Source organism: Peromyscus maniculatus, chromosome X, assembly GCF_049852395.1.
Source record: "Peromyscus maniculatus bairdii isolate BWxNUB_F1_BW_parent chromosome X, HU_Pman_BW_mat_3.1, whole genome shotgun sequence".
NCBI lineage: Eukaryota > Metazoa > Chordata > Mammalia > Rodentia > Cricetidae > Peromyscus > Peromyscus maniculatus.
In genome coordinates, this window is record NC_134875.1 from 67,885,950 (window position 1) to 68,030,128 (window position 144,179).

At 36.1% G+C, this 144,179-nt stretch overlaps 1 pseudogene; it reads right to left on the reverse strand.

Annotated features, from left to right (window-relative positions):
- Window positions 1-16,348: 16,348 nt before the first annotated feature.
- On the reverse strand, window positions 16,349-87,685 carry LOC102904937 (serine/threonine-protein phosphatase 2A 55 kDa regulatory subunit B delta isoform pseudogene; annotated as a pseudogene).
- Window positions 87,686-144,179: the final 56,494 nt, after the last annotated feature.

Here is a 144,179-nt window from a genome sequence, read left to right on the forward strand (position 1 = left end):
TCAATACGATTCACGTGTCCTTCATGCACTTTCTTTTCTACCAAGGCTAATTCTTTCTCAGCTTCAGGTGATAATTCTCTTGGACTATTTAAGTCCTTGTCACCTTCTAAGGTTTTGAACAAATTAGTCAGTTCATCATTTTTTACCCCAACAATAGTTCGTAGATGAGAAATATCTCCAAATAATCTTTGAAAGTCATTAAGTGTCTGTAGTCTATCTCTCCTAATTTGCACCTTTTGGGGTCTAATTTTTTGTAGCTCTATTTTATATCCTAAATAATTAATAGAATCTCCTCTTTGTATTTTTTCAGGAGCAATTTGTAATCCCCAGCAAGGCAAAATTTTCTTTACTTCTTCAAACATTCTTTCTAAAGTATCTGCATTTGAGTCAGCTAGTAAAATATCATCCATATAATGATAAATTATAGATTTAGGAAATTTTTTACGTATCACTTCCAATGGCTGTTGTACAAAATATTGACACAGAGTTGGGCTATTTAACATTCCCTGTGGGAGGACCCTCCATTGAAATCTTTTAACCAGTTGAGAATTATTATAAGTAGGCACTGTGAAAGCAAATCTTTCTTTGTCTTTTTCTTGTAAGGGTATTGAAAAGAAACAGTCTTTTAAATCAATAACTATGAGAGGCCATCCTTTTGGTTACAGAGTAGGCAAAGGAATTCCAGATTGTAGAGAGCCCATTGGCTGAATTACTTTGTTAATTGCTCTAAGGTCTGTTACCATTCTCCATTTACCAGATTTCTTTTTTTATAACAAATACAGGAGAATTCCAAGGGCTGGTTGACTGTTCAATATGCTGAGCATTTAGCTGTTCTTCTACCAGCTCTTCTAAAGCCTGGAGTTTCTCTGTTGTTAAAGGCCATTGCTGAACCCATACAGGCTTGTCTGTTAACCATTTTAAAGGTAGAGCTGTTGGTATTTTTGGAGGATTATCAGTTGTTGTGCCCTGTTCTTGTATAATATGGATGGCTGGTGACCACTCAAAATAATGCCTTCTAATATTTCTCTCAGAAACATGTGTTAGTTTATGATTTGTTTCTGAGATCTGAGTATTCCATTGTTGCAACAAGTCTCGACCCCACAGGTTCATAGCTATGTTAGCGACATATGGTTTTAATTTTCCTCTCTGTCCTTCTGGACCTATACATTCCAGCCATCTTGCACTCTGTTTCACTCCAGATAATGTCCCAATTCCTAACAGTTGAACGTTTACCTCCTGAAGAGGCCAAGCTGGATGCCAAAATTCTGGTGCAATTATGGTAATGTCCGCACCTGTGTCTACCAGACCAGACAACAAAACACCATTTATTTTTATCGTTAATTTTGGTCTCTGTTCATTAATAGAAGTTTGCCAAAAAATTTTCTTTATGTTTTCTCCTGAATTTTCTATTCTCTCTGTTTCATCATCCTGACCAGCATGATTTATTCCAATAGGCATTTGGTTATTTAATCGCTCAGAGCAGGGATTTCCTCTACAGCTGCAGGAAAGGTTTGAACTGGTTTTGCTATGGGGGCCTGCATGAGGCCCCTCTGGGAGTTTCCCGAAAACTGAGGCAAAGGATTACCCTGTCTGTCCTTTGTTGATATACATTCGTTGGTCCAGTGTTTTCCCTTACCACACCTTCTGCATACTCCAGAAGGAAGGGGCATTCTTTTGCCATTGTTCCTTGAAGAAACATTGCTTCTACGAATGACCTGTTTACAGTCCCTTTTAAAATGCCCTTGCTTTCCACACCCAAAACATCTAACACTCCTCAAACCTTTTGAAATTACTTCTCCTACCCACGTATCATCATGCTCATCAACCTCAACATTAATTGTTTCTCTAATCCAATCTTCCAAAGGTGCAGATCTTGCCCTTAACGGCCTGATTATTCTTTTGCATGCTGCATTCGCATTCTCAAATGCCAAAGCTTCAATTATTGCCTTACTAGCTTCTGATCCTGAGACCATTCTGTTTACTGCTGAAGCCAGTCTTTCTAAAAAATCTGTGAAAGATTCTTTTGGGCCTTGCATAACCTTTGTGAATGACTCAGGTTTTTTTCCTGGTTCCTCAACTCTGTCCCATGCATTCAAGACTGCCATTCGACATAAAATTACGGTTTGAACATCATATAAACATTGTGTTTGTATTGAAGCATATTGGCCTTCTCCAATAAGCTGATCCTGACAAACTTGTATTCCTTTAGCCCTCCATTGTGTTTCTACGTTTCTAGCTTCATCCTTAAACCACGTTAGAAATTGAATTCTCTGGCTGGGTTCCAGAACAGCTTGTGCAAGGTCCCGCCAGTCCTGTGGTATAATCCTATTATATGTTGACCAAGAGTTTAACATTTGCTTTACATATGGGGAATGCATGCCATAAGATACTATTGCCTCCTTAAACCTTTTAAAATCCATCAGTTCAATTGGAGCCCAGATATTTTGTGTAGCCATTTGATCAGGCATCTGCTGTACGGTTACAGGATAAATTAAGGGTGACTGTGTGAAAACAGGCTTTCTTTCTGTAACCTTATGATCCAAACTTGAACCAACTTCACTGTTAATTTCTCCTGTCTGAATTTTTACAGGTTTAACAAGTTCTTCTAAAGCTGTTATCCTGGCACTTAAATTGACTATCTTTTTAAATAGTAAAATGAGAATAAGCATGGTGATAAACTGCATAATTCCCATAATACTAATCTTTTCATATAGTTGTTCCATTGTCAGACTGCCTAAAATTTCAAACAAAACCCAATTTTCTTCCAATGTACACAGGAAACCCATTTTTTTAAAATGTGGAAAAAAATTTGTCTTTTAAATAGTTTCCTTTATGACTTACCAAATCTGCGTAGAACAGTAGAAATCCGAGCGAATTTCAAAACAGCCACCTAGAGTCCTAGGTGTAAATCCAGAGAGAGAGAGAGAGAGAGAGAGACAGAAACAGAGAGACAGAGAGAAAGCAAGAGAGAAAGCAAAAGCGAAAGTGAAAGTGAAAGTGAAAGCGAAGGGGGTAGCCGGCTAAAGCTTAAAGCCAGCCACATGTTCCCTCTTGAGCCGAGTCAAGGCTTGGCTTTACAGGCAGGGGCCCTGTTTAGCAGGGCAGGCCTGAGCTGTTTGTAGCACTGGCTTTAAGCAAGCAGCTCACAGTCCAGCCTGAGCCCAAGCAGACCTGGGCCGGGGCTAGGGAGCCGGCTGCTCCGGCTAGGGAGCCGGCCCCAAGCAGTTTTTAATGGATTCTTGTCACCCTGGGCGCCAGATGTAGATGTAACCAATTGTCTTATTAAAATAAGAAACACAGAGCCAAGGTAAAAGAGAAAAGCCGAGAGGTCAGAGCTCAGAGATAAAATCTTACCTCCTGCAGTGCTCCTAGCTTCCCCGAGAGAGAGAGAGAGCTACTTCCTGTTTGTCCGTGTTTAAATATTCTTTCTGTTCTGCCTTCTCATTGGTTGTAAACCCAACCACATGACTGCCTCATCACTGCCTGTAAGTACCGCCCTCCAGGTCTTAAAGGCATATGTCTCCAATACTGGCTGTATCCCTGAACACACAGAAATCTACCTAGCTCTTCTAACCACCACGCTCTTGCTATGGCTCTAATAGCTCTGACCCCAGGGCAACTTTATTTATTAATATAAAATTAAAATCACATTTCAGTACAAATAAAATATCACCATACACCCTAATATGAACAGCTAGTAAATGGTTAATATTTGTTGAGTACCAATCTATTTTAAGTAATCATGTTAGTTTTTAAAATATATAAACACACACACATATATATATATATATATATATATATATATATATATATATATATACACATATATATATAATAATGCAAGGGTCATATATTGCAATTATCTTTAATTTGGTATTTTTTTAGATAGTCAAACAAAGGCTGTAGCATGAATCTTAAAAGTTCTTATTAGTAAAATCAAACCTGAGGCCAGTTATTGGGGTGAACACTGGAAGATCAGAGAGCCAGAATAAGCCAAAGCTACCTCACCTCACTGGATCCTCAGCTGGTCTTGCTTCCTCAGACTGGAGGCCTCTGAGTCCTCATACAGAATGGGTCTCAGGTGAATTGCTGCTCAAAAGCCTGAATGCTTAACCAGGCCAAATGCTTAACCAGCCAAATGCTTCTAGTTTCTGGTCCTCATGCCTTATAAGCCTTTCTGCTTTCTACCACCATTCCCTGGAATTAAAGGCTTGATTTCTGGGATGAAAGGCATGTGACACAATGCCTGGCCATTTCCAATGTGGCCCCGAACTCACAGAAATCCAGAGGGATTTCTACCTCTGGAATGCTTGGATTAAATGTGTGAGTGCCACCATTTTCTAGCCTTTGTATCTAGTGGCTGTCTGTTCTCTGATCCCAGATAAATTTATTAGGGTACACAATATTTTGGGGAACACAATACCACCACAAAAGCCAAAGGCTATTCAACACCCAATATTTCATTGGAGGTTAAAAGTGAAATCCCAACGCAGGCAAGTTTTAAAACTCAGCCACTGCTTGGAGAAGGAGAATGAAGAAGACAAAGGAAAATGACAATCTTGTTTGAGTTAAACAGGCATGGTAATCAGCCACATAATAGACAAGTAGCCTCTTGGAGGTAGGGCATTTACAGGTAGAGGAAGAAAGCTCAAAGCACTGGAAAACAAATTTATGTTCTGGTCAGCATTCTAAAGAAAAACAAAACAAATAAGAAAATGTTGAATTCAGAAAGCTGGGCAGAGCCAAAAGCACATCATGGCAGCATATAGAAACAGTTTAGGGAAAAGGGATTCTAAGAAGTGATAATCCTTCCACTTACTTTTTTAGTATGGCATCAGATGAGCCTGACCTCCTTGGGGTAGTTCTGTCTATGTAAGGGGTAGCCCCTTTGCCAGATGATTGAATGGCCTAGCTATATTGACTCTTTATGCTTTGAGTAGCTTGGAATGTTAAGACTCCCCACAAGCTAGACATTTTATCCTACGGACCAGAAAGTATTAGTTTTCACCTAATGGGGCTGTATTGCTTCTGTGTTCTTCATCCAAATAGGTAATAATAAAATTATTTAAGTAATAGACTAAAATGTAGAATAGATGTAACCTAGATTTATCAAGAAAATGAAGACACTCAGTTCCAAAGCTGTTATTGAAAGAGATTATGTGTGTCTTGACTGGTGTTTTAGCTCTGACCCACAGGTACAGCTTCCATGCCACAGTGCTCATTTAGTAGGAGATAAGAAATCAGAGATCTCTTGTAGTGCTCCTGACTATAATGATTAAAAGGAATAATATTTTGCCCCTTGAACCTCAAGGTCAATAGGGTCCCATGGGACTGTGAGGCATCTCCCACAATGTCTCTAATCTCTGTTAAGTCATTTGTCTTCTTGCTAAGGAAGGCCATGGATACTCTACTAGTCAGTATAGATGGAAGTTTTTGTCCCACCATCAACTCCCAAATACACGGCACCTTTTTTCCAAATAATTGGCTTGGAGGCTTAATATTACTTGTAAATATTTGGTCATTGGCTCAAATAAGCTCAGCTAGCTCTTCCATCTTAAATTAACACATTTCTACTAATCTATGTATTGTCACATGGCTGTGGCATTACCAGTCTGGTGGCATGTCACTCCTTGGGTTGTTGGCTGGTGGTCTGCCTCGACTCCAACTTTCTTTCCTCCTGTATTCCATTTGATTTTCCTGTCTAGCAACATTCTGCCTGGCTATAGGCCAAATCAGCTTTAGTTATCAATGAATGAGTGCAACAAATATTCACAGCTTACATAAAGGTCATTCCACATCATTTCTCTTTTTCTTTCTAATCAAAGAGGAAGACTTTCATTTTAAAATAGTAAAATTACATATAACAAAACAATCTTCAAGTGAGAATTACAGTTACAATGTCTATTTTTATTTGGCCAAATTTAATGAAAATATTCACCACACCTAACAGTGACCTTTGAAGTCTCCAAAAAGATGACATGGCCCCACAACAAAGATTTCACATGGACTATGAACATCCAATTAACCTGACAAATACCACCCAAAGATTGGCTTTGGACTACAAATTGCTCAGGACAATTTTCAAGGTGGAAAATTGTCAATTTTCAAGGTGGAAAATTGTCAATTTGAAAGAAAGAAAGAAAGAGAGAGAGAGAGAGAGAGAGAGAGAGAGAGAGAGAGAGAGAAAGAAAGAAAGAAAGAAGGAAAGAAAGAAAGAAAAAAAGAAAGAAAAAAAGAAAGAAAAAAAGAAAATGAGATGATCTAGCTACCTCTCCCAGGACTTGGCAATTAACCCAAATTTTCTTTTTAGTATCCCCTAAAGATGCCATTGCCCCCAGACAGCAGGAAGTAAATTTAAGAACATAATGCCCACAATCCCAATATGTGGAGTGGTAGGTTTTGGTTGGTCAGTGGGTTACATATGGATGTTTGTCATTGTTTATGGTGGTTGGTTACACGTTGTAGTGGTAATTGTCAGGAAAAAGGCTTAATAAAGGAGATTAGATTTGGCATTCATGTTTGAAAAAAAAAATAAAAAGGAGGAATACAGCTTTTTTTGAAAGGATAAAGGGGAAGATTATTGAATCTACTCTAGGAAAAAATAGAGAAATGATAGGATAAAGGGTAGATTATTGAATCTACCCTGAAAAGAAAAAAGCATATAGATATGATAAGATAAAAAGGTAGATTATGCATCCAGATTCCTCAGTCCTTGGATGGGGTTTCTGGCATGACTATTAGGGTGTTTGGCCATCCCATCACCAGAGTAGGTCAGTCCCAGGTATCTCTCGACCACTGCCAGCAGTCTATTGTGGGGGTATCTTTGTGGATTTTTGTGGGCCTCTCTAGCACTTTGTTTCTTCCTTTTCTCATGTGGTTTTCATTTACCATGGTCTCCTATTCCTTGTTCTCCCTCTCTGTTCTTGATTCAGCTGGGATCTCCCACTCCCACAGGCTCTCTTTCCCTCGACCCTCACCCTTCATTACTCCCACTTATGTCCAGGTTGTTCATGTAGATCTCAGGCATTTCTCCATCATTGGGTGATCCTCGTGTCTTTCTTGGGGTCCTGTTTTCCAGGTAGCCTCCCTGGTGATGTGAGTAGCAGTCCAGTCATCCTCATTCTACCTCTAGTATCCTCCTATGAGTGAGTACATACCATATTTGCCTTTCTGATTCTGGGTTACCTCACTCAGGATGATTTTTTTCTAGATACATCCATTTGCCTGCACACCTCATGATGTCATTGTTTTTCTCTGCTGAGTAGTATTCCATTGTGTATATGTACCATAATTTATTTATCCATTCTTCAGTTGAAGGGCATCTAGGTTGTTTCCAGGTTTTGGCTATTACAAACAATGCTGATATGAACATAGCTGAGCAAGTGCTCTTGTGGTATGATTGAGCATTTCTTGGGTATATGTCCAAGAGTGGTATAGCTGGATCTTGGGGGAGATTGATTCCCAATGTTCTAAGAAAGTGCCATATTGATTTCCAAAGTGGTTGTACAAGCTTGCATTCCCACCAGCAGTGGAGGACAGTTTCCCTAGTTCCACATCCTCTCCAGCATAAAGTGTCTTCATTGTTTTTGATCTTAGCCATTCTGACAGGCATAAGGTGGTATGTCAGAGTTGTATTGATTTGCATTTCCCTGTAGATTAGGGATGTTGAGCAATTCCTTAAATGTCTTTCACCATTTGAGTTTCCTCTGTTGGGAATTCTCTGTTTAGTTCTATAGCCCATTTCTTAATTGAACTGTTGGTCGTTTTGCGGCTAGGCCCTGGGTGGAGCTCCGTAGTCCAATTAGCGAGAAAGAGAAGGGTTTATATGAGCGAGAATTGTTGAAACCAAGGTTGGATAAAGCACAGGGACAAATAGCCAAAGAATGGAAACACATGAACTATGAACCAAAGGCTGAGGGGCCCCCAACTGGATCAGGCCCTCTGAATAGATCTCTGAAGTATTTGAAGGTCACCTGGCCAAACATCCTAATTGTCATACTAGAAACCCCATTCAATGACTGAGGGAACCGGATGCAGAGATCCACTGCCAGGCCCCAGGTAGAGCTCCAGGAGTCCAATTGGGGAGAAAGAAGAGGGTTTGTTTGAGTGAGAATTGTTGAGACCAAAGTTGGAAAAAGCACAGGGACAAATAGCCAAACTAGTGGAAACACATGAACTATGAACCAATAGCTGAGGAGCCCCCAACTGGATTAGGCCCTCCAAATAAATAAGACAGTTGATTAGCTTGATCTACTTGGGAGGCATCCAGACATTGGGACTGGGTCCTGTTCTCAGTGCATGGACTGAGTTTGGAATCTGGGGCTTATACAGCGACACTTGGCTCTGCCTGGGAAGAGGGAACTGGATCTGCCTGGACTGAATCTACCAGGTTGAACTCAATCCTTGGGGGAGTCTTTGCCCTGGAGGAGATGGGAATGGGGGGTGGGCTTGGGGGAAGGCAGGGGGTGGGGTGGAGGGGGGTGGGGTGGGAGAGGGGAGAACAAGGGAATCCGTGGCTGATATGTAAAATTAAATTTAATAAATAAATTTAAAAAATGAAAAAGTAGATTATGGAATCTACTTTTAAAAAGCAAGTACTAGTTTTAAATATTTTACTTTGGATTGAATTTCTGTATATTGTATATAAATTTTGTGTATTGATACAAATTTGAGATTAATTTTGTTAGAACATACTTTATATATATTTTTAATCTTGTTCAAGGTATTGTACCTATACAACTCATTTGACAATGTAATGCAAATTTCTAGTCCTTAAAATTTATTATTACAATCTAATTAAGATATAAATAAATGCAAGTTAGTATTTAGTCATTAAAATCAAACTTGTAGTCATGTTAGGTATGTTTTCAAGGTCAAACAAAGATATATTTTAGATAGACAGGTCATCTTCAAACACTTCAGAGATCTATAGAATATGACATTTAAAATGTTTTAATAACATAGGTTATCTGTGTGTGTGTGTGTGTGTGTGTGTGTGTGTGTGTGTGTGTGTAATGATGAGATATGTTTGATCCCTGGCTGCAGCAATCTACTTCAGAGCAGATGATAGGCATTACAAAAACTCCATATGGAGTTTACTTTCTTTGTGCCAAATGTTAGCCACTGGGCAAGAAAATGCTCTTGTCTCAACTGCTGACAGTATGCTGTCCAATGGGACAATCAGGACACAAAACAAAGGATTGCTGAACTTTGTCAAGAAAAGGTAAGACAGCCTTTCAGAAAATCCTGCTTCACAGAAAAGTCTGTCAGATATTCTAAGTGAATAAGCTGAAGATGAATGCCCCAATGTTACCAAGGAACCTTAGTTGACTCCCCAGGCAGCTAGCTGTTTCTGTCATTTTTTCTCAATTTTTGGAAGTCACTTACTTGCACTTCCTGCTTACTCAGCTAATATTATTTCCTTCTTGGGTCTATGATGGAGTTGATACTACTAGATAGTTATAGTTAATTTTTTTCCTTGTTAGAAATTCTGAAACAAAACTCACTAAAAAGGTGTAAAGTATATAAGTTTGAGTGATATCAAAAGATAGTTTTGGGTTGGTAATATAAGTTAGGATAGAAAGTGAATTATGTACAACACTTTGAACTCACCAAAATAGGATAAATAATGGAGTTTTTTTTCTCTGAATTTGTTAAGTGTTAATAGACTAGATATTATTGATGCAATTATTGCCTGTATATTGTATATAGTTATTATACTTATTGTATACCGTTTTGCTTATATTAGTTATAATCTTTTTTATTTTAGAAAAAAAGGAGAAATGTGGTGATATTTTGTGTATGTTCTAAGAACTAAAGCTTGCTTGAAGATCACAGGGCAAAGCCAGCCACAATTTCCTCATAGAAGCCAGGCAGTAGTGGTTCATCCCTTTCATCCTTGTGCCTTCTATGATCATTGAGCCTTGCAATAAGAAGTATGATTTAAATGTTCCATTTAATGCTCAGTACTGCAGTCTCCTATTCTCTACCCCTTGGCCGGTTGTTAATCTCTTTTAATATTCATCTACTGCAAAAAAAAGTTTGTATGATGAGGTTTGAGAGATTTACTAACCTATTGAAATAAGAATAAGTCATTAGGAATTGGTTGAATATTATATCCGTATTTCTTAGTAATAATAATAGAAAATTTCCTGGGGCTGATAACCTCTCTAGCCACAAATCTTGGCACCAATAATGATGACAGTATGGGTTCCATCTTCTGAAGAAGATCTTAAATCCAATCATAAAAAGGTTACTCCCATTACATTCATGCCAATGTTTCACCAAGTGATCATTTCTTGCCAAACCAATAGTTATTATAGCTACAAGGTTCACAGCTGAGTGTGACTCATCATTACTTTTCTTCTCTGCTAGCATGCACAGCACTTTCTAGCATTATAAAAGCTAGAGAGTACGGATGAAACTGTAATGTTTGGGGGTCCTTGAGAGCCCTCTGTCAAGAACTCCCAAAGAGAAAATTCATTCCTGGTAGTCGTTTTTATACACTAATCTTCATTGTCTATTTGAGGCATCACAAACTTGTGTGGTAACTTCTTTTAAAATCTATCTATCTTCTATCTATCTATCTATCTATCTATCTATCTATCTATCTATCTATCTATCTATCTATCTATCTATCTATCATCTATCTATTTATCTGAATATATACATATTAGGAAGCCTCTATATTAGTATGTTACTATATGACTTTTTCAAGAGTCATATATATAGTTTTAGTTAACCTTCCCCATTTGCCACCATCTATCTGATCTCTAAATTGCATCTCATTTAACCTTTCCTACCGTTATTCATCTCACTCCATTTATGCTACCGCATTTTATTTCTCTACCCTTAAAGCCTCCCCCATGGTCACCCACTAATTTCCTGATATCCAGTGACGTCTTAAATGAAACATACATATTTGTATATTTAAACCAAGCAACCACAAGCAAGAAAAAATAGGCAATTCTTGAATTTCTTGGTTTGGCTTACATCACTCTAATTATTATAAGCTCAAACCATTTATCTGTTGATAAATTTAATTCATTTATATTTTATATTTTATTTCATTGTTCATATCTTAGTAATGTTCCACTGTGTAAATGTACCACATTTCAATTGTCATTCATCAATTGATTGACTTCTAGGCTTTTTCTATATTCTGGCTATTGTAAACAGAACAGTAATGATCAAGGATGCACAAGTATCTCTGTAGTAGGATACAAAGTCCTTGCCTGTGTTCTCAAGTGTAGTGTAGCTTGATCATTTGGTACATTTTATAACCAACAATACATATTGGAGTAAAGGTAGCATATTTTTAAAATATTAATGGTCAAACTGGATGGCCTCATGTAGAAGAGTGAAAATAGATTCCTATCCCACACTCTGCACAGAACAAAATTCCAAATGGAACAAGAATCTCAATGTAAGATAAGATACCCTGAGTGTGAAGGAAGAGATAGTAGGAAATATATTTGAATTCATTGTCACAAGAAAGGACGTGCTGCCGGGCGTGGTGGCGCACGCCTTTAATCCCAGCACTTGGGAGGCAGAGGCAGGAGGATCTCTGTGAGTTCGAGGCCAGCCTGGACTACCAAGTGAGCTCCAGGAAAGGCGCAAAGCTACGCAGAGAAACCCTGTCTCGAAACACCAAAAAAAAAAAAAAAAAAAAAAAAAAAAAGAAAGGACGTGCTGAACAGGACCCTAACAATGAAGGCATTAAGACCAAAAATTCATAAACTGTGACTTAGTGCAACTGAATTATTTTGGTACTGCCAAGGTCCCCATCAATAATTCAAGGAAAGATACAGCCTATAGAATGGATAAATCCTTCATCAGCTATATATCTGACAGAAAGTTAGTATACTGTATATGAAAAGAAATATCAATAAACAAATAGCCAAATTAAAAATGGGACATAGAACTAAATAGAGACTTCTCAAAAGATAAAATAAAAAATGAGAAATATTTAGAGTTGTTCAACCACATCCTTTGATACAATGATAAGGTAAATTAAAACTAATTTGAGATTTCATCTTAACCCACTCAGAATGGCTAAAATTAAAAATAAATTATGAATGCTGTTGTGCATGTGGGTAAAAGTAAGCATATTTTCTGCTCAAGGAAGCATAAACTAATGTAGTAATCATACAATGTGTTTCAGTTTTACCCGAAGGGAATCTCTTTACAGCAGTGTTTTCCCTCGTGACTCCTGTTCTAGTATTATCAGGCTATTTAGTATATTTGTGAGAAATGTTACTTTTCAAGACCTCAAGATGCATTGAATCATATCTTTGAAAAGGATCTTAGGAACTTTTATTTTAGAAAGCCCCAAATGTGATGTAGTTGCATAATAAAGTAGTGATATTCACTGTGATATTAATTATTTTACCGAATTCCTTAGACAATGGCACATATATGTGCACACACACAAATTAAAAATAAAGTTTTCTTAAAACAGGAAAGACAGAACTCTTAAATTCTATGTCTAGTCTTTACTGAAATATGTATTTATCTCCTTGGATCTCCTCCTCTAGAGGACACTAAGATACTATTAATCACATTGATGATTTCATCTCAGTTCTCTATTTTAACTTTGTGCTAGAACGTAGATGCCAATTCTGTCTGCATTGCTTCATTAACATTTTCTTAGACCTCTGAACCTTCAAGTAATTTGGATTTCAATTTCATTTTTCAATGCTGTACATATTATTTTGAACCACATTTTGACATTTGAGGACTTTTTGGTTACCTAGTATAAATGTCTAAAATATTTGCACTGTGTTTGGAAAAAGTACTTGATATTATTTTGATTTTTCTTCTATCTGCTTATCTCACTACCCTCATAATAACTTCATTTTTTTGAGACAGGGTTTCTCTGTGTAGCCTTGGAGCCTTGCTTTATGGACCAGACTAGCCTCGAACTCACAGAGATCGACTTTCCTCTGCCACCCAAGTGCTGGGATTAAATATGTTAGCCACCATTCCCTGGCTCATAATAACTTCTTATCTACTTTAAAGTTAGTAAGTTCCATTTTTAGCTTGTAGAATTTGCTAGTTATATTGCCTCACATATTAGATAGAATTCACTATAGATATTCTATTCAAGACATCTATTTGTTTCTTTTCATGAACTTCGGCCATTTTGTTTATAATTTAATGATAAAATTGTCAGGCTGCTGTTAAAATTTTTGAGGCATAGTCAACATAATAAAAAAGTTTCATTAGTAAGAGTCACGGTATTGTAAACTTTAGAATGCTAAAATCTATCATAATTTTATCTTTCCTGGTATATAGCTATCCCTTCCTCTATCCTCCCAACTTCTCTCTGTATGAGTGTATATATATATTTGTGTATTTTTGCATATATGTAAGGACATCTGTAAGTGTGCATGTGGTGGCCAGACGTTAACTTTGTTGACCTCTGTACTTGCTTTCTACCTTCTATATTGAAACAGGTTCTTTCACAGAACCTGAAGCTGAGACAGGTAGTTTATCTTTCCATCTTGTCCCAGTAGTCACTGTCTCATTCTGCTAAGCATATGGATTACAAGTAGCTGTCACACACTCTGGCTTGTATGTGTGTGTTGGTGATTTGAATTCCAGTCCTCACACTTCTTCACTTGGAAATTTATCCACCTTCCCATCTTCCCAGCACCCACCTTATTTAAAAATTATTTACTATTTGTCAATTTAATGTATGAATGATATGTATTTAGATCATACCAATCTCTGCTTTCTCTTTTCAGCACAAAACCTTTATTCATATTGGTCTTTCTCATGGTCATCACTTCCTTGTATGTTTGGATATGTTTCAATGAGTGTCATACATTGAGTTTGAAAAGAATTTATGGGGCATTTTTAGGCTTCAGATGATATTTAGCTCAGAAAATATTTTCATAACATCTTCCAAACACCAAACAACTACTTATTCACAGTTCAATTTTTAAGGATTGATAGGTCATGGTATAAAGTTAACTGTAATTATTTGAGAAATAATCTATTTCAGAGTCACTGTTAGCATATACCTTTTGTGATTTAAAGTTTACATCAGGAATAACTTTTGAGATCCTAAAAGTTTTTTGCATTCCAGACATTCTCTTCTTTCTCATAGCTTCATAAGTGTTCTCAGTGTATATGTAATGTTCTCAGTGCACAGCTAGCTTTTTCTAGACCCATAAATGTCCAAACAGAAAAATTATCTTTGAATATCAAAGTGAATGTTTGAATTTCTGTCTCCTCAATTCTAGCTTGTCAATTTTTCATGACTTTAGTACTTTTATAACAATGGAAATATTATGTTGAAAAAATAAAATATGGCATGAATTTTCAAGCATGTCATTAATAGAAGTAAAATTTTATACTAGATTTGGCACTGCACACCAATAAAACCAATATTTTTGAGTCTGAAAAAGGTCAATCTTAAGTTCAAGGGCAAATTTGGAAAGATAGCGATAATCAGTCCCCGTCTCAAAATGAAAAAATTGAAAGTTATATTATATGTGAAAATACAATCAGATGATTTTGTATTAGACAAGCAACTAGAAACTGGCTGCTGTATGAAGATTGAAAATTGAACTCATTACTCTATAGACTATCAGCTATAATGTTAACATTATAGCACAAATGGTATAATCATCTTTCAAAAATCTCTGATATTAAGAGAAGAAATGATAACATTTTTTTTTTTACTTTTATGTCCTTGACAGTGATATAGTGAGCAAGATACAGAAAGTACTCTGTTGACTAAATTCTAGACCTGGGCTTTAGGAATCGTACCTTTTACTTTTAAAAACAATTTTTTTTAGTTTTCTTTTTAAACTGAGTGTGTGTGTGTGTGTGTGTGTGTGTGTGTGTGTGTGTGTGTGTATGAGAGAGAGACAGAGAGAGAACATGCTTATGTATGTGTGCTATGTACATCCAAGGAGGTCCAAATAGGGCATAGACTCCCCCTAGATCTGGAATTACAGGTGGTTATAAGCTGTCCAAATGGGTGCTGAAAATTTAATCCTGATACTCTAGAAAAGCAGTGAGTACTCTTAACTACTGAATAATCTCTGCAATCATCTTTTTTCTTATTTGTATATTGACAATTTCTCATTTGTTAATCAATAGTTCTGATCGTCTATTGAATTTATTTTAATTCCCACTGAACAATATATCTAAGAATAAAAGTCATTACTTTTGTCAATACTAACATATAATACATATTCAATTTATTCTTGGTAAGAATATCCAAACATTTACAGTCATTTCATAAAGTAATTATAAACGATCAGAAACTACAGAGAAATGCTACCATAAAAATTTTATTTTTGTGATTCCTTCTAAGTATAATGACAGGTAATACTATTCTATTCTAATTTCTTTTCTCTGGTTTATAGCTCTCTGTGTGTAGTCTAAAATAAATATTCTCAGTAGTAGCATAAAAATAATCATAAAAGAAATACTTATTTTTGAACTATATATTTGAAGCATATACTTTTTGCTTGTTATATTGACCTTGTGGATTATAATTCTTTAAAACTATGTATATAATATATTCTTTCATTACTAAGTCATAACTAAAATATCAATGTTAAGTGTATATTTATACAAACAAATATTTAAGCTAATCACAGTAAAATATAATTGTATCATAACATCACATCACAAAGATTTAAATTTCCTTGCTGGCCTGCTAATTCAGCTGTAATATTTCAAAACTGTCACTACACAGTTTATAACTTCTATGGAGGATATTTTCCATCTTCTGATTCCATACATTTGTCTTATGGAGAATAATATTACACAAAGCCATGAAACAACCTATAGAGATTCATAATGTTAGATTTGCTTTCTTGGCTAATACAATGCACTGGCAACAATATTTTTTTTTTTTTTTACTTTTCAAGGATGGTGCTGGTTTCTATAAAAATAAAAGATCTTAAGATAGCACAATGATTCAGGGGGTTGGGAGGCTTGCTGCCGTGTCTGATGGCCTAAGGTTGCCTCTCCTGCCACTCAAAAATGGAAAAAAAGAACTAACTCCTACAGTTTGTATTTTTTTCTCCATTAAAAGTTTCCCATGAAAATGACTTCCTGTTTCCTCTGACTTTCAAAATATGTGCAAATGTAAACTTTAAAAAAAATTATAAAGGAAAACCTATGTGTAGAAAGGATTGAAAGATTATTAGTAGAAGATTTTCATAGTTAAAAGAGAAAATCTAATGTTTTCACTAAATTAAAATATAAAATGGGCATTTATGTTTATACATGTACATTCATAAAACAAATATTGCATGAAGGGTAAACAAAAATGAGCAGAGACAAATTTCATCAATTCTTAAATATCTTCTCTCTCTCTCTCTTTTTTTACATTTGAGTAACGACCTTTATTGAACAAAGTCCACCAATTCAGCTTTGAGTAGGTTTTTCCTTCAGCAGCAGCACTCATCTCTCCCAAGACTCCAGCTGAGACCCTTCTTCTCCTGTGTCTATGAGGGAAGTGGAGGTGCGTCACTATTCTCAATGGAGAGGACAATGCCCTTTCTTTGATAGGAAAACGACCTGGCTTAACTATGCAAGACAACACTTGGTCCTCCAGTCAGTTTCCTTAATTAATTTGGTCTTGGAATAAATACAAGTTATTGGTGGCAGCTCCAGCAATAATGCTCTCCATGGGGTGCCAGGCTGTGAGAAGGATCTTCTTATTGAAGTCCAAACTGTCCACGCTAATCTCGTCTTTCTTTCTCTTACTCCCTGTACATATTTTCTCGGGCTTCAGGCTGGCTCGGGGTTTGCTGTTCTCTCTTGAGGCTTCCAGTGTAACATCCTTCTGAGTGTTTCTATCAAACATTCTGAAGAAGTTGTTGTAGGATGCCGTCATAATGGCACTGTCTGAAACATTCCAGCAGCATCCAAACTTGTCAAAGATGCAGTCATTCTCATATAAGAAGCAGAGCTTGCTTTGTAGGTACCCATGTACCTGGTGGGTCTCCACAGGCCTGCCCTCCATCACTATCACTGACAGATAGTCTCTGGTTATCATGTACCGACCACTGTGTCTGATTTGATGTCAGATATAGACGAGATAATTTCAGAGAAAAAGAATCTACTGCTGGGGTCTTCTGGCTCTTCAAAAAACTTGGCATACCTGTCAAACAGGGCAGAGGAGTGCATGTCACAGAGTCTGATGGTCCCTTTGCTACTACTGTAGATGAACACTGGTGTGGGTGAATCTCAGTGGCAGTGATGACTTCTGTCAGCTCCTCCATTGATGTTTACAATGTTGAAGCTTCTATCTGTGATTTCTAAATGACATAGGTTAATTCTCAGATCATCATAAGGTCCATACACTTCAATATTGGAACCCATGGTGCTGTAATCCTAAAAGGGTCTTGAAGTCGTTCATCTTCATCTTTCAAGTTACAACCTTCTGCTCTTTTATTCCATTCATTTATTTTCCACAATTTAATAGTTTTATCATTTGTAGAGAGTAGAAAATGAGCAGCATTCTGTTATGGTAACCACCTGATTTTATTAATTTTTTCTTTAATTTCTACAATTTTCAAATAGTCAAACTCTGTCTCATGACTCTGAAAGGTACTGTAAACATTGTACTCTCCCCTAGAGTGCAATGAGCCTTTATTCTCTTGTTCCCTTTGGAAAATAACAACTCTGTCACCTTTGTCTTCCATTGCAAGAAGGTCTCATAGGTGTAAATGACATCGGCTTCCACCACATCCTAGACCACAGCGCCCTTTACCTTCGAGAAACACCACTGGAAGTCGTTGCCACCCACCAGGCATCCACCTCCTCCTTTGGCTTCTGCAACAGAGCGCACCTACAGGCCAGCCCCACTCTGTCCCACCACAGACCTCAATTCTTTTTTTTTTTTTTTTTTTTTTGGTTTTTCGAGACAGGGTTTCTTTGTGTAGCTTTGCGCCTTTCCTGGGACTCACTTGGTAGTCCAGGCTGGCCTCGAACTCACAGAGATCCGCCCGCCTCTGCCTCCCGAGTGCTGGGATTAAAGGCGTGCGCCACCACCGCCCGGCCAGACCTCAATTCTTAAATTTCTTAATTTACATGATAATCTTGATGTTTCTAGAATGATTAGCATGGTCTTTAATGAGCTGTGTAAATTTCCTTAATGTCATTCTTAATTTACAGTATAATAATAAAATGTGGATTGCTTTGTGATTTATGAGTTCAAAGAAAATAATGAAATTTCCATTTTATTTTATGAATTTACACAATGTAAGTAACTAATTAAGATTTGGATTATTATGAAATCATAGGCACATAAAAACAAATTGCTTTCATTGAGACAGTCAATACACTAAGAGGATGCATGTGTTTGTTACTTTTTGTTTGCCTATGTTCATGTAACTCTCAATACAGAATATATTTTCAGTATCATATTCTATGCAGATAGATATTTTCAAACTTATATGACCATAGTCTAGAAATGAAGATTAGGTTAATTCCTGTTGAAACCTTTAATCTCTTGATCCAACCACTTCCACATAATCTTCAACTTATTTTTTCTTTTGAGGTGAAAAATTATATTTTCATAAATTGCCCCACATAAAAAACATTTCATAAAAATTTACTCATTTACAAGTCAAAAACTATGCCAGCTTCAAATTTTTTATGTCTCTCCTGTCAAACAGGATCCTTGCCAGTTCTTTCATTTCATTTTCATGCATTGCTCTTCCTTAATTCCTTAATATTTTACAGCAAAATTGTTCTGTTACAGAATTTGTAAGTCCCCAAGTAATAACATACTCATTTTAAGAGGAGATGAAATATTCTGAGAAATTATCAATATATCATTTATGATTTTATATATAGGGTTTATCATAAAAAGAAAAAAATTGTAAGACATTTACCTACTTTTTCAATTTATTTCTCAAAGATAAAAGCACAGTAGAATTAAACATGTAATACATGAGAATAAAGAGACAGTTTTAAGTGAAAAATACTATTAATAGCAATCTTTCTGTATGGGCTAACGTCAAACTTTTACTTTCTTCTAATAAAAATGTTATGTTGTGATAAAGTACATGTGTTTCATAAAGGAAAGGGAAAGACCCAAAATTTCCTTTGCATTTGTAGTTTTGAGATTTACTTACAAAATATCAGTAATTTATAGAATTAACCAGTTATATGAAAAAGTGACACAAAGTCTCATACAGAGGAAAGAATATATTGATAAAGGAAATATAAACAAGCAATGTATTCTTGTAAAACAGGTATAAATAGGATCTGGAGAGATCATTTACATATTAAGAGAACTTTTTGATCTTGGAGAGGACCTAGGTTCTGTTCCCAGCACCGACATGGTGGCTCACAATCATCAATCAGTACATTATGTGATTAATGGAGTATTTTTTTTTGCTGAGATTAATCATATCACAGTGTTATTATCACAATTCCTCAATTTTATATATATAACAGTCTCATTTCCAAGAACTACTTTCCATGGTACCAAAAGTTGCTATGCAAGCTTCCTAAAGAGGGAAGCAACCAGAACTCCTACCTCTTTTTGATGAATATAAACTACAACAATGACCAGCAAAGCATGGTATTAAAAAAGATGCATCAGAGGCATACATGATGTGCTGATAACCAAAAATACCAAGTTAAACTTATGACCAACTCTATAAGAGAGAAATTATTCCTGGTTCTGAAAACCTAGCCAACAACTTAGGGCTACTAAAAACATACGTACATGTAATAAGTATAAGAAATGAGGCCACAAATTTGAAGGATAGTGGAGAGAGGTATATGGGAAGTTTTGGAGGGAAAAAAAAGAAAGGAGAAATTTAATTAAAAGAACCATCTTAAAAAGATATAGGTGATTTGGTAAAAAGATTAAATTTGTATAATAAAATTATATCAAATTGATTTCACTAACATTAAAATGGTTTGTTCTGGAAAAGATAAAATAAGAAGACAGAAAAGGGAGTATAGTAGCTATGACAAAGAACTTGCAATCACAGATACATTAAATATTGTTTATTTAAGTTTATAGACAATACTTACAATTTAGCAAAACAAAGACCACCGATTAATTTAAAATCTATCTATCTATCTATCTATCTATCTATCTATCTATCTATCTATCTATCTATCTATCTATCTATCTTCTATCTACCTATCTATCATCAATCAACCTATCTATCTATCTATCTATATATCTATTTCTAACACCAAATTATGTATGTTAAAATACATAATACATATTAAGTAATTGCTACTGTGACTGAAAGCTTCTTCATATTTTTAAATGATGATTTCTTGTTTTTCGTTTGTTATTTTTGAGACAGAGTTTCTCTATGTAGTTTTAGTGTCTATCCTGGGTGTCTATCACTCTGTAGACCAGGCTGGCCTCGAACTCACAGAGATCCACCTTGCTTTGCCTCCTGAGGGCTGGGATTAAAAGCATGTGTCACCACCACCCAGGTAAATGATTATTTCTTAGAAATATCAAACTATGTTAATCATATATGAGTAATTCACTTTTAGATCATTTTCTAAGTGATATATAAATATATACAAATACAAAGGTTAAAAGTATATGTTTATAGTAGTTATACAGAAAATCACCTGAAATTATAATATTTAGGAAAACATTCAAAGGGTGACTGATAACAAGGCTGTGATATATGTATAAATGTAATATAATATGCAACACCAAAAAACAGGAACACATAATTTATTTGTCCTATGGTATAACTAATTGTGTTATAGGTTTTGGTAAAGTAAACATGATTCCTTATGTACAGCAGGATCTGTAAGAGGCACAATTTAAAGAAAGAGAACAAATCTGTGAGCATGAAGAATGGGAGGAAAGAGGAGGACAGTGACAACAGGGTCACCAGAGAAAACTTTTGAATAATCAATTAATTTTCTCTGGCACTTTAGCATTGGCTACATATATCTAGGAATTTGTCATAACCCAAAAATCTATCCAAACAAAAATATGGAACTTGAAACTTCAGAACATAATAAGGTCAGACAGTCAAGCCTTAATTATGAAATGTTACCAACTAAATTCATTCCATGTGAACTTACTGATTACTATTAGCATATTACTTTATTAAATCTATTTCTCCCTTTTTAGTATTAAGGAACAATAAAGAACACAAATATTCTAGTGCTAATATGAAAAATATCTTAAAAGCTTTCAGAGTCAGTGTATTAAGAAAATACCAAATTAATTAATTTGCAATAATATTCATATTATTTTCCCATTGTACATCTTTAAATATATATGAAAGTAAAACATAATAACAAGAAATAACAGGTTTAATGATTTATATTGGAAGAAATGTCATAAACACATATTTGTATAGTTGACTGATAAGATAGAAACTAAATGTGAAATACAAATATATAGACATTACCAGTTGGTAACTAAGAGTTACAAATAAAGAGCATCAATTTGTACTTTACAAGTATTCTTATTTATTATACTATATATTTACAGTGAGTATAAAAATGGGGCTCAGGAAGGTATACTAAAATTCCTAAAAATCTCATAAAGTTATCTAGTAGAAAAACTAAAATTGAAGTGTTGCATTCTAACTTGAATACTACTATATGGCTTTCATAATGGAATTCTAAATCAGTTCTCCTTACATCGTGAATTATATGCTTTTGTATGTAAAATTTCATCAATAAAATCAAATATATGTGTAAATACCTCATAGAGATTTGTTGTGGAATGATGAATTCCCTTTTTATTATTTCAGAAGTGATATACTCAGAATCAACTTTATAATTGGGTTATCTACATTTTTACAAATTTAAAATGATTTTGGAAGTGATTACCTTTACAATCTACATTTTAATTGTACCTGTGAAATGTAAATATATAGCCATTTTGACTTTCTAATGACTACAATAGAAATGACACATTGAAGTTTAATTCAACTATATCAGCTTCAATCAGTGAACAGTAAAGTGAAAATTAGATACATGAAAGAAAATAATAAGATATAAAAATGATAAAGAAGACAATGTCTAGTTACCCAAATATTCATTTAAGAATCTTCAGTCAAAATTAATGTTTTATAATAATTATATAAAACACAAAAATATGGTCTTCAAAATGTATATGAATCAGATAATTTGTAATCCTACACTATATACATGTAAAACCTCTCTTAATAACAACCATTTCAGAAAGATAACCAACTTTCCACACAGCCTAAAGTGTGAGGAATGAAGAATTAGATAGGAGTCATTAAGTAGTTTTAAGGAACTCATTTTCAATGCTCTTCAGAACTGTACTGGCAGAGATATAAATAAGGTATTCCAGGGAATTCCTCATGAGACTTCCTTTAAAGTGAGTATATGATTAGTTACTAATTTATAAGCTTCTAGAAAACTTAAAGCTTCATTTTTAAACTTTGAAAAAACTTATTTTGAGATGCTATAGACCTCCCAGATTATTTCATAAATAAAGCCTAATCAAATGTGTATATCAGTGTTGAGATAGTGTTCCAAATTTCCAACATTCAGTTGCAGACCTCTAAATTGATACTAAAATGTAAAGGTACATTTTTTTTATCAAAAAAGTCTTATTAATTGTACATACCAACCACAGATCCCTTCTCATCCCTCCTGCTGCTCCCTCCCAGCTTCCTCCCTCAGCTTCCTCTCCAGCCCCTCCTCTAAAAGGGTAAAGGCCTCCCATGGGGAGTCATCAAAGAGCAAAGTCTGGTATATTCAATTGAGGTAGGACCAAGCCCCTCTACCCCGCATCAAGTGTAAGCAAGGCATCCAACCATAGGTAATGGGCTACAGAAAGCCAGTTCAAGCACCAGGGATAGATCCTGATGCAACTGCCAGGGTCTCCTCAAACAGACCAAGCTACACAACTCCATAAGCAGAGGGCCTAGTCTATTCCTATGCAGATTCTGTAGCTATTAGTCTAAAGTATGTGAGTTCCTAAAGGCTTGGTTGAGTTGTCTCTGTAGATTTCCCCATCAAAATCTTGACCCCCCCCCTTGCTCATATAATCCCTATTCCCTCTATTCATCTGGACTCCCTAAGCTCAGCCTGGGACCTGGCTGTGAATCACTGCATCTGTTTTGATCAGTTGCTGGATGAAGGCTCTATGATGACAGTGGGAGGAATGGAGTGGGAGAGCAATGGAAGAGATATCTTGATAGAGGGAGACATTATAGGGTAAAGGAGAAACGTGGTGCTGGGAAATATCCAGGAATCCACAAGGATGACCTCAGATTAGACTACTAGCAATAGTGGAAAAGTTGCCTGAACTAGCCTGCCCTGGTAATCAGATGGGTGAATATGGTGTCAGCAAAGGTCCAAATTCTTAACCCTCTATTAAGTCTTTGGAATCAATCTGTCCTCTATAAATAAGAAAAGCAAATCTGTGGTTCTTTATATATTCTGGCAAAAATAACTTATTTTCCAAAATGTAGTCTACTGAAATAGAATTTTTAGTGTCATCAAAGAATATGACACATTTTAAATGGAAAAATAAAGATCATTGGTAATATATTTATTTTGCTAGCACTTGTTTTCAAGGCAAATTATTAAGAATAGAGAAGCCCCAGCACTCGGGAGGCAGAGCCAGGCGGATCTCTGTGAGTTCGAGGCCAGCCTGGGCTACCAAGTGAGTTCCAGGAAAGGCGCAAAGCTACACAAAGAAACCCTGTCTCAAAAAACAAAAACAAAAACAAAAAAAAAAGAAAAGAATAGAGAAGCTAATGTTTCATGGATAATATTCTAAAATAAAAGTCAATATACATATAAAAAAGTGAAAAGTGTGATTTTTAGAGACTTTGGAAATACCCACCTTTATAGAATACAAAATACATGGGTTAAGGAAGCAGCTATAAGTACAAATGGAAATGTGGAGAAATAGGAGAATTTTTAAATCACTTCTTTGTTCTAAATTCTTATTCTAATTGTCACAAAATAAATATATGATAATTAAACAAGATATCACTATTGTTTTTTAAACTGCACAATAGTCATCTGATTATTGTAATAAATAATTCAGCACAACAAAATATGGATATTGTTCATTCAGTATGCATTCAAAGACATTTTATAGTTACATGCTGGTTTTTCACATATATTTATTTTGTTTCATTATTAATTTAAATACAATCATTTAGTTTCCCCCTCCTACTTCTATCCTCTTGATACTCTCCTTCTTCCCTCTAAAATATATAGAATATTTCTCTTTAATTATATTTGTATATATATATATATATATATTATGAATAGATAACATAGATGTATTAATCTAAATATAAATACATATATATGTGCATGTGTGTGTGCATGTGTGTGTGTGTGTGTGTGTGTGTGTGTGTGTGTGTGAGAGAGAGAGAGAGAGAGAGAGAGAGAGAGAGAGAGAGAGAGAGAGAGTAGATTCAACCTGTTTGGTCCATTTTACCTGCATGTATATTATTTTATGGTGGACCATTTGTGAATGGACAACCTTTCATAGGCTTGTATAAGACAAATTCTCCTTTCTGGAGTTTTGATGATTACCTATAGCTTTTCATATAGGGATAGCAATCCATGAGCTTACCCCTATCTATGTTAGTATGTCAACTGATACTACAATCATGTTTTATTTATACAGCTGCATTGTTCGTTTATGGGTGTGACATCCTTAATATAACTAGAAGACACAATCTTGCAACATATTTCCTGGCCCTATGACTCCTAACAATCTTTTTGTCTTCTCTTCTGAAATTTTCCCTAAACCTTGAGTACAGGTAGGGGTTGTGGTGTAGCTTTATCAAGAGTATTTTAACATATATAATTTTAAGCATATATTATAATATATATATATATATATATAAAATATATTTGATGACTAAAAATGCAGATGAATAGATTATAACAATACATGTATTTATCCTATTTGATTTTTTTATTTCTTTTTTTTTTTAGTAAATTTATTTTACAACATCATTTAGTTCAACATAATAGCCACAGATTCCCCTGTTCTCCCACTCTCACCCCCCTCCTCATCCCCCACCCCACCCCCCATTCCCACCTCCGCCAGATCAAGGTCTCCCCCGAGGACCGGGATTGACCTGGTAGACTCAGTCCAGCCAGGTCCAGTCCCCCCCTCCCAGACCGAGCCAAGCGTCCCTGCATAGGTCCCAGGATTCAAACAGCCAACTCATGCAAGGAGCCCATGACCGGCACCAACACACAGCTGCCTCCCTAACAGATCAAGCCAAATGACTGTCTCACCCGTTCAGGGGGCCTGATCCAGTTGGGGGCCCCTCAGCCTTTGGTTCACAGATCCTGTGCTTCCATTCATTTGATTATTTGTCCCTGTGCTTTATCCAACCTTGGCTTCAACAATTCTCGCTCATATAAACCCTCTTCTTTCTCACTAATTAGACTCACAGTGCTCCGCCAGGGGCCCAGCCATGGATGTCTGCATCCAGATTCCTCAGACCTTCCTTGGATGGGGTTTATGGCACAACTAACAGGGTGTCTGGCCATCCCATCACCAGAGTAGGTCAGTTCCTGCCGTCTCTCGACCATTGCCAGCAGTCTTTTGTGGGGGTATCTTTGTGGATCTCCGTGGGCCTCCCTAGCTCTCTGCTTCCTCCCCTTCTCATGTGGTCTTCATTTACCATGGTCTCCTATTCCTTGTTCTCCCTCTCTTTTCTTGATCCAGGCTGTCAGAGTGGCTAAGATCAAAAACACTGAAGACACTTTATGCTGGAGAGGTTGTGGAACTAGGGGAACTCTCCTCCACTGCTGGTGGGAATGCAAGCTTGTACAACCACTTTTTGCTCCCTGGACGGCAGGCTGGCATCTCTAACTCTGCCTTCCTGTTACTCCAGTTCTCCTCTCTGCTAGTCCTGCTTATACTTCCTGCCTGGCTACTGGCTAATCAATGTTAATTTATCAATCATTCATAGCAACATATTTTTACAGCATACAAGACATCACACAGCACTTCCCCTTTTCTGTTTTTTTTTTAAGAAAAACATAGTAATTTTAACATAGTAAAATTACATATAACAAAACAATTATTAAGCAAGAGTTACAGTTACAATATTAAAGAAGAAATCCTATGTATCCTATATTTGTGAGTCTAAGGTTTCATATCTAACTTATCTTTTATTGTAACTGAGGAAATCATAACTATCTAGTCTTCAACTACATCAAAGACCCAAGAAGGATATAATATTACCTGAAAATGGGAGAAGGACACAAGCAACTTTCAGGAGTCTTGCAGGGTAGACAGAGACAGCTGACAGGCTGGACAGTCATCCAAAGATTTTCTGTAATGTTGGTGCATCTGTCTTCAACCCACAGGTCTATAGTCTCTCAGTCACTTTTCTCTGTGTCCTGTAGAATGTCTGGAAGTTTCCTCTGCAAAGCAGGAACCTGAAGGACCATTTCAGCAAGGAAAGTTCAGTGGTCACCTTCCTATGGGTCCTGCATGTCTAGTCGATCAAGCAGTCCAGGCAAGAGCAGTTTATTGCCCAAGTGGCTATTTTTGCCAAGGTGAAGATAAACTCCATATGGAATATCTTTAATGCCCATCATCCTCTCTGAAGTAAATCGGTACTGCCAGGAGCAGACATGTCTCACTCTCCAGAAAGTCTAAATTAAAAAAACAATATTATAAATGCCATATTCTGTAGGCCTTTGAAGTGTTTGAAGACTACCTACCTAACTGAATTATATCTATGTATACCTAGAAAACTTAACTAATGTGACTGTAAGTGTGACTATCATAAATGACTATTAATCTATTTCTCAATTATTCATTATAATTTAAATGAGTTACATAAACATAATACCTCAAACAAGAGTAAAAATATATATACAGTATAACAAAATTAAGTTTAAACTTATATCAATAAACTAAAAACCATAGCAATGTAAAAATTTTAAAACAAGCTGTTGCTTTTTATTTTTTTCATATATTATTTATTTTATTTTATTTTACAATACCATTCGGTTATACATATCAGCCACGGATTCCTTTGTTCTCCCCCTCCCGCACCTCTCCCCTTTCTCCCAGCCCACCCTCCATTCCCACCTCCTCCAGGGCAAAGTCTCCCCCGAGGACTGAGATTAACCTGGTAGATTCAGTCCAGGCAGGTCCAGTCCCCTCCTCCCAGCCTGAGCCAAGCAACCCTGCATAAGCCCTAGGTTTCAAACAGCCAACTCATGCAATGAGCACAGGACCTGTCCCACTGCCTGAATGCCTCCCAAAGAGATCAAGCCAATCAACTGCTTCACCCATTCAAAGGGACTGATCCAGTTGGGGGCCCCTCAGCTATTGGTTCATAGTTCATGTGTTTCCATTCATTTGGCTATTTGTCCCTGTGCTTTACCAACCATGGTCTCAACAATTCTTGCTCATATAAATTCTCCTCTTTCTCTCTAATTGGACTCCCGGAGCTCCACCCGGGGCCTAGCTGTGGATCTCTGCATCCAGTTCCCTGAGTCATTGGATGGGGTTTCTAGCATGACAATTAGGGTGTTTGGACATCCTATCACCAGAGTAGGTCAGTTCGGGCTGTCTCTCAACCATTGCCAGCAGTCTATTGTGGGGATATCTTTGTGGATTTCTGTGAGCCTCTCTAGCACTTTACTTCTTCCTATACTCATGTGGTCTTCATTTACTATGGTCTCCTATTCTTTGTTCTCCCTCTCTGTTCTTGATCCAGCTGGGATCTCCCATTCCACCAAGTTGTCTTTCCCTTGACCCTCAACCCTTCAGAAAGATGGGTCCTGCTTTCATATTCATTCTGTAAGCCTATGGCTTTTTATAGGTGAATTAATTCCATTGATACTAAGGGATATTAATGGCCAGTGATTGTTCATTCCTGTTAATTTTGGTGGTAGTGTGTGTGTACTTCTCTTCTTTGGGGTTTACTGCTGTGGGATTATCTATTGCCTGTGTTTTCGAGGGTGTATCTGACTTCCTTAGGTTGAAATTTTCCTTCTAGTGCTTTCTGTAGGGCTGGGTTTATGGATAAGTATTGTTTAAATCTGGCTTTGTCTTGGAATGTCTTGTTCACTCTGTCTATGATGATTGAAAGTTTTGCTGGGTATATTAGTCTAGGATGGCATCCATGGTCTCTTATTGTCTGCATTACATCTGTCCAGGTCCTTCTGGCTTTCAAAGTCTTATTGAGAAATCAGATGTTATTCTGATGGGTTTGCCTTTATAAGTCACTTGGCCTATTTCCTCAGCTGCTCTTAATATTCTTTCTTATTCTGTACATTTAGTTGTTTAATTAGTATGTGGCACGGGGACACATATTTTTTGGGGGAGTCTAGTCTGTTTGGTGTTCTATAGGCTTCTTGTATCTTCATAGGCATTTCCTTCTTTAAGTTGGGAAAGTTTTCTTCTATGATTCAGTTGAATATATTTTCTGTGCCTTTGAGTTGGTATTCTTCTCCTTCTTCTATCCTTATTATTTGTAGGTTTCATCTTTTCATGGTGTCCCAAATTTCTTGAACATTTTGGGTCATGACTTTGTTGGCTTTAGTGTTTTCTTTGACTGATGAATCTATTTCTTCTACAGTATCTTCAACGCCAGAGATCCTCTCTTCCATCTCTTGCATTCTGTTGGTTATACTTGCATCTGAAGTTCCTGTTCATTTACTCAGATTTTCTATTTCTAGCATTCCCTCTCTTTGTGTCTTCTTCATTTTTTCTATTTCCCTTTTCAGGTCTTGGACTGTTTCCTTCATTTGTTTCATTGCTTTTTCATGATATTCTTTCAGTGCTTTATTGTTTTCTTCTACTTTATTTGTCCTTTTCTCTAGTTTTTATAGCGTTCTTCCCATTTTTTGACTTTTCCTCTATATAAGCCTCTACCTTTTTCATGATGTTATTAACAAGGCTGTTTTCTTCTGCTTCTTCCAATTTTTGATGTTCAGGTCTAGATGTTGGAGGAGAGCTAGGTTCTGGTGATGCTGTATTGCTCTTCATTTTGTTGTATGTACTTCTGCAATGAAGTCTGCCCATCTCCTTGTGGTTCGTTCTTGGTCTTATCAGAGCACTTGGTCCAGACAGTGCTGACAGATTCAGGAAGTCTCTCTTTTCCAGATGGGAGCTCTCTTGTCCAAATGGGAACTCCAGGGCAGGATGGGAGCTTTTGTCCAGAGGGGAAGTCTGGGGCAGGATGGGAGTTGGGGGCCAGTCTCTAAGTTTCAGGAAGTGGCTGGGGTCTCCAGTAGATAGGCATGGGGGCAGGGCATAGAGATTGCAGGGTCTGCCGGGGGTGTTGGGGAAGGGGAGCCTTCCCAGTAGGGCTAGAAGGGAACCTTCCCAGTGGCCAGAACCTGGGGCCAAGTCAGGCAGGTCTTCCCCGGGATGGCTGGTGCCCATGGATGGAATCTAGGCTGAGCCCAGACATTCACCTCTTGTCCAGAAGGGAAGTCTGTGGACAGGATGGGAGCTGGGGGCTGGTCTCTAAGTCACAGGAAGTGGCTGGGGTCTCAGATGGATGGGCGTGGGTGCAGGGCATGGAGATTGCAGGATCTGCTGGGGATCATAGAGAAGGGGAGCCTTCCCAGTAGGGCTAGAAGGGAACCTGCCCAGTGGCCAGAACCTCTGGTCCAGAAGGGAAGTGCGAGGCAGGATGGAAACTGGGGGCCGGTCTCTCAGTTGTTGCTCTTTAAAAGTAGGTTCATTAGTCTACCCTTTTATCCTATCATATCTATATCCAATATATCTATATCATATCCCCCTTTCTTCTTTTAGAAAGATATTATATTTATAATTAACTTTTTTTATAGCAATATACTTGGGTTTAGAGGAGTGAGCTAATTCCATCTCCAAAGCCAGCTTGGTATGTTTGGGAATTTGGACATAGCTTTTCTTATTATTTCCTGCTGGATGGGGGTACTGTATCTTATGGGGACACAAAGAAAATTTTAGGCTTAAGGGGTAGTCTGTGAGGCTGTATTGTTTGAGCCAGTTTCCTTGAAACCATTCTGGATGTTGGATCATGTGGGCCATGTTATCATCAGAGAACTTCCAGGGGGTCTTTGCTGGTCAAACCTGATGTGTCTTAATCTGGAACAAATCCATAGCCTGTGGCTTTCTGTGGAAACAAAAGCAGAGCCTCTTTTACAAAGCAACATATCCTTAGATCCAAATTTTGAAGTCAAGGTATCTTTAAAATATACATATTGGCTTAACTCAACAGCTTGTACAATCAAATGTTTTGTGCAGTTAAAAATCCCAAAGACAACACAATCCAGATTCTCTGTGTAATATCCATCTTTATGAAGCTTATTTTTATCCCACCTTTACTGTCTCTTTAAAGACTTTATTTTTAAAACTATGTATTTTTATATAACTGTATATATTTCTTTTTCTCTCTGTTCCAAGCCTATGTACATATTTACACACATTATAAACTATTGTATCTGAATCTGACTTATTGTGAACCTATTGATTTAAACTTCAACATTTCTAAGACTGAAATGGCAGCTGTGGCTGCGGGCTCTGCCCCTATCAACTTCCCAATGTGCCAGTGGTACAGTTTACCCCCAGCTCTGGGTCTGGAGCCATGTGTACCATCAAATATCAGAAGCAGTTCTATCGAAGCAATTCTATCAAAGCAGCGTGTAGCCCAGAAAGCTCTTTTTTTTGTTTTGTTTTGTTTTTGTATTAGCAAAGGCTAAATCCACCATGCTTCAGCATAATGTACTGCTTACAGACACCTTATTCCTGCCATACTGCAAGTCAAGTGCACATGCCAGGAACCTGCCATAATAATTCAAACACGCAGGCTGCTGCTAACTTGAGAGAGACAACTAGGAAGCTGTTTTATGCTCCAATGTGGAATCTTCTTTCTCAGGTTTTGGGTGCCATTTGTAGCTGGAGGTTTCTCCAGTCATGCCCAACCCCACAGACCCCACAGCTGCTTATAAAATAATCACTCAGAAACTTATATTAAACTGCTGAGCCATTAGCTCAGACCTATCATTGACTAGTTCTTACACTTAACTCAGCCCATTTCTGTTAATCTATATGTTGTCACGTGTTCCATGGCTTTACCTGTTGCCTTTACATGTTGCTCCCTGGATGGCAGGCTGGCATCTCTCACTCTGCCTTCCTGTTTCCCCAATTCTCCTCTCAGTTAGTCCCACCTATACTTCGGCATGGTTACTGGCTAATCAGCGATTATTCATCAACCAATCATAGCATACAGAACATCCCACAGCAAGGATTAATATCCAAAGTATAAAGAACTCAAAACACATGATGTCAAGGAATCAAATAAACCAATTTTTAAAAATGATATACAGATCTAAACAGAGAATTCTCAAAAAAGGAAAGTCAAATGGTTGAGAAACGTTTAAAAAAATTTCAACATCATGAGTCATCAGGTAAATGCAAATCAAATCTACTTTTAAATTTCATCTTACACCTAACAGAATGGCTTACTTCAATGATACAAGTGACAGCTCACACCGAGGCAGATGTGTAATAAGCAGAACACTCATCCATTTTTGTGGGACTGCAAGATTGTATTGCCACCATGGTAATCAGTGTGCAGTTCTTCAGGAAGATGAGGATCAATGTACCTAAAGACTTAACTATATCACTTTTGGCCATATATTCAAAAGTTGTTTCATCCTACCACAGAGACACTTGTTCAAACATGTTTATTGTTGATCAAGTTATACTGCCAGAAATTCTAAGCAACCTAGCTGTCCCTCAAAAGAAAAAAAATAAAATGAGTTGGGTCTATACAATAGAAATGGAGTAATACTCAGCCATTCTAAAAATACAATCAGAAATTTTAGTTAATAGAGAGAATTAGAAAATACTCTAAATGATTCTGAGTGAGGTATCTCAGACCCAGAAAGAGAAATGTGGTATATATTGCTTATCTGTTTATATTAGCTCTCAGTCATTGACAACCAAGCTACAATCCCTAGAAACATAGAGTTAAATATTAAGATAGGGAATGGGGGAAGAAATACATCTCATTAGGAAGGGAAAGATAATAGATAGTAAAGGAGGGACGAAGGTAATGGAACAGGAGGATCAAGTGGGAAGGGGAAGGAAGAGTGAGATGAAGGATGGAATACTGGAAGAAATAGCCAAAATTAAGGGACATTTAAGCAGTAGTATTGAAACCTAAGACAGTAGAAGATTTCTAAATTATTTACATATACAAGGGTAACCTAACTGAAATTGCCAAATAATGGGGAAGATCAAATCCCAATTAGCAATCTCTTGCCACTAAGCAGAGCTTTCAGTACTGGGACTGGATTATATAGTTAAATTGTTGGCCAAAGGGGTCCCATGAACATCCCCCCCAAACCCTGGCTGGTATGGATGCTCTGGACAAACTGATGGAAAGGATCCATTGCTGACAAAAACTAAACAACTCATTGAATATGGAGAAAACAAGCAGGTACCTGCATAGAGCTCTTATCCCTATATTCTAGCATCTTTGTTACAGGAAGGTACTCTGTATGTTAACAAAAGAGAAACACAAACACCACACAGCTACAAAGCCTTGAATCAACTAATGTTGTCCTTCCTGCAACATATGCTAGTCCAATGGTGGCATATATCTTGTGAGAGTAACCAATCAATATCTGATATAACTTGTGGACGCATTCCATGAACTGGAACCCATGTCTGACATTTCTTGAGTGACCAGGAATCTGAGACTAGATAGTCCTTGGAACATAGGGAAAACTACATTCTACTGCACTTTAAACAATATGGCAATATAATGACTCTTAATAATATTCTGGTATACATACAGATCTCAACTGTCCTCAGCCATCATTAAGAGAAGCATCCTTCTGCAGAAGATTTGGAAATGTGAGAGCCAGATGGTATTGAGGAAACCAAGAATAAAAGGTCTTCTAAATAAACATGATGAAAGAACATTGGAGCTCAAAGAGACTGAGGTAGCATAAACAGGGCCTGCACAGGTCTACATTAGGTCTTATGCACATGTATTATGACTTCCAGTTTACTGTTTGTTTTTTTTTTTTATAATTCTTGAGTGTGCTAATAAGTGGTTATTTTATTCTTGTGTCTTTTCTTGGGCACTTTTTCTTCTGTTTGTTTGTTTGATTTGCCTGATCCTGATATGTTAGCTTTTTTATCTTATTATATTATACTTGGTTATTATCCATTATAAGTTTGTTTTCTAATTACAGACAGAAATGGATCCTGATAGGAGGGAAGATGGCGAGGAACTGGAAGAAGTGGAGAGATTAGAAATTCTAATACAGATATCTTCTGTGAGAAAAAGATGCATTTTTACAAAAGGAAAAATTATGACTTTGGACATATGCTTGTAATTTACTATAGCAAGAATGTCATAATATTTCTTTGAATCAATCTTTTGTATCTCCTACGGTGTGAATATATTTATGCTTATTAAGCTTTTGATGACTTGAATGTTGGCCAATGAAAATTTTCATCTTTTAAATGTCCCCACAACCAATACTGATGACTTGAGTTGGTTTCCAGAACTTAAAATGTAAAGAAGAAAACTTATGACTAAAATTTATCTTCTATACTCCACACATATATTATGGTATGTGTGCAAACATGGATGCAAAATAATTTAATTAAATATAAAATAATATTTTGATGAGAATAAAATATTTAATTAAGATATCAATATTCAAACTCTGTTTTAGTTAAAATTAGATGTTTGTTATACTGAAATTTATCTGAGAATTTATTTTGTATAGTGAAATATTTATATCTATTCAGTTTATAGTGAAAGAAATTAGCATACATGTATTTTAAAGTAAAAATTCTGGTAATTTCTTACCACTATAATGGCACATTTGCTAATTAGTGTCTACTTAAACTTATATAATTATGTTTCAGTAATTAGTGACTTCCTTGAGCTGGCAATTAAAAACAAAAACATTACAAAAAACAAGCCACATGTATATTGCTTGTTTTATATGTTTTATGATAGTATACAGTAATTTGTAGTGGCATTTCTTGCAGAAATTGTCCACAATATTCACTTCAGTTTCAGTTTTAAAGTATGCATGTGTATATGCCCATGGACATTTTTATTTTATGTAATAGTATATACTCAATTTTCTTTTGTCATATATCACTAAAATGAAGATATACTAAAATTTAATTCTTAACAATTAATTTTGATTTATATATAATAAGCTGTATACAATAATTGTCTGGCATCCAAGAGAAGTCTTTTCAGAACTTTCCATAAATAACAATCTTCAAATATGATTAATCACTTATAATAAATGATGTAGAATCGGAATACTTGTTGGTTTGAATCTTGGTCATCTGTTAATAAAACTGTTTGGGAAGGATTAAGAATTGTCACCTTGTTGGAAGAAGTATACTACTCAAGGTAGGCTTTGAGGTTACAAAAGCCCATGCCAGGCCCAATCCCCACCCTTCTCTCTCTACTTGCCATCTACAGATCAGGATGTTTGGAAATAAATGGAAAGGGATGCTATTTTCTGAGAAGGAAAAAGTGACTATATATTTGGTGTTACTTAGGATAGTCCTGGTTTACACACTCACTCTAAAATATGATTGGGCTCCATATCCAAAATGTATGGTTATCCTGGAAATAAAGAATATTTTTATTGACAACTACATTTGAGATAATTTTTAAATATCCATGTGGTAATGTACAGGCCACAAATATAGGTCTTCAAGGTAAATTCTAGAAAGGAAATATAACTTTTTGAGTTGTAATCAATAGTCTGCTATTATTTTATTTTTCAGTAGAAATTATTAGCTTTATAGATTAATGCATTTCTCAATTTAACCATTGTTTTAAACTTATAGGAACTTTAAATTTAAATAACAATTTGCCATTTTATGCAGAAATTTTAACTTCCATCTTTGAGTTAATCCAAAGAAAATGTGACTAAAAATATTTAAGAACAAAACACAGTTATTTAATAATACAGTTATTAGTGTAAGAGCAGTACTATCAGCTTAAGTTTTGAGAGAATGTCATGTTATCATATCATTAACTGAAATTACATTATGATTAAAAAGACTTTATGAGAGCCTCATTTCCCACAGTTATGCAAGTGAGAAAGGCAATAATTCAGTAAGGAAACAAGAGCACAGCAGTCAGATTACACTGGGTCATTTGTATAATTTGCCATCTAATACTGAGTCATTAACCCTGAAATAATATATGTGCAAGTACCATTAAACAGATGGAGCAGATTATAAATAACAAAAAAAATTTGATACTGTGTTGAATGTCAGGTCCAAAACTACCCAGACTCAGCAACAGGCTTGATTCACTTTAATAGAAGTCCTATGAAGAAGGCAGTTTGCCTTCATCTAGCACTGTAGACATTCAGAGGCTGTGTTCAGAGACAAACCTGGTAATGGAAACATTTATGGCTTTCTCAGTTTTGGGTCTCATGAGACTAATGGAGGGCTGACTTTGTGAAAATAGACCTTCAGCATCCTGGGGTGATAGTAATTTGATTGAACCTTGTTCAGCATCAGATCTGTACTTCTTCATGATACAGCTGGCTTCAGCTGATTTTTATTCTGCTGAAAGTGCAAGTTTTCTCTTTGGGGCCAGATTTTCTGCCTAGTACCGTGGAAATCTGAGAACCCTGTCTGTAAACACTGATTTGTTAGTGACACAGGTTTACACCATGGTGATCCAGGTAGGAAATTTCACTTTAAGTTCCTGCTGTTAATTCTCTTACCTTTCTGCTCTGTGTGATGCAGCTTGGAGTTGAGGGAGTGCCATGTAACAGCTAACAGTTTTTTTTCTGCCTTCTTCAAAGTTCCATTTTGTAATTATGTTTTAGTATGATAAATACAATGCACTATGGTCTTTTATCTGTCTTCAACATTTTCTTTGCTGGTTGTTTGGTTTCTGAATGTATGTTTATACTTGTTTGTCTGTGAGAGGATTATTCCCAGCTTCTGTATTGTTTGTCCCTCCTGACATTTCCTACATTGTATTAATATTCAGAATTTCTGCTTTTACAAAACACCCATTTAAAAGTTACTACTTTATTAATATGCCAAATGTACTCATTTTAAAACTAAGTCCATAAGAAGACATGCTCTTAAAAATATTTCTTTTAGTTTGGAGGCAGATGTGTTGTCATATTAATATAGTTAATTTGAAATACAAATTAATTGTGATAATTTTAGATTATGAACGAACTCTGGCTGGCTATGTGGGCACTGATATTATTGTGTAGGATGGGATTCATTAACAGCTGTTTCATTTTTTCTAATACTGCAAAGAACATTTCAAGTAGGAATAACACATCAAAAACTGTTCTTTATTTGTGATGAAGTGTGGCCTCGTGAATAAAAAGTATAAAAATAGAAAGAAAAACATCCTGGTGTTTAGTTTCCTTTTATCTGCTCTTTCTTTATTAAGCTATTACTTTGTCTTTTCATGGATATTGTACATGTAATAAAATTTTGTTAAGTGAATTAGTTGGTTGACGTTCATAATTTTATATAATCATATAACTTCTGTCTTATTCAAGATAAATAACTTTTACCTCATTATAAAAAGCTTGTCTGTTTTTCCATTTTATATTTTATTTTCTGCTCCTGCTCTTGATCCTAAAAAAATGTATTTTATTTCAATTATGAATTTTTCTAACATACTCTGTGTAGTCATATTCTACATAAGGGTTTAGTCAACAGAGACTGCAGATTTATAGCACTGAGCCCATGTGATTTTAATGGAGGTGAACATTCATATTTCTTGGTTAAGAAACAGTTATTGTAAGATAGATCAAGGCATATTTATGTATGTTGTAATGCTGATATAGACACAGCTGTTGTGCATATTGTAACTTATATGAAAGTCAATTTGGCAAAGTATATCTGAAAGTTTAGCTTATGACAGTTACTGGTTTGTGTATCTGTAGCAGGAACCTTAAAAGTTCTTATTAATAAAATCAAACCTGAAGCCAGTTACTGGGGTGAAGGCTGGAAGATCAGAGAAGCAGAACAAGCCACAGCTGCCTCACCTCTCCAGTTCCTCAGTTGATCCTGTTTCCTCAGACTGGAAGCTTCTCAGTCCTCATCCAGAATGAATCATCCAGATTGAAGCTTTCAGGCTCAAAAGCCAAATGCTTAACCAGCCAAATGCTGCTAGTTTCTGATCTCCATGCTTTATATCTTTCTGCTTTCTGCCATCACTCCCTGGGATTAAGAGCTCACTTCTTGGGATTAAAGGTTTGTGTCACCATCCCTGGCTGTTTCCAATGTGGCCTTGAACTGACAGAGATCCAGAGGGATTTCTGCCTCTGGAATGTTAGGATAAAAGGCGTGTGCTACTGCTGATTATCCTCTATGTTTAATATTGTGGCTGTCCTGTTCTCTGACCATAGATAAGTTTATTAGGGTGTACAATATTTTGGGGAACAAAATACCACCACATGTATTGGCAACACTATAGTTTCTTTTGCTATTTTATGAAGTACTGATTTTTTTAAAAAACATGTTTACTGTAGGGTGGTATGCTGTACTATGCACACACTATTCTCATGAATGCAATAGTGTCTAACTAGATCACAACAAGAAGACTCATGGTCTAACATGTATCATCAAAATTTGTGTAAGAAGTTATGATGTTCTGACAATGACAAAACCAGTGAGCTATATATTTTCCTAAAAATATTTATATCATTAGGCAACATGTGACATGTATGGTCATATGTATTCATTTTTTTCACTTTTTATATTATTCTTCGTGCATTAACTTGTATGTATTTATATTTTGATTTTTATATACAAAGACAGACACTATAGATATGGAATATTTTTTCTTTCATAGTCACTGAATAAATTTTGAATTGGTTTTAAATTTCAACTTCCTTAGTGAGTGAATACAGGAACTTGATGACAGATTTAAATGGTTATATTTCGGAAGTCTTACAGGGAATATTGCTTTATAATTTTCCAGTGTTATTTTCATTTGATTTTGGAAAAAAATTCAATGCTGGCTTCAGAAAAACTGTGGAGAAGCATTTCTTATATCTATTTTGTTGAAGTACTCTTCTAAGATTGGTTTATCTCTTAATCTTTTACTGAATTCACAGGCCAATGAAGCCAGAAAGAGTTGAAGTTTTTAACTGAAAATGGTTTTATTTGAAATAGAATTTTTTTTAATTTCATAGGAAGCTTACTTTTGGTAATATGTATCTCTTAATTTTTCTATATTATTTAGGTTGTCAAATTGATTTATATACATTTTTATACTAAGTTTTTAATATTTTGAAGTTTTATGAATTTGCTTTTTCTCCCATTTATAAAGTAAAAAAATGCATTTATTTACTTATTTGTGTGTGTGTGTGTGTGTTTGTGTGTGTGTGTAGAAGCTTTCATACTGTAACATGTAAGTAGTTCAGAGAGCAACTTGCTGTGTTTACACTTATCTCTTTTTACTCATGAATTGAATGAAGGGTATCAAGATTGCCAGCAAGTGTCTTAATCCACTGGGCTGTTAAATGATTTCATTGTCCCCTCATTTCCTTTTATGTTAGTTAATTGGGTTTTCTTTTACTTGAAAATATTGACAAGATTGTATTTTTATCATTTTATTGCTATTTCAAATAATCAGTTTTGTTTAATTTTTCTCATTTTTATCACTTTGCTTCCTTCTCTGTAGTATTGTTTTTAACCTAAAATTAATTCTTATATGACAATATCATAAATAAACATATCTTATATTTAAGAGCTGTATTTTATCAGTATAGACATTAAAATTATAAATATTTCTCTAAATATTACCTTTAACCATATAAATTTATTTTTATTTAATTGCAGTATAGTTTGAAACATATTCATATGATTTGAACATTATGATGTTCATTAAACTTGTTTTAGAAATTACATTATACATACATTTAATAAATAAATGCATGCAGAAAAATCAAGATACTCAAAATTTGAGACTAAACCCATTATTTATAGACTACTTATTTTATTAATGTAAAAAGCACAAAGAAAATCAAGAATATATTAATTGAAAAATACTTAAAATAAAACAATATTTTTGTTGGTGTTGTTTGTTGTTTTCTATAAATATCTAACAAATCAAAAGACTCAATATTGTTATTGTATATTTTAGACTAGGTGATTGCTTTAAGACTTAGATATTGAGATCTCACAAATTTATTCCCTCTAAAGTTATACTATGTCTTTTATGTTATCATTCACACATTTACTTCACATTCAGTGATGCTTAGATGGAAGCGTACGTTTCTGTCTACTTGGTATAAACAAGGCAAGAGATGCTACAGTGCAAGTGTTATTAATAATATTCTTCTCCTTCTCTCCACAGCATCACTGAGAAACCAAGCTCATCTCCCTTTCATTTTTTTAAAGAAAAATCTCAAGTCTGTTTACTTGTATGCATTCTCTTTCATTGCTGTATAGTTTCCTTTGTTGTTGTCTATACTTGTTTTCTTTGGAAAAAATGGTGGTGGCTGTAGGGCATTGTCAGGATTACTTTATCCATTGGTAGTTCATTATGCTTGTGTGAAGATTTCTAATCACTTAGAGACAGCTGATATTATGTATACATTTTAATGGAACCTAACACCATTGGCTTGGCTTATTGAATTCAAGTAATTTATCTTTAGTAAGAATAGATATACACTTTTAACAGAATTTTATTACCATTTGAGGATAAATGTTAGTCAAAATAATCATGTGTTTGAAGATGATGGCATGAAAAATCTTATTTATGACAGTTATTTGGGGTATATACTCTTCTGTTTGTATGTGAGAAAACATAGAAGAAAAATACAAAGAATAGTTTTGTCAGATAGTACTTTTGCCTACCAAGTAGAAGATTATAAACTGTTTTAAATTTTTTCTGAAAAACAACTTTTAAATTTTCCTAAAAAAAATATTGAAGGTTATAATCTTCCAAAAATAAAACACAATTTAGAGCAGCAATACCATTTATTGTTTCAAGGGTTTCTATAACAAAATAATTAAATGAGGATGACTCTTTTAAGCACAATGTGTCTATGAAATTGTTTATTCAAAACTGTTATGTTCCTGAATTGTCTCTTGCCTGACAATTCAAAGCAAACTACTGAATGTATAAATAGTAAGTAACTAGATTCTTAAAAGTAATCACATTAATTCTACAAAGAGCACCCTCCTTCAAATCCCATTGATTCAAAATAATTTTGATTGCTTCAAGAGAAAATTATGCCCTGGAATTGTTTGGATTGTTTACTTTCTTTAAATACTGAATTGAAGTTGAGCCATACATTTGAACTACACAGACTAACACATTGCTCCTTTTCTGCCTGGAAAGACTCTCAGTCTTTGAACATTTGAACATAAGTTCAAATAACAGGTCTATAGCATGTGAAATAGAAAATTTTAGCTTTTTAAAATCATTCAATTAAGTATAAATTTAGCTGAAGAATGAGAAAATGTACAGATAAATAAGCATATTTGAAAAAAATTTCTATATTTGATTGTATGTGTCCAGATGAGTCAAGATACACTTGGAGCATAAGGATCTCCTAAATATAGAGCCACTGATGTTCATGAGCCTCCTAGTATATATGCTAGGAGCTGAAATTGGGTCCTCTGCCAAAGCTGTATGTGCTTTTTTTTTGAGGTTATAATATAATGACATTATTTATCTCTTCAATTTCTTCCCTTAAAATCCTCTCATAAAGCCTTTTTTCACTCTTTCAAATCCATAGCTTCTCTTTTGGCAGAAGACATCAAGCACATCAGATAGACAGGTCACAGAAGCTCCAGAGCTGGAAAGGGCCCAATGCCTATGCCTTCTCCCTACGAACTTCAAGCAGAAGTCAAAGTGAAGGCTCCCAAAAGAGGGAGGTAATCAATAATCCTCCCAAGCTGTATGCTATGGGATAATGCCTTTGTACACTGGTTGAAATAAAATGCGGATTGGCCAGTAGCCAGACAGGAAGTGTTGGTGGGGCAAGAAAGAGACAATGAGAATTCTGGGAAGAGGAAAACAGAGTCAGGAGTTGCCAATCAGACAAAGAGGAAGCATGATGACAATGCAGAACTGAGAAAAGATACCAAGCCCCAAGGCTAAACATAGATAAGAATTATGGGTTAATTTAAATGTAGAGCTAGTCAATAATAAGCCTGAGCTAATGGCCAAGCAGTTATAATTAATATAATCCTCTGTGTGCTTACTTGGGGCACACAAGTGGGAAAATTTTATCCCAACCACTGGCCATCCTGGACACAGGAAAACTTCCAGCTACATTTGGCAGCCCAATGTGGGGCAAGAATTTCGACCCAAAATCTGAGAAAGCTTTAAAAAAAAGATTCTAAAATGGAGTTATAAACAGCTTCCTACTGTGTCTCTCAGGCCAGATACAGCCTGCGGCCTTAAGCTACACTATGGCAGGTTTGCAGCATGTGGGCTTGACCTGGGGAACTGTGGTTGATATATTGTGCACCTCAATAAACTTATCTGGGGGTCAGCGAACAGAAAAGCCACTATATTAAGCATAAAGGTTAGGTAGTGGTAGTATACACCATTAATCCTAGCATTCCAAAGGCAGAAATCCATCTGGATCTCTATGAGTTCAAGGCCAGACTGGAAACAGCCAGGCATGGTGACACACAACTTTAATCCCAGTACTTGAGATCTCCTGTCTTGCTTGGGAAAGGCACATGCCTTTAATCCCAGGAAGTGATGGCAGGAAGCAGAAGGCTATATAAGACATGAAAACCAGGAGCTAGTGGCTTTTTAAGCTTTGAGGCTTTTAAGATTTTAGGCCTTTAGCAGCAGTTCAACTGAGATCCATTTGGAGGAGGACTCAGAGGCTTCCAGTTTGAGAAAACAGGATTGGCTAAGAAGTTGATGAAGTGAGGTTAGCTGTGGCTTGTCTGTCTCTCTGATATTTTAGAATTTACCCCAATAGCTGGCACTGAGTTGTTTTTTTGTTTTTGTTTTTGTTTTTGTTTTTTATTAATAAGACCATGTAAGATTTGTGTAGCAGCTGTATGTGCTTTTAACTGCTAAGCCATCTCCTCATCTCAGGAATTTCCTGTTATAGTAAATATTAGTACAAACCTTTTGTTCAGACCACAGGTTTGAGTAGAAGTGTAGAGAATATGTGTGATGACTAATCTTAGTTGTCAACTGGACTATATCATATCTGGTATTAACTAAAACTCAAGCAGTTAGGCACATTTTTTGAGGGATTTTCTTGATTGGGTCATTTGAGGTGGGAATATTCACCCTAAATCTGGGCCACACTTTCTGATAGCAGCCCACATAAAAGGGTATGGAAGAAGAACGTTTTTGTTTTTGTCTACTTGCCCTCACTTCCATTTGAAAGTTCAACTACCCTGTTCCTTAGATGATATTTTACTTGTATTAGAACCTGATTTTTCAGGATCCCACCACACAATGAAGACCAGAAACTCTATATTAATCATCTGGAATTTCAACACCAGATTGGGACTTCTGAGACAACCAGCTTAGTTGACAGAACAATAACCAGATACTTGGTCTTTCTGTCCCAAGACGTCCATTGTTTGAATAGGTGGCCCATGGCCCATGAAATAGTTATATAAATACCATTTTAACATATAGATATAAATCTATCAGTTCTGTTCCTTTAGGGAACTTGACTAATAGTTATATTTATAAAAGCATGTAATTAAATTTTACATAATATATAGACTGTTTATCTCCTCACCTCATTTTACCAAATCCATCATATTACACAATTACTAGACTCTGATTGTTTGAATAAGTATGACCCCCATAAGCTCATATAGTTGATTGATTACTCACCAGGAATGGAACTCCTTGTCAAGATTAGAAGGATTAGGAAATATGGCAATCCTGGAGGAAGTGTGCCACTAGGGTTGGTCATTGAGGTTTCAAAAGCCCATGACAGGCCCAGTCTCTCTCTCTCTCTCTCTCTCTCTCTCTCTCTCTCTCTCTCTCTCTCTCTCTCTCCTTACTGCTTACAGATTGGGATGTAGCTCTCAGCTACTTCTTTAGCACCATGTCTGCCTGCATGTCACCATGTTTCCATCATGATGATAATAGATGAACCTCTGCAATGGTAAGCAAACTCCAGTCAAATGCCTTCTTTCAGGAGAATTGCATTGGTCATGGTATCTCTTTACAGCAATAAAACAGCAACTAAGACACATAAGTGTGTTGGCAAAACTAAGAATATACGATTCCTTTCATATAGGAAGATAAGAATGAAGGTAGTTTTCCTAAATACAGTCATTTATGCACTGGTTATTATTGCTAAAAAATTTTTGTTATTATTAGAAAGACAGTGAATAATTCCACATTCAATGACTACTATATTTTATAACATTGTGAGTACTAATTGATAATAATATATTTTAAGAAAAGAAAGTTATTCATTCACTCACTACTCTATATGAGACTACTTCAAACTGTAAAAATAAAATCAACATTTTTATTTGAGATACAACTATGAATTGAATCAAGAATTATAATTAACCATTAAAATATAACATTTCATTCTTATTAGTAGAAATAGATTTTTAGACAATATATATTGATTAGGGTTCTCTCTCCCAAAAGACCACCTAGATCCTCCCCATTTTCATGCTCATTAAATCTATATCCTTTTCTGGTCTCCCATATTTAAAAAAAAAAACAGGAATTTGAAAAAGTGATTATAAGAATAGATAAAATTAAAACAAATAAACCTAAGTAAAATGAATAGAAATAAAGAGCCAAAAATGACACACACACACACACACACACACACACACACACACACACACACACACACACAAGCACTTATAGAAGCAGAGAGACACACATTGGTAAACACAGGAATCCAATAAAACCTCAAAATCAGAAACCACACTATGTAAGCAAAAGACCTGTAGGGCAAAAGAAAATAGAAAAAGTGCCTAGACAAAGCATTATGAGACAGAATACAATTTTGTGTTGGGCAGCATTGTCTGGCATTAAGAGTGATGTGTATACCTAGTGAGACTTTATTGGAGAAAACTAATTTTTTGTTTATGAGTGTATATCAATTGGAGACAGCTTGTGGGTTAGGAATGTGGATTGTGTTGATTTCTACTCTCAGCACTGGTAACTCATGTAGTCCAGACCTATGCAGGTCCTATGAATACTGCCACAGTCACTGTGAGTCCCTATATGCATCTGTCCTTCTATGTTTATAAGGCCTTTTTTTCTTGGTGTCCTCATCCTCTGTGGCCCTTACACCCTTTATGCCCCCTCTTCCAAAGGCTTCCCTGAGCTCTGAAGTGAGGGAATTGATAGAAACATCCCATTTATGATCAAGTGTTCCAAGAACATTCACTTTCTGCACATTGCCTAGTTATGAGTCTCTATTAGTTTCCAGCTATTGTAGAAGGAGGTTACTTCTACAATGATTCATCAAGGTGCTGATCTATGAGTAGGTTGAATGTTATTAAGAGTCATTTTGTTGCTAAGTTCCTTTAGCAGAACAGTAATATTTAGTTTTTCTTTAAGCCTGGCCTATCTAGTCTCAGGTTTTGGGCTATTCAAGCAGTTTCAGGTTTGGATTCCATCTCATGGGGTGGACCTTAAATCCAATCAGGTAGTTATGGGTTAGTCTCATTTGTTTTATGACCCTATTGCAGTAGCACATCTTGCATGTGGTTCACCATTGTAGAACTAAGGGTTTATAGTTGGGTTATTGTTTACGATTCTCCACTGGTAGCATGCAGAATCTCTTTCAGCACCATGAACATTAATCAATAGGGGTGTACAGATACAAGCTTGACTTCTCCATATTCAGTAAGGAATACAAGTATATCTTCAGCAATATGGTCTTACCATACATTTGTGGGGAGCAATGAATACTCTTGGCAATAGCCTAGGTTTTAGGGGGTTTCTATGGGATTGCTTTGACCAATAACTGGGTTTGATGCAATCTATTCCTGCAATTAGACTCTTGATTTAGTTATGAGAGTCACCTATCTAGGGCTCTGTTATCCATGTATTTAGCAGTCCCATTCAGATTGCTTGTGTGTGTGTGTGTGTATGTGTGTGTGTGTGTGTGTGTGTGTGTATATGTGCATGTGTGTATATATAAGTGTGTGTGCACTTCCATATATTAGGTTCCCATTCAACCCCTCTAATGGACCCTATTTTTGGCAATTTCTCCCTTCATTCCCTCATAAACCTCTTCTTTCCTCTCCCTTCATGTTTTATCCTTTCATTCATCTGTAAGTCTATTCTATTTCCCAACCTGGTGTCATCTAATACTACCCCTAGTCATTTTATCTTATATCTAACCTGTATGTTCATATGGATTGTAGCCTGCTTATCAAAGACTTAATAGAGAATTAAAGCAAACATAAAAGCAAATATGAACCATATGTGTCTTTTTTTGGTCTGAGTAGCCTTACACAGGGTGATGTTTTCCAGCTACACCCATTTACCAGCAAATTTTAAGATTCTGTTTTTTCTCTTTACAGCTGAGTAATATTTCAGTGTGTAAATGTACAATATTTTTCTTGTACATTCATCCATTGACAGACACCTTGTCTATTTCCAGTTTCTGGCTATTGTGTATAGAGCAGCAATGCAAATGGTTGAACAAGTGTCTCTGTAGTGAGATGTAAAGTTCTTTGAATGTAAACTCAAGAGTGTAAAACAGTTTTTAAAATAAATTGAATGTATTTTTCTAAGTTATTGTTTATTATGTATATGTATGTGTTATAATAAAAATACCTATTTTTTATTTTTCATTTACAAAATATTGTTAAACTTCCTATAGCTCAAATAAGTATGTAAACTATATTTATCTACTTTTCTTTCTTATCCCTATAACTACTACTGTTTTTGTTCTTTTTTTAATATTTATTTCTAGATTTATTTTTTTCCCTCAATCTCTTCCTCACTAGTATCTGACCCCTCCTGTTCCCATGCCCACCCACCCAAAATCTAAAGACAAAATCTATTCTATTTCCCTTCCCAGGGAGATCTATTTGATTCTTAAGTGCCCTGTTTGTTATTTAATCTTACTCAGTCTGTGGATTTTAGCATGAATATTGTTGTCTTAAAAGCTGAAAACCATTTATAAGTGATTACATACCATGTTTATCTTTTCACATTTGGGTTAGCTCATTCTGGATGATTTTTTCTAGTTCCATCTTCTTGTCTAAAAGTTACATGATATTTTTAAACAGTCAAGCAATACATTGTTCTATAAATATACCACATTTTCTTTACAAATTTTTGGTTGGGGAACATCTAAGTTGTTTACAGTTTCTAGCTATTATGAATAAAGGTGCTATGAACATAGTTGAGCAAGCATCCTTGTGGTATGATTGAACATCATTTTGGTATATTCCCAAGAGTGGTATTGTTTGGTCTTGAGGTAGATTGATTTCCAAATTTGGAGAAACCATTGTATGCATTTCCAAAGTAGCTACACAATTTGCACCCCCACAAGCAATGGAGGAGTGTTCCCCTTGATCCACATACTTACCAGCATCAATTGTCACATGTTATTGATCTCAGTCATTCTGACTGGTGTAAACCTAATCTCAAAGTAGTTTTCATTTGCATTTCCCTTATGGCTGAGGATGTTGAACATTTCTTTAAGTGCTTCTCAGCCATTTATTTTATTGAGAATTCTATGTTTAGATATGTATCCAATTTAACAGAATTATTTGTTTTCTTTTTTATTCTATAATTTGATTTAATTTTACATATCAGCCACGGATTGCCCTGTTCTCCCTCCTCGCACCCCCCCCTGCCCTCCACCAGCCCAATACCCTATTCCCATCTCCTGCAGGGCAAGGACCCCCCTGGGGATTCAGCTCAATCTGGTAGATTCAGTTCAGGCAGGTCCAGTCCCCTCCTCCCAGGCTGAGCAAAATGTCCCTGTTACAAACAGCCAGCTCATACACTAAGGACAAGTCTGGTCCCACTGCCTGGGTGCCTCCCAAAGAGTTCAAGCTAATCAACTGTCTCACTTATCCAGAGGGCCTGATCCAGTTGGGGGCTCCTCAGCTATTGGTTCATAGTTCATGTGTTTCCACTAGGTTGGCTATTTGTCCCTGTGCTTTTTCCATTCTTGGTCTCAACAATTCTTGCTCATACAAACCCTCTGCTTTATCTCCAATTGGACCCCTGGAGCTCCACCTGGGGCCTGGCCATGGATCTCTGCATCTGCCTCCATCAGTCATTGGATGAGATTTCTAGCACAACAGTTAGGGTGTTTGGCCATCCTATCACCAGAGTAGGTCAGTCCGGGCTGTCTCTTGACCATTGCCAGTAGTCTATTGTGGAGGTATCTTTGTGGATTTCTGGGGAACTCTCTAGCACTTTGTTTTGTCCTATTCCCATTGGGGGTCTTCATTTATCATGGTCTCTTTTTCCTTGTTCTCTCTCTCTCTGTTCTTGATCCAACTGGGATCTCCCTCTCCCCTAAGCTCTCTTTCCCTAGACCCTTGCCCTTCAATACCCCCCCATGTCCAGTTTGCTCATGTAGATCTCATCCATTTCTCTGTTATTGGGTGATCCCTGTGTCTTTCTTAGGGTCTTGTTTTCTAGGCAGCCTCCCTGGAGTAGTGAGTATCAGTCTAGTCATCCATTGTTTTACATCTAGTATCCTATGAGTGAGTACATACCATGCTTGTCTTTCCAAGTCTAAGTTACCTCACTCAGGATAATTTTTTTCTAGATCCATCCATTTGCCTGCAAACCTCATGATGTCATTGTTTTTCTCTGATGAGTAGTACTCCATTGTGTGTATGTAAATAAACGACATTTATTTATTCATTCTTCAGTTGAAGAACATCTCCCTGAAAAAAGAAATTGAAGAAGATGTCAGAAAATGGAAAGATCTCCCATGCTCATGGATAGGCAGGACTAACATAGTAAAAATGGCAATGTTACCAAAAGCAATCTACATATTCAATGTAATCCCCATCAAAATACCAACACAATTCTTCACAGACCTGGAAAGAATATTATTCATCTTCATATGGAAAAACAAAAAACCCAGGATAGCCAAAACAATCCAGCACGATAAAACAACCTCTGGAGGCATCATGTTCCCTGACCTCAAGTTCTACTGTAGAGTTACAGTAATAAAAATAGCTTGGTACTGGCATAAAAATCAACATGTGAACCAATGGAAACAAATTGAAGACCCTGATATTAATCTGCATATCTATGAACATATAATTTTTGACAAAGAAGCCAAAAGTGTACAATGGAAAAAAGAAAGCATCTTCAACAAATGGTGCTGGCATAACTGGATGTCAACATGTAGAAGGCTACAAATAGATCCATATCTGTCATTGTGCACAAAACTTAAGTCCAAGTGGATCAAAGACCTCAACATAAATCCAGTTATTCTGAACCTGATAGAAGAGAAAGAAGGAAATAGTCTTGAATGCACTGACATAGGAGATCACTTTCTAAATATAACACCAGTAGCACAGACACTGAGAGAAACAATCAACGGGACCTCTTAAAACTGAGAAGATTTTGTAGAGCAATGGACATGGTAAACAAGACAAAGCAACAGCCTACAGAATGGGAAAAGGTCTTCACCAACCCCATATCTGACAGAGGGCTGATATCCAGAATGTATAAAAAAAAAAACTCATGAAATTAGACATCAAAATGTCCAATAGTCTGATTAAGAAATGGGCTATAGAGCTAAACAGAATTCTCAACAGAGGAAGCTCAAATGGCTGAAAGACATTTAAGAAGTTGCTCAACATCCTTAATCATCAGTGAAATGCAAATCAAAATGACACTGAGATACCACCTTACACTGGTCAGAATTCCTAAGATCAAAAACACTGAAAACAGCTTATGCTGGAGAGGATGTGGAACAAGGGGAACTCTCCTCCACTGTTGGTGGAAATGCAAACTTGTACAGCCACTTTGGAAATTAATATGGCCCTTTCTTAGAAAATTGGGAATCAGTCTCCCCCAAGACCCAGCTATACCACTCTTGGGCATATACCCAAGGAATGTTTAATCATACCACAAGAGCACATGCTCAGCTATGTTCATAGCAACATTGTTTGTAATAGCCAGAACCTGGAAACAACCTAGATGCCCTTCAATTATTTGTTTTCTTAATACCTAGTTTCTTGAGTTCCTTATATATATAATTTGTATATTAGCCTTCTTATCAGATGTGGCAATGGTAAAAATATTTTCCCACTCTGTAGGCTGATGTTTTGTCCTATTGGTGGTGTCCTTTCCATTGTAGAAACTTATGCTTTCCCTGATCATAAGGGAACTCTTATGGCTGACACACAGCTTCAGCAATGTGACTGAATACAAGATTAACCGACATAAATCAATAGCCCTTCTATATATAAATTACTGAGAAAGAAATCATGAAACAGCACCCTTCACAATAGACAGTGCTGAAGATGTTTTTCTGTATCCTGTGAATGTGTTGCTGATTTAGTTGATAAATAAAATGCCTATTGGCAAGTAGACAGGTATGAATTATAGTATAGACAAGACAAGCAGAGAGGAGAATTCAGGGAACATGAAGGCTGAGGCAGGAGATGCTATCAGTTGCTGCCATCATGAGAAGCAAGATGTAAAAGTACAGGTAAGCCACAAGCCACGTGTCAACTTATAGATTAATAAAAATGGGTTAATTTAAGATATATGAACTAGATATGAAGAAACCTGCCATGGCCATAGAGTTTATAAGAAATATAAGCCTCTGTGTATTTACTTGGGTGTGAGCTGCTACAGGAGCTGGGTGGACACAGGAAATCTTCAGCTACAAGACACAAATAAAAAAAAAATAACTTGATGTACCTGTATCCAAGCAAGGAAAATAACTTGTATGATAAAACCTTCAAGTCCTTGAAGTAAGAAATTGAAGAAGATATTCGGAGGATGAAAAGATCTCCCATGCCATTGGTTTGGTTGGATCAACACCCTAAAAATGGCTATCATACCATATGTAACCTACAGATTCAGTGCAATCCTCATCAAAATACCAACACAATTCTTTACATACCTTAAAAAGATAATATTTAACTTCATATAGACAAATAAAAAAGGCAGGACAGCTAAAATATTCCTGAAATAAAAGAATTTATTGAGGTATAGCCATCCCTGATATCAAGCTATACTACAGAGCTATCGTAATAACAACATGGTATTTGCATAAAAACAAACAAGTTGATCAACAGAATAAAATTGAAGATGCAGAAATAAATTCACACATCTAAGGACACCTGATTTTTTTTTATAAAGGGTCAAGAAATACACAAAAGAATAAAAGAAAAAATTGTCGACAAATAGTGCTGGTCTAACTGAATGTCAACATGTAAGAGAATATCAATACATCACCCTGCCCAAAACTCAAGTCCAAATGGATCAAAGACCTCAATATAAAACCAGATACACTGAATCTGATAGAAAAGAAACTGGAGAATAGCCTTGAACACACTGGCATAGGGGACAACTTTCTGAACAGAATACTGATTGCACAGGTACTAAGATCCAAACCTTATGAATGGGTAGCATGAAACTGAAAAGGTTCTGACATTCTTCATAACTGTTTATCCTCTTATTTTTCTGGCTTATTTCTTCATCCAGGTCTTGTGCAGGTAGAAACCTGACTTTCCCTCTCCCAGGAGCTATCAACTACATCCTCAGTTATTTATATGCTGGGATTTTTCCTGACTGGAGTTTACAAGGAGTTTTTTTGTTGGTTTCTCCAAGACATGGTTTCTCTGTATAGTTTTGGAGCCTGTCTTGGATCTCACTCTGTAAATCAGGCTGTCCTTGAACTCACAGAGATCCGACTGGCTCTGCCTCCTGAGTGCTTAGATTAAAGCCATGCACCACCACTGCCAGGCTAAGGTTTTTGTTAATGCTGTCATAATTACCGTAAGTTCATATGTTCAACTGCCCTGCTGTGCCTGGAAATTATTCACAGTTGTTGAGCACCACAAATTGGATTTGAAGAGTTAACAACAAAAAAAGAACTATATATGTATATGCACACTAAAAACTTACACATATTATATATAATTCTTGGTAAACATATATAATATTATTGTTTTTCAAACATTGTAATGTTATTCTTTTGCTTCCTAACATCTCTTTATTGACCTACCCACCTCCTGAACTAAAGCTCATTCCTCATTTTCCCCATTTTCCCATTCATATTGCTTGTATTCTACAATTTGCCTTTCTAAACTTCTAAATTAGGTGAATAGAGAAGTAATAATGCAGAGGGTATATCTGGGGAAGGGTGAATATGATGAAAGTACATTGCATTAAATTCACAGGCAATTCATAAAATATTATTTAAAAATAATTACATAGGCCTTATTTGTTTGTGTTATGATGATCTACTGCTTAGAATGTTACTTCAATTTATAAGTAAAAAAATGATGCTTTCTGGAAAACACAGCCTCTTTGAAATTTCAACATGACTCCATGTTAACTTCTGTCTGCAAGTGGTTTGTGTTTTCTAAATTGACCATACAGGACTAAAACAATTTTAAAATATTTTACACAGACATCTGTAGATAGAAAACCATATTGACATCAGTGATGACTACTATGCATAAACATGCTGAATGTATATGTAGAACATTCACGTGGAAGAACATTATGTTACCCTGAACTTGGTAGAATTAAATGTTCATATATTTTTAAAATAATGTTACCTCATAGGATTATTTTTCACCAATCATATTATACTCAGAAATTCCTTTTTCTAAATTAAACTTGGATTCTGCTACATTGAGATAAAGATGAATGCCTCTTATTTACCTTTTAAATTAGAGAATTTTATGTTCTTTCTACAATTTTTGGTTTTTCAAGATAGGGTATCTGTGTAGCTTTGTGCCTTGCCTGGATCTCGCTCTGTAGACCAGAGTGGCCTTGAACTCACAGAGACCTGCCTGCCTCTGCCTCCTGAGTAGTGGGATTAAAGGTGTGTGCCACGACTGCCCAGCTCTTTCTGCAAATATTTTAACTCATTGTTATATATAATCTCATACAGATGAATAATCAACCTTAAAACAATAGGCTATTTAGCAGATTTTAATTTCCTCATCATTTTTATTCTGTTTATTTCACTATATTTATATATAATAAAATTACATATATACATATATATATGTGTATATATATATATATATATATATATATATATATATATCCATTCATAGCTAACATCTTATCTCCTAAATAAATTGGTGATTTTCTAGTATTCTTATCTTCCACTCTACCTTCTTGATTGTTATGAAGAATATATTAGTTAATGAAAATTAACTAATTAACATAATTGATGTTACAGAATAACATACAAAAAAAGATAGATACTTTATAAAATTATCTGTCCTCTAGCTCTCTTTACTATTAATTCACATGGATTATTTACTATCAGCTCTATAAAATGTCATTGTCTTAGAGTGCTCAAAAATGAATAAGGTATAACTTTTATAACATGAGGGTTGTTCTTCGTATGTCTAAAAACATTTAGTTCACATATTATATCATGTCTGTCATAAATTAAGTCCAAACATCATCACAGTAACTTTAAAAAAAAGGCTATTTAGTAGTTCTTGAAAATACAGCTATTTAAACAGTGAAGAAAATGTTAGGAAATGAGCATAATACTGACACATACCTTCCCAAACTAATGCTATGTATTGATTGTTGATTAACAGCTATTTGTTTTACTGAAGCACGGAATAGTTTTACCATTGTTTTCAGAGAAAAATCATCAAATGTTAAGTAGCCTTCAATAAAATTGTTATTATTTCTAATTATGTATTTTTAAAAAAAATTAATAGTCTCTCTGAATCTAGAAAATTTAGATGAATATGAAATATTATTATAATTCATTTTCTTTTAACATTCATGAATATTTTAGTTGTAAAGTCTCATGAAATATAGTTTCTAATATTTAATAAATTTAAAGGATAAATTCCAATTTTTTTCAAGTAACCTATATTGGCAACATCTGTCCATGATTATTTCCATACATTCTTAAATTATAAATTTATGTAAGGCAATAAACACACACACACACACACATATATATATTTTCAATTTGCATACATACACATAAAACAAATATACTCATACTATTCACTACTGAATGTTTAAGAAATTTATTGAATTATTCCTAGTGTTCAATGGAATTCATTTATTGAAAAACTGTAAAACAATCTTCTGTAGAAATGTGACATTTGCTTATTGTTAATCTACCACATCAAACTAAAAATCTGTTATAAAATATTTTAATACAGCTATACTACTTAGAATCAACTATTTTTGTTAATAATGAACTTACTAAGAAATTGATAGGTGGTATTTTGCATATTTCACTATTTTGTTACTAATTAGCATGAGTTCTTGTATAATACCAAGTACACATGCACATTTGTGAGTGCCCTTAGCTCCATTTTTCAGAAGATGCAGATTTAGGTATTTGGAATAATTTAGGTGATATTTTTGTTCTCATAAGAGACACTGTGGCCTTAAAAATTATTTTCAAAAGGGAGTGGTGGAGTAGTGTTATTGGAAGATTTTAGTTGACCATTATAAAGGGAACTGGAGAACATGATTTTTATCTTCTGCTATGACAGAGTAGAGTTATTTAACTGCTAATACATGGTGTCCTTTGTTTGTTTATTTTTGAGACAATGTTTCTCTTCCCTTCCCTTTCCTCCCTTCAAACCCTCCCATATATTTCTTCCTGCTCTCCTTCATATTCGTGGGCTATTTTCATTAATTGTTATTGCATACATGTCTCCTTCTGTGGCAATGCCATTTACTTCATGTGGGATGAACACTACACTTATTTGGGTCCAAGGACAAATATTTATAGATTGTTGTTATGAAATATACCAGCATAGTAAATTAGTGTTTATTCATTTCACAAATATGAACATAACAGAAAAAAATGTTGTCCCCTTTGAGAATTAAGTAAACTTAGACAGATAACAATTAAAATTGGGAATTTATGTAAGATAGGTTACATTGTGAAAGCAGCTATTCTTACCACTATAGCACCACAAATTCACATGATGATTTTTAATCTAGAACTGCAAATGGTTAGAGGCAAATCTAGGTATTACACATGATAAAAATAAGATTATATGATTAAGGGGAGCCCTAATTATAATAGCATACAGCTTATCAAATTTATGTCTTATTTGTGCATGGGTTGTCTCACCTATTAACTTGTTGTTTTCCTATCATATGATTTGAATCAGTTTTTCTAGGATACTTGGGAAATTTGAGCATCATCTTCCATTGTGCCATTTAATTGCAGCGTTTAGGTTTAGATTGCCTTGCAACAAATCTGTAGATTAAGGTGAGAGGATCCCTCAAATCCTGGTACAATACATGTTTCTCAAATTTATAAGGAGAGATGTCTAAAGTAGCTGATTGTATTAACAAATTTTGAATGTATTATTTTTGTTTTCCCCAGACAGGAATGGTAGAGAAACTGTCAGTTAGAGCATGCACTTCATGGGCTTATTCATACAGCTATAAATATTCTTTTAATGACAAAATATAATTTCAGAATCTTGAGACATATGCAGAAAAATAAAATTGGGACAAAGAGCTCCTGGTAGCGCTAGTTGTAGAAGGGTCAGTAGCTTCACTTCACCATCTTTAATTACAACATAAGATAGGATGCCTAAATAATAATTTGTTACAATACAGCTTCCAATATTGATGGGATTCAATTCAAGTAATATAATTATTAGATTATCCATGGGAAAACAGGTCATTATTTAGTAACTTTCTTTTCTTGCCCATCCATGGGTTCATTAATTGTGTTATATCTTTGAATTTCCCACAGAAACTTCCTAAGATAGATTTAATTCGAATTTTTACAAATAAATAAAACTTTAACTCTGTAACTATTTTGTAAGTTATTGAAGGATTCAAAAATGCTATGAGCTAGATCCGAGGAAATTCACTAATCTCACTATTATGTACTTATGTATAGAGGCCAAATTGTCAATTCTGTTTTTCAACATGAGCTTAGCTCAAAAGACATTGGAATGTATGTTCCGTGCCCCAACATTTAACACTTATGTCACTAAATGCTAGGTATTTCTTAAGCAAATAGGAAACCCCAATATCTGTTTTCCTAAAGAATAGCAAGAGTGCTGTTTTATTCACATATACTCAAAACTGAATTTTCAAATAAGTCTTCTAAAATCATGTGATATTTTGTTTGTATTTTAGTAATTTATTAATATCCTACAAATTTTATTTTATTTTATTCTTACTTTTTATCATACTTTGCAACTTTGATGTGAGGAAAATCTCCTTAGCTAATCATGTGGTAAAATCTCCTTTTAAAATATCTCTTCATTAAATTTGATGGGAAAAGATGGCATATTGAGTTATATGAATATTGATTTGCTATGTAAACTTTATTCTTTCTGAAGCATGGAATAAGGCAATCAAATAATTATTTTAGCTAGGATTATGTTTATGCAGCAAAGTCTAATTTTAACGTTGCTGTTTAAGGAAGAAAAGAGTTGAATATCAATGAGAGAAAATCATCTTGCTATTGAAATAAATTATTTAAAGGAATTCATTTAAATTCTTATTAACTGGTCATTAATTAAGGATATAACTGTCATATTACTAACATCAGCTTTAATCCGTGCTACAGTGTTCTCTAAAACTTTAAATTTTACATACAATTTAATATATAAGCATTGATTATTGATATGGAGTATAAAAGTGAAATCTTTATTTTTTGAAAAATACAGTGTTGAAATAAAAATGAAGTGACTATTAGAACAAGATTTATTAATTTACTATGTATTAAATTTATTGATTTTAAAGCTATTACCCTCAAATTTGCTTTGACAACAAATTATAAACTAGTGCTAAATCTCATATAGTTTACTTACCTTGAAAGAAATAGTATGACGTATGCAATTTGAAGATGTATGTTTAAAATTTTTTAATCAAAACAAAAATATGTGGCAAAGTCCCATTTCTCAAAATACAACATTTTTACCAGGGAAACATAAATGCTTGTCTGTGCAGTCTGAGTTACACAACAAACAAAATTTTATCATACATTTTTATGTTATAATTAGTTGTGAATAAAGAATGAGATATGCAATGAATTATGCAAAGAATTTAATAAGGCAACACCAATTTGAATTTAATGCTTGTTTATTTATTTTTTTAAGACTATATTTTCTTAGTTACAAATGCCCTTTCTGATAGTGAGAACAAAGACAAAAATATATGCTAAATCAAATGAAATAATCTATTGAATTACTGAAAATGGAAAGATACCATTTATAGAAAATGGTACAGTACAGGCACAGATAATAAAATTGTAATCTATTACCGGTACAGTATAGGCACAGAAAATAAAATTATAATCTATTACCTGATTCACTGGACAGTCACTGGACAAATGCTCTATGATGATACCTAGTCTGCCCAAGAATAAGTCTTCCTCAAGATCCACCTATACCACTCTTGGGTATATACCTAAGGAATTCTCAATCTCACCACAAGGACACATGCTCAACTATGTTCATATCAGCATTATTTGTAATAGCAAGAACCTGGAAACAACATAGATGCCCCTCAACTGAAGAATGAATAAAGAAAATGTGGCACGACAGAGCCTGCCAGCACCTGACTGGACTAAGAGGTGAGTCTTTATCCTCATACCCGAACACCCCAGCCCCTAGGCTTTGGGCCCAGGGGCATAACCCTGGGGCCCTACACCACCACTCATTGCAGTCTCAGTTTCAGGACAGTTGGCAGGCAGACCTCCTGCACACAGGTCAGACAAAAACTATCCCCCATCACACCCTGTAATTCAAGCCCCACCTTCCCCAAATCCCATCCACATCCACCCTCCCAGACTGAAAATGTTCCCTGAGACAGAGCCTGCCAACCCCTGACTGGACTAAGAGGCCAGTTGGCAGGCAGACCTCCTACAGACAGGTCAGACTGCCACCATCTACCACTCGCTAAGATTGCAGCTACTCCCTGAGACAGAGCCCACTATTGTCAGTTGGACTAAGAGCTGCTCCCTGAGACAAAAAGTCCATCAGCATCGACTAGACCAAGAGCTACCACTAGATCAAGATTATCAATCAGACCAAAAGAGGCTCCCTCAGACACAGACACCACTTTCACCAAGTAGAGAAAGAGATGGGGAGATGCAAATGCAAAAATACAGTCAACAACATAAAAACCAATATGGCTCCATCAGATCCTACATCAGCAAGACCTGAACATTCCAATACAGAAGAAACAGAAGATATCTACCATAAAAATGACTTTAAGAAGATGTAAGAAGATGTTAGAGATCTTAAAAGAGGAAATGAAAAATTCCCTTAAAGAAATTGAGGAAAAGTCAAACAAAAAAAAGGGAAGAAATCAGTAAGTCTCTTAAAAGCCAAGAGAAAGCAGTTAAACAAGTGAGGGAAACAGTTCAAGATTTCAAAACTGAAATGGAGACAATAAAGAAGACACAAACTGAGGTAATGCTGGAAGTGGAAAATCTGAGTAAATGAACAGGAAATACAGATGCAAGTATAACCAACAGAATGCAAGAGATAGAAGAGCAGATCCCTGGCATCGAAGCTATGGTAGAAGAAATAGATTCATCAAAGAAAACACTAAAGCCAAAAACGTCATGACCCAAAATGTCCAGGAAATTTGGTACACCATAAAAAGACCAAACCTAAGAATAATAGGGATAGAAAAAGTAGAATATCAACAAAACGGCACAGAAAATATATTCAACAAAAATCATAGAAGAAAACTTTTCCAACATAAAGAAGGTAATGCCTATAAAGATACAAGAAGGCTACAGAACACCAAATAGACTGGATCCAAAAAAAAAGTCCCCTTGCCACAAAATAATCAAATAATTAAACATACAGAATAAAGAAAAAAATTAAGAACTGCAAAGGAAAAAGGCCAAGTAACATATAAAGGCAGACCCATAAGAATAACACCTGACATCTCAGTGGAGACTCTAAAAGCCAGAAAGTGCTGGTCAGACGTTATACAGATACTAAGAGACCATGGATGCCAACCCAGACTATTATACCCAGCAAAACTCTCAATCAACATAGACAGAGTAAACAAAATACCCCATGTTAAAACCAGACTTAAACAATATCTCTCCACAATTCCAGCCCTACAGAAAGTACTTGAAGGAAAATACAACCTGAGGAAGTTAGATACACCCGTAAAAACACAGGCAATAGATAGTCCCATACCAACAAATACCAAAGAAGAGAAACATACAACACTACCAACAAAAATTACCTGGATAATTTTCTGGATAGGTACCCCATACCAAAGTTTTTGTTTGTTTGTTTGTTTGTTTTTTTGTTTTTTTGTTTTTCGAGACAGGGTTTCTCTGTGTAGCTTTGCGCCTTTCCTGGAACTCACTTGGTAGCCCAGGCTGGCCTCAAACTCACAGAGATTCACCTACCTCTGCCTCCCAAGTGCTGGGATTAAAGGCATGTGCCACCACCGCCCGGCTCCCCATACCAAAGTTAAATCAAGACCAGATTAAACTATTTAAATAGACCAATAACCCCTAAGGAAATAGAAATGGTCATTAAAAGTCTCCCAACCAAAAAAAGCCGAGGACCAGATGATTTCAGCGCAGAATTCTACCAGATTTTCAAAGAAGAGCTAATACCAATACTCTTCAAATTGTTCCACACAATAGAAACAGAAAGAACATTACCAAATTCTTTTTATGAAGCAACCATTACCCTGATACCCAAACCAAACAAAGATGCAACAAAGAAAGAGAATTATAGACCAATATCCTTCATGAACATTGATACAAAAATACTCAATAAAATATAGGCTAACCAAACCCAGGAACACATCAAAAAAATTTTCCACCATGACCAAGCAGGCTTTCATCCCAGGGATGCAAGGATGGTTCAACATATGAAAAATCTGTCAATGTAATACACCATACAAACAAACTGAAAGAAAAAAAAAAACACATGATCATCTCATTGGATGCTGAAAAAGCCTTTGACAAAATCCAACACCCCTTCATGATAAAGGTTCTAGAGAGATCAGGAATACAAGAACATACCTAAACATAATAAAGGCGCCTTACAGCAAGCTGACAGCCAACATCAAATTAAATGGAGAGAAACTCAAAGCAATTCAACTAAAATTAGGAACAAGACAAGGCTGTCCACTCTCCCCACACTTATTCAACATAGAACTTGAAGTTCTAGCTAGAGCAATAAGACAACAAAAGTAGATCAAGGGGATACAAATTTGAAAGGAAGAAGTCAAACTTTCACTATTTGCAGACAATACGATAGTATACATAAGTGACCCCAAAAATTCTCCCAGGGAATGCCTACAGCTGATAAACTCCTTCAGTAAGGTGGCAGGATACAAGACTAAGTGAAAAAATCAGTAGCCCTCCTATACACAAATGAAATAGAGATTGAGAAAGAAATCAGAGAAACATCACCCTTTACAATAGCCAGAAATAACATAAAATACCTTAGGGTAATGCTAACTAAGCAAGTGAAAGACCTGTATGATACCTTTAAGTCTCTGCAGAAAGAAATCGAAGAAGATATCAGAAAATGGAAAGATCTACCATGCTCATGGATAGGTAGAATCAACATAGTAAAAATGGCAATTGTACCAAGAGCAATCTACAGATCTAATGCAATCCCCATCCAAATCCTGACACAATTCTTCACAGACTTGAAAAGAACAATATTTATCTTTATATGGAAAAACAAAAAACCTAGGATAGCTAAAAGAATCCTTTATAATAAAGCAACCTCTGGAGATATCATGATCCCTAACCTCAAGCTCTACTGTCGAGCTATAGTAATAAAAACAGCTTAATACAGGCATAAAAACTGACATGTGAACCAATGGAATCAAATTGGAGACCCTGACATTAATCCACACCTATAAACATATGATTTTCAACAAAGAAGCCAAAACTTTACCATGGAAAAAAGAAAGCATCTTCAACAAATGGTGCTGGCATAACTGGATGTCAACATGCAGAAGATTGCAAATATATTCATATCTGTTGCCATGCAAAAAACTCAAATCCAAGTGGATCAAAGACCTCAACATAAATCCAGTTACATTGAACTTGATAGAAGAGAAAGTAGGAAGTAGTCTGGAACAAATTGGCACAGGAGACTACTTCCTAAATATAACACCAGTAGCACAGACACTGAGAGCGACAGTAAATAAATGGGACCTCCTGAAATTGAGAAGCTTTTGTAGAGCAAAGGACATGGTCAATAAGACAAAAAAGAACAGCCTACAGAATAGGAAAAGGTCTTCACCAACCCCACATCTGACAGAGGGCTGATCTCTAACATATTTAAAGAACTCAAGAAGCTAGACTTCAAAATACTGAACAATCCAATTAAAAAGTGGGCTAGAGAGCTTAACAGAATTCTCAATAGAAGAATCTCAAATGGCAGAAAGGCATTTAAGAAATTGCTCAATATCCTTAGTCATCAGTGAAATGCAAATCAAAACAATTCTGAGACAACATCTTATGCCTATCATAATGGCTAAGATAAAAAACACTGAAGACAGCTTACGTTGGAGAGGATGTGGAGCAAGGGGAACACTCCTCCACTGTTGGTGGGAATGCAAACTTGTACAGCCACTCTGGAAATCAGTATGGCAGTTTCTCAGAAAATTGGGAATAAGTTTTCCTCAAGACCCAGTTATACCACTCTTGGGCATATACTCAAGGAATGCTCTATCTTACCCCAAAGGCCACATGCTCAACTATGTTCATATCAGCATTATTCATAATAGCAAGAAGCTGGAAACAACCTAGATGTCCCTCAACTGAAGAATGGACAAAGAAAATGTGGCACATATACAAAACAGAATACTACTCAGTGGTATCATGATATCATGATATTTGCAGGCAAATGGATGGAACTAGAAAATATCATCTTGAGTGAGGTAACCCAGACTTAGAAGGATAAACATAGTATGTCCTCACTCATAAGTGGATACTAAATGTGAGGGAAGGGATGGCCAGACTGCAACCCGTAACATCAGAGAGGCTAGCTAACAGGAAAAGACATTAGGAGGAACACATGGGTGACTCTGCAAAGGAGTAGTGGATGAGATCTACATGAGCAGACTGGGTTTTGGGGCTTGGCAGTGGGCGAGGAGTAGGGGATGAGAACATAGGGAAATGGGAGGGTCAAGCTGGAACAGGGACAGAGTGGAAGGGCAGGGAGGAAGATACCATGATAGATGAGGACATCATCAGAATAGGAAGAGGCAGGGTGCTGAGGAGGCTCTCGGGAATCCATAAGGTTGATTCCACCTTGATCTACTGGCAGTGGTCCAGAGGGTACCTGGACTGGTCTATTTGGGTGACTGGCCTAGCAAATAACCTAGCTGCCATCATAGCGCCTTTGTCCAATGACTAATGGAGTCAGATGCAGAGATTCATGGCCAGGCATCAGGCTGTGCTCTGGGAATCCAATTGATGAGAGAGAGGAGAGATACTGTAAGTGAGGGACATTGAGATCATGATGGGAGGATATGCAGAGATCACTGGCCAAACTAGTGAAAGCCCATGAATTGTGAACTGGTGGCTGTGGAGACCCCATGGGACTGGACTAGGCCCTCTGTATACGGAACTCACTTGTTTGGCTCAAACTATTAGGGGGACATCCAGTCAGGGGCATTGGGATCTGTCCCTGGTCTATGGGCAGGCTTCTGGAATCCGGTGCCTCTGGTGTGACACCTTGCACAGCCTTGGTGCAGTGGGAAGGGGCTTGGACCTGCATAGGCTTAATGTGCTGGGCTCTGTTGACTTCCCATGGGAGACTTTGATTTGGCAGATGTGGGGATGCAGGGTGGCTTGGGAAAGAGGACTGGCGGTAGGAGGAGGGAGGAGGGGGGATATGTGGATAGTATGTGGAGTGAGTAGAAAATTTCTTAATAAAAAATGAAAAGAAAATGTGGCACATATACACAATGGAGTACTACTTAGCAGTAAAAAAACAAGGATATCATGAGGTTTGCAGGCAAATGGATGGAACTAGAAAATATCATACTGAGTGAGGTAACCCAGACTCAGACAAACATAGTATGTACTCAGTCATAAATGGATACTAGATGTGAGGGAAGGGATGGCTAGACTGCAACCCACAGAGACTGTCTAACAGGAAAAGACCCTAGGAGGACCCCATGGATGTCACAGCCAAGGAGAAGTGGATGAGATTTGCTGGTGTAACATCTTTAGTAAGTTCCACTTAAGAGTGAGAAAATGCAGTATATATTTCAATTTTTGCTATCTATTTATTCATTCATTTATTTATTGTAACAGAGTCTCAATACCTAACTCTGGCAGCCTGGATCTTTCTATGTATACCAGGCTGGCCTCAAACTCACAGAGCTATGCCTGTCTTTCTCTATCAAGTGCTGTTATTAAAGGCAGGAGCCACTGTGTCTAGCTGTATTTGTCTTTCTCTGTCTTGTCTTTATATTACTTCATTTAACATAATTTTTCCAGACCCATTCATATTCTCATATAATACAAACTTTCAAACATTTTAACAGCTGAACGGTATTCCACTGGGTTTATGCTTCAAGGGAACACAGGACTACCTTTTGGATATTTATTTTGTTTTAATGAAAGAACTTGAAACCTTGAGGAGATTTTCTTAGAGTTTGAGAGAAAAATATGAAAAAAAGCAAGATTCTAACAACTACTGGTAGAAGGGAAACAGACAAAAAGTCACACTTTTTAAGTTAGGCATAGAGGTTAGAAAAATAATTAGAAAGCCCAGAGTGTCAAGGAAATCTGACTGCAGAGTGCATCTGATTCCCGACTCTTGTGTCACAGGACAAGGAGTACACTAGAGATACATTGTTAGAAACAGAAATACAGACAGCTTCTTAAGAAAAATAAAAATAAAAAAGGAAAACATTCTGGATAATGGTGGTAGGCTAAATGATCTGTGAGAATAAACCCAGAAAGTATTTAAACACAAGATGTATAGCTGTAATAGGACAGCTCAGGGATCCCATTTGCTCTTCAGGAACTTTTCCCATGCACATTTTGTTCTTTAGATGAAGCTCTGGTAAGGTAGGTGTCCCTGAGAGTTTATGCCATTTGACTGTTTACATGTTGATGTTTCAGTCTAGTCACTATTTTCTTGCCACATGTATGCACATTTTCTGTATCCATTTTTGATTTATAGACAGGTTGTTCCCATCACTTTACTACTGTGAATACATCTGCCACAAACATAGCTATTCAGATATCTGACATTCTGTTTTCAATTTGCTTGGGTTCATATACAGTAGAAGAAATTTTGGAGCTTACAGTACTGTAATTCTAGCTTTGTTTTTAGATTCTCCATTCTGTTTCTCATAATTGTCAATCTAGCATGCACTCCCACTAACAGTATTACAATGGTCTCTTTTACCTATATACTCACTATCACTTGGTTTAATTGTTTTCCCTTTTTATGATATCTGTGCTAGCTAGTATAAGAGGGTAGTTCATTGTAGTTTTGTTTTTAATTTTTCTAATTATTAGAGTTGTTAATTATGTTTCTTCTAAATTTATTAACCATTAGAATACTTTCATTTTATTAGAAATTTTTACTTAGTTCTACTGTTCATTTTCACATAAGATGATGTTTGTGGTTATTAAAATTATTTATATAGTTCTCATACTAAAACCTAGTCAGATCTATGCTTTAGAAATATTTTCTCTCATTCTGTAGATTGTATTCTCTCATTATTGCCTTCACTGTTCAGAAGTCTTCTTCATAAGATAATTTTTAATTTTTCTATTTTTGCTTGTTTACTATTCTTTCTAATTCATTTATATTTCCTCATTCAATTTGTTTTTTTGACAATTTTGAAGACATATATAATATTGTTTTAGTTAGGATTTTTATTGCTGTGAAGAGACACCATGACCATAGCAACACTTATAAAGAAAATATTTAATTGTGATGGCTCATTTACAGTTTCGGAGTTCAGTACATTATCATCATGATGGTGTAGCATGTTACTATGCAGGCAGATGTGATGCTGGAGTAGCTGAGGGTCATGCATCTTGGAGGCAGCAGAAAGTCAATTAACAGTCATACTAAGGGAAGGTACAGCAAAAGAGACCTCAAAGTCGACTTCACAGTTACATACTTCCTGCAACAAGACCACACCACCTAATAGTGCCACTCACTTTGGGGGCATTTTCTTTTAAACAACCACAAGTATATAAGTTTAGCTCCCAACTAACACTTATTTTCTGAATCTGGATTAGCCATGAATCTCTGTATTCATTACTGTAAACTTCAAAGAGATATTTTTCTGATTAAGGCAGAGATTAGGGTTGGATTATACATAATTATTTATTAGGTGGTTTGGTGCCATTTCAATTTAATTTATTAGCAGTATTCAGTTCCCCTCATCAAACTTCATAACCTTCCAGATATGTGTTTTTCTTCTTGTTTACAGTACCAGGAATATATTCACTCTTTGTGAAGGAATAAAGTCTAACCTGAAAGCATTTTGGGTGCTTGCCTCCAATATTCCTTTTCATTTCTCATGTCCAAAACTGTTTTGACATTTCAAATGTCAAGCATTTTATCAATATTCAATCCACTTAAAATTTATTTTATATAATTTAAAATGGAGATGATTAGTTATAAGAGATTGGTTCTATTTATTCCATAGGTAGATGTACAATTTTTCTAGCACTAATTGTCAAAGAGATTCTACTTTCTTCAAAGTGTGATCTCACTAAATATATAAATGATAAATTGATGGATGACAGGTTTAACTCTAGGATCTCTGATTCATTCCCTTGCTCTATGTTCCTGCTTTTGTCCTAGTACCACACTTAAAAAAAAGTTATCATAGCTTTGTGGTATATTTTGCAATCAAACACTGTAAGATTTCTTTATTAACTTTCCTTAAATTTACTTTGTCTATTCATGTTTTTGTTTTTGTGCTCATGTTCATGTTTCATGTTCATGTTTTTATGACTAGGTACGAGTGTTTCCAAAAAATTTTAAGGACTATATTTTCCTACTTTATTCTTAAATTCAAGTAGTAATGTTAATCATTACATTTTAGAAACAGACTTTTAAAATCTAAAGATTTATACAAATGACATTTTTATAGTTTTTTTTATTTTCTAAAATATTGGGATCTCTCAAAAGAACACTTTAGAAATTTTAACTTTTGTATATTAAAAAGAAAACCTTTTTCAAAGAAGAATAAAATTTTGATTTATTTTTGGTACAGATCATGTCATAGAAATTTATCTCATGACATCTTTATTTTATCAGTCTTCAACTTCAAATACATACACACACATATTTGCACACCTTAATGAAAGAACATTCAAAGACAATCACCTCTGGAGAACATTTCACAAAATTCATTATTAATTATCTATAATAAAATTATTACAGAATACTTACAAAAGAATATAGAAACAGAATTGTCTTCAAAGAACTGATAAATGCTAGATAAGTTAATTGTCCTTCTCTTGTCATAATTACTCATACATATACAGACATATACATTCCACATATTGCAACTTTATCAGATACATGCAATTGCTATAAGTAAATTAGAAATAAAATAGAATATAAAAATTAACACCTCACTGACAGAATAGAGTTAAAATTAAGAGTCAATTCTATTATAAAAACTCTTCAAATTTCCAGCCTCCACTGCATACAAGAAATACACTTCAACTTCAAAGACAAGCATTACTTCAGAGTAAAGGGTTGGGAAATTTTTCCAATCAAATTTTATTCAAACAAAACAGAAGATACCTTCTTCTCAGCACCTCATGGAATCTTCTCTAAAATTAATCATATACTTGGTAACAAAGCAAATCACAACAGACACAAAAAACAGGAATAACCCTTGTATCAGATCACAGTGGGTTAAAGTTAGAATTCAACAACAGAAACTACAAAAAGCCTACAAATTCATGAAAACTGAACAACTCTCAACTTAAATACCACTGGTTCAAAGAAGAAATAAAGAAATTCAACACTTCCTAGCATTCAATGAAAATGAATGTACAACATACCCAAACTTATGGGACACTATGAAAGCAGTGCTAAGAGGAAAGTTCTTGGCACTAAATACCTACATAAAAAATTTGGAGAACTCAGGCACTAGCTACCAACTATATATCACACCTTAAAGCTCCAGACTAGAAAGAATCAAACTCACCCATAAAGAGTAAATGGCAGAAAATAGTCAAACTCTAGGCTAAAATCAATAAAATAGAAACAAAGAGGCTGGGCGGTGATGTCACACACCTTTAATCCCAGCACTTGGGAGGCAGAGGCAGATGGATCTCTGTGAGTTCGAGGCCAATCTGGGCTACAGAGTGAGTTGCAGGAAAGACACAAAGCTATACAGAGAAACCCTGTCTTGAAAAACCAAAAAAAAAAAAAAAAAAAAAAAGAAACAGAGAACAACACAAAAATCAATAAAACAAAGAATTGGTTCTTTGGGAAAATCAACAAGATAGACAAACCCTTATCCAAAATAAGCAAAAGACAAAAAGAGAATATCCAAATTAACACAATCAAAAATGAAAAGGGGGACATAACAACAGACACTGAGGAAATCCAGAAAATCATCAAATCATTATTCAAAAATCTCTACTCCACCACATTGAAAAAGCTAAAAGAATTGGAATTTTTTTTGAGAGATACCACATACCAAAATTAATAAAGATCAGATAAACAACTAAAATTGATGTATAATCCCTAAGGAAATAGAAGCAGTCTTTAAAAGTCTCCCAAGCCAAAATAAATAAATAAATAAATAAATAAATAAATAAATAAATAAATAAATAAATAAATAAAAAATAAAAAATAAAAATAAAAATCCAAGAGCCAGATGGTTTCAGGGCAGAATTCTACCAGAATGTTAAGGAAGAGCTAATACCAATACTCCTCAAATTGTTCCATGCAATAGAAACAGAAGAAACATTGCTAAATTCTTCTTACAGGCTTTAGTTACCCCGATACCCAAACCATACAAAGATGCAACAAAGAAAGAGAATTGCAGACCAATTTCTGTCATGAATGTTGATGCAAAAATACACAATATAATACTGAGAAACTGAGTCCAAGAACACATCATCCCAGAGAAGCAGGGATGGTTCAACATATGAAAATCTGTCACTGCAATCCACCATATAATCAAACTGAAAGGAAAAAAAAAGAACAACATATGATCATCTCATTAGATGCTGAAAAAGCCTTTGACAATATTTAACACCCCTTAGTAATAAACATCTTGGAGAGATAAGGGATACAAGGAACCTACCTAAACATAATAAAAGCAATATATAGCAAGCCAACAGCCAACATCAAATTAAATGGAGATAAACTCAAAGTAATTCTGCTAAAATCAGAAACAAGACAAGACTGTCTACTTTCTCCGTATCTTTTCAATACAGTATTTGGTGTTCTAGATAGAACAATAAGACAACAAAAGGAGAACAAATATACCAATCTTGGGTATATATCCAAGGGATGCTCATCATACCACAAGGACTCTTTCTCAACTATGTTCATAGTAGTATTATTTTTAATAGCCTGAACCTGGAAACAACTTGGATTCCTCTCAACTAAAGTGCATAAGGAAAACATGGTACATTTACACAATGGAATATTACTCAGCTGTAAAAAAAAAAAATGACCACAAGAAATTTGCAGGCAAATAGATGGAACATAAAAAAAAAAAAAATCGGCCGGGTGTTGGTGGCACACGCCTTTAATCCCAGCACTCAGGAGGCAGAGCCAGGCAGATCTCTGTGAGTTGAAGGCCAGACTGGGCTACCAAGTGAGTTCCAGGAAAGGCACAAAGCTGCACAGAGAAACCCTGTCTCGAAAAATCAAAAAAAAAAAATCACTTTGAGTAAAGTAACCCAGATATAGAAATGCAACCATGTTATGCACTTATTCATAATTGGATATTAGGAGTAAAGTATAACATAACAAACACAATCCACAGCCCCAGAGAGGCTAGATAACAAGGAGGGCCCAAAGAGGGATGCATGGTTTTCCGTTGGAATGGGAAATAGAGGAAATCTCCTGGGTAAGTGGGGGGCTGCAGTGGGAGAAAGGAGGGATAGGAAATTGATGGAGTTGCTTGGGTGGGCTGGGTGCAGGACACAGGTTGGGGACAGGAAGGAGGGGAAGAGTAATGAAAGAGATGAGATGTATTGATGGGGGGCCCATTTCAGGGTTCAGGTGAAACTTGGTGCAAGAGAAACTTTCAGGAATCTACAAAGATGATACCAGCTAAGACTCCTTGAAGTAGTGGAGATGGTGCTTGAACTGACCATCTACAATACTTGGATTGGTGACTATCCTAATTGTTATTAGAGAGCTTTTATACAGTAATTGATGGGAGCAAATACAGAGATGCACAGTAAAACACTTGGCCAAGCTCCTGGACTGTGGGATGACTCATCCCTAACAGGATGAGGGACAGCTGGCCTAAACCAGTAATAAGATACTTCTGAGAGCCAACCTGGGTACACCTAAGGGCCTTAGAAACAGCAACTGAGATATGATCTGGAGATGACATGGACCAATGAGAGACAGCCATGTCATACCAGCAGATGCATATTCATCAGACCTTCTCTCAGGGTGAAATGGAGGGTGTATAAAGCTTGCCTCTTCCTGAATAAACTGAGCTTGTTGTTTCAACATTCTTCCAGAGTCTGTGATGTTAACTCTGTGTCTACTTGCCCCCTTCCCCAAAGGGAACAGCACAAGACCCTGCAACATCTGGTGCTCAAACAGGGACTGTTTGTCTCCCTTTCCTCATGTGTGGCATTGGTTGAGCAGCCCCCTTGAGCAGTGTATTTCAGTGAGTAGGCCCCTCTACATTGTATGCTTTTGGTCCCTTTGGCAGGTAAGCACTGGGACCCCCCACTTTCTTCTTGTTGTTTGTTTTGTTTGTAACTCTGTCTGTACAATAGTGTAGCACATACTTTTGTTCTGGCTTGTCAAGGTGTTTCTATTTCAGGGCTGAACCCTCAGGAAATGGAGCCACAGTCACTATTGTTAATCACACCTTCTACTGCTATAGGAAATTTCCTCCCACACCATAAAGAGACCCGCATTGGAACCCTCAAGTCTTTCCTAACCATCCGGGGCCTCTGGGCTACAACATGAGAACTAGAACGGTTTTGGGTGGAGGCTGTGATGCTTGCTCCATGGATCTCTTCAGAGAACATATGGGAACCTGACTTTTGGATGAGAGTTTTGTTCCTGGTCAGAAAAATGGAAGTGACCTCAGGAGTCCTAGAAATGTAATTCACACGTAGCTCACTGGGATGCAGAAGGCTACTGCCAAAAGCCCACCACCAAGACAGCTCTACCCGATTGATGCTCTTTGAGGGCTGGCAGCCAAAGATGGGTACGAGCTTGTTTGGCAAGCCAACCTAAGTCAGGTACAAGCCATTATGCTGAGCTCTCCTGAGGTCAGGCCATCAAGATTAGGGCAATGCACCCTAGCTCTCACTGAGCATGTCTCATTAAATAATAAAAAGCAGTGGATTTGTGGGATGACTCATCCCTAACAGGCTTGAGGGCCAGCTGGCCGAAACCAGTAATAAGTTACTTTCTGAGAGACAACCTGTGACTGCCTAAGGGCCTTAGCAGCAGCAGCTGGGACATGATCTAAAGATGGCATGGACCAATGAGAGGCAGCCCTGTCACACCAGCAGATGCATATTAATCAGACTTCCCCTGGGGCATGGTGGAGGGTATATAAGGCTTGTCTCTTCCTGAATAAACTGAGCTTGTTGTTTCAACATGCACCCAGAGTCTGTAATGTTGAGAAGTTGATTCTGTGCCTACACACCCACTTCTCCAAACAGAACAACAGCACAAGACCTTGCCACACTGGAGTCCTGCTGAAGAAGAGGAGGTGGGATTATATGATCCAGGAGTGTCAAGGTCATGATTCAGAAACACACAGAGATAGCTGATCTGATCTCCTTGGAATTCATGAACTCTGGACCAACATTTAGGAAGTCTACATGGAACCAACCTAGCCCCTATACATGTGTATGACAGTTGTGTAGCTTTTTCTGTTTGTAAGGCTCCTAACAGTGTGATCAGGACCTGTCCCTGGCACTTAGCTGGCTTGGAGGAACCGTTTCCCCATGCTGAATTAACATACCCAGCCAAGATGCAGAGGGAAGAGCTTGGTCCTACCTCAAATTGATGCTCTATGCTTTGTTCAAGCCCATGGGATTCCTGCCCTTTTCTGAATGGAGATGGAGGAGTGGATGAGGAGGGGGTTAGATGAGAGTCATAGGGGAAGGAACAGAATGAGAGGAGGGCAGCAAATTGTGGTAAAATAAATAAAAAAATAAAATAAAGAACAACAAAAAATAAAATCTGTTGAACATCTTCAGCCATCAAGAAAATGTAAATTAAATCTACTTTTTACCTGAGTAAGACTGACTAATATTTGTGATGATGCAGATAAATGCTGGCATGGATATGGAGGTAGAGTTCTGTTTATTCACTGCTACTAGAAGCAGAACCTAGTAGAGCTAGTATTCAAATTAGTGTGGTGGTTCCTCAAATGCTGGAATTGCATATTCCACAAGATTCAACTCTTGGACATATACTCACAGGTCTCTGTATCCTACTATAGAAATACTTAACCCATCCATGTTTTTTGATGTAATATTCATAATAGGAAAAAATTTGAAAGAAACTAAATGTTTATCAATTGATAAATAGATAATGAAATGTAGTGTGCCATTGGATGTCATTCTGTATGCTGTGAATGTGTTGCTCTGATTAGTAGATAAATAAAACGCTGATTGGCCAGTAGCAAGGCAGGAAGTATAGGCAGGGCAAGCAGATGAGGAGAATTCTGGGAAGAGGAAGGCTGAGTCAGATGTCACCAGCCAGACACGGAAGAAGAAAAAAGACAAGGCAGAACTGAGAAAAGGTACCAAGCCATGTGGCTAAACACTGATAAGTCAGTGGAAGTCCACACATACAAGAATATTTGGGTAGCACAAATTGATTTTGATTGGGGAAGAAAGGATAAATAAGTGGCTGGCTGTACCAAGAGAGGTAGGAGAAAGGATTAATTTGGTCAAACCAGGTTATAAAACACTCTCAAACTACTAATTAAAAACAAATGAAATTGCAATGCTGTTGAAAATGGCTACTATGGATTAAGAGAGAACAGGGTATTCTTGTACTATATACTTTTATTTGATATTATAACTATAAAATCAGTTTGTATTTCATAATAATGCTATAGGGAAGTTCTTTCAAAAGGCATGAAACATAACCTACATTAACATTCTGACAAATAACCTATGGTAAAAATGACAAATTAGAAAATTCAAGCACAGAGTTCAGCTAACTTACTCCCTGAACTAAGTCCAGAATGTTCCTAACTGAATCAATTACGTTACTTTAAATTGAAAAATACCCCTTACATTATAGATGCTCTAACTCATGTCACTAATTAAAACTCTCTAAAGTGTTTTGTTTAATATAAGAATTGTGGTTGGTGATATATGCTAAAATATGAAGCTTATATAAAGTTAAAATAAATAATTAAATAAAAAATTATACAGACCTTTATGTAAATGCTGTAAGGTTAATGGATTTCATATTTAATTTCATTGCTTTGATTTGCTGGCTTGTTTGTGTATTTCTTGTCTCTTTTCTTAACTTGTTCCACAGCAAGCAGTTGAAAGATATGAGAGAGAGAGAGAGAGAGAGAGAGAGAGAGAGAGAGAGAGAAATAATTCAAGCTTATGGAAAATATATTTATGTTCTATATTAATAAAGCCACATATCAATATGATGGAGAGTGTGTTTTGAGGAAGAAATGAGTTAGTGTTTGTGAGTGAGAGACACAGAGTCTTAATGTGCAAACCAGACCTTCCCACAGGGACATACATTTCATGAAAATGTTTCTTTCATATCTGACGTTCTGTCATTCAGGGAAAGTTTTCAGCCTAAACATTTTCTGGGTGTCAAGAGAAAACAAAACAAAACAACTTGTCTGTAAGTTTATTACCTATAGCACACACACACACACACACACACACACACACACACACACACACACACAAATACACAACAACGACAAAAATAATAAAACAAACATAAAACAGCTCTAACACTGGATCTCTTTGGGTACATTTGTTCAGATGGCTGCTAGAAAGAAAAGATTCAGTTCCCTGAGAGAAACAATAACAGACACCATGAGACTAAGCTATGCTGCTTCCAGGCTGCTCTGGTCAGTCCTTTGTGTATAAACTAAAGCAGCAGCTAGTAAAAATTTTCAGCATTTTTTTAACTCTCACAAAAACTGCTTTATTTGTTCTGGTAAACTCATCCCTCAGAAAAACATGCCTTGATTTTAAACTGTAGGAGTTCAGATCTATGGCAGGAAGCATGTAATGTAGGCAGCATTACAGATAGCATACCCTGAAAAAGTTTCAGACTCTATTTTATATTAAAAATACTGAAAGTCATACTTGCTAACTTTCAGTCTTCTGAAAATAAAATGTGTTATTATTATAATCTTACATTTTTACTATCACCATACAAAAATATTCAACCAGTCCCACCAAAAGGGATATCTCAGAATGATTCAGTATTTCAGGGAATATTCATCTTAAGTGAGGCTTGGTAGTTTCTTTCTAAAGCCATATACTTGGTTATAATATCCTATTCTTTTATTCAAATGCTAAATTGCATTGTTACTTAATAGTTAAATAGGTATTCTATATTCATAACAATTTTTAAAAATTCATAATTTTCAAATTCTCATTTCCTCCATAATATGAAATGTTAAATAAAAAGTTAGATTAATTACATATATAATTAATATATATAATTAATATAATATAATATAATATAATATATAATAATATATAATAATATATTAATATATATACACACATTCATATAAAAATATTAAGTGTGGCTGGGTGGTGGCACATGCCTTTAATCCCAGCACTAAGAAGGCAGAGCCAGGTGGATGAGTTTGAGGCCAGCCTGGTATACAAAGCAAGATCCAGAACAGGCACCAAAACTACACAGAGAAACCCTGTCTCTAAAAAAAATTAAGTGAAAATATGAAATTGTATGATTAATGTTATTTTACATGCAGAAATAAATTAAATATATATAAAGAATAAAAAAGCCTGCACTATACATTCAGGCATTGTTTCTATAAATATGTTCTCTACTATAACATGCTAATTTATATTCTGCAATATGTCTTAGGCTCATAAAAGTTTTGAGTGGCTACTCTACATTTCATATTTGTTATTTGGATATATTTTTTCTTATATTGCTTCAAAATATAATCATGATATGATATTCTGTGAAAATGAGTCAACATTACATAATTTCCAGATATTCATTTATTTCCCTTACAATTTAGTAGAGAGTTGAGAATAGATAGATATACATCGATAGACAGGTATGTAGAAAGATGACAAATTATAGATGATGGTAGATAGATAGGTAGATAGATAGATAGACAGGTTGATACATAGATAGAATGATAGATGATAGATAGATAGATAGATAGATAGATAGATAGATAGATAGATAGATGGATAGATGGATGGATAGATAAATGATAGATAGATAGATAGATAGATAGATAGATAGATGATAAATAGATAGATAGATAGATAGATAGATAGATAGATAGATAGATAGATAGAAAATTTAAAGCCAGAGATAAAAATTATCAATAATTGTTGCAGAATATTATTTTAAGGTATGTTACTTTTGTTAATGTTGCATTTGTTTAACTCTGTGGACCTGTGTTACTTTGTCTGAAACACCCGATGGTCTAGTAAAGAACTGAACAGCCAATGGCAAGGCAGGAGAAAGCATAGGTGGGGTTGGCAGTCAGAGAGAATATATAGAAAGAGAAATCTGGGAGGAGAAAAGAGGAAGCAACCAAAGAAGGAGGAGAATTCCAGGGTCCAAGTACCCAGCAACACAGCAAGCCATGAAGTAAGAAACAAAGAAAGGTATACAGGAATAGAAAAAGATAAAAGCCCAGAGACAAAATTAGGTAGATGGCCTAATTTTGGTTAAAAAAAAAAAGCTGACAAAAAGCAACTCAAGCTAAGTGTTAGAGCGAGCTGACATGTCAACTAGGGTGGTAGCTGAGTAGGGGATGAGGCTGAGGGAATAAAACAAAGACAGAAAAATAGACAGAGACAGAAACTCAATAGCAGGAGAGCTTCTGATCACTATCAAGCAAGCCCTGAGTTTATTTCACTGTCAGCTTATAAACAAACTGAAAGGCCAAAGTAGAACAACGTACAGCACAGACTGTCTAGCCTGTCATTGAATCAAGGAACAGGCAATTTCATTATCTCGAACACATGCTACCAGCTAACATCAGCCGCCTGCCTAGAATTGTACATTAACTAGGTAACTAGTTCTTTCCCACAAACTAATCTCTCACAGCTCCTGTACTTTTCCCAGGAGCCTGATCAGAGCTTTCTCACAGCTTCTCCAGAGACTAGAGCAAGCAAGTTTTGAACTCTTTTGGATCTGAATGGACTTCAGATTCAAATAGAGTCCCTGTGGGAAAATGAGTCACTGTGGGCTTCCACGATTCCCCCTTTTTTTTAATTTTAAGACTCCACCAAGTCTCTCAGATGGCTATATTTGTCTTAGGTTATTCTTTACCACACTCCAGTTTTACTCATCACGGGAGCATAAATTCCATCATTCATGTCCTGTCATAGGTTGAAAGGAGGCAGAGAAAACATACCTGTCTTTGACTACCAGACTGTGGTATCATATGTTAGGGAAATATGCAGAGTTTTACTCTGTGAAGTTCTAAGCCGAATCTCCATTATGGTTCAATATCAGCTTAAAAATCATAGGCAAACATATTATGCCTAGTAGAACACATGCTCAAATAACAACAATACTACTTAAGAGTGATGTGAATAATATCTCTTCAGCTGTTTTAGCTGCATTAAAATCCAATTTAGCATTTTTTCATTTCTATAATCTCTTGATGTAATTTAGCCAAACCTAAGGATTCATTAAAATCATGTCAAATTCATTAAGATGTGCTTTGACTCTTTCTAATGCAACAACCTTTTCATAATACATGGAAAATGTAACAAAAATCCATTCATAAATAGCATGCATTTTAAATGAACTCTAGTTCTTAGTCTTTGGAGCATATCATCTAGAAATTTTGCCACCTCCTACAAGGCATTCAAGTTATGCTTCATTTTCACATATATGTCTTCCCGAGTCTCTAATGTCATAGAAACATTCTTATGAAAATGATTAGAAGGTCTTATTAATAAAATCAAACCTGAGGCCAGTTATTGGGGTGAGTGCTGGAAGAACAGAGAAACAGAACATGTCACAGCTTCCTCTCCTCACCAGTTCCTCAGCTGATCCTATTTCCTCAAACTGGAAGCCTCTGAGTCCTCATCCAGAATGAATCTCAGCTGAACTGTTGCTAGAAGCCTAAAAGCTTAACCAGCTCTAGCTCCTCGTCCCCACAACTTAAATATCTTTCTGCTTCCTGCCATAACTTCCTGGGATTAAAGGCTCACTTCCTGGGATTAAAAGCTCATTTCCTTGGATTAAAGGCATGAGTCACCATGCCTGGCTGTTTCCAGTGTGGCTTTAAACTCTCAGAGATCTGGATGGATCACTGCCTCCCAAGAGATAGAATTAAAGCCATGTGTGCCACCATTTTCTGGCCTCTATGTCTAGTGGCTATTCTGTTCTCTGACACCAGATAAGTTTATTAGGGTGCACAATATTTTGGGGGACACAATATCACCACAATTAACAAACCCCATGGTCTGAATAGATTGAGAAAAATTTACTGAAGCAACTATGGTAGTAGTAAGCATAATAACAAGAGCTGCAATTACTGCTATAACTAATCCAGCAACATGCTTTTGTCTACCTAAAGCTTTCTTGATTTCTTCAATCACTTGCAACCCTTTATCATCAAGCCATGGATCATTTACATATATTGGCAACATTACAAAAGAAGATTTTGGGCTCCACAAGGCCCGGGTCTGAGGCCCAGTGTAAATTCCCTAGCCTAGCTCGAGTTTGGCGACCTGTCCTCGGACATGACTTCTGCATGAGTGACTTAGCACTATCTGACCTAGAATTGTCCTCTGCCTAGTAACTGCTGAGCTGGCATCATCTCATTGGCCCACTATCCTCACCCTATCCCCCCATTACCTCAACCTACATAAGTTCACTCCTGATACAATAAAGTGAGTTCCTGTTTCAACAAGACTCCTGGCCCAATGTGTTTCTCTATGATGGACAGGGGAGGTCTAGGTCATAAGACACTCATTATCCTGCTCAGCCCCAGGGAGAGACCAGCTGGACCTGTCCTGCCTCAGCCCTACCTGTTGGTCAGACCAACAGAAGGTTATTTTAACACTATCACAGATGTATGATTAGCCACTTGAGAAGTACAATTAGTAAAAATGCAATTAAGACATAATGCATTAAACACAGAACGATTAATAATAATATTTAACTCTTCAACTAAAAGAAAATGGGGCAATTTAACACAAGTTAATATAGTCCCCATCAAAAGACAAACAGGTTTTGAAGAACTGGAATGTCCTGCCACTGTCCCCATGGTGATAGCTAGTTCCCAAACATAAATTTGTAAAAATCCCATACTATAATATCAAATTCAAGCTGACAGTTCTGCGTCCCAAGATTCAGCTGCAAACACAGGATATGTCACTTTAATAATCCTGATTTTCTGACCAGTCAAGAATATGTTGTTGTGTCAGTATACCATCTCCATAATTGAGTTCTGTCAGACACTTGCAGTTCTTTTGTGCATGGAAGGAATCATTGAGGAGGTGAAGTTTACTTATCCAATTACCTTGGGGAAGCAATAATTTGTATAATGAGTACATTGTTTTTCATGTTCCATTATATGTTTTTTTAAATCACTCCAATACATCCTTCCAAAGCAATATTTTTTCAGAACATACAGGAATCCCTTTACCATATCCAAAATAAGAAAAATTTTGAGCAAACAGGAATTCTTGAGTGACAGTTTGATCTAATAGCCATTTATCTTTGACTGCCACCATAATCTCCTTTTCTTTCCAAATTGCAGGATGTAACACAGGTGGATCAGAAATATAGACCCAATAGGTCTCACACTGACACCTCTGGATTACTATCAACACCATCGAGATCAGCATCTCCCTGCTTCATACACTGCACCAATCATTCAGTCAACCAACATGCTTCATTTTCATCCTGTGAAAAAACACAAACATGTCCTCATCCCCATATTAAAACAAGGTTGGGGCCCTTCCATAAACCAGTGAAAGAATCTGTCCATGTCACCTGAGCAAATTCTGTGATGGTGCCTTCATGCCAAATTGATCAGTTGCAGATTCTCCAACAGCATCCACATTAAAAAAAATCAAAACAAGTAAGGCATGATTGAATATATTGTGTGTAACTGAGGGTATGACTCCTCCTCTTAATTTTTGAAACTTCATCTTGAAACTGCTGTGGGCTTGCTCAACATTACTTTGTCCTTGAGAATTATAAGGGATACCTGTTTTATGTTCTATTTGCCATTGAGAACAAAATTGATAAAAAGCTTTACTAATATATCCAGATCCATTATTAGTTTTAATAACTTTTGGTCTTCTCATATAGGAGAAAAATTTCAGGAAATAAGCAATTACATGTTTGGTGATTTCTCTAGATTGTGCAATGGATATCAAAAATCCCAAATAAGTATCAATTGTCACATGCATATATTTACATAGACTTCTTTTCCATTAGATGAGCGATCAGTAAAACCTAAAGGAGCATCCTATACTGAAGTTTGCATTACTTCTTTAGGAAAAATAAAAGAATTCATCGAAGCAAATTGAAATAATAAATCAGCAGAAAATGATTATCAATTTGACCCAATAATTAAGCAAAAGCAATAGTCCAAGAATCATTATTCAATAACCAATCAACTTGCTGCTTAGTAAATGGAATGTTGATTACATTTGGTTCCTTTCCAAAATACCTTCTAGACTCAAGCCTATTTTATTTTACTGTGGCTGCTGCTTCTTTTGGCTATCACCTGGCAAAACTGTTAAGGTCCATCAATGAAATTGGAATATCTGTGGAACTCCATCCCTGTTATACATTTCCTCAGCTGTTTCTCATTACCCCTTTATGTATTTAAAATCATTAGCATCTGGCTGATTCTTAAATTACAATGTTATCTGCCAGAGCACAGTGCATTCTTGTATAAAAAAATTGAGGTGCATGCAGCTTTAATATTTTATTAAGTAAACATTGTTTTATAAATCTTATCTTTTATAATCCTTATTTTTATGGCATGAACTATCTTATAGAAATCTATCCTAATCCAAAATAATTGAAGCTTGTTCCCTCCTTAGTCTAAGAGAGGTATTCTTTAACCTTAGTTAAAGATTTCCGCACCCACATGGCTTCCCACTTTATGATCAGGTCACCAGCCAAGATGGAGGACGGCTGTGTATTTGCTGTTTAAAATTAAACAACAGTTACATGAACACATACACACAGTTGAATCAAACTTTCATACATACCCATTCAAAGCTAAAAGTATCTTACATTCATACACATAGAGTTAAATATAAGTCATACACATGTCCACATACATACACACACGATTGAATCCAACTTTCATACATACCCATTCAAAGCTAAAAGTATCTTACATTCATACACATAGAGTTAAATATAAGTCATACACATGTCCACATACATACACATGTATGTATTTCCATTTTTAACAGAAACATTTTACAGTGAAGAATCATCAGCTGTTTTTTAAAATGAAAAAAAATCAACCAGTATTAAACCAATATGTTTAAATTCTCAATATATCTTTCAGTTTCCCTTCAATTTCAGCATAGTTCACATCAGGTATAACAGTTCAAACAAGAACAGAAATATATAGATATAGATATAGATATAGATATAGATATAGATATAGGTATAGGTATAGGTATATGTGTGTGTATAATAAATATATACACACAGATATATATATATATCACAACAAAATATTATATTTACATCAATATACAAAAATTTTTATCAATGTGAAACATCTGAGATTAGCAATAATTTTTCTTCTCTTAACCACTATTAATTTGTAACCAATTCTCTTAAGTCCTGACAAGTATTTGTAACCTACTGAAATCAAATGACCAAAATCCATGTACTTTTCTGTGGAAGCAAAAGCATAATTTTTTCCAAACATAATGTATCTTTGACTTTTATACTAAAGTCAAAGCTTTTCAAAGTATAGAGGCTGGTAATTCAACATTTTTTTCAAACAGTATCAGGACAGAGAAGGGTTAAGGTGGGAAGCTGCAGGACAGGAGATGAGACCTTGTTTTTTATCATGGTGAAGAAGAACCTGACTTAGGAAGGAAGAGGGGGGGATAGCAGAGAGAATGTCCTTGGCTGCTAGTGTTCCTGAAAAAAAATTGTTAACTCCTCTGACTATAGTAATTAACAATTAACCTGAGATTCTCTTTTTGATGTTTGTTTACCTTGTCAATTTTAGGCAGTAAACTCCCTGCTGCTCAGCCTGTAGTTCCAGTCTCTGCCTGCCTGCCCTGAGGGCATGTACTCCCAACCTCTGTGAAAGCCAGTGGTTGGCTACAGGCCTCTCCTCTGCTAAGGGCCTGATAGTAAGAGAGCTGTGGAGGGAAGTTGCCCTTGCCATGCCTCTCTGTTACATTGGAGACAAGGTTTTGCCTTTGTTTCTATAGGAGAAGATAAGCTGTGGATACCATCGAAATTAATAAAGGTTGGATTTGAACAACAGAGACTTCTTAATTAGAAGAGGTGATAGTTCATCCACCAGCATGAGCATCCAATTTAAACTAACTTATATCATTAGCACATGCCTTTTCAATTAATCAGATATAACTTGCCAATAGGGAACGTCCCCAAAGTTAGTCTTGGGGAAAGGTTTTTGCTTTTGTCTTTTAGGAGAATAAAGGCTAAGGAATCTTAAGAACACTTGACAAATGAGACAACTGAAGAAAAGGGACAAATCATCTAAAAAATGTCCCAAGAAAATAAATAAAATGGCCTATTGGTATATCTTTGATAAAATTTCATAAGTCTTCCTAAATGTTTGTTTTTGCTCTTCTCTAAAGACATTTAACAATATTGATCTTCTTGTAGTCCCAGTTAAAATTTAAAGCTGGCTCTGGAGTTGGAGAATGGCTCTCTCCTTCTTTAAACCCAAGCATGTTGTTAAAAAGAAAATGCAAACTCCCTATATCATGCCAGAAGAAAGACCCATCTTCTGATATGAGACAGGAGAAAACTCATAAAAAAAGGGGACTATTCTATTACAATTAATCTCAATTCTTTGATTCTATTCTGATTCTTTAAACTTTTTTTAAAGTATGAATTTTATATCAAAATTTACAAGATTGATATATATATATGTATTAAACTTTGTTAAGATATTAATGGTCATACAGAGTACTAACTAATTCTAGAAAAAAGGTTTCAATTAGCTGCCTATACATGTTTTTGTGTTTCAGTCTCTAACAGTTTTCTGCAGGAAAACATGGCCAGGCCTAACATCACCTGAAGTCTCTAGGAAAAAGATGGGACCCCACAACAACAGCAATTCCACATGGACAATAATAATACCACTAAGCTTACAAACATCACCTACAGATAAGCTTTGGACTACAAACTGCTCAGAGCAATTTTGAGATGGCTAGCTGAGACGATCCAGTGTCAAGACTACTTGAATAAGGACTTAAGATATGCCCTAAACTTTGGCATTATGCACAGACTGGACAACAAAGGATATAACTACCTTTCCTAGAATTTGACAGTTAACCCAAAATTTTTCTTTTCAGAATAAAGATGCCTTCGCCCATATCAGGCAGGGAGCAATTTTAAGAATATGATGCCTACATTCCCAAAGAGGTGGTGTGGGGTGGGTGGTTTTTTGGTCTTTTAATGGGTTTTGGGATGATTTTCATTATTTTGGGGGGTTGTTTACAACTTGTTAAGGGTTAGAAAAAGGGCTAAGCAAAGGAGGTTAGATTTATGGTTCTTGTTTAAAAAAAGATATATAGAAATGACAGAATAGAGGATACATTATTTAATGTACTCAGAAAAATAAAGAGAAGATATAGATGCAATATAGATAAAAAGATAGATTATTGAATCTACTTTTAAAAGACAATTATTAGTTTGAAATGCTTTACATTGGATTGGATTTTTGTATATTGTATACACTTTATATATATCGAGATTGATATTGTTAGAAAATGCCATACATGTATTTCTAATCTTGTTCAAGATATTGTTCTTATACTATTCATTTAACAATATAATGAAATTTGCTAATCCTTGAATGTTATTATTACCAACTATTGGGATATAAAGAAATGAAAGTTAGTAGTTAGACATTACAATCTCGAAATTGTAGTCAAATGAGGTATGTTTTCATGATCGAGCATATATATATTAGATAGACAGGTCATCTTCTAACCCTTTAGAAATCTACAGAATATGGCATTTAAAATGTTTTAATAACTTAGAATTTTTTCCCTTTTTTATGACTATGAGACATGTCGGCTCTACTTCAGAGAAAATATGGGCATTGAAGAAACTGCATATGGAGTTAACTTTCATTGTGGCAAAAGCTAGCCACTGGACAACAAAGTATCCTTGAATCGACTGCTGACAAACAGGACAAAATGGATAGACAGGACACGAAACAAAGGACTACCGATTCTTGCCAAGACAATTGTGGTTGTGGCTTTAGCAACAGGAATCCTCTGAGGCCTGGACATTATGGCACCATCCCTGAAGTGGCTTTTGCAATCCGGAAAAGGTACAGAGCCCCTTTTTTTTTGAAGGTAGCTGAACTGGCAGTGGACTGATGGCTTCTGATGTGCAGGGGAGCAGCAGCTGAAACAGATATTCTTGAAAGAGTAACCAATCTGACAGAGTCTAACCTCTTTGTTGTAGACTAGCATTTATTAGAGGGATGCGGAGAAGAACAGGGTGCCTAGATGAAGCCATACACACAATCCACGAAGAATGGAGAGCTGAATTAAAAAATCATCAGCAATTTCCAGAATTTAAAATCTTGAAGCATGACAGGACACTAGTGGAATTCGGGTGTTTCTGGTACATGGACTACTCTCACCAAATGTGAAGTCGAACTGTTGGCCTTGTGTACATCCCACTTCACAAATGAGGCTGTCAGATATGCTAAGCCTATAGGCTGAAGATGATGCCTCAATGCTGTGGAGAAACCTTGGGTGACTGTCCAGGCAGCTGGCTGTTTCTGTCAACTCACAAGTTTTTTGGAAGCCGCTTAAGTGCACTTTCTGTTTTTATTTTTTTTAGGTAATATTATTTACTTCTTAGGTCTCTGAGGGAGTTGAAGATTAGATAGTTATAGTTATAGTTAAAGATTAGATAGTTATAGTTATCATTTTTCTTGTTAAGAATTTCAGAAAAGAAACTCACTAAAGAAGTATAAGTGTATAAATTTGAAAGACATTAAAAGATAGTTCTGTTAGTAATATCTGTTAGGATAGAAAATGAATCAGGTACATTTTGTACTTACCAAAATAGGATAGATAATGGAATTATTTTCTCTGCATTTGTCAAATCCAAATTGAATAGACATTGTTTAGGTATTTATTGCTTGTATATACTGTATATAGTTATTGTACTTTTGTATATAGTTTTTCTTATATCAGTTATAACTTTTTTCCTTTTTTCTTTTTATTAGAATAGAAAGGGTAAATGTGGTGATATTTTATTTGTGCTGAAATGTGATTTTATTTGTATGTTTATAAATAAAGTTGCGTGGGGGGCAGAGGTAATAGCAAGCCATTTAGCAGAAATCTGACAGTGGTAGCACATGCCCTTAATCCGATCACTTAGCAGGCAAAGTCTTTGTGTATTCAAGGACACAGCCAGCATGGAGACACATGCTTTTAATCCCAGTACCAGCCATAGAGACCTGGAGGTCTGTATAAACAGGCAGTGATGAGGAAGTCATGTGGTTGGGTTTAGAACCAATGAGAAGGCAGAACAGAAAGGCAATAAAAAGATGGGTCACACAGGAGAAGGTCTCTATCTCAGGGGAAGGACGGCATAGACTGGTAAGCTAAAGGCTATTCACTAGTGCTCTGACCTCTTGAGCTTTTAACTCCTTATTTGGCTCTGTGTTTCTTATTTAATAAGACTGTTTAGAATCACATCTATACCTCTATCTCCTTCTCTTCCAGGAAAATGAGGGAGGTTAGTAGACAGAAACGAATAACAATAACACAGACAACCAGGTACTGGCACATTAGCACTGAGATGACTGCCTCGTTCATGGCTCACAAGCTCATCTCAGTTCAATCAGAGGAACCCTGTAGATGTAACCGACCGTCTTATTAAATAAGAAACACAGAAACAATGTAAAAGAGAAAGCCGAGAGGTCAGAGCTCAGAGCTAAAATCTCACCCTTCCACCTGTGGTGTCCCAGCTTCCCGAAAGAGACCTATTTCCTGTCTGTTCGTCTATTTATAGTATTTTGTTCTGCCTTCTCATTGGTTGTAAACCCAAACACGTGACTGCCTCGTCACTGTCTGAATGTACATCCCCCTAGGTCTTAAAGGCATATGTCTCCAATGCTGGCTGTATCCCTGAACACACAGAGATCTATGGGATTAAAGGTGTGTGCTACCACCACCACCACCACCACCACCACCACCACCACCACCACACTCTGTCTATGGCTCTAATAGCTCTGACCCCCGGGCAACTTTATTTATTAACATACAATCAAAATCACATTTCAGTACAATTAGAATACCACCACATTTCCCCTTTTCTATTTTAATGAAAAGAATAAAAAGAAAAAGGTTATAACCAACAAAAGAAAAACTATATACAAAAGTACAATAACTATATACAATATATACAAGTAATAAATACCTAAACAGGTATTTGACAAATCAGAGAAAATAATTCCATTATCTATCCTATTTTGGTAAATCCAAAATGTATCTAATGCACTTTCTATCCTAATTAATTTTCAACTATAATTAACTAATCTTCAACCATAGCTAACTAATCTTCAACTCCCTCAGAGACCCAAGAAGGGAATAATATTAGTTAACAAAAATAAAGACAGGAAGTGCATGCAAGCAACTTCCAAAAAATTTGTTAGTTGACAGAAACAGCCAGCTGCCTGGGCAGTCACCTGATGTTTCTCCGCAGTGTTGGGGCATCATCTTAAGCCTATAGGCTTAGTGTATCTGACAGACTCATTTGTGAAGTAGGATGTACACAAGGTCAACAGTTCAATCTCACATTGGGTGAGAGCAGTCCATGTACCAGAAACACCTGAATTCCACTAGTGTCCTGTCATGATTCAGGATTTTAAATTCTGGAAATTGTTGACAGTTTTTTAATTCAGCTGTTCATTCTTCTTGGCTGTGTATATATGGCTTCATCTCAGCATCCCCTTCTTCTCCACATCCCTCTATTAAATGCTAGTCTACTTTCAAGAGGCATGAGCTTTTAGCTGCTGTTCCATTGCACAACAGAAGCCATCGGCCCTCTGCCTGTTAAGCTGCCTTCGAAGAAAAGGGCACTGTACCTTTTCCGGATGCGAAGGCCACTTCAGGGATGAGGCCATATTGTCCTGGCCTCAGAAGATGTCTTTTGATAAAGCCATAACCACACTTGTTTTGGCAAGAATCAGTAGTCCCTTGTTTCGTGTTCTGTCCATTTTGTCCTGTTGATTCGAGGATACTTTGTTGTCCAGTAGCTAACTTTTGCCAAAATGAAAGTTGACTCCATATGCAGTTTCTTCAATGCCCATATTTTCTCTGAAGTAGATTGGTACTGCCAGGAGCCGACATGTCTCAAAACAGAAAAATTTTCTAAGTTTTTAAAACATTTTAAATGCCATATTCTGTAGATCTCTGAAGGGTTTGAAGGTGACCTGTCTAAAATATCTCTGCTCAATTTTTAAAACATATCTAATATGACTACAAGTTCTATTGTAATGTCTAACTACTAACTTTCATTTCTTTATATCCTAATAGTTGGTAATAATAACATTCAAGGATCAGAAATTTGCAATATATTGTTAAATGAATGGTATGAATACAATTAGAAATATACATATAGCATTTTCTAACAATATCAGTTTCAAATTTGTATACAATATAAAACAATTCAATCCAATGTAAAGTATTTAAAACTAGTAATTGTCTTTTCTTTTCTTTCTTTCTTTCTTTTTTTTTTTTAAACAAGAACCTTAAATCTAATCTCCTTTGCTTAGCCTTTTTCCTCACCCTTGACAATAACTTGTAACCAACCCCCCTAAACATTGAAAATTATCCCAGAACCAAAACCCATTAAAAGGACCAAAAAACCACCTGCCCCACACTACCTCTTTGGGAATGTGGGCGTCATATTCTTAAAATTGCTTCCTGCTGGGTGTGAGCGAAGTTTTCTTTATCCTGAAAGAAAAATTTTAGGTTAATTGTCAAATTCTAGGAGAGGTAACTACAAACTAGTCCTCTCTGAAATTGTTCTGACCAGTTTGTAGTCCAAAGTCGATTTTTCCATGGTGTTAATCGGCTTAATGGCTTTATCATAGTCCATGTGGAATCATCGTTGTAGGATCCTGTCATCTTTTTGAAGATTTCAAAGTCACTGTTAGGCATGGTCATGGTTTCCTACAGACTTTTTTTTGCCTCCTCTGTGGTTTGGAGCAATCATAGTCTGATAAATGTCTCTCTCTAGGAACCATGAACATTCTTCCCTAGTACAGGAAATCTTCACAGCAATTTCTCCCCACCATTTTTCTTGCCAAACTTTTCCAAACTGACCTTTGCTGATGCTTTCTTGTAACACGATGATCCTGGCAATTCTTCTCTGAACCAGCAGCGGTAAACCCTTCATCCCAGGTAGCAGCATCACCACACTCACCAACATAATGAGAAGGAGCTGGCAACGTGGAGCAGTAGCCACTGCTTCCATGGTCCCACCACTGTTTGTGGCTCAATCTGGGCCAAAGCTTCTCCCAAACCTCCTAGGCCGGCCTCAAACTCGGGATCCTCCTGCCTCTGTCTCCTTCAGCAAATCCTACCGGCGTGTGCCACCACAACCGGCTGAGTGTAGCTTGGGCCTGAGCTGGGGCTCACAAGGCCACAGGCAAACAGCTTTTTCATGAATTCATAACACGAACGTTGGGCGCCAGATGTAGATGTAACCGACCATCTTATTAAATAAGAAACACAGAAACAATGTAAAAGAGAAAGCCGAGAGGTCAGAGCTCAGAGCTAAATTCTCACCCTTCCACCTGCGGTGTCCCAGCTTCCCGAAAGAGACCTATTTCCTATCTGTTCAATTATTTATAGTATTTTGTTCTGCCTTCTCATTGGTTGTAAACCCAAACACGTGACTGCCTCGTCACTGTCTGAATGTACATCCCCCTAGGTCTTAAAAGCATATGTCTCTAATGCTGGCTGTATCTCTGAACACACAGAGATCTATGGGATTAAAGGCGTGTGCCACCACAACCACACTCTGTCTATGGCTCTAATAGCTCTGACCCCCGGGCAACTTTATTTATTAACATACAATCAAAATCACATTTCAGTACAATTAGAATACCACCACAGAACCCAGTGCATTTAAACACATGGAACTGAATAATAATATAATAACAGTCAGAACACAGACCAAGAGAGAGAGAGAGCACTCCCATTTACATTTATTGGCTGGCTGTGAATAGATCTGAAAGTGAGACACCTGGCTAACAGCTTGTAGTCGTGACCTGCTTAATCTCTCCAGAGGAAACTTTCATAATCAGAAGTGCAGGAGGGGGAAAATCTTTATCATGATACTTAGTAGCCACTTTCTCTAATTCCCCCTCACCACCAGGCTCTAACTTATCATTATATTCAGATAACTTTGTAAAAGCATCCACATAAATCAGTCCTTCTGGCAGAGCCAAAGGTTTAGTTTCAGTTTTACTTGATTCAGGAAACACTATGCCTTTCACGACAGAGGTCTAAGCTATCTATAGTAAGTGTCCAGAGACTAAAGACATGTATTAGAGCTTTTATTGTGGACCATGCTTATCATAATACTGCTGTATTTTGTTTCCTATATGCCCTCAAGAATCTGCATCCAAGGTTCCTTGCTCAGGAAACTAAGGACAAATCTCTAAAATTCTAAAATTTTACACTGTTGCTACTACCCAACTTTGGCACCTCTGGCCTTTAAAATATATTTAAGTAAATGTACAAATATCTGTTTACTATTTCCCTGGCCCATGTTTATATTTGCACTCATACTCGAGTTACTCTTTATTTATATTATATCTGACAACTGCTTTTACTGCACTTCTGCTTTTATTTATATGACAATTACTCCTGAATTACTCACCACACTTCCACTTTTCCCGAGTGCATTCATTTTACTACTATGGTGGCATTCATTGTTATTCCCAACATTGAGCCCTAAGGTCAGGCACCACTTGTCGGAGCCAGCCGACATGTCAACTACGGGTAGCTGAATAAAGCATGAGGCTGAGGAAAAAACAGAGACAGAAGAATAGACAGAGACAAAATCAGTGCTGGAGTGTAGTGGGTCGCCATTCCAGCTTGGTTTTGGAAGTTCCAACCCCCATTGAGACTCTGGCAACTGTCACGCCTACGAGGTGGGGCGAGGGGAGGCTCCTGGGGACCCGAGAGCTGGATGGGCCAGCGCTCGCTCTGGGCGCTCTCTCGGATTGTAAAAAAAAAAAATGGGGTGGGGTGGGGGGAGAAGAAATGGAACAGATAGGTATAAGATATGATGGTAAATCATTGTATATACTAGTAAACAAACTTAGTAAAATAGCAACCTTAGATAATTTGCACTGTAATTTGTACTGTTATAGATTCTTATATGTTGATACAAATGTAAACTATTTTTATACTCCTGTTTAAGATAATTTGTATATTGATACAAATACAAAACTATATTTGTTATAATGTACATATATTTCTACTCTTATTTGAAACATTTTTATATTGATACAAATGTAAATTTATATCTGTCATACTTTATATATGCTCTACTTCTGTTTAGGATATTCGGTATATTGATATATATTTAATATTATTGTCATATTGCATATCGCACTATATATTCCTACCTCTGTTATAAATATCTTGTGTATTGTCACAATTTTGAAGTCATCGTTCTTCATCATACATTTGCTTATAGACTGTTTACCTTATTTATGTGAAGCCTTAGTCCTTAGGTTATTTCGATAGATAAGATTTATAGATTTATAGTCGCCTATGCCTGTCATCTCTATAGTTACGTTAGTTAGGTTATCCAGATTTACAGATACATAGGTCAGATGGGCAGGTAGTCTTCAAACACTTCATAGACCTGGAGAATATGGCATTTAAATAACTTAGAATTCTGTTGACGTGAGACACAATTGCTCCTGGCTGCACCAATTGATCCCGAGAGAATGTTGGGCTTCTAAGACATTTCCATTTGGAAGTTTGTCTTTTGGCACAAAATGGCCTACTGGGCAAAGAACTGCCCTTGCCTTGATGGCTGACAATACAAATGCAATGCTCTCCTTTCTGGACAAGCGGGACACAAGGAAAGCGACCACTGTACTCTGCCAAGACAGGGTAAGATGGTCTTTCAGAAATCCTGCTTCTGAAAATGGTCTGTCAGATACTCTAGGCCTGTAGCCAATTTGAATGCACCAACAATGCTGAGAAACATTAGGTGACTGTCCAGGCTGCCAGCTGTCTTGGTCTACTCTTGCAAGATTCCCAAAAGTTGCTTGCTTCCATCTACCATTTCTCAGGGACCATTATGTTCCTTCTCAGGTCTTTTATGGGATTGAATACTAGCAGTTATAGTTACAACTTAGTATATATAATATCTTAGATAGAACATATTAAGTATTAGGTTCAGGTTCTTTAGGATAGGACACCTTTGAATGATCTTTATAACATGCTGTTTACCTATGCTCTATACTTCTCTGGATTTTAGTATGTGTTTCTTGCTTGATATTGTTTGCATTGGTTGTAGTTACATCTTATCTAGGTCATTATCTCTCATTATTTCTGGACAATATTTGATAACCATTCCTTTGTATATAGTCTTGTATTAGTTTAGAACCTTCTTATTTAGACAAAAAGGGGGAGATGTAGTGGGTAGCCATTCCAGCTTGGTTCTGGAAGTTCCAACCCCCATTGAGACTCTGGCAACTGTCATGCCTACGAGGCGGGGCAAGGGGAGGCGCCTGGGGACCCAAGAGCTGGATGGGCCAGCGCTCGCTCTGGGCGCTCTCTCAGTGCTGGAACGCTGACTGGTGCAGATTGACTGTGCAGAGCTCTGGAGAACACCGCTGGACTGCATTACACCTTCCCCAGACCCTGCAACCTACCCATTACTTAATTTGTGAGTTATTCCATTAAATAAATATCCTTTTAACTACGTGAAGTGGCCAAAATAATTTCTCCAATACTGGAGGGCTTCTGGTCAATACCAAGCAAGCCATAAATTTATTTCACAGCCAGGTTATATACAAACTGAAAAGCAAAATCAAGGAAGAGACAGTTTCCTTACTTCAAACATGTGCCATGTGCTAATATTAGCAGCCTGCCTAGAACTGTCCATTATCTAGATAACTAGTTCTCTCCCACAAATTCATTAGGACTTTCTCATAACTCCTGTACTTTTCCCGGGAGCCTGATCAGAGCTTTCTCACTGCTTCTGAAGAGACTAGAGCAAGCAAGCTTTGAACTCTTTTGGATCAGAATGGACTTCAGATTCAAACTGTGTCCCTGTGGGAAACTGAGTCACTGTGGGCTTCCACAGCTGAGGCAGGACCTTTATAGTTATAAATAAGCCTCCATGTGTGGTTTATTTGGGAGCTTGGTGGTGGGTCCTCAAAAAGACTAAAAAAGAGCAAAAACAAACAACAATTAAGGATTGAACAGCTGGATGCTTATATCAACATAATGCCAATTTCTCATCCTAGGCCTGATCATAAAAGCTTATGAACCCTTCTTAAAGAAACATGAATTGCAGATAGAGAGATGGCATAGCAGTGAGGAATGATTCTGTTTTTTTCAGAGGACACAGATTTACATCCATTTCAAATGGCTTTCAACCACCTGTAACTCGGATCAAGGTATTCATCCTTTTACTGTTCTCTGAAGGTACCATAACAAATGCAGCATAAGCATATTCTCTCTCTCTCTCTCTCTCTCTCTCTCTCTCTCTCTCTCTCTCTCTCTCTCTCTGTGTCTGTCTCACACACACACACACACACACACACAAACACATACACCATAACCATAAGTATTACGAACTTGAAAACATAGATTTTACAAAAAGAAAAAAGAATCGAGTTGTTAAAAATGTGGAATAGGCAAGATCTTTTGAGTTAATAATGTGCACACATTTTCCAAATTTACTTATTTTTTCTTTCTTTTGATTGCAGACATTAATGATTTCAGACAAAAATGAAATGGTGTCAATTAATATTTACTGTACTATCATCAAGTGATTTTATTTTACATTGTAATATATATTCAGACATGCAGATGGTAAATTCTGACTAAGGATTTAAGTCTAAGCCTAAAGTGTTGGTTTCTCTAGCAAAGCAATCAGATAAAAGCTAGTATCCTACCAAAACATTCTGTTGTGATTGTTTTTAAAACTTAAAAATAGATTTGTTCATGATTATCCATTAGAAATTAATAAAAAAATAAGACTTATATCCTAAATCATATTACACTGAGAGTATCACTGTTTGCAGGTTTATTTTATTTTTTATATTCTATTACATACATGATTTTGGTAAGCCACCTCTTCTAGGACATAGAGAACATAATAGAAGAATAGGAGATGCCTTTGGAGGAATTTGACAATGAAAAAAACTGGGACAACAATGTAATTAAGAAATGCACAAAATTTCATCATAAAATCAGAAACAGATAAAACACTGACTATATGTATCAATGTAATATTGAAAGAATTCAGCTCATTAACAACAGATGGCATCTCTTTGTTAGGTGATGGATTTCTTTCATATGAAGGTCAATACCATTCCTAGAACTGTTTTTCAAGTTCATTTAATTATCTCCAAGCAACAGCATAAACTTTAACTAGCACTCTGTGCATTTATACTGTGATTCTTCTGTGATGATTCCCTATAAATTCTGTGACATTTTTTTCTCACCAATGATATCTCTATTGCAATAAAATATGCTATATCATATGAGATAGGCAATAATGACCTTGCTTTTCAGCATAGGCATGGAGTAGAGCCCTTTCTTGGTTAGCATCTCACTCAAAACTTATATACAAATCATCACTTCTCAGGAAGAAGGGAATATTTTTTTTCCACTTGGTAAATATGTACTCTCCAATTTCCCAAAAGGCATACTAGATGCTAAACTTCCTATTTAGTGGTAAGAAAATAGATGTGCAATACCTTTTCCCTCATTTTTGTAGGTATAGTTCAGTCTGTTGTTTCCCACAGTTCTGTAAAATACTCAGAACTTTTCTGGAATTAGGATGAGGCAAAAGAAGTTCTTTTCACAAAGGGGATAAATAAAAATGTGTGAAAACTCTGAGGATTTGAGATAAAAATATTTAGCTGCAACAGTTTAAATTTCAAGGTATATATTCACCCAAATTCAGGATGGTTAAATTACCAAATATTTAAATATTGATAAGGTCATTATTCTTTATTTTTATGTTTCTTTATTTTCAGGTCTACGATTCTTTGGCAAATCAATGTTTATATATGTGTCTTAAAGAGTATTACTTGATACTCCTTAGTCATTTGTAGGGATTAATAATTCATTGGTAGAGCAGATTGTTGTAACATTCTGCATGATATTTAGAATGTTAAGATCTTTCCAGATTATTGAGATGAAATGTAGGAGAACAATACCATTGGGACAATATCATACTATTTTCTATACCTAGTAAATGTGAAAGTTTCAACCAAACTTTCCAAATGCATATGAAAATGTATTTCACATGTGTACAATGAATATGATGTTTTTTATGTCCTCATTTCAAAGATAAAATGTATATTACAACTGCCAATGGTGGTACAGATAGGTGTAATTTGTGTTTTCTGTTGTCATCTTCTAAGATAGATTTTGCTTCATAGAAGTAAGACCCATCAACCCGTGTGCTTCAGAACTATAGGAGCATCACCAATATCTAATGTTTATAACATGATAGTTTATTGATTACTATCTAATTTTCAGTAGCTAGTAAACTCAGTGAAATGATTTTGATTTCCCTTTCTCCATGATAGTTCTTACTCCATGTACTAAGGAATCAAGTTTGGCATGTGTCAGTTATCAAGTATAGGCTTTCCAAACACACACACACACATACACACACACACACACACACACACACACACACACACACACACACACACACACATATATATATATATTCTTTTATGAAATATTTGTTCAAGTTTCATGTTTGATTATGGATTGTATGTGTTTTGTTACATTGTTATTTATTATTGTGCTGTTATTTATATGTTATTTCATTAATTTATTTGCACCTATCATTACATAGAAAAGACCTTTCTACATCGTGTAGTACTCATGAACACTTGTTATGTAGATATTTTTCACTTCTGTTGTCAACATAACAAGTACTAATACAATTGGTTGGAAATACACCAATTATTTCAAGAATTTCCAGATTTTCAACAGTGTCTGCACCATTTCTTTCATTCCCATTATCAGGGAGTAAAGGTTTTAATATATCTTATACTCAGCAGTAATTATTATATTTTTATTTAAATCTATGACAGGAAATGTGTATTTCATTATAATTTGAATTTCTGCTTTCCAAATTTTTAATGATACCAAATGATTTTACATGTTCTTTGTGTTTGTTTGTATTAAAATGATCTCCATAGACTCATTGAGATTGGCACTGTCAGAAGATCAGGCCTTGTTGGAAGAAGTGTGTCACTGAGGGTGGGCTTTGATGTTTCAACTGCTTAAGTCAGTCACAGCTTCACTCTCTCCTCCTACTGCCTGCCAATCCAAATGTGAAGCTTTGAGCTCCTTCTCTAGCCCCATGTCTTTCCTGTCTGCCACCATGTTTCCCACTATGATTATGATGGTCTATACTTCTAAACATTTAAAACAGCCTCAAATAATATTTTCCTTTACAAAATTTGCTTGGTCATGGTGTCTTCTCATGGCAATAAAACCCTAAGGAAGAAGTTGGTATCAGGAACTAGGGTATTCCTGTGATAGGCAATTGACCTTGTTTCTTTTTGATGGAATGTAGATGTCTTAGGGTTTATATTGCTGTAAAGACAGATCATGAGCACAGTAGCTTTTATAAGGAAAACACTTAATGGGGGAGGGAGCTTGCTTACAGTTCAGATGTTCAGTCCATAATCATCATGTTGGGGAGCATAGCATACAGCCAGACATAGTTTTGGAAAAGCCTTACATCTTTCAGGCAACAGGAACTTCAAATGAGAGAATCTTGAGCAAAAGAGACCACAAAGACCACCACCATAGTAACATATAGCCACTCCAACTGAAAGGGAAAAATCAGTAGCCATCTTGAGAGATGCTTCCCCCTCCCCTCCTCCAAAGGTATTTGCTGACCAGCAGTTTTAGAAGTGATCATAAATTGAACTTATAAGGCTGGGATAATAAATCTATGTATCCTGGACTTGGGAAAACAAGATTTGGAGAGTAATGGGCTCAACTCACCAGAAGTTGACCTTAGAGGAGTGTAGGACTGCAACAATAAATCTGAATGTGTCAACAAAAGCAGGACATAGGGAATAAAAATTTATGTCTCTATAGATATCCTGAATCCTGTTAGCAATTAGTAACCTTATGCTTACCTCACCCCTAGCCCCCTTGTCCAATCCCAAGCTGCATGTCAACTTTTCCTATATATTCCACTTAAAGTGAATGCTCAGAGTCATTCTCCTCCACCCACTGTGTTGGATTTTGGATGGCATGTTGGATGGCAGACCAAGCTTGCTTGTTTTGTTAATAAAAACCTCTGTGTGCTTGCATCGGGTAATGGCTCTGTGATGGTCTTGCTTGGGGGTCTTGCGACCTAGGCCCAACACAACAAAGCCAGCCATACCACCTAAGAGTACCACACCTTATGAGCTGATGGGGGCCAATTACATTCAAACTACCACAGTGGATTTTGGATTGGATAGCAGTTGAAAGATTTAAGCAGGCTTAATGAGCCATACTTGTAGGACCATTTAAGACAGAGATGCTAAGGGTGATTTCAACTATGGGGGGCTGACACAAAAGGTTCCCAAGAAGAAAGATATTAGTAAGTGTCCTAGAGATAGTAATAGTTTGGTGAAGAATCTGGATAATTTCTGTCTTTGTCCAAAAAAAATCTGCCAGAGGTTAAATTGAAGAGTTATGGACTGATAGCTTTGGCAGGGGAGATTTTCAAACAGCCTAGCATTAAATGTTGTTGCTTGGTTATTACTGGCCATGCTTAAGCAGATATATAATGCAAGTGAGCAAGCCAAGCAAGGAAAAATACAAAATGTACTGTGGAAGAAGAAAGGGATCACCAGGAAAGTGTTTAAAGAAGAGCCTGATCCTAAGTAGAATAAAGGGATTGGTGATATTTGGGCAAACCCCCACCAAATTAAGCTTCTGATTTGTGAAAAGGAATTAAAAAAAAAAGTTTTTTGGTCAGATGTGGTTTTACATGCCTTTAATCCTAGCACTTAAGGGCAGAGGTGGTTGGATCTCTGACTTTGAGGTCAGCCTCGTCTAAACAGTTCCTTAACAGCCAAGCTTAGGCAGTGAAGGAAACCATTGAAAACAGAAAGCTGGTGAAAATGTATTTGAACAAGTGAGTGCCATTCCAACCAAACAAGCAGAACTTGGTAGTATCAGCTATGTGTTCCTGTGTTTCTGGTTTTAGCATCAAGGATATAAGATAGCAGTTTTGGAATCTCTCTGTGTGGCTAAGGAAAGCTGCTGAGGCTGGTTATGTGTAAGGGGTGTACCTGCATGGAGGCCCACAGAGGCCACTGTGTGAAGCTGTGAAGGTGAAGCCTGGATTGCTTTAGAGACCCAAAGATATTGGAGATGCCAGCACTGTGTGATACCTGCATGGAGAGATGCTGACAAGGAGAACAGGCCTAAAGATAGAAGTGTGTTTCAGTCAACGGTGTTGAAAGGAGTTGGAGATCTGAAGCATTCATTGACATCAAACATGGAGATGCAGAATTTGGAATTGACCAGCTGGATTTTGGTTTGCTTAGCTTTCACCGAATATTTCCTCATTACATTCTCTTTCTTCCCTTTTGGAATGATAATGTATACTCTGTGACACTGTATGTTGGAAATATGTGATCTATTTTTTCATTTTAATTTTATAAGAGTTTACAGTAAACAGATTGCCAAGAGCCTCAGAAGTGACTTTGAATGTGGAGATGGTGATACATTACAGACTATGGATGAGGACTTTTGAAGTTGAACTGAATGCATTTTTGCATTATGATGTTGTTTTATCTTTGGCACAATGGCTGTGCCTTAATCTATTATTTCAACCAGCAATGGTGACTTTGTAGTTACCAGCCTGTTTCTCTAGCAGCAGCCTGGCCACTCAGGCAGAATTCTTTTCCCCCAGGCACCACCTCTGTCACTGCCGCTAAATGTAGCTTTACCTAAATCTCTATCATTATTTTTATAAATAAGACTAGAGATTCAAAGCCTGTGGTGAAAACCTTCGAGCTCAGGGAGGATGAGTAGCATCTCCAAAAGACCCATGCTTCAGCTCTGATGAATCAGAAAATGACACCTTACTCCAAACCCTCCCTTCTATTCCCTGAGTTTTTCTATCTGTTCTGGATGCCTTATTATGCTCTATGATTACTTTCTATGAACTAGTTGCTAACTCAGCCTCCTGACATAAGTTTAGTTTTGCGCAATCAATAAAAATGCATACTCAGTGTTCAAAATGTGATTGAATATCCCCCCAATTCCCCCATTTTGTCTAAATAAAAAGCAATGGTTTAACTCTAACACAGTTAAACTACGTACAATAAGAACAAGTTTCATGTATAGATTACATTCACAATGTCCAAACCATTTATTTTTTGTGAAATTTAGAGAAACTACTCTGTTATATATACTATCTTGGTGAGTTGAAATTTTTGTACCTAATTCAATTTCATCCTAACTTGAATTATCAACCCAAACCTGTATTTTTAGACCTCAAAACATTTCTTAGATAAAGAATTTAAGCTTTAATGTCTCTCAGCCTTATACATCTTATACCTCTTTTGTGAATTTATTTTCTGAATTTGATAACAAGAAAACTATGACTATAACTATCTTATTTTCAACACCATCAAAAGATCTCAGAATGATAAAATATTACCTGAGTAAATAGAGAGTGCCTAGTAAACAACTTCTAAAACTCTAGAAATAACAGAAGCAGCTGATGGCCTGGACAGTCACACAAGGTTCCTTTGAAACATGGGGTATCTGTCTTCAGCCTATAGGCCTGGAATATGTGACAGACTTTTCTGTGAACCAGGAATTTTGAAGGACTGTCTTACCTTGTCTTGGCAAATTTTGGCAGTCTCCTTATTTCATGTCCTGCTTGTCCAATTTGGACAGCATATTGTCAGCAGTCAAGGCAAGGGCAGTTTCTTGCCCAGTGGTGAATTTTGCCACAATAAAAGCAAACTTCATATGGAAGTTATTCAATGCCCATCACCTTACTTGAAGTAAATTGATGCTGCCAAGAACAGGCATGTCTCACTGTCATGAAAAGCACTGGGTTATTAAAACTTCTGTAATGCCATATTCTTTAGGTCTCTGAAGTGTTTGAATACCATCTATCTATTTATCATATATCTTTCTTTAACCTTGAAAACATACCTAACATGGCCATAAATGTGATTGTTAAATGACTAACTACTAACCTGTATTTCTTACTAATTATTCTAAATAGTTTAAAATAATAACTTTCAAAGACTAGAAATTTTCATTACATTTTTAGAAGAGCTGCATAGGTACAATAACTTAAACAAGAGTTGAAACAAATATATATGACAAGTATAATCTTAAATTCATATCAATATATAATAATCCATACCAATGTAAGATTTTTAGATTAATAGTTGCTTTTTAGTTTAAAGTAGATTCAATAATCTATGCTTTTATCCTATCCTTTCCACTATGATATGGATACACGCTGATGGCAGCCAGGGATTGGAATATGGTGGTTTGAATGGAAATACCCACATAAGCTTCTATGGTATGGCACTATAAAGAGAAGTGGCCTTGTTGTAGTAGTTGTGCCCTTGTTGGAGGAAGTATGTAATTACAGGTGAGCTTTGAGTTTTCAAGTACTAAAGAAAGGCCCACTGTCACTTTCTTTTTCTGCTGCCTGCTGATTCAGAATTAGAACTCTCAGCTCCTTCTCCAGCATCATATCTGCCTTAATTCTGCTGTCGTGCTTCCTACTATGAAGATAATAGATTAAACGTCTGAACCTGTCAACCAGCCCTATTTCAATGTTTTGCTGTATAAATGTTGCCCTGGTCATGGTGTCTCTTCACAGCAATAAATCCCTAACTTGCTAGCTATTTATATATATTCTTCAAAAATTACATATTCTCTTAGAAAAATACATTATATGCATTTTTATGTGAATATGCAACTAACAAAGGACATACGTGGAAATCAGAAGGCAACTTGCAGAAATCAGTTTTCGCCTTCCACTTCGTTAACCTGGAAGTTGACCTTGATGGTAATGCTTATTAGCAAGCACTTTTATCCTCTGAGTCAACTCACCATTCCATTCTTTGCCATTCTTAATTAGTTATTGATTGATTCTTTTCATTACAGATTAAAAAAAGGTTCTTTTTATGTGTTTGGAAGGTCTTTCACAAACACACATTTTGCCAATACCTTAAATAATACTGTAGATTTTCCTTTTGCAAACTTGATAGAGTCATTTGAACCAGAAATATTTAAAATTTAAGATCAAATAAAATTGATCTAACTTTCCATTTGTTGCTTATGTTTTAAGGAGATGTGAATGAACTCATTTCAAAATTAGTGATCAGGAGGATATAATTAAGGGTAAATTATCTTAACACTCCTGTCAAAGTGGACAGACATAATAGTTAACTAAATGCTTCAGAGAACAGTGAGGGGAGCCAGAGGTCTAGGGATGCAGGAAACACATTGAGATTGCTTCATAATATAATTTTTTTTCTCTATGGAATATTTTTATTTCCACAAACAAGGCATAAGATATGAACAAAACACTTCATTCCTTAGATTATTGCAGATTCACTGGGCTGATGAAACAAAATTAGAGTTCAAGGGTCCTAATTAGTATGGAGCTAAAGATTAAAAAAATTCACTTAAAGGGGGATTTCAGAAAATTAACACTTATTTATGCAAGAAACCCTTTATTAGCTGGTCTTGTACCCACAAACTAGAACAAAATAAGTAGTACATGAATTTGATTTTCAGAGGTGAAATATATTGTAAACATCAATGGAAATGTGTTCTTATAGGAATAATATCCAGAAATCAGTTTATTTTAGCTTGTTACATGAAGGATTCAATCACTGGTTTGAAGCAAAATTTAGATGGATTATTTTATTAAATAAAGGAATATATTCTTACACTTCTTGACATCCATAAGAGTTAAATAAAACTTGGAGGGGAAAAATAATACATTCACATTCTAAATTTTTCAAAATACCTGCCTTGCATAAAAAAATACAAGTTTGAAATAGAATGAACAGAAACAAAAGAATACTGAAGATACAATTTTTATCAAATATGGCTTTAAAACAAGCTACAGTTAGGTTTCCAAGTAATGGATTAGAAGAGAGAATTTCTTCAGTGTTCTGCACCAAATAATAAACTATTAAATTGAAAATTTGATAAGTAATACTACAGTAATCAAGATTATGTGATAACAGGGCTTACCATTTGTTATTGGAAAACCAATAATTGTGCTTTTCTCTGGAAAAATATAATTTCTCCTATTTGCAGCATTTCTTTGTTGCCTGTATTTTTTGTGTATGATTTGAGGATTTTGAGGCAGAGAAGAGTAGGAGAAATTATGTACAATCTCAAAAAAAAAAAAAAAGATCAAGGTAGACATTGGAATTATGTGTCTCTAAGCCAATGACTAAATCCTAGGAGCACTGAAAATATCTGAACCTATAGAAAAGCAGAGGACAAATACTTTCTCAGAAGTGTCAGAAAGAGTTATGTCTGATGACATATTGATTTTGTATTTCTCAGTCATTAAACTGGGAATGCGTTGACTTTTGTTTCTATAAACTATATAGTTTTCTTGTAATTTCTGACTTTTTACCTAACGATACTAATAAAACTACCATTTTTCATTTAAAAAGACAATAATGAGAATATAAGGTTGGCACAAGTACTTAGTGGTTGAATGCAAATACTTGGAGCCACAAAAAATATATATATATCAAAATGCAAGTAGAAAAGGACACATAACAGAGGAAATTTTGAATAATGTTGAAAGAACATGAAGAAAGTTTTGCTTGCCGACAATGGCAGCTTTGATGGATTCAATAAATTCATTGTTTTCAGTTAAATTTTAATTTTATATAAATGTATATTTTGATATCAGAATTCTTGTTCCTTTTATTGTAAATAGATTTTTTCCATACAATATATTCTAATTATGTTTTCTTTTCCCCCTACTCTTCCCAGTTTCTCCCCATATTCCCTCTAATTGGGATTTACCCCCTTCTCTCTCTGCTTAGTAAACAATAAGGCTTATAAGGGATAATGATAAATATAAAGTAAAACATGGTAAGATATAACAAACAGTTCAAAATGCTACAAAACAAAATAAAAAATAGGAAAACAACCCAAGAAAAGGCAGAAGAATCAAGTAGAGATACATAGACAGAATTCATCCCACACTTAGTGATCCCACAGAACTACCATACCAGAAGTCTCAATATATATGAAAAGGACCTGCCAGGTAAAGAAAATTAATTAATTAAATTTAAAAAGAAAAAGACTCCTGTCAAGACATTGGGAGAAAAGGAACCTCCCAGGATACCTGTGGGTTTGTCTTTTTTGGCCATCTATCACTGGTAGTTTGTGTACCCAATGAAGAAAACTAAATTACTAAATTTTCATTTACAATTAGGTGTCAGTTAGAGATTGCTTTCACATTAGGAATGATGGCACATGTCCAGTTCTTTCAAATCTAGGGCCCCATCTGGTACAGACCTGTGCAGGCTCTCAGAATATTGTCTCAGTCTTTGGAGTTACATGCAAGGGTCCTGCTGTATTTACAAGGCCTTATTTGCTGTTTTTTTCCAATCCCCTGACTCTTAAACTCTACCCACCTCCTCTTCCACAGGATTCTATGAGACCTCAAGAACAGGGTTTGATGAAGAGATCACATTTAGGAGCCCAGGTTAGTTGATTCTGTGAGTTTTCTTTTAGTATCCTTGATTCCTCTGGCTCTTACAATCCTTCTGCCAACTCTTCTGCAGAATTCCCAAACTCCACCTAATGTTGGAATGTGAGTCTGCATCTGTTTCCATCAGTTGCTGGATGAAGTCTCTCTTATAACAATTGGGCTCACCACCAATCTATGAGTATATGATTTCCTTTTTAAGGGCTGAGTAATGATCCATTGTGTACATGTACCACATTTTCTTTATCCATTCATCTGTTGAGGGACATCAAGATTGCTTCCAACTTCTCACTATTAGGAAGAGAGCAGCAGCAATGGACATGGTTGAGCAAGTGTCTCTGTGGTATAATGAAGAATCCTTTTGGTATATGCTCGAATGGTATAGCAGGATCCTGATTTAGAGAGATCCCTACATCTTCTTGAGGAACAACAAAAAATGTTTTCCAAAGTAACCTTACAAATTTACAGTCCTGCAAGCAATAGATAAGTGTTTCCTTTACTCCATATCTTTAACAACTTTAGTTATAATTTGCTTTATTAATCTTAGACATTCTGATGGGTATAAGATAAATTCTTCAAGTAGTTTTGATTTGCATTTTCATGATAACTAGAGAGTATGAATGTTTCTTTAACCATTTCTGTCACTTGAGTTTCCTCTATTGATAATTCTGTTTAAATACGTACCACATTTTTTAATTTGGTTTTCACTTTTTTTTCATCACAGGCAATTTATTTTGTTCTATTCATTCACCGTTAATACAGAAAATACATTTCCATATAATGTGTGACACAGAAATCATCAAATATAAGTATACAATGTTGACAGGAGACAGCACATTTAAAATTTATAACCCCAAATGTATTTATAGATTAGAAATGGAAAGATCTACAAATGAAATTATGAAGATTCACCAAAGTCATTTAATCTGTCAGTTTCTCATTCATTTTTATGTCTTAATAATATTCTATTGTATGAATAAGCCACATTTTATTTCTCTCCAGTATTTGATAGCTATTTGAGTTGTTTTAACTTTTTTACTATTAGCAACACAGTGCTGTAAACCTTCATGTACATGTTTCATAGGTGCACATTTTCAGTAGTTTGAGGATATATTCCTAAGGGTAGAATTGTTGAGTAACAGAGTAACAGTGTTTTGCATTTTGACCAACCACCAAACTGTTTTGCCAAAGTGGCACACCATTTTACAATCTCACCAAATCCTTGTTTTTAAGGCTCTGATTTTTGTACAAAAGCATTCAATCATTGTCAGACCAAACCAGGAAATGTAAGCTATAGTTCAGAGCTGTTCTATTCCATTTACTATGCAAAGCCATTCTTGGTGTTTGCAACTCTCAGCCCTTTTGAGTATTCTTGCAGTGTTCACTTTCTCCTCCACCACTTTTTTTTTCTTCTTTTTTTTTCTGGTTTATTTCTATCTATTACAAATGTATAAAAAATCCTCCATCAACACTGCTGATAGTAGCAGAACCTTGAGAAATATACCTTTGGTTTGCCTCAGAAAAGGAACACATATTGCACTGTAAAGTTTATAAAATTGGAGCAAAACATTGTGATAATGTTACAATACCAGTTTTAAGAGTTCAGTGACTAATGGGGAGCCGAAGGGATACATGCAGAACTGTGAAAGCGATCTCACTTAGCCAACTGTACGCGTAGAATGTAAATCTACATTCAGATAATTTCTGAACTAAGACTGTCAGCTCAGTTTATCTGTTGAGGTCAACCAGGAAACCCTAGAATATACCTTGATTTTTGCAAAAAACAAAATAGGGGGAGGGGTTTCTTCAGCATTTCAGTCCACGAGTAACAGTATCCTAACAGGAAAGTGTTCTCTCACTGTCAACATAGAATGAACTGCTGCTGGAGGTCAACTTGGGCTTTAATTTGCATTAGCACTTACATGCATAGTAGTCCAAGTTGTTGACCTCATGATTTTAAAAAGTAACTCTAAAAAAGTAAAATGGCCCTTCTTGGAAGACTAAAGAAAGACATCCAGCCACAGTTGTAAAAAGTCTCATCAAAACAATATACCCTTTTATGAATTACGCCTCAATTAAAAAAAAAGAAAGAAAAAGTAGCCCCAAATAAGAAGCAGCTCTGAAAAGGAAAATATAACTTAAGATATTTGAAAAAAAGCAAGGTGAATACAGGTTCAAAAATAATTAAGATACATTTTCCTAAGGCTACCTAGAATTAGGCTTTAAAGAATTCTACCATTTCAAGTTTACCACTAGTTACTAGATACCTATTTACAAACAAGATGTTCACTTTTTTTGTTCCTTTATCAAGAGAAAAATCTACCTTCAGACTATGATGGTGGTGATGGGGAGGGACTAGAAAACAAGATTCAAACAATCACATGCAAATATCACATTTTTCAAATGGAAGAACTCCAAACTGCACTAGAAGTTCCAATCACTAAGACACTTTCCATTGAAATGATTTAAGTACAACTACCTGGCACCAAGGTTTAGGCCTAATATAGGCCTGACAACCAAGTCCTTGTTTTCTGGAAGAAAGGCCTCAAAAGTCCCACTCAATTCCATATAACAATACTTCAAAGATCAATTAGGTTTTCCTTTCCTTAATATTTTTGTTTTTGACTTCTAATCCTAAAGACTAGATTAAAACTTAGCTCATTTCCCAGAAGGCATTGCTTCCCTTTGCTCTATGAAAGAGTCCACCAAGACCTCTTCCTCAAAACCATCTAGCCCCCAGCCTCCAGCCTGTGCTTGTGATGCATCTTTCTCAACATCCTGAAAAGGTAATGTAGGTAAAATATGCTCATAAACATTAAAACTAGTTGTTAGAAAGACGTAACTAGCTTTATAATTTAAGTTTTAAAACATAAATACTTGCACCTTGATCTGCACTGACAATGATTGTCGGAGCCTAGAATTCAACATTTACAAATTCTCATTCACACACACAAAACACACTATTATCACACAACTTGTGTCTTGAGAGAATCTTCTGCTTTTTAAATCTTTGGCCTCCCAGTCAATCCAAGGTTCAACCAACTTTAACTAAAACTTCACTCAGAATTTCACCAAGCTTTTCACCCACACATTAATGCTTGTTGTATCTTTCATCAACTGTCAAAATCTGAAGCCTGCTCAGTGATTGCCAGGTAAAAGAAAATAAATGAAATACACAGAGGTTATTTCAAAACAGAACATGACCATCATCAAAAAAAAAAAAAATGTCCTGTTATTTTTTGTGGTCGTGTTGTGTTGTCCTTCTGTGGTGTATGTTGGTGTGGGATTATCTATTGCTTGATTTTTCATGGATGTGTTTAGCTTCTTTGGGTTGAATTTTCCCTTCTAGTGCTTTCTTTAGGGCTGGGTTTGTGGACAGGTATTGATTAAATCTGGTTTTATCCTGGAATATTTTGTTTACTCCGCCTATGGTGATTGACAGTTTTGCTGGGTATTATAGTCTGGGTTGGCATCTGTGGTCTCTTAGTGTCTGCATGAGATTTGTCCATGATCTTCTAGCTTTCATAGTCTCTATTGAGTAGTCTGGTGTTATTCTGATGGGTTTGCCTTTATATGTTACTTGGTCTTTTACCTTTGCGGCTCTTAATATTTTTTCTTTGTTCTGTGTGTTTAGTGTTTTGATTATTATGTGGCGAGGGGACTTTTTTTTTTGGATCCAGCCTATTCGGTGTTCTGTAAGCTTCTTGTATCTTCATAGGTATTTCTTTCTTTAGGTTAGGAAAGTTTTCTTCTATGATTTTGTTGAATATATTTTCTGTGCCTTTGAGTTGGTATTCTTCTCCTTCTTCTATCCCTATTATTCTTAGGTTTGGTCTTTTCATGGTGTCCCAAATTTCCTGGACGTTTTATGTTATGACTTTTTGTCTTTAGTGTTTTCTTTGACTGACGAATCTATTTTCTCTATCATGTCTTCAGTGTCAGAGATTCTCTGTTCCATCTCTTGCAATCGGTTGGTTATGCTTGTTTCTGTAGTTCCTGTTCGTTTAGTCAGGATTTCTATTTCCAGCATTCCCTCAGCATGTGTTTTCTTTATTGTCTCAAATTCATTTTTCAGATCTTGGAATGTTTCTTTCATCTGTTTAATTGCTTTTTCTTGGCTTGATTTGATTTCTTCCCATTTTTTGTTCATTTTTTCTTCCATTTCTTTAAGGGAGTTTTTTATTTCCTCTTTAATGGATTTTTTCATTTCCTCTTTAAGGGAAGTTTTTATTTCCTCTTTAAGAGAGTTTTTCATTTCCTCTTTAAGGGAAGTTTTTATTTCCTCTTTAAGAGAGTTTTTCATTTCCTCTTTAAGGAAAGTTTTTATTTCCTCTTTAAGGTCGTTTTTCATTTCCTCTTTAAGGAAAGTTTTTATTTCCTCAGTGATGGAATGTTTTATTTCTTCTTTAAGGGCCTCTATCATCTTCTTAAAGTCATTTTTAGGGTTGATTTCTTCTGTTTCTTCTGTCATGGTATGTTTAGGTCTTGCAGGTGTAGAATCACTAGGTTCTGATGTTGCCATATAGGTCTTCATGTTGTTGCCTGTATTTTTGCACTGGCATCTACTCATCTTTTCCTCTGTGCGGTGCAGGTGGTGTCTGTGTTTGAGAGTGCCTCTCTTGTTCTAATTTTTAATCTTGGTTTAGTAGGGGTTCTTGGTTAAATTGGTGCTATTGGGCTCTTTCTTCAGGGACAGCTGATTTCAGTCGGTGAATTATATACTAATGATTCTGGTGATCTGGTTTAGTGGCTGGGTAGCGCCTTCTTCTGTGTTCCCAGGTCACGTTTTGTTCATTTGTCAACTCCTCAGCTGATCTTGTTTCTTCAGACTTCAAACTGTAGGCATCTGAATCCTCTCCCAGATGGGTTTCAGCTGAGCAGGGTAGTCTCACCAACACCTCCAAGTTGTTGGGTTTCATAGGATCAGCAGTTTGGCCCTGGGTTTTCCCCAGACGGAGTGCCCAGACTCGCCCTGGTCCCGACCCATGGAGATAGCCTCTTCCCCAGGTGTTGGGGCTAGGGGCGTCCCCGTTCCAAGCTGCGTCTGCCTGTCTGTCTCCGTCCCCGGGCCTGTCCACTCCTGCGGCCTGTGGCCACAGGCCCACCTGTGTCTGCTTGTCTCCGCCGCCGGGCCTGTAATGTCCCTGTCAGCTGCCCTCTGGGTCTGTTGCCTCTGCGGGCTGCCAACGGGCCTGTATGTCTCTGCCGGCTGCCGCCAGGGGCCTACCTACCTCTGCTTGTCACTGCTGCCGGGCTCATCCACCTCTGCGGGCCGCCACCTGGCCTGTATGTCTCTGCCGGCTGCTGCTGGGCCTGTATGTCCCTGTTGGCCGCTGCCAATGGGCCCGTCCAACTCCGCGGGTCGTGGCCGCAGACCCACCTGCGTCTGCCTGTCTCCGCCACGTGGCCTGTCTGGTTTTCACTTTTTAAAAACTATTTTTGATTTATTTTCCATACAGACCAAAGTTTCCCCTTTCTCCTGTCCTCTCGTTCCCTTCCTCCACCTCTCATCTACCACCTCAGCCACTACTACTCTGTCTCCACTTGAGAGGGGTAGGACATCAATGGGAGTCAACAAAGTATGGCACATTAAGTAGAGGAAGGAACAAGTCCTTCCCCTTGCATAAAGACTGGGCAATGCAATCCAGCATGGAAAATAGGTTCCAAAGAGCCAGCTCAAGAGCCAGGTACAGGTCCTGATCTTACTGCTAGGAGCCCCACAGACCAAGCCACACAATTTTCATACATATGCATAGGGCCTATGTTGGTCCCATGCAGGCTTCCTAGCTGTGGGTCTAGAGTCAATGAGCTTCAATGAACTAAATTCAGCCATCTCTGTGTATTCTGTCATGACCTTGACTTCCTTGGCTCGAACAGTTTCTCTATTTCAGCAGAACTCTCAGAGCTTGGACCAGTCCTTGGTTGTGAATTTCTACTTCTGCTTCCATCAGATAGATGGACTTCTGATGATAATCAGGGTAGTCATCAATCTGATTATGGGGTAAGGCCAGTTCAGGCACCTTCTCTACTGTTTCTACGAGTCTTACCTGGGTTCGTAATTGTGGGTTCCTGAGAGTTTTCCCTTCACCAGGTTTCTTGCTAAACCCAAAATGCCCATCAAGATACCTCTTTCATTACTCTCCCTCTCTGTTCTGCCCCACAACCTGACCAACTTGTTCCCTCATGTTCCCATCCTCACATTCTCTAACCCAGGCTCCAGTTTACCTTGGAGATCTCTTCTATTTCCCCTTTCCAGGGAAATCAATGCATTCCTCTTTGGGCCTTCCTTGTTCCCTAGCCTGTCTGGGGCTGTGGATCATAGCCTGGTTGTCCTTTAGTTTATAGCTTCCCACTTATGAGTGAGTACATACCATGTTTGTCTTTCTGGGTCTGGGTTACCTCACTCAGAATGACTTTTTCTGATTTGATCTATTTGCCTGCAAATTTCATAATATCATTGCTTTTGACCATTGAATAATACTCCCTTGTGTATATGTACCACATTTTCTTTATCCATTCTTCAGTTGAAGGACATCTAGGTTGTTTCCAGGTTCTGGCTATTACAAATAATGCTGCTATGAACATAGTTGAGTGTGTGTCCTTGTGGTATGATTGAGCATCCTTTGGTTATACGCCCAAGATTGGTATTGCTGAGTCTTGAGGGAGGTTGATTCCCAATTTTCTGAGAAATCACCATACTGATTTCCAAAGTAGTTGTACAAGTTTACACTCCCACCAGCACTGGAGAAGTGTCCCACTTACTCCACATCCTCTCCAACATAGGCTTTCATTAGTGTTTTTGATCTTAGCCATTCTGACAGGTGTAAGATAGTATATCAGAGTCATTTGATTTGAATTTCCCTGATTGATGAGAATGATTAGCAATTCTGTAAGTGTATCTCAGCAATTTGATAATCTTTTGTTGAAACGTCTGTTTAAATCTATACACCACATTGTAATTGTATTTTCTGGTATTTTGGTGTCTAGTTTCTTGAGTTTTTTATATATTTTGAAGATCAGCCCTCTGTCAGATGTGTAGTTGGTGAAGATCATTTCCCATTCTGTGAGGTGCTGTTTTGTCTTACTGACAGTGTCCTTTCCCTTATAGAAGCTTTTCATAACTTCCTGAATATAACACCAGTATTACAGACACTGATATTGACAATTAATCAATGGACCTCCTGAAGTTGAAAAACTTCTGTTAGGCAAAGAACAAAATATTTCTGATAGCTCCTTGAAGACATATTTGAAAAAGGACATTTTTTTAATTTGTAGATTTTCTTTAAGCATCAAGTGAAAAATTAGGAGTTGTATTTAAATTTCTCAAGAAATAGTCATTCATAATCCAGTCTATCTTGTGGTATTAATTGAGTAAATACTTTTGGAGCAATGCTGTATAAACTTTTGTAATTGATATGGAAATCATATTAAACAAACAACTAACATGTTGCCAACAAAGTTTAGGTTTATTTTATGCAATAAGAGAATAATTTTTTTTTTGTTTTTTTGAGAGAGGGTTTCTTTGTGTAGCTTTGTGCCTTTCCTGGAATGCACTTGGTAGCCCAGGCTGACCTTCAACTCACAGAGATCCACCTGGCTCTGCCTCCCGAGTGCTGGGATTAAAGTCATGCACTACTACCGCCCAGCGAGAAGGAATGTTTTCAAGAAAATATTATGTATTTAAACATCATGTGTATAACAATGATTCTGTATTTTCAAATATATGTACATTTGTATATTAATTTCAATGTATGATTTCTTGCTTATGTTCCAAATTCTATGTCTGGTAACACCTTTATGCTTAATTCAAGAGCTTTTGACACTTCATGGTTTCTGCAAGAGGAAGAATAATTTTTTCTTTATGTGTTTGCCTCCTGATAGATGAAACATTGTCCTAGTGAATAGCCCCAGACCTGTGAATAAGTATGCAGTACAAATTGTACTGGTTGGGCTATTAAAAAAAAGAGGAAAAGAAAAATTGGGATGATGTGAGTATTTAATAGTTGCATCTGGGAGGAGTTAAGGGAAAGAACTTGGTCAACATAATCCAACTACCATTATAAAATTCTTTTTTGTTGATTTTTGTTTTGTTTTGTTTTGTTTTTTCAAGACAGGGTTTCTCTGTATAGATTTCCACCTTTCCTGTAACTCACTGTGTAGTAGACCAGGCTGGCCTCAAACTCACAGAGATCCACCTGGCTCTGCTTCCCAAGTGCTAGGATTAAAGGCATGCACCACTACTGCCTGGCCATTATAAATTTCTTTAAAAATTCAAAAGTATATTATGTTCTTTTAAAAAAATGACTCAGTTCAGAGGATGAAAATATAAGCCACTGATAGAAGAAATTCATTGTGAATATATTATGGATTTTGCTTGGTTCATTTTTGGATTTAAATAATAACTCAGAGCAACATTTGTATTTCTATATCACTTATAACCCCAGAGGAATTTTGTGAAATATTTTAGCTCTTAAAATGTTCATTAAGGTTTTGCCTAACTTGAGCCATGCAGTGGTGGCGCACACTTTTAATCCCAGCACTTGGGAGGCAGAGGCAGGTGGATCTCTGTGAGTACGAGGCCAGCCTGGTCTCCAAAGCGAGTTCCAGGAAAGGCACAAAGCTACACAGAGAAACCCTCTCTCGAAAAACAAAAAACAAAAAACAAAAAAAAAGGTTTTGCCTAACTTTATTCCTTAGCATTTAGTGACTATTTCCAAAGTAAATGTTTGGGAGAAACTAGTAAGTATATATCTCTGTGACCAGTTGTCAAAGAGATGTATATGGGGAGAAAAATAACAGTATATTTACTTCAATAATGGGAAATCCCCCAAAATATTTTTGAAATATTTGAGGTTCATACTCCAGTTAAAAATCCAAAATACAGGCACATGGAATGGTTTGTTGGATGGGCAGATAAATAGGTCCACTGTGAGTCTTTTATCCATGTTCTGGTAGAGTTTCTGGCTGCCTTAACCTTTGTTCAAGTATATCAAGCTATTTTTGAACATGTTTTTCTATGGTAAACCTTGGTGATGTCCAATTGGTATTTTTATAGGGAATGCTCAGAGTTTAAGATTTTCTCCTTAATTGCAAAGGATAGTTCAGACTACATGGATCCTTACTTCTTGTAGGGAATGAACCACAGCAGAAGCCCCTTTTAGAATAATCTCTAGTGATCACTGAATGTAGGACCATTCCCAACATATGAATTATAAAAAAAATAGGAATCCACTACCAGCTCTAAGAATTGATATATGATGTGTGCTCAAAAAAGACATTGGAAGAATGCTTCATGAGGAACTTGGGACCAAAATACTTGATTGTTCCAAGATTGCATGACATGTTACCAAAAGAATTATCATTTACCAAATTATATATTCAATACCTTAACATACTCTTGGAATAGAGTGAACTTATTTTGAAAATGAGAAGCATATACACTTTGAGAGGTACTGTGGACAGAATAATAATTTTTGAATGTTTTTCAAAAATTGATGTGGTTCAAATTTAAACATCAAATATAATTTTCATATGTATATGCTGAAATTTTCAACTCTATTTAGGAGTAGTTAAGGTCATGAGGTTAATTTGTACAAGTCAGTTTTGGTGGCATTATTATAATCATAATTTCCCACTATTTCATCATACATTCCTATGTTATAATGTGACATGAAGACCCCAATCATATTTAGCTGCTTAATACTTTTCTTTAAGTTCTACTAAGTTATTCTTTTGTATGGCAGAAGAAAATATTTTTATGGCATCTAGTTTTATTATCTTTAAGTTATTGTTATATTCTAAAATATTTTTCCTTTTCTTTTTTTAGTTTATAATTTAATTTAATTTTACATATCAGCCACGGATTCCCTTATCCAACCCCTCACACCCCCTCCCCCTCCTTCCAGCCCCCCCCTCCAATTCCCATCTCCTCCAGAGCAAAGATTCCCCTGGGGATTGAGCTCGACCTGGTAGATTAAGTCCAGGCAGGTCCAGTCCCCTCCTCCCAGGGTGAGCAAAGTGTCCCTGCATAAGCCCCAGGTTCCAAACAGCCAGCTCATGCACTGAGGACAGGTCCTGGTCCCACTGCCTGGATGCCTTCCAAAGAGTTCAAGCTAATCAACTGTCTCACTTATCCAGAGGTCCTGATCGAGTTGGGGACCTCTCAGCCATTGGTTCATAGTTCATGTGTTTCCATTTGTTTGGCTATTTGTCCCTGTGCTTTATCCAACCTTGGCCTCAACAATTCTCACTCATATAAACCCTCCTCTTTCTCGCTAATTGGACTCCCGGAGCTCCACCCAGGGCCTAGCCATGGATCTCTACATCCAGATCCCTCAGTCATTGGATGGGGTTTCTAGCATGACAATTAGAACTAAACCAAGAATTCTCAATAGAGGAAACTCAAATGGCTGAAAGACATTTAAGGAATTGCTCAACATCCTTAATCATCAGGGAAATGCAAATCAAAACAACTCTGAGATACCACCTTATGCCTGTCAGAATGGTTAAGATCAAAAACACTGAAGACACCTTATGCTGGAGAGGATGTGGAGCTAGGGGAACTCTCCTCCACTGCTGGTGGGAATGCAAGCTTGTACAACCACTTTGGAAATCAATATAGCGTTTTCTTAGAAAGTTGGCAATCAATCCCCCCTAAGATCCAGCTATACCACTCTTGGGCATATACCAAAGGAATGCTCAATCATACCATAAGAGCACTTGCTCAGCTATGTTCATATCAGCATTATTTGTAACAGCCAGAACCTGGAAACAACCTGGATGCCCTTCACCTGAAGAATGGATAAATAAAATGTGGTACATATACATAATGGAATACTACTCAGCAGGGAAAAACAATGACATCATGAGGTTTGCAGGCGAATGGGTCGATCTAGAAAAAAATCATCCTGAGTGAGGTAACCCAGACTCAGAAAGACAAACATGGTATGTACTCACTCATAGGAGGATACTAGATGTGGAACAAGGATGACTAGACTGCTACTCACATCACCAGGGAGGCTACCTGGAAAACAGGACCCCAAGAAAGACATGGGGATCACCCAGTGACGGAGAAATGGATGAGATCTACATGAAAAGTCTGGACATGAGTAGGGGTAATGAAGGGTTGAGGGTCAAGGGAAAGAGAGCTTGGGGGAGCAAGAGATCCAAGATGGATCAAGAACAGAGAGGGAGAACAAGGAATAGGAGACCATGGTAAATGAAGACCACATGAGAATAGGAAGAAGCAAAGTGCTAGAGAGGCCCACAGAAATCCACAAAGATACCCCCACAATAGACTGCTGGCAATGGTCCAGAGACAGCCCAAACTGACCGACTCTGGTGATGGGATCACCAAACACACTGTTTGCTTCTTAATACCATTTGATTGGAAAGTCTTCTCCCAGCCTTTTATTCTTAGGTAGTGTCTATCTTTGAATTTGAGGTGTGTTTGTTGTATGCAACAGAAAGATGGGTCCTGCTTTCGTATCTATTCTGTAAGCCTATGTCTTTTTATAGGTGAATTAAGTCGATTGATATTAAGGGATATTAATGACCAGTGATTGTTCATTCCTCTTATTTTTTGGTGGTAGTGTGTGTGTACTTCTCTTCTTTGGGGTCTACTGCTGTGGTGTTATCTATTGCCTGTGTTTTCAAGGGTGTATCTGACTTCCTTAGGTTGGGAATTTCCTTCTAGTGCTTTCTGTAGAGCTGGGTTTGTGGATAAGTATTGTTTAAATCTGGCTTTGTCTTGGAATGTCTTGTTCACTCCTTCTATGATGATTAAAAGTTTTTCTGGGTATATTAGTCTAGGCTGGCATCCATGGTCTCTTAGTGTCTGCATTACATCTGTCCAGGTCTTTCTACCTTTCAAAGTCTCCATTGAGAAATCTGGTGTTATTCTGATGGGTTTGCCTTTATAAGTCACTTGGCCTTTTTCCTTTGCTGCTCTTAATATTCAGAATTGAAACTTCACCTTGGTGTGTATCTAGAGTTTTCCTGCCTTGCCCACAGTCAGGTCAAATCTTTGTCACCCACCAGTCCCACAGCTGCTCAGACCCAACCAAGTAAACACAGAGACTTATATTTCTTACAAACTGTATGGCCATGGAAGGCTTCTTGCTAACTGTTCTCATAGCTTAAATTAGTCCATTTCCACAAATCTATACTCTGCCACACGGTTCGTGGCTTACTGGCATTTTCACATCTTCCTTGTCCTGGCTGCGACTCCAGGCAGTGACTCCTTCTGCCTTCCTGTTCTTTTATTTCTCCTCTCTGTTAGTCCCACCTATACTTCCTGCCTAGCCACGGCCAATCAGGTTTTATTTATTGACCAATCAGAGCAACTTGACATACAGACCATCCCACAGCACAGCCAAGTGCAGACCATCTCAGACACCTGCCCTCAGGCCTGTAGTCCTAATCATCCTCTATGCGGACCTGCTGGGGAAAGCCACGAGAAACCCAAGAACGAGCTCCCACAGGACATACAGAACATCCCACAGCATTGGTGGAAGATTTTGCTTCATTCTGTACATGTAGTTGTTTAACTATTATGTGGCAAGGAGACTTTTTTGGGGGGTCTAGTCTGTTTGGTGTTCTATAGGCTTCTTGTATCTTCATAGGCATTTCTTTAAGTTGGGAAAGTTTTCTTCTATGATCTTGTTGAATATATATTCTGTGCCTTTTAGTTGGTATTCTTCCCCTTCCTCTATCCCTATTATTCATAGGTTTGGTCTTTTCATGGTGTACCAAATTTCTTGGACATTTTGGGTCATGACTTTGTTGGCTTTATTGTTTTCTTTGACTGATGAATCTATTTCTTCTACTGTATCTTCAGCGCCAGAGATCCTTTCTTCCTTCTCTTGCATGCTGTTGGTTATACTTGCATCTGAAGTTCCTGTTCATTTACTCAGATTTTCTATTTCTAGCATTCCCTCTGTTTGTGTCTTTTTCATTTTTTTCTATTTCCCTTTTCAGGTCTTGGACTATTTCCATCATCCATTTCATTGCTTTTTCATGGTTTTCTTTTCGGGATTGATTGTTTTCTTCTGCTTTATTTGTCCTTTCCTCTAGTTTTTTATAGCATTCTTTCCATTTTTTTTTTGTCTTTTCCTCAATTTCATTTTTGAGCCTCTTCGTGATGTTATTCATAAGGTTGCTTTCTTCTGCTTTTTCCATTTTGTGATGTTCAGGTCTAGCTGTTGGAGGAGGGCTAGGTTCTGGTGATGCTGTATTGCTGTTCATTTTGTTGTATGTACTTCTACCATGACGTCTGCCCATCTCCTTGTGGATTTGTTCTTGGTCTTATCAGCTCTCTTGGTCCAGACAAAGCTGACTGATTCAGGAAGCCTCTCTATCGTTCAGATGGAAGCTCTGTGCCAGATGGGAGCTGGGTGCTGGTCTCTGAGTCTCAGTCAATGGCTTGGTTCTAGGGCAAATGGGCGTGGGGACAGGGCATGGAGATTGCAGGATCTCCTGGGGGTCTTGGAGAAGGGGAACCTTCCCGGTGGGGATGGGGGTCCTGCCCGATGGCCAGAACCTGGGGCCAAATTGGGCAGTTCTTCCCCAGAATGGCTGGTGCCCAGGGATGGGACCTAGGGGCAGGCCTCCCTGGGTATGTGCCCAGGCACTCATCTCTTGTCCAGATGGGAGCTCTGGGGTGGGATGGGAGCTGCGGGCTGGTCTCTAAGTCTCAAGAAGTGGCTGGGGTCTTGGCTATATTCTAAACTATTTTGTATAAATGATAAAAAATAGGTCTAGGTTCATTATTTTGTAAGTAGATGTTCAGTTTTATTAATACAATTTATTGAGGAGATCAACACATTCTGGATTTTGTACATTTGTTTTTGTGGCATTTATTTAATTATGGAAGTCTAGGTTTATTTATGGACTGAGTTCTTTTTCACTGATCTCTATGTCTGTACTTATGGTAATAATATTACCATATTTTTATGTCATTACCATTCTTTCTCATTATACAGGAAGTTTACTATCAAAAGACTTTCTCTTTGTTAAGAATATTTGATTATTTTGATTAATTTTAGCTTGTGATTTTTAAACAAGTTTAATGATTCTTTATTCTTACTCTGAAAATTTCCATTTAAATATTGATCCAGATTTTATTGACTCTGAAGTTTACCGTATACTTGGTAATTTTAACAAACTCCACTATGATAATATTGAATATAAAATTAAATTATAATATTAACTTTTACAATTCATTAACATTGGCTTTTGTCCTTTGATTGGTATCATAATCTGTATATTTCATCATCAATTTTATAATTTTTAGTGTATATGACTGTCACTGTGTTTATTAAATATTTTCCTGCTGTTTTATTCTTGTTCACATTATGAACTAGTATTAGATAAAACTGATGTGCATATTCAGAACTAATCTAAAATCTTACCTGAGAAGGCCCAGAGAAGAGTTAAAATGACATTTTAACATTTTCTATAGGGCTGACTTCAATATGATCTATGAAGTGGCATTAGTTTATGTGGCTCTTCTTGAACCCCTGGGAGTATAGTTTTGGTATTAAAATAGCAAAAGAAAAACAAGGTTATATCCAAGTTTTCAGAGAAATAAAGTCACTTCCGTGTATGGAAACAGTGTCATGACTGGTGAACCTGCCTACCATTATGGGTGTGGCTTCACAAATTGCTCTTCTAAGTTTAAGGATCTATGATAGAGTTTTGAAACTCCCCTATTAATCACAAAGCTCCCTTTTATATTTGGACAGCTGTGAAATTATTCTTAGTGTAGGTAGTATGAGAAGTGAACCACTTGTGCAATGATATTTCCATTCTCATTTCTTTATTCTGTATGAATTGGCCTCATGCTAATATGATATAATACACTAGATACAGATATAACAATTTTTCAGTTTTATTTTATTCAGGTTTTCATGTGATAGATATTGTTTTCTCTTTTCCTTCACTTGATTTCTCTAACAGTGTTATTATATGACGGCAAAACTGTACTGTAAAGTTTTAATTCTGTGTTTTCTGAAGCTGTATTAAATTTCTAGAACTATTATAATAAAATGTCAAAGACTGGGTGGCTTATGAGAGCAAAAGACCGAGATCACACGTCCACACAGTTGATTTATTCTGAGCTATTGCTCCTTGGCTTGCTGATGGTTCCTTTTTTTCTGATTTTTTTCACGATATTTTCTCTGTGCATATATGTTTCCAATATTCTCTGTATCACCAAATTTCTTTCTTCTTTTAGGACATTAGCCAGGATGCATTGGACCCATGTTATTGACCTCATTCTGAGTGAATTACCAGTTTAATGCCATTGTTGGGAAACACATACACATTCTGATATACCTATTTTCACAGTTTCAACCCTTAAAGAGGAATGCAATATAGTATAAATCAAAGCAAGAATTGCTTAAGTATAATTGGATTTATATGTTCTTAAGTGTTTCAAATAATTCACTCACAGAGTATTCATTAATAGTATTTATGAAGTACGTTTTTTGACAACTTTAACATTTTTTCCAAAAGATATTTAATCAGCTTTGCTTTGCTAGATTTTTAAATGCATTTGCTAATTTATGTTTTGAACATATCCAAATGTCATATTCAATTAACTTATTTGAAAAAAAATAATGCTGCAGTAACTGTCATGAGTTAATATGGAATTAACAAGTACAATTCTATAAAACTTAAGAGCGGAGCTGGAGGAGGCTCTAACAGTACAGTGTTTGGCACACAAGTGTAAGAACGTCAGTTTCCTCCCCAGCTCCCACACAAAAAGCAGGGCATGGTGATGAACATCTATAACTCTAGTTCTGGAAAGGCAGAGAAAAGCAGATCACTATAGCTTGATAGGTGGCCAGTCTAGATAATTGGAGAGTAATTGGAACAGTGTGAGTCCCTGCATCAAAAATAAGTTAGAGTGACAGAGGAAGACATCCACCGTTGAATTCTGCTCTTTACCCACCCATGCATGCACAGACCTCCATGTGTAAACATTCATTCTAACATGAATATGTACACATGCACAATAGAGACTGTTGAAGTAAGGTTTTACATAGTCATTGTTCACTATTTTTAAATAACTAGGGACAAAAGCAATGTGCCAAATGTTAAAAGTATTACTGCTTTTACTGAGTAATGGGGTTTAATCCTCATCTTCCACAGGGTGGATTACAACCAATGATGACTGCATTTCCAGGGAATTTGATATCCTCTTCTCACCTCCACAGTCACCAGACACACATATGGTACACAAATAAACATCTGAACAAAACATTCCTACAGAGAAAAATAAGTAAAATATTTAAAAACAATTTAACCCCAGTTTCTTCATTTATAAAATATAAATAAGAATTCCAATGCAGCCTGATATTGAAGGCTCACTAGAAGTAGATTTAATGTACTTCAAATAGTGTCTGAACTGTAACAAATTGGTTAAAAATTTTAGCTATTAGGTTTAATATTCTTAGTGGTTCTTCTGGAATCTGTTAAATAAAAGTAACATAATAAATAATAAACAACCATTGTTGTAGAAGAGGTTTCATTATAGGAGGTGTTAAAAAATGAACACATTTAGGATAATTTAGCTGAGATAATATAAACACATATACTGTTGTAAATAATTCAGATTAATTTGTTTGTATGCTGGGTAGTTTTATGTCAACTTGATAGGAGCTATGGTCATTTTGGAACACAAAACCTCAATTGGGAGCCTGCTCACACTAGATTGGCTTGTGAGTAAGCCTATGGGAAATTTTTTGATTGATGATTAATAAGGAAGGGCCCAGCTTACTGGGAGTGAGTTCACTCTCAGTCTGTGGGTCCTAGATGCTATAAGAAAGCTGTCTGAGAAACTATTCGTGGCAAGTCTGGAACCATTCTACCATGACCTTTGCCTAAGCACCTGTCTCTAGTTTTTGGTCTGTTTGAGTTTCTTCCCTGAATTACCTGGATTATGGACTTCAGATTTTAAAACAAAATAAACATTTTCCTCCTCCCCAAGTTAATTTTGGAGCTACTTGTGTGTAGTGACCCAGAGAAAATTTTCTAAGAAGATTTTTTCAAGGAACAATAAATCCCTGTGGTATTCTTACTTCAGACTGCCTTCTTTCAAATAAATTTGCATTTCTGCAAGTTGGAGTCCTTAATTGTTGGGCAAAGAATACCATTTGGAATTTTTATTGGGGTTGTATTGAAATATGAAACTCTTTCTTTAATAGACCAATTTTTAAAATATTAATTCTGATGCATTTTGCACTGTGCATGAGTAGTCTCTCAACCTTCCAGTATCTTCTTTTCAATGGTAGTATAAATTTTAGGAAGTCCAAAAATTCATATAGAAGTAAAAAAAAAAAAAAACTAATGCAGTTTGAGAAAATAAAGTCTTTGATGAAAACATAAATTGACATTCCTGCCACACTTTTTAAGCACAAGCAACCTATAGTTATGATCTGAGGTACAGCGTTCAACCACAACATGGATACAGTGGATAAGAAGTGCCAGAAAGACCAGAATAGGTTCTTAAGATGAAGGAAGAAACTTGGCAGTGGGAATAGAAAGCTGTCATTCTTCAGATGTGATCTGGCATGAATTGTTTCACATCACTCCCACTACTACCTGAGTGAACTAAGTGAACTTGATGTAAATGAGTACTTGAGCCTAGCACAGTCTCCTGAAGGAGGTAGCTGGAAAGAAAGGTCCAAATGACAAAGGTAAACTCAAACTAGTGGTGCTTCTACAACCTCACAAGTCTCCTATCACAAAAAGTCTGTAGCAAAATACAATGATTAACTAAATGCCAAAGGCAAAGTTGCAATTGGGAGGAAAGGAGCATCAGACTGGACATTCAAGTGGAAAGTATACTTCTCACACAGAAAAACTATACATTAGAAAGGACACATTGAGTTAACTTGCTTAAATTAGTTTAAGAAGCTTTTGACTCCACTCACCTGTGGAAACTGCTATAAAAGACAACCTAGGTAGCAGTAGAAACTTAAAACACCTAGGAAGAAATCCTAATAATATAGTACCTTCTAATTCATTTTATTTTTTATATTTTCCTGATTTTTACATTTTTGTAACTTTAACTCCATTTTTGTGTTTATTTTGTTTTTCAAGACATGGTTCCTCTGAGTAACCACCTAGCTGTCCTGGAATTCTCTGAAGACTGATCTGGCTTGAATTCAAAAGAGATCCACCAGCCTCTGCCTCCTGAGTACTGAGACTAAATGCATGCACCACCACCCCCCAGACATATTTGATATTTTTGTTTATACTTTGATATATTACTTTTTCAGTTTTTTCTAAACATGCATTTATGTAAGGAGGCATTTGTGATGGTCCTTTTTCTCACTGTACCTATTCTATAACATTTCCTCTACTACTTTTTATGTCTCTAACTCACACTTCCTCATTCAAATGGCATCCTGTCTTCCTCTATCATTCCTTATTCATTGACCCCTTAGTTTTAAATACAATATTATTATCTCCACAAAACTCTAAATTGGTCAGAGAGGTGAGATAGCCGAGAAGGTAAAGAGACTTATCATCATGGATGAAGGCCTGAGTTTAAGCTATATAACGTGGGAGGAGATAATCAACTCTTGCAAATTGTCCTCTGATCTCCACATATGGATTATGGCACATGACTATCCCTCCACCCCCAAAACACATGTACATAAGAGATAAATGTGAAAACTTTTAAACTTATGAACATTTTACACAGCCAGTACCCTAATTACACTGCATTTGGATTTTCTGGGGATACAAGTGCTGTATATAGGTGCCTTACACTGCAAGATAAGAGCAAATCGGCTTTAAAGTCATAACTCTTAGCGTAGTTTCTCTAGTAAAAATATGTGGTAATTTTCAATTACAAGACCTAAAATAAAATCATTCTTCAGAACCCAAAAAATAGGAAGGGATTTTACTAAAATAAAAGTTGTTGTCAAGAGGAATGTAATAGAAGATCCAGAATTGAACTTACACAGGTATAGCCACCTCTTTTTAATGAATGTATAAAATATATATTAGAAAAAGGCAAATAAAATCATTCATGACTTGAAAACACATATTTATGTGTCTTTAAATAAAATATTCCAGCTTTGAAGCAGTTTCACCGAAGTTTATAGAAACATAACAGATTTATAAATCAAGGCATTTAAAGTATATATTGGTAGAAATATCATGGAGCCATCCTACAGCAAGATGGAGAAATCTTTCCCATAGGCCTCAGATGTTATCTGATGACATCTTAGTTTTTGGTTTGGTAGAAGCTAGTGGTCTGCTACCTTAATAGATTCCAAAAAGGTTTTTATCTATTAGTCACAGGTTGTTACTTCCCAAACAGATCTAGGCAAAGAATGGCTATTCAGGGAAGTATGGCTGGGCCTAGATAAGGTTATTAGCCTCTGGACCTGAAGAATTCTAACCTCTCCACATCACTGCAGTTCTAATCGTTGAATTAGTCTTTACAGACCCAGATTCTTAACAGGTAATGCTATTCATACTAGCTTCTTCCTTTAATTAATTCTAGGATCTCTATCCATGAAACGGTACTGTCCGAAGTTAAGAACACCTTATGACACCAATTAACCTAATATAGATAATTATACTTAGAGATATCCAGAGACTTATCTCCTAGGTAATAATGTATATAATATTAACTACCATGACTTTCTCTCTAGTCAATTTAATGTTCAAGACATATTCTTCCTCTTCCTGTGTCCAGGGTTGTTCCTAACAATCTTGTAATGAAAAATTTGCTGAGTACAACATCAAGTAGAGCAAGAAGGGTTATATATGAAGATTTTTAAGGGGTAAGGGAATTTGAAAAGGATTAAAATGTAATCTAAAATTAAAATAAATTCCTTTTAAGGCTCCCATAGTATTTTATAATTCTGATATTGTTTAAAATTTTAAGCACTGATTTTCTTTAGAGATTCAGAAAATCTCAAAACTGTTAAACCCTGTACACTTAAGAAAAAAGTTACACATATTTTGTGTATATGTCATACTATATCTATTCCCAAGGGGACAAATAGCTGTATGCCAAAATAATTAAATCAAAATAAGACAAAACCCAGCAGGTTAAACACCAAATTCAGCAGCTTAGACTCTAGCATCTGGAGATCATGGTTTACTGTACTCCAACGAGTTTACATAGCAGTACCGTTCTATCTCTGCTCCTTTTAGTACCTATAGCTTCAATATTGAGCTGGCTATACTCTATGTATGAAAGATTCTTCCATGGATGTCACATTGTTCAAATACATCCAATCACCCAGGTTGTCACTGCAATTCAGACCTCACCTTTACAACTGTATGAAGTTACCTCCCAAGACTTTCCTGCAGGAACATCAATCATGTCACCCACCCATGTCAGTGGATGATCTGAATTGTGATAGAAGACTTTATGACCCTCTAAATTTCTCATCTTTCGTACCTGAAAAACAAGTATAATGTGAAAAATATTGTCAGTTTCTGTTTATAGCTTGTAGTAGTACCTAATCACCTTGGGCCTCAGTTGTAGCCACCTCTATGGGCTGACCCTGAAGAAACATCTTCCTATGCTGAGGTTTCCAGGAACAAGAATTTTCTTTGATATCTTATTTTAGACTCTCTCCTTCCATATTAACCTGATTTTTCAAAAGTTGCAGCCCTTGATGAATGGGCAAATAATGTCATTGAAAATTTGACTGAGGTTGTCCTAAACTGTAAATATCTTTCAATAATATATCAGTTTTTAAATATGCATTGGTGTTTGCCTGCATGTATGCCTGTGTGACAGTGTTGGATCCACTTTAACTAGAGTTTCAGAGAGCTGCCATGTGGGTGCTGGGAATTGAACCTGGGACCTCTGGAAGAGGAGCTGGTGCTGGTAACTACTGAACCATCGTTCCAGCCCCAATATAGAAATTTTGTAGTTTTAATTCTGACAAATAATGAGCACCTCTCCAACTTCTAATGTCTTCTTTGCAATTCCAGTAAAAAAATAATAAATGCATATGGGAGTATAAAAAAAAAAGTTGGAAGGCCAGTAAATCCTAAGAAGAAAAAACAGTTTTAAGGTTTCATAATATCTAACTTCAAATTAAAGTCTAGAGTCATGGTAACAAAACCAGCATTGGTTTGAAACAAAGCAGATATGTAATTTAATAAAATAAAATCAAAGGATAGAGAATATACTAATATGGGTTATCTTAATATTTTTAGAGATGTATTAGAAAAAGAGATAGTCCATTCAACAAATGCTTCTGGAAAAACTGTATACTAACATATATTGGCAGAATTACTATTAAAAATTAGCTACACAAGTCAGTATGTTAGAGTCCTGCAGGCAGGCCACTCCATCACTACTGACCCACATTGGACTCTGTAACCTACAAGACCCACTTCACCACCCAAACTAACCTAACCCATTATCCTCCCCCTAGCCAACCATCCCCCCAAAACATCAGCTGCCCAGAGGTACAAGCACCATCTGCATCAAGTGGAAGAACCCCTAGAGGCACAAGTAACACCTACACCAATTGGAAGAACAGCAGCCTTCTAGTGAACAGCTCTCTCCAGCAACATTAGCAGACCCTATAGGCCCAAGCACCACCCACACCAGTTGTAAGAACAGGAACAGGTAAAACTTACAACAGTTGTAAGAACAGGCTCCATAGGCACAGGCACGACCCACACCAGTTGGAAAAACAGACCACATAGGCACAAGTAAAGCCCACACTAGCCAGAAAAACTGAACAATACACTGGATATAGGCACCCAACCCTGCACAAACCTCAGCAGAGACAACACTACTTGACCAGACAACCAGCCAATCACTAGAACCCTTGGCCATTCAGGACAAAAGACAGCAAAGGAATAAAGGACCCTTCCAACAAAAACATTGCAATAATCAACACCTGCTCCTAAAATTTTCTGAAACCCAGATGGGTAAACAGCAGTGTAAGAATACATTTAAGAGCATGAAGAGCAATATGGCACTACCAGAAGCTAATGATTCTATAATAGCAAGACCTGAACATCACAACGCAGATGATGCAGAAGAAGACAACATTAAAAATAATTTTATGAGGATGATAGAGGCCTGTAAAGAGAAAATGAAAAAAATCCCCTTAAAAAATCAAAGAAAAGACAGTAAGTAAATTGGCAGAAATCAATAAGTCACTTGAAGAAAGCCAAGGGGAAAAAAAAAACAACAACAGCAATCAAACAGGTGAAGGAAAACAATTGACTTGAAAATTGAAATAGAGGCAATAAAGAAAACCCAAACCTATGGAATTCTGGAAATGGAAAATCTGGATAAACAAACAGGAACCACAGATTTAAGAATAACCAACAGAATAAAAGAGGTGGAAGAAAGTATCTCAGCCTTTGAAGATATGATAGAGGAATTGATTTATCAGTTAAAGAAAACGTTAAATCCAACAAATTCTCAACATAGAACATCCAGGAAACCTGGGACACCATGAAAAGACAAAATGGACAATTTTCAGGGTAGACAACACATACTAAAAATAATCAAGACCTGTGGTGACATATTGTGTATCCTAATAAAATTTACCCGAAGATCAGAGAACAGAACAAGCCACTACATGAAACATAGATGCCAGGCAGTGGTGGCACACATCCTTAATCCTAGCACTTGGGAGGCAGAGATCCATTTGGATCTTTGTGAGTTCAGGTTTCTGTAAGACAAAGGACATGGTCAATAAGACAAAACGGCAGCCTAGAGAATGGGAAAAAAACCTTCAACCAAACCCCACATAGAGCCTACTTAAAGATATATATAAAGAACGGAAAAAACTAGACATCAAACTATCAAATAAAATAAAATAAAAATGGGGTACAGATGTAAACAGAGAATTCTCAATGGAAGAATCTTAGCTGGACAAAAGGCATTTAAGGAATTGCTCAACATCCTTAGTCACCAGGGAAATGCAAATCAAAACTACTCTGAGATATCATTTTATACCTGTCAGAATGGCTACCATCAAAAACACTGAAGACAGCTTATGTTGCAGAAGATGTGGAGTAAGGAAAACACTCCTCCACTGCTGCTAAGAGTACAAATATGTACAGCCGCTTTGGAGAGCAGTATAGCGGTTTCTCAGAAAATTGGGAATAAGTCTTCCTCAAGACCCAGGTATAGTACTCTTAGGCATATACCCAAGGGAAGCTCATGCATATCACAAGAACACTTGCTCAACTATGTTCATAGCAGCATTATTCATAATAGCCAGAACCTGGAAACAACCTAGATGCCCCTCAACTAAAAAATGGATAAAGAAAATGTGGTATACTTACACAATGAAGTATTACTCAGTGGCAAAAAAACAACGACATCATGAAATATGCTGGCAAATGGATGGAAGTAGAAAAAAATCCTAAGTGAGGTAATCCAGACCCATAAAGACAAACACAGTATATAATCATAAATGGATATTAGCTGAAAAGTAAAGGCTAACAAGGCTAAAATCTAGAGAAATTAGGTAACAAGTGGGAACCTAAGAGGGATGCATGGATCACTGTGAAAAGGGGAAGTAGATGCAATCTCCTGGTTAAACTTGGTCCTGGGGTAGAGGGAAGGGGATGAGTGTTGGAAACATAAGGGATCAGGATGGTTGAGTTGGGTGAGAGATGAAGAGGGAGAGTAATGAATGAGATATCTTGACAGAGGGTGCTATTATGGGGTTAGGGAGAAACTTCTTGCCAGGGAACCTCCCAGGAACTCACAAGGATGACCCCAACTAAGACCCCTAACAGTAATGGAAAGAGTGCCTGAACTGGCCTTCTCCTATAATCAGATTGATGGCTACCCTAACTGACATCATAGAACCTGCAGTAACTGACAAAAGCAGATGCAGAGATCCACAACCAAATACTGGACTGAGCTCCAGGAGTAAAATAGAAGAGAGTGAGGTGCATTTATATAAGCAAGGGTGGTCAAGATCATCACGGGGAAATTCACAGAGATAAATGAACTGGGATGTTAAGCCGGGCAGTGGTGGTGCGCGCCTTTAATCCCAGCACTTGGGAGGCAGAGGCAGGTGGATCTCTGTGAGTTCGAGGCCAGCCTGGGCCACCAAGTGAGTTCCAGGAAAAGGCACAAAGCTACACAGAGAAACCCTGTCTCGAAAAACCAAAAAAAAAAAAAAAATGAACTGGGATGTTGAAACTCATGGATTCTATCTAGACCAACAGCTAGGGAGCCTGCATGGAACTGTCCTAGGCCCTCTGCACATGGATGACATTTGTGTGCCATGGTTTGTTTGTGAGTCCCCTAGAAGTGGGAAAGGGATCTGTCCCTGGTGCACTAGCTGACTTTTTGGAAACTATTCCTATGGTGGGATGTCTAGTTCAGCCTTGGAGCAGGGGGGAAGAACTGGTCCTGCCTTAACTTGATATGCCATGCTTTGTTGACTCCCATGGGAGGCCTTACTATTTATGAGGAGTGGATAGAGGAGTAGAAAGGAGGTGGGGTAGGGAATGGGAGGTGAGGAGGGAGGAGAAACTGTGGTTGGTATATAAAATAAATAAAATAATTTAATAATAAAAAATAGCTACACTATTGAAACACATACATAAATCCAAAATGGATATGAGACATTAATGTATCACATAAAATCATAGGCTACAATTATATATATGAAAGAACTTTCTGAAGATGGATACCAGCAAGTCAAGAAATGATCTGAAAAAAATGTCAAGAGGAATTTAGTAAAATTAAAAAAAAAAAAAACTTTGGTACAACAAAGTAAACACTTTAAAGCAGGAAAGGTAACTCTATAGAATAGAACAGTTCAGTTTTAAGAATAATAATAAGAAATACAAATTGCAAAACCTATTTGAAATCTTATTGATCAATTTCATCTTTCAGAATAGTGAAAATTAAAAACACTTTATGATTCTAACTTACACTAATCATAATATCATTAAGTAAATAAATGTCAAAAATGCTACAAAAGATTTAACAAAATTGGAACCCTTATTCATTGCTAGCAAAAACGTAAACCTTGGCAACTACAATGTAAATCATTATGAATATTCTTCAAAAAAACAAAAATAATCATGCCTTCACTAGCAAGAACTGAGTAGTTAGCTTTGTAGTACCAAGTATAATCTCCCTCTTGTTGAGCAGACCTTAAGTCTAGTTAGAGAATTGTGATTTACCAATAGTGTATTCATGCCACTGTAGCACACTTAGGGGTATGGTGCAATGCTGGTGATTGAGTGGATCATAAGCATAATAATTGGGTAGGACTGTTGGTTGACTCTGTCCTTTGCAAGCTTGCATAGTGTCTTCTGGTACCATGAAAATTAGTCCTCAAGGAGAGGACATTTAGGTCAGTTCCAGCTCAGTAGTATTTAGAGTCTTATTCTGAGATGTATAGTGGCTTCATTAACAGGGACTTCCCATTCACCTTTGGTGGGTAACCAAGGGCAACAGCAATAGGATATATGCCTTGAGAATCTCCTGGAAAGCCCTGGACAACAATTCAAATGTGTGGTTCTCATACCTGGTATTGGAGTTTTTGTTAGGTGACCATTGGCCCTTTGAGGAAGCATTGTCAGCCTTGACAAGAAGAGTTAATTAAAATTGTATATGTATATTTATATAGAGAGTTATATGCATCATAGTTTAAAAAAATAATTGTATGATTCCTTATGACTTCAGACACTCCTATTATTATTCTATCTTCCTTCTACCTGCTCATGTAATTAGTTCCTTCCCTGCCCCTATGAAGCTCATCCTTTCTGATTTTCTTGATCTGATCAATTTTACCACGCTTTTTTTAAATTTTTCTTCCCTTATTTTTTGTTTTTTTGTTTTAGATCAGTCATGTTTGCTTCTATACTAGATCTCTGGGCTATCCAGTCTGCAGCTCCTTGCCATCCACACAGTTTCAGGCCTGGACTGCTTCTCCTGGAGTGAGCCTGAAGTTAAATCACACATTGTTTGAGCACTCCCACAAGTTCTGTGCCATCATTGCCCCATCACATCTTGTAGGAAAGACAGATTGTTGGTCAAAGCTTTTGTAGCTATGTTGATGTTCAGGTTTCTCTTTTCTTAGCCTGCAGAGGACCTTCCCAAAACAGGATATCACGGTAACTGTGGCCCAATAAATTTTACTGGGCCATGATCCTTTTGTTTCTATTTTCTGTAAAAATTTGAGAAGTTTTGTCTTTAACTTGTTTTTGAATGTCTGGTAGAATTCTTTACTAAAATCTTTTGGCTATTTTCTATCTCACTAGGCGTTATAGGTCTGTTTAAATTTTTATATGATTTTGATTTAACTTTGGAAAGTGGTATCTATTGAGACAATTATCCATTTCTTTTAGATTTTCCAATTTTAAAGAGTACAATTTTTAAAGTCTGTCCTTATGATACTCTGAATTTCTTTGGTGTCTGTTTTGTCCAGCTTTTCATGTCTTATTTTGTCGATTTGGATACTCTTTTTGTGTCTTTTAGTTAGTTTGGATAAAGTTTTGTCTATGTTGTTGACTTTCTAAAAGAACCATATCTTTGTTACATTGATTCATTGTATTGTTTCTTTGTTTCTATCTTGTAGATTTCAGCCCATAGTGTGTTCTTGTCATCTACTCTTGGGTGAGCTTACTTCTTTTTGTTCTTTATGTTCTAGAGTTTTCAGATGTTGATAGTATGACAACTTGACGAATTTTTAAGTAGGCATGTGTTAATATGAATTTCCTCTTAGCTCTGCTTTCATTGCTAAATGGGTCATAACCCATAGGTTGAGAACCAGAATCAAGCACCTTCAATAAGGCTGGATTTGAAGGTAGGTATTGTTTAAATTTGGATCTATCATGGAATATTTTATTTTCTTCTTCTATGGTCATTGAAAGTTTTGTTGGATTTAGTAGTCTATGTTGGCATCTGTGGTCTTCTAGAGTCTGAAGCACACCTGTCCAGGCCCTTCTGGCTTTTAGAATATCCAATAAGAAGTCAGGTGTAATTGTAATAGATTGGCTTTTATATATTTTCCCTTGCAGCTTTTAATATTCTTTGTTTGTTCTGTATGCATTTTTTATTATTATGTTGCAAGCAGATTTTCTTTTCTGCTCCAATCTATTTGGTATGCGATATGCTTCTTATAACTTTATTTTTTTAATTTTTCTTCTTCCATCTATTACTTCTTAACTATAGTGATCCCTCCCTCCCCTCTTCCATACTGGCCCTGTTGTTGGCTTTTTTTGTCTTTACTCTTTGCTCTTTTGCCCTTTGGGAACCTATCACCCAGCTCCCAAATAAATCACACATGGAGACTTATTTTAATTATAAGTGTCCTGCCTTAGCTTGGTATGTTTTAGCCAGCTTTTCTTAAGTTATCCCATATACCTTTTGCCTCTGGGCTTTTACCTTTCTCTATTTCTGTATATTTTCCCTTTCCTTCTTATTATGTGTCTGGCAGTGTAGCTGGGTGGTTGATCCCGTATTTTCTTGCCCCTTGATCTCTCTTACTCTTTCTCTTCTTTTTCTCCAAGATTTTTTACTTCTATTTATTCTGTTTGTCTGCCCTGTCCACCTATCATTTCTTCTCTCTTACTATTGACCATTTAGCTCTTTATTAAATCATCAGGTGTTTTAGAGAGGCAAAGTAACACAGCTTGACAGAGTTGAAGAAATGCAACTTAAAAGAATACAACACATTTTTGTATCATTAAACAAATGTTCTGCAGCACAAACAAATGAAAAACATCTTAAAATAATATTCTACGACAGCTTCCCCCACTTACCCTTCCCCCATCCACTCCTCCATTTACCTTCAGAGAAGGACAGGACTCCTAAGTATACCAACCTGCTTATTATGCCTTTATAGGAATATTCTTCTTTAGGTTCTAGAAATTCTCTTCTATGATTTTGTTGAAAATATTTTCTAGGTCTTTCAGCTAGGATTCTTCTCCTTCCTCTATTGCAAATAATCTTAAGTTTGGTCTTTTCATAATTTCCTACATTTCCTTGACTTCTTTATCTCAGAATTTTTTTCAATTTTATTCTTTCTTTGACTGATGTATCTGTTTCTCCTATTGTACCATAAATGCCTAAGATATGCTATTCCATCTCTTGTATTGTGTTGGTGAATCTTGCTTCACAGTTCCTGTTTGAATTCCTAAATTTTTAATTTCCAGAATTTCCTTCTTTGTGTTTTCTTTATTACTTCTATTTCTATTTTAAGTTTTGAACATGTTTATTCATTCCCTGCTGCTGTTTGATTTTCTTCTCAGGTTTCTTACAAAATTGATTAATTTCTTTCCATTGTTTGTGTTTGTTTTCCTGGGTTTCTTTAAGGGATTTTTTTTTCATTTTTCTCTTTAAGGACTTTTTCCCCATTCATATAGGTGGTTTTAAGGTCTTTGTCTTGTGTTTCGGCTATGTTGGAACATTCAAGGCCTGCTGTGATAGGATTGCTGGGCTCTAGGATAGTGTGCTGGCTGTTACTGATTGTGTTTCTATGCTGGTGTCTATACATTTGTGTTTTGGGGTTATTATAGGTCTAGGTGCTTACTTCTGAGGAGGCAAAGAGGGGATAGTCTATGGGCTCAATTTTAGGCCTATACAGGGGAAAGGGAGGGTGTGTGAGTTGGATTGAGACTGAGGAATTGTGTCCGCTGGGCGACTAGAGAGGTGTTTTTTTTTTTCATCTTTCTATTGCTCCTCAATCCCCTCTCTTGTCAATGGTTCCATTTTAGTGTCTTGGCTTCTGTAGTTACTATAGGCTATGTATGCACAAGTGAAGATTTAAAGCTAGGAACCTCTAACAATCGAGTTAACTTGTTTTTCTAGTTTCATCCCTTTACTTGCAAATTTCATAATTTTATTTTACTTTACAGCAGAATAACATTCTATAATATATATATCTACCATGTTTTCCTTATTCACTTATTGGTTTTAGAATATTTAGGTTGTTTACTATTCTTAACTTTTGTGAGTAGAGAAGCAATGAACATGGATGAGCAAATATCTGTGGAGTAAGATGTTGAGTTCCTTGCACATATGCCATGGAATGGTATAGCTCAGTCATATGGTAGATTTACTTTTAGTTTGTTGAGAATTTCCTATACTGGTTTCCATAGTGGCTCTACCACTTGGCAACCCTACAAATAGTGGTTAGGAGTTCTCTTTTCCCCACATCCATTCCTGCTTTTGTGGTTGGTGGTTCCATTTATCTTTGCCATGCTGACTAGGGAAAGATAAAATCTCAAAGTTGTTTCATTTTCATTTCCCTAATTGCTACAGATAATGCACATTTTTAAGACAGTGAAGTGTCATGGTTATTGGTGGAGTATCTACAACCACTAATTTAATAAATGAGCATAATTCTTAATAGAAATATATAAGCATTTGTTCTTATACCCATAAATAAATGGAGTTTTTACCCCATCAAGGAATCTTCTCATGCAGCATATGGAGAATACTACTGACAACCATAACAAATTAATATTCAGAGTTATGAAGCACCGTTCCAATGAGTTCATCTATAAAATACCCCCACACATAAGACTTAGGACACATTGATGACAATAAGAAGTAAAGATTGTGAGAGTCAGAGGCTCAAGAAGTTTACTGTGAAATAGTGTCTCCTAGAAAAAAAAAACCCTGAATATATATTGATAAATTTTCAACAATTTGATTGCTCAAACTTGAGCTAAACAAGGACAACTTCAATGGACATGCCAATCTGGACAGAGAAACCCAGACGAGGAAAGTTGTGAACAAGAAAAGGAACCTTTTTATGGAATAGGATACCATCTGGTTGCCCAATGCTGAACAGTCAGTCCTGAAAACATGCACCTATGTAGCATTCTACAGACTGAGTAGGCTGTATTTATGAGTGTGTGTGTGTGTGTGTGTGTGTGTGTGTGTGTGTGTGTGTGTGTGTACATATATGTATGCTAAATGAATAAGTGAAAAAAGAGGCCATGAATTTGATAGAGATTGGGGAGGGGTGTATGTAAGTGTCTGGAGTGATGAAGAGGCAGGGGGAAATACTGTAATTCAATTATAATACCAAAAATTATTAAAAAAAACATTGAAAGTAGATCTACAACTTGACCCAAATATATATGTGAGATATCAGCATACTACCAAATATATACACATCAATTATTCTTCCAGAACATTTTAGAAAATGCTAAAAAACAGACTCAGTATATCAGTCCTCTAACATTTGGGTAAAAATGAGGATCTATATACACAATGAATTTGAATTGTATTATCACCAAGAAAAATAAAATCATGCTACTAGCATGAAAAATAGAAGCAACTAGAGATTGTTATACAAGTTGAAATAAGACAGTGACAGACTGTCATGTTTCTCTCATTTTCAGAATTTTTATCTAAGTTTTTATTTAGGTATATGTGTGTGTTCATAATTTTATATTTGAAATTAAATTGTGGACTATTAGAGAGGAACAACATACTTTAAGGAGGCAAGAGTGACAAAAATCTTAGGGTAATGGAATTCATTTGACATGCAAGTAGAAGGGGAAGATATTTACCAAAGGGAAATAGGCAAAATGAAAAGGGAAGTGTACCAGGGGATTCCACAGGAGCAAGTTATGAAAAAATATATATTATAATTTTATAATTAAATCCATTGTTTTATATGCTCACATTAATTTAATAAAAATAAAAGAAATAGCATATAATACTCAGAGAATGTCCTGAATATGCTGACAGTGCAATATATACTTATATATGTGTGCATCAAATTTTGCAGTAATATTTTGCTTAATGACTTAGTAAATAGCTTAGGAATCATATTTAATGCCTCTAAGGATATAGTAAAATGAAAATTGTTAGAACATATTTTAAAAATCCATTTTCTATTATTACTATGAAGATATTCACTTTCGTTAAACATTATTTGTGATGTTAGAATTTCTTAAAGGAAGTAATCAAAAGTGAATAAATTACTTTGTTATGATATTCTGTATCATCATTTTGCTTATGTCAAAACTGTAGGACACTAGAATTTCCCTATTAAATTATAACAATACATTTTATCTAAAATTGGTACAAGCACACTGTTTTCATAATACTCTAAAATTATGCATCAAAAGACTAGAATGAACTATCATCTGTCCCACAAAAGATCATGTAATTTTGGATGTACCAGGGATGAATGAGGCCCCCATCTTTACTTGTGAAGCTAATAAAAATTGAGGGTTATTAAAGAATAGAGATTTTCTTAGTTTTCTTCAGAGATGTGTCCTTTAGTAGGCCCCAAAAAAAAAAAAAAACTGCTGTAGTGGATGATCCCTGTAGTGGTTTAAGAAAATAGCCGCAATATGGAATAGCACTATTAGGAAGTGTGGCTTTTTTTATTAGGTGTGCCCATGTTGTAGGAAGTATATTACTAGTTTTAAATACTTTACATTGGATTGGATTGTTTTATATTGTATACAAATTTAAAATTGATATTGTTAAAAAATGCTATATGTATATTTCTAATTGTATTTATACCATTCATTTAACAATGTAATGCAATTTTCTGATCCTTGAATGTTATTATTACCAACTATTAGGATATAAAGAAATAAAAGTTAGTAGTTAGACATTACAATAGAACTTGTAGTCATATTAGATATGTTTTAAAAAATTGAGCAGAGATGTTTTAGACAAGTCATCTTCAAACCCTTCAGAGATCTACAGAATATACATTTAAAATGTTTTAATAACTTAGAAATTTTTCTTTATTGAGACATGTCGGCTCCTGGCAGTACCATTCTACTTCAGAGAAAATATGGGCATTAAAGAAACTGCATATGGAATCAACTTTCATTGTGGACAACAAAGTATCCTCGAATCAACAGGACAAAATGGACAGACAGGACACGAAACAAAGGACTACTGATTCTTGCCAAAACAAGTGTGGTTATGGCTGTATCAAAAGTCATCTTCTGAGGCCAGGACAATATGGCACCATCCCTAAGATAGCCTTTGCAATCCGGAAAAGGTACAGTGCCCTTTTCATCGAAGGGAAGCTTAACAGGCAGAGGGCCGAAGGCTTCTGTTGTGCAATGGAACAGCAGCTGAAAGCTCACGCCTCTCGATAGTAGACTGGCATTTAATAGAGGGATGTGGAGAAGAAAGGGATGCTGAGATGAAGCCATATATACACAGCCAAGAAGAATGGACAGCTGAATTCAAAAACCGTCAACAATTTCCAGAAGTTAAAATCCTGAATCATGACATGACATTAGTGGAATTCAGGTGTTTCTGGTACGTAGACTGCTCTCACCCAATGTGAGGTTGAACTGTTGACCTTGTGTACATCCTACTTCACAAATGAGTCTGTCAGATATGCTAGGCCTGTAGGCTGAAGATGATGCCCCAACACTGTGAATAAACCTCAGGTGACTGTCTAGGCAGCTGGCTGTTTCTGTCAACTCACAATTTTTTTGGAAGTTGCTTGCATGCACTTCCTGTTTTTATTTTTGTTAGCTAATATTATTCCCTTCTTGGGTCTCTGAGGGAGTTGAAGATTAGTTAGTTATAGTTGAAGGTTTGTTAGTTATAGTTGAAGATTAACTAGGATAGAAAGTAAATTAGATACATTTTGGAATTACCAAAATAGGATAGATAATGGAATTATTTTCTCTGATTTGTCAAATACAAATGGACTAGATATTATTTAGGTATTTATTACTTGTATATATTGTATATAGTTATTGTACTTTTGTATATAGTTTTTCTTTTGTTAGTTATAACCTTTTGCTTTTTTTCTTTTTATTAAAATAGAAAAGGGGAAATATGGTGGTATTCTATTTGTACTGAAATGTGACTTTAAATGTATATTAATAAATACATTTGCCCGGTGGTCAGAGCTATTAGAGCCATAGAAAGAGCATGGCGGTGGTGGCGCACACCTTTAATCCCATCAATCTCTGTGTGTTCAGGGATACAGCCAGCATTGGAGACATACACGTTTAAGACCTGGAGGGTTGTACTTACAGGCAGTGATGAGGCAGCCATGTGTTTGGGTTTACAACCAATGAGAAGGCAGAACAGAAAGACTATTTAAAGACATACACAGAGGAAGTAGGTCTCTTTCAGAGAGCTAGGAGCACCGCAGGAGGAAGGGTAACATTTTAGCTCTGAGCTCTGACCTCTTGGCTTTCTCTTTTACATTGGTTCTGTGTTTCTTATTTAATAAGATGGTTGGTTACATCTACAAACGGGTGTTTGTGGTTGTGATGTAAAATGAATAGAAAATTTCTTAATAATAAAAAAAGAAAATCTTATACGTTTTAAGATTACAGGGATTTAGAAGCTAAGTCACAGAAACAGAGGACAAAGTCTAAACAAAATCTTTACTATACAGTATTTAAATAAACTATACATAATATATGGTTCAAATTTTGGAAAAAAAAGAGACTTGAATAGAAATATATTGGGGATAAAATAAGTCAATTTCACTCTTTCTACTTTTCAATGGTTATTATTTAAATATTTTCTAGTTTCTAAAACAAGCACATATTAATTGCATAGGTTGTATATATATATGAGAGAGAGAGAGAGTCTCATATATATATATGAGAGAGTAAAGTTAAGGAAAAAATTGAATTTTGAAGAACAATGGAAAATATGCTATGTTCTTTTCTGGAACTATTTTAGTATTCATCAAATCACTACAAACTGACTAGAAAATTTCTCTAGCACAGTTCTGAAAACTGTTAAATAGAAGACATTGACAGTACTGCATTAAAATTTAGAATATTTTATATTAACTAATTTAAGATAAGATACTTTTTAAATAATTTTTGGTACATCCAGCAGCAGTCTTTCTCATCAGAAATGTCTTGTAAGCTCCATCACAGAAATTAAAGGCAAAGAATTTGAATTGCAGCAGTGTCTCTAAACACAGTTATTATCTTGCACCATGTTAAAATTTGAACTTAAAAATGATTCTTAAAAACCAGTATACGTAATGAATGTCTTATTAGACAACATCTTATTCTCCACTTCTCAGCATGTTCAACTCTGAAAATATATGCAAATTATTCCCTTTCAACCTTTAAATCAGAATGAGACGAACATCTTGAATTATCATAGAAGACTAACAAATTACAGTGGTGTTCATTTAAATGAATACCTGTTAAAGAGCTAAGACACTTTAGTAGAATGCTTATTCTATGAGGCAAACCAAAACACACACAAAATACATGTATAGACATTTTCAAATGAATATTGAAAAATGAAAATTGCTTAACAATGCACACAAATTCAGATGAAAAGTAAAAAGACACATATGATTTGATAAATAACAAAAATTTCCTAACTGCATAGAGCATGTATTTAAATTTATTCTCATCTTTACTCTGAATCTGCCAAACACTATTTTATAAAAAGGATTAAAAACATTTTCATAATTTCTTTCAAGTTAGTGTGCAAAAATATTAGAAAAGCAGTTCAGTAATTATCCAAGGTTGAAAAGAATAGAAAGTCAAGTCAATTTTCTGCATGTTTGCTGCAATACTTACAGAGCCATTATATTTATATTGGTGTTTTCTAGCCTTTGTAGAGCCGTTGAAAATATTTTGTGAAAGCTTAAAACAAGAACATAGGACTTTTTTGTTTGGTGATATTATGTTCTAAAAGGCCCTATATGACTTTTATGTATGTTGCTTCATTGAGAAAGAAAATGTATTTGTTAATTTAAAATTTTGTGGATAAGTGGTGCAGACAATTCTAGAATAACCACAATTCAAGATATTTTCAGTAGAAAAAAGAAAATTAATCTGAAAATATAATACATTAAACATAGTATTTCAATCTGAACAGTAATTGAAATTTTATTTTGAGCAAGAAGTTAAAAAATAATTGGGCAAAACTATGAAAAAATATCAGTAGGAGTTTATACATCATATTATTATGTATTATTTGTTATCTGTAAGTTTGATCACAAAATACTGCTGAATCATAGTGTCTTATTATCATAAGAAATATTTTTATATAGTCTCTATGATTATTTATTTTAACCAGAGATAGTGTGACTCAGAATTGATTTCATAGAATATGAAGAATATATCAGAAATCACAGAGTAAGCTTATGTTAAAGACGTGACAAGCCTGCACCCTACAATTCCTATTAATTAGCTGTGTCTCTTATACTCTGCTCTTAAAATTTATGAGTATTACACAAAAAATTTTGCAATTTTGCAACTTGGCTTTCCATTGTCTGCTATATATTCACAAATTTTATGGAATTGTACACATTGAAATCATTGTCAAAGTTTTTTGCTTCTATTTTGAGAGTAATATTGTGGTTAAATTTTTAATCTCTAAACTGAAATTTAGAAAAAGTAACCTAACCTGGGTGGTGATGGCACACGCGTTTAATGCCAGCACTCAGAAGGCAGAGCCAGGTGGGTCTCTATGCGTTCAAGGCCAGCCAGGGCTACAAAGTGAGTTCTAGGAAAGGCAAAAACTACACAGAGAAACCCTGTCTTGAAAAAACAAAAATAAAGAAAGAAAAGTAACCTAAGTATATACAATTTGTTTGTTTTATACATTTATAAGCCATATAATTTTTGCAATTTGAATATATAATATATATTATGTCATATATTATTTATATTATATATTATTTATATTATATACATTTATATATAAAGTATTGAAGGGGGAAATGGGAAAGAGAGATGAAAAGTGAATGCAATGGTTGAGTTGGGGGAAGGACAGAGAGGGAGAACAAAGAAATAGATATCTTGATAGAGGGAAATTCCCAGGAACCCACAAGAATGACCCCAGCTAAAATTCCAGTTAATAGTGGAAAGGGTCCCTGAACTGGCCTTCTCCTGTAATCAGATCGATGACTACCCTAATTGTCATCATAGAACCTTCATCCAGTAAATGATGGAAGAAGATGCAGAAATCTACAGCTAAGCACTGGGTGGACCTCCTGGAGTACAGTCAAAGAGAGGGGGGAGGTGGTGTGGGATGTTCTGTATGTTGTGAATGCGTGCTGCTCTGATTGGTTGATAAATAAAATCCTGATTGGGCAGTAGCCAGGTAGGGCAAACAGACAAGGAGAATTTTGAGAAGAGGAGAGCTGAGTCAGGAGTTACCAGCCAGATGGTAACATCAGTTACCAAGATGACAAGGCAGAACTAAGAAAAGGTACCAAGTCACCTGGCTAAATATAGATAAGAATTATGAGTTAATTTAAGTGTAAGAGCTAATTAGTAATAAGCCTGAGATAAAGGCCAAGCAGTTATAATTAATATAAGCCTCTGTGGGTTTACTTGGGTGATGTGAGTGGGAGAGATTTGTCCTGACTGCCAGCTGACTAGGGCACAGGAAAATTTTTAACTACATTTGATGTACCAATGTAGGGGTCTCAAATTTCCATAAGGCCTAAAAATGTTTAAAAAGGGTTTCTAAACACACAATAATGGAGCCAAAAACAGCTTTCTACTTCATGTCTCATGTGAGTCAAGATATAGTGATGCCAAGGTACAGAGGTGCCATGGTGTGCAGACTTGAACTACACTATAGTAGGTTGATGGTATATGGGCTTAAATGCAGCATGGCAGATTCCTGCCACTATTCTCAGTGGTGTCTGAAAGCCACACAACATGGTATGTGGTGCATATAGCTTTTGCTAGTGCAGAAAAAAAGGAAAGAAAGGAAAGGACTTGGGGCTACATGCTGTAGATGGAAGCATAAACCCACTACTTCACAGAGTCAGCAATGAGCATGGTTCCCCCAGAGCTTGTGGCAAACATAGTTGCACCATGTTGGAAAGCTGAAGTGGATGGAGCCAGCAGCCAAAGCTGCCATTTCAGTCCTAGTCATGCTGCAGTTTAAAGCAATAGATTCACAATAAGACAGCCTCAGATGAGATAAACCCTGAACAGTTTTCAATGTGTGTAAAAATGTACATAGGCTTGGAAGAGAGAAGGAAAAGGAATATAGACAGTTATATAAAGAAATAGAAAGGTTAAAAAATAAAGACTTTAAAGAGAAAGTAAAAGTAATATAGAAGTAAGCCATGAAAAGATGGAGATCGCACAAAGAGTCTGGATTATATTGTCTTTAAGATTTTTAACTGCAGGAAGACATTTGATTATTAAGGCTGCTCAGTTAAACCAATATGTATATTTTAAAGGTAACTTGGCTTCATAATTTGGATCTAAGGATATGTTGCTTTGGAAAGGAGGCTCTGTTTTTGTTTCCATAGAAAGCAGGAGGCTATGGATTTGTTCCAGGTTAAGATGGATCAGATTTGATCAAGCCAGACCTCCTGAACAGATGGTACCTACCAACAAAGGTTATAGCTGGTCTTCCCAGGACTTGACCATTATCTCGAATTTTCTCAGGATTCCCATAAGACTATCAGCAGGAAGTAACCTAGAATACTACACCAAATTCCCCAAAAAATGAATTATGTATGTTTGTCTTTATTTAGGTTGTTAGCTACAAATTATTATTGGTAATAGTCAATCTCTTTCTAAAAGAAGAAAGGAGGATACAATATAGAAAGCTATGATATAGATATGATAGATGAAAGGGTAGATTATAAAATTATCTTTTAAAGAACAACTTGTATAAAATGTTTTACATTGCTATAGATTTCAATTTATTACAAATTTAAAGGTAATTTTGTTATACTGTATGTATATTTCTACTCTTTTTTTTTTTTTTTGGTTTTTCGAGACAGGGTTTCTCTGTGTAGCTTTGTGCCTTTCCTGGAGCTCGCTTTGGAGACCAGGCTGGCCTTGAACTCACAGAGATCCGCTGGCCTCCCGAGTGCTGGGATTAAAGGCGTGTGCCACCACCGCCCAGCATTTCTACTCTTGTTTAAGGTATGTTTGTACAGCTCATTTGAAATTGTAATGTTTAATTAAATAAAAAATACAGATTAATAATTAGTCATCCAAGATAATCAAACTTATATTCATGTTAGTTTAGTTTTCTAGGTATGCATGGATATATTTCAACTAGGTAGGTAAATTTCAAACACTTCAAAGACCTACAAAATATGGCATTTAAAATATTTTAAAAACCTAGACTTTTCTGGACAATGAGACACTTCTGCTGCTGGCAGCACCAATTACTTCAAAGAAGATGATGGGCATTAGAGACACTCCACGTGGAGTTTATCTTCTTCATGGCAAAAAGTTAGCCATTTGGGAAAGAAACTATTCTTGCCTAGATTTCTTGACAAAATGTTATAAAACTGGATAGGCAAGATCCATAGGACAGTGACCACTGACCTTTACAAGGTGAGATGGTCTTTCAGTTTCCTGCTTCACAGAAGAAAGTACCAGGCATTCTACAGGACACAGACAGAAGTGACTGAGAGACTCTAGGCATATAGGCTTAAGAAGGATGCCCCAACATTGCAGAGGAACTTTGGGTAACTGTCTTGATAGCCAGATGTCTCTGTCATTTCCAGAATTTTGGAAGTTACTTATAATGCATTCCTTGTTTACATAAGTAATATTATATCCTTCTGAGGTTTTTTATGTAGTTGAAGACACAATAGTTATAATTACAATTTTCCTTGGTTATAATAAAAGATAAATTAGATATGAAACTTTAGACTCACAAATATAGGATAGATTATAGAAGATTTTCTTTAGTTTTAACAAATACAAATAGACGAGATTTATAACTGCAATTCTTGCTTTATACCTATTCTATTATATGTAATTTTATTATGTTAAAGTAAAAACCTTCCTTTTTGATTACACAGAAAAGGGGGACTGTTGTGGAATGTTGTTCTGTATGCTATGAATGTGTATTGCTCTGATTGGTTGATAAATAAAATGCTGATTGGCCAGTAGCCAGGCAGGAAGTATAGATGTGATAAGCAGACAAGGAGAATTTTGGCAAGAGAAAGGCTGAGTCAGTAGTCACCAGCCAGACACAGAGAAAGCAAGATGTCAAGACAGAACTGAGAAAAGTAACCAAGCCATGTGGCTAAACATAAATTAGAATTATGGGTTAATTTAAGTGTAAGAGCTAGTGAGTAATAAGCCTGAACTAATGGCCAAGCAGTTATAATTAATATAACCTTCTGAGTGATTATTTTATAAGTGGATCACAGGACTGAGGGGCCTGTCAGGACCAGAGAAACTTCTGGCTACATTCTTTAAAAATTTATTCACTTTAAAATTTGAATTATTTTTTTAAATTCACAATCTTTCATCAGTGGGCTCTGGTAAAATAAAAAATAAGTACATTCTTACTTCAAGAGGGGCTCAGTCATAATCACAACCAAGTAAAACCAAACTCCAAATGAGTAAATAATTCAATGTCCAATCATCTAGGATTCACTCACTATTTTCTAGACTCCCCCAAGGTATTTGCATCACTTCTCTGTCTCTATCTTCTGCATCACACACTGATTGTCTTCTAGGCTCTGCCTGGCTATTCTCCTCTACTGCTGTTCTTGGTGGATAATCCATGGTATTGGCATTTCAAATTCTCGTGGGGTCCCTTCATCTAGCCAGGCTTCACTTTTACCAGCAGCCTCTCCTGGATTCTCTTCAGAGATGTAAGCCCTGCTACACAGTGGCATTCTTCAGCTGCTTTCCATGACATCATCATGACTTCAAAACCAGTAGCACCTGCATGACTCTTACCCTACTGAATTTGTCCAACAGCATAAGGTACAAGTTTGGCCACATCTGAAACATAGACTCTGTGTGCTGACACTAAAGAAACATTTCCTAGAGGATTTAACTTCAGTGATGTTGGTCTCTTCTTAATCACATATATGTACACAATTGTACCCAGGTTAAGTATGTATTCTTGGTTCAGCAGTATTAAATAATTCAGCTTCACATAGAAAAAAAATATTGTTAATAATTAAGAAACATGAATTCATATCTAGTATCTTTTAAAATTATAGCACATTATAAACTACCTCTGATATCTTTATGTAGAAAAATGAAAATAGATCCATACTTACCAACCTGCACAAAACTCAACTTCAAATAGATCAAAGATCTCTACTTAAACCCAAATACTGTGAACCTGATAGAAGAGAAAGTGTGAAATAGCCTTGAACTCATTGGTACAGGAGAAGATTTTTCTGGACAGAGCAACCATAGTGCAGGCACTAAGATCAATGATTACTAAATGGGACCTCATGAAACTGAAGAGCTTTTGTAAAGCAAAGGACACCATTCAGACAAAGTGGCAGCCTACAAAATGGGCAAATATTTTTACAAACTCCACATCTGAGAGAGGGTTAATATCCCAAATATATAAAGAAATCTAGTCTCTAGACATCAATAAACCAAACAATCTAATTGAAAATGAGGTACAGGTCTAACTAGATAATTCTCAAGAGCGGAATCTCAAATGTCCAAGAAGCAATTAAAGCAATATTCAACACCTGAGCCACCATAGAAATACAAATCAAAATTATTCTGAGATTCCATCTTATACCCGTCAGAATTTCTAAGATCAATAACACAAGTGCTAGCTAATGCTTTCAAATATTTTGAATAAGAAGAATACTCTTCCATTGCTGGTGGGAGTGCAAACTTGTACAGCCACTATGAAAATCATTATTGAGCATCTCCTTAAAATACAGAAGGTGATGCTCAGAAAGATGGGAATTGATTTCCCTCAAGATTTGACTATATCACTCTTGGATATATACCCACAGGTCACTTCATCCTACCAGAGGGATACTTGCTCAACCTTGTTCATTGGTGCTCTATTCATAATATCCAGAAATTGAAAATAACATATATATATATATATATATATATATATATATATATATATATATATATATATATGTGTGTGTGTGTGTGTGTGTGTGTGTGTGTGTGTGTGTGTGTGTGTGTGTGTGTATACCTCAAGAGAATAATGGATAGAAAAATATGATACATTTGCACAATGGGATATATTCTGCTCTTTTAAAAAATATACTCTGAAATTTGCAGGCAGTAGGGGAGCTAAAAAAATTCATTCTAGGTCACCTAACCCTGACCCAGAAAGATAAATATGTTATATATTCACTTATATCTGTGTATTGGTCATTAAATAAATGGTAACCAAGCTACAAGCTATAGACCCAGAGAGGAAAGCCATAGAGGAAGGGACTAGGGGATCTTCTTGGGAGGAGGAAATAGAATTTAATTTATGAGGGGATTATGAAGAGGACAATAATGTGAGGATCAAGGGGAAGGTAGAGGGAAGATAGGGTTGAGAGAAAGAATATGAGGGCAAACAAGTGGAATTGAGGAGCATTTGAGGTATGGTATGGAAATGCATTGTAGTGGAAACTTCTTAAAATTCAGAAAGCAATACTAATGAAGGCTTTAATTAATGAGGGAGAAGGATTTTTAATTTGCCATCTCCTACCACCAAATGAAGCATCTAGTACTGGGACTTCTAGTACTGGTTATATCCAACAGAGTTGTTGTCCAAAAGGGTCCCATGTTAATCCCCCAAACCTTCTAGACAGTTGCCCTGATAATAGGGTACTCTGCACAAACAGACATCAAATCATCATTGCTGAAGAAAATGTCCACACAACTCATTGAACATGGACATGTTGAGCTAGTACATACATAGACTCTGTAGACTACCAGAATAGAAACATATAAATGAACCCAGACACAAAATCTTTGATCTGCAATGTCTCCTTCTTGCAAAAATATGTTAGTGAATTGATTGCATAAAGCTTGTGGGAGTAATCAACCAATGTCTGATTTGAATTAATGCCCATTCCATGAGATAAAATCCACATCCAGCACCACTTGAGTGACCAAGGACCAGATTCTAAATAGCTCAGCTAACTATGATAAAAACAAATAAAACTAGTGAAAAAAAAGTATCAGTAGAATCACTCAGTGTTCATCAAAGAAGCTTCCTCTGGCAGCAGATGGGAATAAATTCAAAGACCCACACCTGGGCAGTATGCAGAAAGAGACTTTGGAACACATAGAACTAAATATGATGTCTCTATCAAATCTTTACACACCCCAAAGCACAGGAAAACCCACAAAAGAGGAGGTAGAAAGAGTATAATAGCCAGAGTGGATTGAGGACACCAGGGAAAAGGCCTTTCTAAATCAACTGAGTACAACTCATAAGAACTAACAGTGATTGAATCAGGAAGTGTTGGGAACCCTGCAGCCTAGTCTCAGATCAGGATATGACTACATGTCAAATGGGTTTTCTCAGGACAAGGCACTTGTGGGACTTCCACTTGCCACTGGAAAAGGATCAGTAGTCCACAGGACAGCATAAGAATTTGCAAAATTGGTGCAGCTTGCAGCTCTTTTTTCTCTCATTATATTGGTGATTCTTTGGGCGATTTTAGTTTTACTTTGTCAGTCACATACACAACAGCTGTAATTTTCGCAGGAAATTCTGTTCATTTTTAAATACTTTGTTCTAAGATTTAGCAGGGGTTGATGCTTCTCAAATCTCTTATCTTGAATTAATAACTGCATCTTCCAATCCTGGGAACTTTTCTGACTCAATAGAAATAGTCAGGTTCATATGTGAAAACTATTTGGAACATTAACCATGTCTCACAGTTCTGGAAAGGAGAGTAAGGCATGCCTACACAGCAATAGGAAAATACCTTAGGAATACACATAGTGCCAACTGTTGAGAATAAGTTCCTTGGATACCAAGTTTAGAATCATTGGTATGATCTGGTATGCTCCAAGAGGAAAAAAATACAAAGCAGAATGTGCGATGGATAGATCAATCTTCACTATACATAGGAGTTTATATTGTTAGAAGAATTATGGTATAATGAGATGGGAAAAGAGTGCTTTATCAAGGTCTGCCTTTTACAGAGAGATTGAGACATGGGACCCTCTTGTAAAAAGGGGAGCTGTATAAAAACATATCTTGCAGACATGAAAGAATTGTCTGTGTTTGAATATTGTTGTCCTTTAAGCATTGTATCCGTGTCTACTACATTTTAACTTTGTAACCACAAGTGTCTGCCAGCTCACATAAGTGCTGCAAGGGCAGGATGTGTCTGGCTCCATATTTAGTTAAGCCTGGAAAATGCTGAACTCTATGACTAGAATAAGGTTATGCAGGGCATGGGAAGGTATATTTGAGGAAGCATAAAGAGGAACAATGGAGGCTTTCATAATGATAACAATGTATTATTTAAGTTCTGATGCATTTTTAAGCAAAAAGTAGAAGCCAATAATAAAGCTAAATAAAATAATATTTTATAAAAAATATTACATTTTATAAAAAATATTAAAACTAAATATCTTAGTATTCTTGGGAGTTGTTGTAAGGAATCCTAAAAGGGAATATTTTCTCTCAGTTCCAATATATTAAATAGTACTGTTACTTAATTTTTACAATGAAACAATAAAAACCATACACATCAAATTACATAATTTAAACTACACATGCCACAAAATATTTGCCTAATTTTTTTATTTTATTCATGTAACCCTGGTAAGAAAACTTTGTTTAAGTACAAATAAAGATACTTAGGGTCATTTGAGTATCATCCACTTGGTGGTCATAAGTTTTCTT